Below are 116993 nucleotides of genomic sequence, written 5' to 3'. Positions count from 1 at the left end.
CATGATTCTATACTGATCCACACTTTTCCTATGTCCTAGCATTTCCCTGATGAACAATGATTAGCTCTGTGACTTTGGGCAAGAGTTGGACCAGAATAATCTCATTCTAGCTTGTTATAATATGAGGTTATTCAATTGGATTGTGAGCTACTCGAAGACAGAAGTCTTGTTTTACATCCCTACAAAACAGTAATCTTCAACCACCGTGCTACAGCACACTGGTGTGCTCCAAGAATTTTTAAAACATGCAGTGCCTATTTAGTCAGGGGGCACTGACCTCTTTTCCCTTAGATTGTCAAATTAAAAAAAAAAAAAAAAAGATAATAGCCAACACAACAGCTGTCTTGTATGAATGAATAAAAATACTTTTTTTTATCAGAGCAGCAAAAAATACATTTTTAGGTGTGCAACAGAATTTTAGTAATTAGTTTATGTGCCATGAGATGGAAAGGGTTGAAAATCACTGCTATAAAACATCACAAAGTGCTGCCAAGTCATTAAATGCCCTGTAATTATTGCTTACTGACTCCTCTTTATCCCAGGTAATCTGTCCTCTAGAGTTTATCTGAACTGCTGCTGCTGCCAGGTGCTCCATATTTGGGCACAGATTACTAGAGTAGACACATTGTTGATGTCCTCGCCTCTCTGTCTTTAGCTGCCTGATTAAGCCACCACTTTGTTCAGAAAGGGTCCACAGTAAAAATTCAAACTGTTTAACTTCAAGGTTTTCCTTGGTTGGATCTGTTTACTTAGTTTCTGTTACTCCACAATACATGTGGGCAGGTCAGTCCTTGGTCTCAACTACATCCTCTTCTCACAATTGGCTGCTGTTCAGACTATTCCATGGCACCCTTTCGCACGTCTCTCTTTCTTGGGTTTATCTCAAACCCTGTCCCCACCTATAAAAAGCCTGTCTGCGCCTGCCACCTCCTCTGTGACTCTTTCAACCCCTTGCCTTTTCAGAAGTCCTTGGTGGTCTGCATTATTCTGATTTGCACACTTTCTTGTTCTGTTGTGTGATTCTTTCAGGTGTTTTCCATAATCTTTAAAAGTTAGAATTGTCGTCCCATCACTGTGGCTCTGTGGTTGAGCATCAACCCCCACCACCACCACCACCAGGAGGTCACAGGTTTGATTCCTGGTCAGGACACATGCCCAGGCTGTGGACCCGATCCCCAGGGGGAGGCATGCAGGAGGCGGCCAGTTGATGTTCTCTCTTATCGATGTTTCTCTCTTCCTCTCTCTAAAAATCAATAAAGAAAAAAAAGCTTTAAATTTAAAATTGTCTTAAATCTCTTAGAGGTTCCATCTAATACACAGTACAATGCAGGCTATTTTAATCTAAACCAGGAGGGTTTAATTTAATAGTGACATCCCTGTAGTCTTTTGGTCCTTTCCGACCTACTTGAGTTTTGTACGTTAGCTGACTCCTAACAGCTGACTCCTTCAGAGGTTCGACCACCGGCCGCTTGGCTTCCCACGTTATGAAACGTGAGTTTATTCACACAAAGGGACGAAAACAGTGCCTGATGTGCTCAATAAATGCTAATTGTTATGCTTTACTGCCTCACACCTGCCTGTAGTCTTTCATTTCCTCCCCAGCAGGATTGTACGTCGGTGATGGGAACTGGAGAACCAGGGTCACAACCGAATCAGTGAAAAGGTATTTCTTCCACCCGCCATAGCAGGCGACAGCCATCTGTTTCATTGTAACTCTGTCGTGTGTCAAAAATGACTCAACGCTTACAGGAGCCGACCAGGCAGAAACACGTGCTGGCACCAGCGGACGAGGCTGGAGAGCAGGTCAGGACAAGTTCTGCTTAGCCTCCGGCTCCTCAGTAGATGGAAATGAGCGCCTGGCGACCAGACCCCAGGCCCTGCAGGCCCTGCAGCGGGAGGGGAAACGTCCGTGCTCCGAGGGAAGCACCGCTCTCTTAATGGTGCGTGAGGCTTTCCGGTGGGGAGGTCGCGTCACCACCGAACAACGATGGGGGAGCGGTCAGCTTTGTCTTAAGGAGAAAATCACTGTGGCTGGGCTCAAGCCGACGGATGGACGTCGCCAGGAGGACCCGCTTTCCCCGGCCCACGGCCAGGCGGAGGTGGGGGGCTCCCGGCGGTCGGGAGGCGGCGCGCGGGGCGGGAGCCGCGGGCCCTGCGCGGCTGGTAGCTGCGGCCTCGTCGCGCTTCTTCACGTGGCCGCTTCGGGAAGTTCCGAGGTGGAGCCAACAGCACTCCCGAACCCCATTCTTCATGCCGCTTTGGGGCCCGGTTGAAGCAAGATGCGCCAAAGAGCCAGGAGGGCGTGGTTCCGGGTGGAGGGTCCCCGCCAGCCGAGTGCCCACCGCGCGGCACCGCTGTTACGTTTCTTCAATTGTTAACTCAGAACTTCCACACGTATGGATTCTGGCTCCGACCGGCCTCCTGAGAAGGGCTGTGAACACGGTCTAACACGTGAACGACACAGACGGCAGGGGAAGCGCTGTGGTCCGCACTGTGGGACCCGCGGGCCAGTGCACTTTTCTTTTACAAAAGGGTTGCTTCAGATTCGCTGAGTTCTGTATTGAGAACTGTTAGTGGTACAAAAAACTTGACTACACACTCACGATTTTTAATAGTTTTAATGCTTTTTGATACAGCAATGTGGAGATCTGAGTAAATTCAGTTTAATACTTGGTATTAATGAAGAAAGTGCATTGTGGGTTGTGCTTGCTAATCAGTATACTCATGTTTCAATCCCATTTTTATGCAAAAGTTTGTGTTGAAATTTTGCTAGTGATTTTCTGTCTTTCCTGGTATGATTCAGTTGTTATTGCAAACCAATCAGAGCATTTTGTATTTAAATTTTTTTTTAACAAAGACAGAAAAAGAACTGTAGATGATTATGAATCCTAGGTGTCTGAAATGGTATAAACGTGGACTTTGGAGTTGCTGAGGAGTAGCCCTTTGCCTAATTCCTCGTTGATGGCCTTTTCTTTTCTTTCTTTTTTGCAGTTTTGGAGGTGGAGGGGCATTAACTTTTACATTCCATCAAAGCCATATTTTTTTATATTACTTTTTGCCTTTACCCTCCCAACACATGCTGTCTTTTAAATTTTGCCTGTAGCCCTGCCCAGCTTTGCTCAGTGGTTAGAACCTCAGCCAGAGGACCAAAGGGTCACAGATTCGATTCCCTGTCAAGGGCAAGTACCTGGGTTGCAGGTCCAGTCTCCTACCCCAAGCAGGGTAATGGGGAAGGCAGGGGAGGCAAGATGTGTGTTTCTCACATCAGTATCTCTCTCTCTCCTCCTTCTCTTCCACTATATCTAAAAAATCAATGGAAAGATATCCTCGGCTGAGGATTAACCAAATAGTAATAAATAAAATTTCCCTGTCAAAGGAAATGGAGATGAAAAGGAAGGGCAATCAGAGGATGATACATTTTAAGAAGAGGGGCTGGTGCGCCATCAAGACAGCCAGCCCATACCTTTTGAGGACTTACAAAAATTTGAATTTGTGGCACAACATTTGGATGTTTTGTGATTTAAACTATGAAGCTGTTTACCTGGCACGGCTTTGCTCTCTTGGACCCTGAAACTGCCTGCAGGGCAGACAGCCTCCCTGTGTTGGTCAGATCAACCTTACACCCCCTGTACTAAAACGGGTTGACCAAAACTCTTTGTTCTGCAGACCTGAACTGAGACTCGAACAATGATAAATGCTTAATTGTATGTTTCGCATTGTTCTTATCTCATAGCCCCACTTGCTGACCACTAAGTCAGATGAACATTGAAGGTCCAGTTACCCCCTCCAATCAGAAAAATAATGACTCTATTTCTTTATGGAACTTTAAAATACATAATTATGCCCTGGCCGGTGTGGCTCCACTGTTAGAGCACGGGCCCGTGGACTGAAGAGTCACAGGTTTGATTCTGGTCAAGGGCACGTACCTCGGTTGTAGTTTGATCCCTGGCCCTGGTTGGGGTCCTGCAGGAGGCAACCAATTCTCTTTCACATTGATGTTTCTCTCTCTCTCCCTCCCACTCTATCTGAAAATCAATGGAAACGTATCCTAGGGTGAGGATTTAAAAAATACATATGTATAATTGTTTTGACATTATTTTAATCTCAAAAATCATAACACCAGTCAAATCTATTTTAAACTGTTCTCTAATTAAATTGATAAAACATAATGTTCACTTATTAAAATTACAAATTCAAAACATGCCAAATTAGAGAACAGTAAATTGAACTCCCATATGCCAGTTGCCAGGATTCAACAATTATTAAAATTTTGCCACATTTGCTCTATTAGTTTTTTTCTTTTTATTCGTTTGCTGAAATATTTTACTTTTTTGTTGTTAATCCTCACTAAAGGATATTATTCCATTGATTTTTAGATAGAGTGGGAGAGACAGAAGGAGGGATGGAAAGGGAAAAACATCTATGTCAAAGAGAAACATCAATTGATTGCCTCCCGCACAACCCTAACTGGGGCCAGGGATCAAACCTGCAACCCAGGTATGTGCCTTTGACAGGGAATCGAATCCATGACCCTTTGGTCTGTGGGACACTGCTCCAACTGCTTAGCCAAACCAGCCAGGGCTGCTGAGATATTTTAAATGAAACAGATATCATGTAATTTCATCCCTAGACTTTCATTATGCATTTCTAAAAACCATAAACTATTTATTACATATGCCACTATCATACCTAACAAAATTAATTCCTTGGATATTTGTTATTTTACAGATGAAACACAATTAGTTTACACACACACACACACACACACACACTCTGATGCCTGGGTTCTACCCTTAGGTCAATTAAATTACTTTGGAGGTGGATCTTCGCAATAAAGTGTTATAGTTCCCAAAGTGATTCCACTATGAAACTAGGGTCAAATAACACTGGTTTACGCTGTATTTGTAATCAACTAGGAAGTTAAAACATACAAGAAGAGAAAATAGGAAAGTTCAGCTCTTCTGAGTGAAGCCATTATTTGCTACCGAATTACTGTGAGGATCTTTTATAATTCTTTTTATTAGGAACCAGTTACTTGAACAACTTAAATGCATTAAAACAGGAGCATAATAGATCTCTAGTCTAATTACTGAAGCGTAAATGTTTTCTATTGGCAAAACATGCATAAATATATTCTAAATGCAACACAGCAAAATCTGATGTGTAGTAATCCTATTCAAGAGTACATTATGAATGGCCTGAATATAAACCTCCAAACCTTTGAAATCATTTTTTCCAAATCCCTCATTTCACAGAGGAAAGTGAAGTTTGAAACAGTTGAATTTTCCAGTGTTACAAAGTTGCTTAATAAAATTGATTACTTCAGCCCAGTGCACTTTCTATTCCATAGGACAGTGTAAAGTTAAAATGATTTAGGCCATTTCTCAATCCATTCTGGTTGTTCAGTACTTAAAAGGACAAAGTAGAGTTAAATGCATCCCCTACATTTATGATGCTCCTGGACCAGTCATATGCCAGGGTGCAGCCTCTGATGTTTGTTGAGGGCAGAACGATATCTGAAGGCTTTCCCACAATCATTACATCCAAAAGGCTTCTCTCCGGAATGAACTCTCTGATGCTGAATGAGGTAAGTGCTCTGGCTGAAAGTCTTCCTGCATTCATTACAGTTGTACGGCTTCTCCCCAGTGTGAGTATTCTGATGCTCAGTCAGGTGAGTGCTCCGGCTGAAGGCTTTGTCACATTCATTACACTTATACGGCTTCTCTCCAGTGTGAATTCTTTGATGCTGAGTAAGATGGGAGCTCTGGCTAAAAGCCTTTTCACATTTATTACACTGGTAGGGCTTTTCTTCTGTGTGAGTTTTTTGATGTTGAGCAAGAGATGAACAATGTCGAAAGGCTTTGCCACACTCGCCACACTCATAAGGCTTTACCCCTGTGTGAATTCTCTTATGTTGTGTAAGGTGTATGTTCTGGTTGAAGGCTCTCCCACATTCATTACACTTGTAAGGCCTTTCTCCAGTATGTATTTTCCTATGCTGAATAAGTGATGAGCCATAACTGAAGGTTTTCCCACATTCATGACACTGATAGGGTTTCTCACCAGTATGAATTCTTTCGTGTTTAGCAAGAGAAGAACTCCGAATGAAGGCTTTCCCACATTCCTTACATTCGTAAGCCTTCTCTTGGGTATGAGTCTTCTGATGTTGATTAAGGTTTGAAAGGTAACTGAAAGCCTTCCCACATTCACTGCACTCAAAGGGCTTTTCTCTGGTGTGAATTCTGCGGTGCTGAGTAAGGGATGAGCAGTAACTGAAGGCCTTCCCACATTCATTGCATTTATAAGGCTTTTCTCCAGTATGAATTTTCAGATGTTGAGCTAGGGATGACCAGTAACTAAAGGATTTCCCACATTCAGCACAATCATAAGGTTTCTCCCCAGTGTGCGTTTTCTGATGTTGAGTGAGGTTTGAGTGCTGACTGAAGGCTTTCCCACATTCATTGCATTCATAGGGTTTTTCACCTGTGTGGATCATATGATGACGGATAAATGTTGAGGGCCCATTGAAGGCCTTCCCACATTCATTACATTTATAGGTTTTCTCTCCAGTATGAATTTTTTGATGTTGAGTAAGGTGAGTGCTCCTTGTGAAAGTTTTATCACATTCATCACATTTAAATGGTTTTTCTCCTGTATGAATTTTCTGATGTTCCATAAAGTGGCCTCTCTGGCTAAAGGCTTTTCCACATTCATTACAAGTATAGGGTTTCTCACCAGTATGAATTCTCTGATGCTGTACAAGATGGGTCCTCTGACTAAAGGCTTTCCCACACTCATCACATTTATAGGGCTTTTCACCAGTGTGAATTCTTTGATGTTGAGTAAGAGATGGCCCCTCAATGAAGCCCTTTCCACACTGATCACATTTATATGGTTTATCTCCAGTATGAATTCTTTGATGGTTTATAAGGTTTTCACTCCTACTGAAGGCTTTCTCACACTCATTACATTTGTAGGGTTTTTCTCCAGTGTGTGTTCTCTGATGGCGAATAAGTGCTGAACAATAACTAAAAGCTTTCCCACATTCACTACACTTACAAGTTTTCTCTTTTTTAACTGGTTTTAAATTCTGTTTGATGCTTGTTTTAGTAGCAGTCTCTTCTGGGGACATATCCTGTTGTATTACTAGGTTTGAGCTAATATTGATGCTTTTTACAAAGTCATGATTTACAAGGTTTCTCTCCAAAGTGGGTATTGTTTTCTCAATTATTTTTACTTCCCTTGTCAATGTCTGTTTGTTTGCCTGCTGCCTCTCTGGACTTTCTTTAGACATCCATGTTTCTGAGGAGTTAGAACTCCGAGAGTCATCACGTTTGTATTTTTCTACTACTGCCTCTGGAAATGGCTCTTCTTCAGAAACGTCCAGCTCTGGAACTGAAATGCTATTTCCTGGTCTTACTTCCCAGTCTGAAAGAAAAGAATAATGCCAGTATTCTCTGAATAGAGGGGTAACGACAACAACAAAACAAACAGTAAGTAAACTGCTATTGTGGGAATGACCTAATTACATTAAACATAAAGGCTACAGAAAATTCTGAGGATTTAAAAAAACAGACCAAGCCCTGGTCAGTTTGGCTCAGCGGTTGGAGCATCGGCCTGCGGTCTAGAGAGACCCGGGTTCGGTTCCCGCTAAGGGCACGTACCTCAGTTGCAGTTTGTCCCCGGCCCTGGTTGGTCGTGCGGGTGGCAACCACTCGATGTGTGCCTTTCATATTGATGTTTCTCTCTCTTCCTCTCTCTCCCTCCCACTCTATCTGAACAAAAAATGGAAAAATGTCCTCGGGTGAGGATTAAAAAAAAATTAAAAAAATAGACCATTATTTGAGGAGAAATTTGGAAGGAGCTAAGGAGAATGATAAGTAAATGAAAGATAAAAACCGTAAGAGAATGTCCAAATCAGTTTTATAGACCATCTCTGAGAACCAGTAAGGGAACTGCATTTAAAGAGATAGTTAAAAAAAAATTTTTTTTGGTTAATTCTCACTGGAGGATATGTTTTGTTTTGTTTAAAAAATTTTTTTTCTGCCCTGGCCGGTTTGGCTCAGCGGTTGGAGCGTCGACCTGTGGTACAGAGAGACCCGGGTTCGGTTCCCGCTAAGGGCATGTACCTCAGTTTCAGTTTGTCCCTGGCCCTGGTTGGTTGTGCGGGTGGCAGCCACTCGATGTGTTCCTTCACATCGATGTTTCTCTCTCTCTCTCCCTCTCTCCCTCCCACTCTATCTGAACAAAAAATCGAAAAATGTCCTCGAGTGAGGATAAAAAAAATAAATAAATAAATAAATAATTTTTTTCTTTATTGATTTTAGAGAGAGAAGAGGAAGAGGAAGAAAAAAACAGAAACATCATGAGAACATCAACTGACTGCCTCCTGCATGCCCCCCACTGGGGATCTGGCACACAACCTGAGCATGTGACCTGATTGGAATTGAACCGGTGACCTCTTGATGCACAGATTGATGCTCAACCACTGAACCATATCAGCCGGGTGAAGATATGTTTTCCACTGCTTTTAGAGAGAGTGGAAGGGAGAGAGAAGGGGAAGGGGGGAGAGAGAGAGAGAGAGAGAGAGAGAGAGAGAGAAACACATTGATGTGAGAGAGACACATTGGTTGCCTCTGCACACACTCTGACCAGGACTGGGGATCGAACCTGCATCCCAGCCATGTGCCCTTGACTGGAATCAAACTTGTGACCCTCCAGTGTGAGGGCCAATGCTCTAAACACTGAGCACACCAGCCAGGGAAGGAGATAGTTAATTCATAGAGCAACAGAGAAATGGCTACGAGGAGACACACAGGGACTGAGAGGAGGCAGTCTGCACTGAGATTTCTCACCATGAACACCAACACAAGATCCAAGAACTCTGATTTCAAGACAGAATAAACAAGAAAGACCTGGCTATGGCGGCATGGATTTTAGCCTGGAACACTGAAGTAACAGTCACATCACTGCTAAAAATTAGAAAGTTGTACATGGTAGGAGAAAAAAATTTATGGAGGTGGAGAGGACAACAGTGTGACTCTAGGTATTCTGAGAATTAGAAACAGAAATAGAGATTAGAGTGGTATTGGGAGGGGGGTGGTTGGCACCAAAAGTAGCAGAATGACCGACCAAGACATTCAAATATAGGTTAGGAAATATCAGCTTAAAAAAGAAAGGAAAAGCCCTGGCCAGTATGGTTCAGTGGCTAGAGCGTCGGCCCGCAGTCCAGACAGACCCGGGTTCAGTTCCCGCTAAGGGCACGTACTTAGGTTGCAGTTTGTCCCCAGCCCCGGTTGGGGTTGTGCAGGAAGTAGCCACTCGATATGTCCCTTTCACGTCGATGTTTCTCTCCCTCCCACTCTATCTGAACAAAAATGAAAAAATCTCCTTGGGTGAGGATAAAAGAAAAAGAAAGGAAAAAAATAACTGAAGCCATAGGAATGTATGTGAGCAAAGAACAGATGTAAGCGTGTGGGTAACAGGATCAGTAAAATATACTAATGAAAAAAGGCAGTTTATCAGCAAAGAAGACAATAGAAGAAACAAAAAGAAAAGTACATAAAATAAGGAAGCAAAATTACACCATTCTACTCTACTTTCTACTCTTAGGGGGCTTGTCCCAAGAAGAGAAAGATAAGTAAATAAAGCAGGGCAGGCAATGCTGGCAGGTTCAGTTAAGAAAAAAAGGCTGTGTTTGCCCTCGCCAGTGTGGCTCGGTGGGTTGTACCCTGCACCAGGAGGGCACCAATTCAATTCCCGGTCAGGGCACATGCCCAGGTTGCGGGCTCGATCCCTACTGGAGTTGTGCGGGAGGCAGCCAATTCATGCTGTGCTCTCACACTGATGTTTCTCTTTCTCCCTCTCTTCTCCTCTCTCTCTAAAAATCAATAAACTATTCTTTAAAAAACAGTATTAGTTTTCTAAGTTGCATTCCATGAAACCATATTCTAAGAAAAAGGTTATAAAGGTGCAATGTGGAAAAGAATTCATGATTGGGGGAGGATACATGTTATATTCAAGTAACCCTGTTGAAAATTCAAATTCCCAACTGCATATTTTCTTTTTTTTTTTTTTTTTAATCCTCACCTGAGGACATTTTTCCATTTTTTGTTCAGGTAGAGTGGGAGGGAGAGAGAGGAACAGAGAGAGAGAGAGAAACATCGATGTGAAAGGAACACATCGAGTGGCTGCCACCCTCACGACCAACCAGGGCCGGGAACAAACTGCAACCGAGGTACGTGCCCTTAGCGGGAACCGAACCCGGGTCTCTCAGGACCGCAGGCCGCTGAGCCAAACCGGCCAGGGCCCCAACTGCATATTTTAAAAATCTCTGAATGGTCCTCTAGTAAGTAACTTGATAAAATTTAAGCTAATCAGCACTTTCCAAATTTGACCATGCATGCTATTTTTTTCCTCCATAAAAAAGAACCCCACTCATTCACTCTGGACTGTTCTCCCTTACTTAGACTAACTTTGCACATTTCCCAGGATTTGGTCCTTGAGGAGGTCTCTCTGTGCAGTTTAGGAATTAATGATTTACAAGAAAGTATTTATAATGTCAAGGATAGTCTGGTAAAGTGATAGGATCAGAAGCTACACACTGAGATTAAGAAAGGTATGTAATTATGTTACAGAGCTTGGTTGGGAAAGCAGGGAGGCAGACTAGATGGCAGCCAACTAGATTAGCCATGTTGAATGAAAGTACTTGGAAATTTAGGTTACCAAAGGTACTAATGATAGAGCTTGTAGACCTCAAAAGAAAACTGTAAGGGCTAAAAACTGAGGTGATCATAATGAGTTAAGGTTTCCAAAGGAGGTGGGAAAGACAGTCCAGAGTCCAGGTTAGGGGGGGGGGGCTTCTTTAAAAAAAGGCAGTAAGGATACCTTCCCTGAAAGGAGTATAAAAACAGAGTAAGTCAAGACAGTATTTTGACAAAGCCTAAGGGAGTCCAGGTGGCATCCCATTTCTCCACAAGAAGCAAGTGCGTCCACCTTTCAGACATGAGAACCTCCTGTCAAGCTGGTGGTTTGAGTTAATGACGCTCATCTCCAGGACCCATTACTTACCTCCAGAGCCACTCATGGGTATGCTGGGCTCCACGATCCATGGCTCTGTCCCTTGCTCTAACTGGGAGATCACATCAGGTTTGGAAACTTGGAGTCCTGCTCATGAGGAAGGAAAAAAGAGACAGGTACCTGTCTGCAGTAAGGGAAAAGTGCCGTCAGAATTCAGTTCCACCACTTCGTCTTTGTGGGAACGAACATGCAGGACGGATCTGATAGGAATGAATAGCCAGTATATCGAGCTTCACTGTTATAAACCCCCGGCAGAGTATAATCTGGGAACTGATCTGGATTCAGAAAAATTATTAGTCTATCCTACTTGCTAGAGAGAGAGAAACCTTTTCAAAGCCTTTCAAAATTTAGGAACCCTTGGTTCCTTAACGTAAAGGCAGAACTCACCAAAGCACAAGAAAACACTTTTCCTCCTTTATACCCCCAGATATTAACTCAGAGACATTATCCTTACCTATAGAGACTAGGTGTGTATAATTTTCCAATGTCACATCCCTGAATAAATCTCTCTGCACAGAATCCAGCTGTTTCCATTCTTCCTGGGTGAAGTCCACTACCACATCCTTGAAGGTCACTGATTCCTGAAATACCAAACACATTTCCGCTTGGCCATAAAGCATTTACCTAGGAAAGGAGTGAAGTCAGCAATACTGACACAGGAAGGCAAACCATGGGCTATCTGAAAAATGATTCTGGTATTTCCTCCTATGTAAAATGAATATGAAAACAGAACCTGATTAATAAGATTACCATAAGACAAGAAAGGCCTAATTTAGGTCTGGCACATAACAGGTGCCCAGTCAGTGATGGCTGTTGTTGTTATTCATCATTACCATCTCTGTGGTCCAAGGTATGTCAAGCACTAATAGTAAACCTAATGACATCAATATGTTTTACTATCCACAGTGTGAAAAAGTAACCAACAATGTATTTAAGAGAATTTGGGGAGAAGACTTACCTAACACATTTCAAATATAGCAAGAGATATACCAAAGTATACCAAAAGATAAAGTTAAATTAAAACAGAGTGGCCTAGTATGGAATAGAACTCAGTGAAATAAAATAAAGAGTCCCTAAACAGACCCATATGTATAGGAATTGAATAAGATTAAACAACTTTCAAGTTAGTTTTATTTTTAAATTTTTTTTCTTTTTATTGATTTTAGAGAAAAAGGAAGGGAGAGAGAGAAAGAGATGGAAACATTGATGAGAGAGAACATCAACTGGCTGCCTCCTGCATGCCCCCTGCTGGGGATTTGGCCCACAACTTGGGCATGTGCCCTGACCAGGAATTGAACCAGAGACCTCCTGGTACATGGGTTGATGCTCAACCACTGAGCCACACAGGCCAGGCTCAAATTAGTTTTAAAAGGCTAAATTATAACTAAATAGTTTCATAACAAATGACTGTGTATTTGAAAAAAAATTAAGATGAATTCCTTCATAGCATATACAATAATAATCTCCTGGATTAGAGATTAACTTTTAAAGGAAAAGCAAAAATAAAATAGAATAAAAGACAAAATAGTTCTATAAGCTTCAAAGGTGGAAGGCAAAATTATAAGACAAAGAGAGATTGATCAATATAACCACATAAAAATGTAAAACTTCTATACGAATCCATAAACAAAAGGCAATGTTCTGAGTTCCTACGAGTAATTAGCAAGAAAGATGAACAACCCACAACAGTAACAATTTACCAAAGAGGCAGTTCACTGAAGACACTGCTAATAAACCATGAAAAGATTCTCTATTCCCCTAAAAATATAGTAAAACGCTGAGATATTGGATTGGCTAACATGACCAAACATGCTCAAAATTACTGTGGTGGGAACAGAACCCTAATGCAATCTATCTGAGGGGCAATGGGACAGGATTTATGGGAACTTTAAACATCTATCATTCAATCCAGTTTTATCTCTTGCAGGAGTTCAATCTTCAGAAACACTTCAGTGTGCAAAAGACATATATGCAAGTGTCCCCGTAATATTGTGTGGAGGGACAAAAAGCAAACTTAAATGTCCATTAATCAGATAGTGTTTACAGAACTTATGGCCCTGGCCGGTTTGGTTCAGCAGTTAGAGCAGCGGCCCCAGGACCAAAGAGTCACAGGTTCAATTCCGGTCAAAGGCACGAACCTGGGTTGCAGTGCTGGAGGCAACCAATCAATGTTTCTTTCTCTCTCTCTCTCTCTCTCCCTCTCCCACTCCATCTGAAGGTAAATGAAAAAATATACTTGGCTGAGGATTTAATAAAAAAGAATTTATGGTTATGTCCACCATAAAGCACTTTATGTAGACATTATTTTATATAAAGTATCTGTACATATATTAGGAACAGTATACATGGTATGACCGCATTTTTATTCTTGTGAATAGGAAAGTTTATATGTAAATGCACAGAGAAAAACTTCAAGAAATAGTATCAGTGGAATTGTGTAATGGGACTTGGATGCAATGCAGGGGAACTTCCTACTTAATTTACTACATGTTTGAAACTGGGTGAGTTAATTTTGTTTTAAAATATATAAATAAATTATTGGGACTTTTGCTTCTAATCACGACAGAGCAACAGGACTAGCTCTCCCAATGTAAACAACTAGAAAACAACAATATATCTGAAACAGTGTCTTTATCCTTCGAACAGCGGACAGGACAGAACAATGCTCCCTGAGAGAAGGGAAACGATCATGTGTGCCCCACAGTCCCTTGGCTTCTGCCCAGAGGCACTCCCCAGGCTGCAGTGTAGGGAGGTGGAGCTCAGCAAAGCTCAGCAGTCTGACTGAGCTGAGGAAACAAGAGTGGCAGCTCAGGATGACTGAGGCAGGGGACTTGTTGGATAGACACCGGAGAGGAAGAGCTCCAAAACTCTGCTGCAAATATAATCTCCACAGGCAACATCAAGTTACCAATTTGCCATAACTGACCCGAGTCAAGAAGAGGTGTGTGGAGTCAGCTCCCACAAACAGCTCACGTACATGTTAGTAGCAGGGCAAGTTTAGCCTGTGAGGAAAGAGTTAAAGCAGCAAGTTGGGTCTCTCAATCCTTGCTGATCTCCAGGGGAACTTGGATCCGTGTTTCTGAACCTTGAAAAAGCCCTCAAAAATTAATGCTCAGTCACCATCCAGCGATGTTATTGTGTGCTGGAGCACCAGGGCACAGTGTTACCAGACAGCAGCACTGTTTAAGTACACGTGAAGACTTACGACGCACAATGGTGCCTAGTTTGGGGTCTGCACCACAGCTGGCATGTTCCAATGTGATCAGTTCCCTTTAAGAGCTCTGGACTCCAAAACTCAAGCACGCTTCCCTGGGTAGAGACATTTCTCATGCAAGGCTATATTAAATCAGCCCCAACGAAGCTTAGACTTCAAAAGCAAACCTCTAAAGGATCAAGTTGTGGCTAAGATGGGATTAACAAGGATTGGATTTACCTTCCTGCATAAAATAACAAATAAAATTCCTGACAAAATATATGGAGCAGTAGTTTCCAAGACACTGAATCTCAGATAACAAAGAAGAGTGATTCCCAAGAATTAGGAAACCAATGCGATCAGCCCTATCCCTATGGTTGCTCTGGTTTACTGCCTTGAGTTTCCAGGCTGTGGTGCAGGGAGTGGGAACCCAGTTCAGATTCCCTGAACTGAAGAGATAATACTGAGAGTGAGGAAATCAAGACGGCTAGAATTCACAAAGCAGAGTACTGGAGAGGAGACAGCTACACGGAAAGAAACAGGAGAACGTAAGAGGTTCCCATGCCAGTACTTAGCGTAGTGCCAGTCAGCATGTGTGGATGGGACTGTCGGAGGCAGGGAGAGAATCATCCAAAAGGATTCAAGGAACAGTACTAGTGCTCCAAAAGGGCTGGAAAAAGAGTGTTCCCATTAGTCACTCTGGAAAACTTCATAATTCATTAGGTATTAGGTAGAACTGCCTCACTTTGGGGAATGGCATTAGGTTAAATGCTGTTCTGGATTCTCCTAACAAATATTAATAGCAAGATCTGAAAGAAACATACTGTTCCAGGTATCAACTGCATCCTGGAAAAAGGATTGAGAATATTTTGTAGAAATACACAAGTATGCAGAACCCAATAAAGTAAAATTCACAGTATCTGGCATTCAAAGATTATCAGGCATGCAGAAAAGCATGAAAATACAACCTATAATGAAGGGGGAAAATCTATCAATTTAACCCAACCCAGAACTCACACAGATACTAGAATAATCAGATACAAAAATTAAAAGTTGTTATAATTATGTACCATATGTTCAAAAAGTTAAGGGGAGACATTAAAAAAAAACTGATAGGGAACTTACAGAGCTGAAAATGGGAATGTTCCTGTCTGATAGCCTGGGAACTGGAGCCAGGCGAACTGTTCAGCCATCACCTCACTTACCCAACTTAGACTCCCACCTGTTTCAGGAACTGTTTGCCCTGAACTCATAGATCAACTCCTGTCCCATTCTCCTGTCCTAGTCCAGGAACTGTTTGCCCCGGGACAATAGACTCACATTCCAGGGGCTCCCATGCGTAGCCCCGCAGGACCTAACCCTAACAACAAGTTCCCGCTGCCATAGGCGCAGATATAAAAATCACAAACCCCAGCATCGGGCGCGGCTTCTAGGACTCGACTCCCGGAGTCTGTGAACCCGCCCGGAGTGTACCCAATAAAGCCTGATTTCTGCTTATTCGGCTGTTTGGCTCTTCGGTTTCTTTCCACCTCCCACCGGTGGCGCCTGGCTACCTTACAGTTCTGAGATGAAAAATACACTAGGTAATATTCACAGATTAGGCATTGAAGAAGAAAAAATTAACAAATTCTCCCGGCCAGTGTGGCTTACTGGTTGAGTGTCGACCCATGCACTAAGAGGTTGCCTGTTCTATTCCCAGTCAGACCACATGCCCAGGTTGTGGGTCCAATCCCCAGTTGGGGGGCATGCAGGAGGTGGCCAATCAATGTTCTCTCTCATCGATGTTTCTATTTCTCTCTCCCTCTCCCTTCCTCGCTCTCTAAAATCAATAAAGAAAAAAAATGTAAACACATTCGAAGACAGAAATAGAATCTATAAAAAATGAAACACATAGGAAAAAAATTTTTTTTAATCCTCACCCAAGGATATTTTTCCAATGATTAGTTTTAGATAGAGTGGGAGGGAGAAAGAGAGAGAGAGAAACATCATTGGTTGTCTTCCACATGACCCCAACCAGGGCCGGGGATTGAACCTGCAACCAAGGTAGACACCCTGGACTGGGAATCAATCCTGCGCCTCTTCAGTCCAGTTCCAACATTCTAACTGCTGAGCCAAATTGGGCAGGGTAGGAAAAATATATTTTTAAGAGATAAGTATCAAGAAGCTACGGGACTTCCAGTGGCTCAATATATGTGCAATTGGCATCCCTGGGACAACACGAAAGAGGAGCAGAAAAACATTTGAAGAAATAATAGTTCTTTGCTTTTGAAACTAGTTGAAAATTATAAACCCACAGATCCAAGAAATTCCAACTGGAAGCACAAGGAAAACTACACCAAGGTCCATCTAATCAATACTGCAGCTCAATCTAGTGACAGAGAAAATCTTAAAAGCATCCAAAGAGAAAAGACATAAATATAAAGGCCAAAGATAGAAATGACATTTTCTTGTTGGAAATCATGGCAGCAAGAACAATGGAGCAACATCACTGAAAAGAAAACTGTCAAAGTAGAATTGAAAAGCAAAAGCAAAAGACTTTTCCAGACATAAAAAAATTAAAAGAATTCATTACCAGCAGAATGCACTATAAGAAATCTTAAGGAAGTCCTTTAGGTAGAAGAAAAATGATACTAAATGAAAATAAGGATCTAAACTAGGTTTCTCAACCTTGGTACTATTGATATTCCAGACTAGATAACTGTCAAGTCGCCTGCGAGGCTCCCGCGCACTGCGGCAGCACCGCTGGCACCATGCCCCGCGCATGCTAGTGTCACTCCTCACACCAAGTCATGACGATCAAAACTGTCCCCTGGAGGCAAAAATCACCCCCATTTGTGAATCACTGATGTACATAAAGGATAAAGAACACCAGAAATAGTATCCAAATGGATAAATGTATACAATTTTTTTCCTTATTACTTAAATCCCTTTAAAAGATATCTGACTGCTAAAACAAAAAGAAAGTATTGTGGGATTTATGACAAGTGTATAGGTGAAATATATGGAAACAATAGCAGGGGAGAAATGGACACATACTATTGTAAAGTTATTGTAATATTCATGAAGTGGTATACCATTAGAAGGTAAATGGCAATAAATATGTATATCTAAAGCAATGATTAAAATAACAAAGGGTCGTGGCTAAAAACTCAGTGAATGTCATATAATTGAATCACAAAAAATATTCAATCCAAAAGAAGGTAAAAATAAAGGCAAAGGGAATAAAGCCACTATAAATAGAAAACAAATAGCAATATTATAATACTTGAACTTCCCACATCAATAACCACATTCGCCTGGCTAGTGTGGCTCAGTGGTTGAGCATCGACCCATGCATCAAGAGGTTGCTGGTTCGATTCCCAGTCAGGGCACGTGCCCAGGTTGTGGGCCAAACCCCAGTGAAGGGCATGCAGGAGGCGGCAAATCAATGTTCTCTCTCATCGATGTTTCTATCTCTCCCTCTCCCTATCTCTCTCTAAAAATAAATAAAATTAAAAAACCACATTAAATGTAAATGTTTCACATTAAATACAAAATCACATTAAAAGGCAGAGACTGCCAGATTGGAATAATAAAAAGCAAAACCCAACTACATTTTCCCTGTAAGTATTTTAAATATAAAGACACAAGTAATTTAAAAGCAAAAGGATGGAATGAGATATACCATACTGACACTAATCAAATATCAAAGTAAATTTCAAGGCAAATACTATTTACCAGGTACAAAAAGGTCATTTCTCACCCTCACTGGCATGGCTTACAGGTTAGAACATCAACCTGGACCAAACAGCTGGGGGTTCGATTCCTGGTCAAGAGCATGTACCTTGGTTGTGGGTTTGATCTCCACCCCAGTCAGGGTTGTGCGGGAGGCAGCCAATTGATGTCTCCCTCCCTCCCTCCAACTCTAGCTCAAAAAAAAAACAAAAACAAAAAATCAATGGAAAAATATCCGCAGGTGAGGATTAAAAAAAAACAAAATAGCCCTGGCCAGTTTGGCTCAGCGGTTAGAGCATCGGCCTGCTGTCCAGAGAAAAAACCAAAATGGTCATTTCTCAATGACAAGGGGTCAACTGGTTAAGAGGATATAACAGTCTAAATGTTTATGTACCCAATAACAGCTTCAAAATATATGAAGCAAAAACTGATAGAATTACAAGGAAAAACAGGCAAATCCAAATAATGGCCAAAATTTTAATATCCCTATCACAATAGTTGATAAAAATAGGAGACAGAAAATCAATAAGTATATAAAGCACTTAATCAATACTATCAACAAACTTAACCAAACTGACATTAGTGGTATACAGTATAAACACCCTCCCAAATGTGCCCACATCCTAATCCTTGAAACCTGTGAAACTGTTACCTAATATGGTAAGAGATTTTACAGATGTAATCAGTTAAGGACTCAGAAAAGGAAATGATCCTGGGTTATATGTGTAGATCCAAAATGATCAGAGTCCTTACAAGAGGAAGGCAAGAAGGTTAGAACAGAGAGCATGAATGTGGAGAAGACAAGTCAGAGTTAGAGAACTGAAGATGCCACACTGATAACCCTGAAGGCAGAGGAAGGAGACACAAACCAAGGAACACAGGAAGCCTCTAAAGTTGAAAAAGGCAAGAGCACAGATTCTGCCCTAAAGCCTTCAGAGGAATGCAGCCCATTCTGATCTCTAAACTCTGAGATCATAAATGTGTTATTTTGAGGCACTTAGATTGTGGTAATTAATTACAGCAACAATAGAGCATTCCACTCAATGGCAGCAAACATACATTCTTTTCAAGTGCTCACTGATCATTTACTAAGGTAGTTCATATTCTGGGCAAAAGAATAACTCTCAATATATTCAAAATGATTCAAAGTATATTCTCTGTGGATATGTTCATTATCTTGGTTACATACGTGTAGATATGTCAAAACGTATTAGGTCATACACTTTAAATATGTACAATTTGTTGTCAAGGCATCCCTCAATAGAAAAATAAACTGCTACCAGAAGTACTTGAGCTGATAGTGGGAAGAACTGGGACCATATGACTAGGCTGTGAGACAGGACATAAGTAGGAGGAAACAGCCAGAAAGAAGGATCCTGATTAAAGAGGGGCTTGCGCTGATTATACCATATGGAACAACGGTTAACCTTTTTTTTTGTCCTAAGTTCACATACAGTTATTGTTTTTTTCTGAAACAGTAACATGTCACTTTCCTCCTCAAAAACAATTACTACCCTGGCCACTGTGGCTCATTTGGTTGGGGTGCTGACCGGTAAAACAAAAGATTGGGGGCTCGATTCCCAGTCAGGGCACATAACCAGGTTGTGGGTTCTGTCTCTGGTTGGGGCACATATGCAAGGCAACCAATCAATGCTTCTCTCACATCAATGTGTCTCTCTTTCCTCTCTCTCTAAAATAAATAAAAAGACATAGATACTTAGGTGAAGACTGGGAAAAAAATTAATGGTTCACAAATGGCCTATAGAATAAAGCCTTTAACTTCTCATCTAGACATTCAAGACCTTTCATTTCCCAACCTTTTTCAACCATTTGTTTACCATTTGCCAAAACAAATCACTCCTCCAAATTTTTTACTTTTGCTCATAATCTTTTTCCGTACCCAGAATCTACCCCAATCCTCTCCACCTTACTTATCCAAATATCCATCCTTTGAGAGGTACTGAAAATCCCACATCCTCCATGAAACTCTCCTAACCCCTTCAGACTACATTTTTTTCATTCTGTATTTTCCACAGCACTCATTTAAACATTTTTTTTTTTAATCCTCACCCGAGGACATTTTTCCATTTTTTGTTCAGATAGAGTGGGAGGGAGACAGAGAGAGAAACATCAACGTGAAAGGGACACATCAAGTGATTGCCACCCACATGACCCAACCAGGGCCAGGGACAAACTGCAACTGAGGTACATTCCCTTAGCGGGAACCAAACCCAGGTGTCTACAGACCACAGGCCAACACTCTAACCGCTGAGCCAAACCGGCCAGGGCTCATTTAACTTTTTAAATATTTACCTGCCACACTGAACTATACCAAGCTACTAAGCAAGGGGTAAGTAGTGAATGCATTTGTTAGGCTGGAGAGGCAGAACTAGGAACAACGTCACATGGGAGCCCAGAATGAAATTACAACATTGGTTTTTGGATAAACATACCCTACAGCAAAAGATATATGGTCCCGGATTTCTGGTCAAGAAGGCATGTAGGTAAACACTGTGCTTGCCTCCTCCCACATCAAAATTATAACTAAACTGCAGAACAACCATGATTCAGAACCACCTGAAATCGAGTTGAATGATGGTGCTTCAACATGGTCTGAAGCTGTCCACTGGGTGCAATCTCGAAGAAGCCTCAACGAGACTGGCAGGAGGGGCGGAGGCATGGATGGGCTTGTCCCATACCCACATGTGGAACATAAAAATTTTGCAGGTTACCTGTCTGGGAAAGTCCTCCCTGAGGAGCAAGGGATCCCCATCCCATATCAGGCACCCCAGCTCAGGGTTCCAGTACCAGGAAGAGAATCCCCATCACTTTTAGTTGTAAAATCAGCGGGAACTGAGGCTGAGGGAGGCTGAGGCTACTGGAGTCCCACGCAGCACTTCTTAAAGGGCCCGCACACACACTTACTTGGACCCACTCCCTCCAGTCTCCTGCATAGGGAGGCAGCTTGAAAGGCACCAGAGACATACCAACAAGAACTGAGTTGTTTGGCATTGGGGCGAGAGCTGGAGGGGCAGATGTGCTGGTGGAGGCCGTTGTTCCTTTGTGAGCCCTTCCCTGGGGCGGCAGACGGGCACCATATCTTGGACTCCAACAACCTGGCTCACACTGTTTGCCCCACCCTGGTGAATTCCTGAGGCCCTGCCCCACCCAACTTTCAGGCCCACCCAAGCTGTTTATAGTGGCTTTACTATAGGATCGGCCTATCTTGGATCCTGCTTCATATTTTCCTAAAATCTCTTAAACAAACAGCATCTGGTCTCAGCAAGCTCTATACCTCTAGCTAACTGGCCCCAGGCCTGGCACTAGAAGCAGCCAGCCTTGATTCACAGCATGGCTTTGCCTGGGCACTTCCAAGCCCAGCACAAGCAGCAGCCATCTGCAGATCGCTTTGTAGCTTATGCCTGGTGGCCCCAGATAGAATACAGGCAGTGGCTGACCTTGCCCCCGAGCTAGCACACCCAGTGGACAGCTTCAGACCACCTCAAAGCACCACCATCCAACCACCTCCACAAGTGACACACTCAATGAGTGGACTCGGTGGGTACCAGAGCCCTGCTGAAGTAAGTCTTGCTCTGTGTGGTGGGCCTGCACAGCAAATCCTCCATGGGAGTCAGAGGTCAGTGGTCATTGGGCACAGGCAGTCCTTGAAGCTGATCAGCCTGAGTAAATCCCTTCCATTGACGTGCCAACAGCAATCAAGACTCAATTACTAAAGAAGGGGGTATAGTCCACACTAGGGGTGCACCTCGTGGGCCCAGCTGGGGTGATCAGGGAGGCTGTGCCACTGGACTCTACAGGACACCTAATACAATAGGCCACCCTAGGAAGCCTAGGAGACATAGCAACTCTACCAAATACATAGAAACTAATACAGGGAAGCAGCCAAAATGAGGAGACAAAGAAACATGTCCCAAATGAAAGAACAGAACAACACTCTAGGAAAAGAACTAAACGACACAGAAATAAGCAATCTAACAGATGCAGAGTTCAAAACACTGATTATAAGGATGCTCAATGAATTTGGTGAGAATTTCAAAGAACTTAGTGAGAATGTCAAGGAACTTAGTGAGAGCCTCAAGAGCATAAAAAAGAACCAGTCAGAAGTTAAGGGTGCACTAACTAAAATAAAGAATAATTTAGAGGGAATCAATAATAGAATAGGTGAAGCTAAGAAACAAACCATCAATTTGGCATATAAGAAAGCAAAAAACACCCAATCAGAACAAAGAATCCAAAAAAAAATAAGGATAGTGTAGGAGCCGCTGGGACAACTTCAAGCGTACAAACATTCACATCATGGGGGTGCAGAAGAAAGAGAGCAAGAAATTGAAAATCTATTTGAAACAACAATGACAAAAATGTCCCTAACTTGGTGAAGGAAGCAGACATACAAGTCCAGGAAGCACAGAGAGTCCCAAACAAGATGAACCCAAAGAGGTGCACACCAAGATACATCATCATCAAAATGCAAAAGGTTCAAGACAAAGAGAAAATCTTAAAAGCAGCAAGAGAAAAGCAGTTAGTTACCTACAAGGGAGCTCCCATAAGACTGTCAACCAATTTCTCAAAAGAAACTTTGCAGGCCAGAAGGGAGTGATGAAAAGCAACAACCTACAACCAAGATGACTCTATTTTGCAAAGCTGTCATTTAAAATAGACGGACATATAAAGAGTTTCCCAGACAAGCCCTGGCTGGGTTGGCTCAGCGGTTAGAGCATCGGCCTGCAGTCCAGAGAGGCCTGGGTTCAGTGCTAAGGGCACGTACCTGGGTTGCAGTTTGTCCCCGGCCCTGGTTGGGTTGTGTGGGAGGCAGCCACTCGATGTGTCCCTTTCATGTCAATATTTCTCTCTCTCTTCCTCTCTCTCCCTCCCACTCTGAACAAAAAATAGAAAAATGTTCTTGGGAGAGGATAAAGAAAAAATGTCCTCAGGTGAGGATTAAAAAAAAAGTTTCCCAGACAAGAAAAAGCTAAGGGAGTTCATCACACCAAACCAGTATTATATGAAATGTTGAAGACTCTTCTTGAAGAAGATAAAAAATATGAACAACGAGCCCTGGCCGGTTTGGTTCAGCGGTTAGAGCGTCGGCCTGCGGTCCTGAGAGACCCGGGTTCGGTTCCCGCTGAGGGCGCGTACCTCGGTTGCAGTTGGTCCCCGGCCCTGGTCGGTTGTGCGGGTGGCAGCCACTTCATCGATGTTTCTCTCTCTCTCTGTTCCTCTCTCTCCCTCCCACTCTACCTGAACAAAAAATGGAAAAATGTCCTCGGGTGAGGATAAAAAAAAAAAAGAACAATGAAATGGCAATAAATACCTATCTTTCAACAACTGAATCTACAAACAAAATGAACAAGCAGAATAGAAACAAACTCACAGATACAGAGAACTTTTTGTTGGCTGCCTGATAGGTGGGGGGTTGGGGGAATGAATGAAAAAGGTGAAGGGATTAAGAAGTATAAATTGGTTGCTGGACTGAGGAACCTCAAAGGGAAGGAGGGAAAGAAGGCAGGAAGAGATAAACCAAAAAAACTCACATGTATATATGCATAACCAATGGACATAGACAATAGTGTGGGGAAGGCAGGAGTGGGGCAGGAATGAGGAATAGGGGATCAGTGGGGAAAAAAGTGGGGAACATCTGTAATACATTCAACAATAAATATAAGTTAAAAAAAAGAATATATGGTCCCACTCTAAGGGCTGAAATGGAATTTCAGGAAATCCCACCTTACCTGAAAACTGGCTGATGATAGTAGAGAATGTCCCCCTTGGAGAAGGGCAGATAATGGAGAGGATGGATCTAGGGGAGGAAGAAGAAACCGTAGTGAATCGATGGTTAACTCAACAAAGCTGCTCCCAGCAATCTGTAAAATCCACTGATTTTTCTATTTGGAAATAACAGGAGCCATGATTGTATAGTGGTTAGGACTCTGCTTTTGAAAATAACAGAAGCTGTTCCTTTTACTTTAAGTCATAGACTGCAAAAAATAATTAAGATAATTTCTGACTAGGACCCTGATACCTTCATTGCTAGATTGAGAAGGTAAATCATTGTTTTAAATTTCCAATTTTGTCTCTTGATACTTATAGTCATATGGATCATACAGCTCAATCTATGTTCCTATTAAGTGAGGCAAAATGTTTCTGCTCTCTCTTATGTTACATAAGAAATATGAATAATCAGACTACTTTCCAAAAGTTTTCACAGGCCTTTTGAAACTTTGCTACTAATGCAAATTAAATATCACAGTGATATATACTACTTATACTACCTACAGGGATGTCTAAAACAAAATGGACATGGTCAATAAAACTGCTGGCAAGAATATAGAGAAATTAAGTAGATTACAATTGAACAGTCATATATCAGCAAACTGGATAACCTAGAAGAAATGAATAAATTCCTAGAGACATACAACCTACTGAGACTGAATCATGAATAAACAGAAAATCTGAACAGACCAATAAGGATTAAGGAGACTGAATCAGTAATCAAATCCTCCAACAAAGACAAGCCCAGGAGCAGACGGTTTCTCTGGTGAACTCTACAAAACATTGCAAAAATTAATACCAATCCTCAAACTCTTCCAGAAAACGGGAGGAGGGAACACTTCCACACCCTTTACAAAGCCAGCATTACCATGATGCCAAGCCAGATTTGAACACTAAAAGGAAAGAAAATTACAGACCAATATCCCTGATGAACACATATGTAAAAATTCTCAACAAAATATCAGCTAGCTGAATTCAACAGCACATTACATGAATCTTACATCATGATCAAGTAGGAGTTATTCCTGGGATGCAAGAATGGTTCAAAATACCCAAACCAATAAATGTGATAGACTACATTAACAAAATGAAAGATCAAGCTCACATGACCATCTCGATGGATGCAGGAAAAACATTTGATAAAATTCAACATCCTTTCTTTATAACATTTCTCAACAAATAGGTGTAAAAGGACTGTACCTCAACATAACAAACCATATATGACAAGCCCAAAGCTAATATACTCAATGATGAATGGTCAAAATCTTTTCCTCTAAGATCAGAAACAAGAGGAGGGTGTCCACTCTCATCATCTATTCATCACAGTACTGAAATTCCTAGCCAGAGGTCAGAAAAATAAATAAAAGGCATCCAAATTAGAATGGAAGAAGTATAACTGTCTCTGTTTTCAGATGACATATATAGAAAATCCTAAGGACTCTACCAAAAAATAAACTTAGAATTAATCCACAAATTTGATAAAGTTTCAGAATAAAACTTTAGTGTATAGTGTTTCTATACACTAACACAGAAATATCTGCAAAATAAATAAAACAATCCCATGTAGAATACCATAAAAAAACAATAAAATGCTTAGGAACAAATTTAACCAAGGTGGTGAAAGATCTGTACACTAAAAACTATATGACAATGAGGAAGGAAAATGAAAATACAAATAAATTTTAAGATATCCTGTACTGCTCTGGCCAGTGTGGCTCAGCTGACTGAGTGTTGTCCCCTGTACTGAAAGGTTGTCAGTTGGATTCCGGGTCAGACTGGGGCACAGGCATGGGTTTCTGGTTATATCTCCAGTTGGGGGGAGTGTAGGAGGCAGCTGGTGGAAGTCTTACTCTCACTTTGATATTTTTCTCTCTCTCTCCCTTTCTTTCTCTAAAAATCAATTTTTTAAAAATCTTTAAAAAAAAGATATCCTATGCTCGTGGATCAGAACAATGTATATTGAAATGTCTATACTACTCAAAGCCAGCTATAGATACAATGTAATCCCTATCAAAATTCCAATAGCATTTTTCACAAAAAAAGAAAAAAAATCCTAAAATTCATATAGAATCATAAAAGCCCTCGAAATATCAAAGCAATCCTGAAAAAAAAAAAAAACCTGAAGGCATCACACTTCCTAATTGCAAACTATATTACAGAACTATCCTAATCAAAACAACATGGCACTTTTATAAATATGGTCCACTAACATTTGACAAGAGAGCCAAGAATACACAGTGGGAAAAAGATAGTCTCTTTGCCCGGCCAGTGTAGTTCAGTGGTTGAGCATCGACCCTTGCATCAAGAGGTCATCAGTTCGATTCCCAGTCAGGGCACATGCCCAGGTTGTGGGCCCAATCCCCGGTGGGGGGCATGCAGGAGGCAGCCAATCAATGTTCTCTTTCATTGATGTTTCCATCTCTCTCTATCCTTTCCTTTCTTTCTAAAATCAATTAAAAAATTAAGAAAAAAGAAAAGATAGTCTCTTCAATAAATAGTATTAGGAAGACTGGATGCAGAAGACTGAAACTGAACCACTATTTTATACCAGTCATGAAAGTTGACTTGAAATGAATTAAAAACTAAGACCTGAAACTCTTAAACTCCTAGCAAAAAAGTTCCTTGACCTTGGTCTTTGCAATGATTTTTTCTATATGACAAAAAGTACAAGCAACAAAAGCAAAAATCAACAAGTGCATCTACATCAAACTGAAAGCATCTGCACAGCAAAAGAAATCATCAACAAAATGAAAAGGGAAGCTATGGGAGAAAGTATTTGCAAATCATATATCTGATAAGAAGGTTAATATCCAAAATATATAAGGAATTCATACAACTCAATAGCATATATACAAATACTGTAAACTACTTTAAAAATGTGGCTCAGTGGTTGAGCATCAATCCATGTGCCAAGAGGTCGCTAGTTCAATTCCCAGTCAGGGCATGCAGGAGGCGGCCAATCGATGTTCTTTCTCATCGATGTTTCTCTCTCTCTCTCCCTCTTCCTCCCTCTCTCTAAAAATCAATAAAGAAAAAAAAACATTAAAAATGCACAGGGTACCTGAACAGACATTTTTCCAAAGAAGAAAAACAATGGCCAATAGGTACATGAAAAGGTATTTAACATCACTAATTACCAGGGAAATGAAAATTAAAGTCACAATAAATATGAACTCAGACCTGTTAGAATATTATCAAAAGGCAAGATATAAGTGTTGGTGAGGATGTGGAGAAAAGGGAACCATTGTATACTTTTGGTGTGAATGTAAATGGAAAATATATATCACATTTTCTTAATCATTCATCCATTGATGGGTACTTGGGTTGCTTCCATGTCTTGATTATTGTAAGTAATGCTGCAGTGAACTGAAGGTGCAGACATCTTTCTGAGATAAGTAATTTCATTCCCTTTGAATAAATATTCAGAAGTGGGATTGCTGGATCAGATGGTAGTTCTATTTTTAATTTCTTGAGGAACTTCCATATTATTTTCCACGGTGGGTATACCAATTTACATTCCCACCAACATTTATATACACACACATACACATAATGTGGAATATTTCACCCATAAAATAGAAGAAAATCCTGTCATTTGCCACACTGATAGACCTTGAAGGCATTATGTGTAATTAAATAAGACAGAAAGCCAAATACTGCAAGATCTCACATGTGGACTCTAAAATAGCTGAATACAGAAACAAAGAGTAGATAGTTGTTTCCAAGGTTGGTGGGGAGGGTATAGGGGAAATGGGGAGATGTTGGTCAAAGGGTACAAATTTCCAGTTATAAATTATTTCTGGAGATCTAATGTACAACATGGTGACTATACGTTGTATCAAGTTGCTAAGAGAGTAAATCTTAAATGTTCTCACCATACACATATACACAGACAAAAGGCAAATATGTGAAGTGACAGATGTGTTAATTAATCTTATTGTAATTATTTTTCGATATATAGGTGTATCAAATCATCCTGTTAGACTACTTTAACCTACACAATATTATGGGTCAATTACATCTCCATAAAGCTGGAAAAAAATTTTTCTCAACAATGTTTTGTAGTTTTCAGTGTGCAGATCTTGAGCATTTTTGTTAGATATGTTCCTGTTTCATATTCTGGATGCTATTGTATATGGAGTTATTTTTAGTACATTGTCCAGTTGTTCATTAGTAATATAATGAGACGGTTGATTTTTTAATGAAATATTTATGTTTTGAGATAACTCTAGATACACATACTGTTCTAAGAAATAAAACAGATCCTTTGTACCCTTTAGAAATAATTGAGACAAAAAGAATTGAGGCAAATATAAGGTATAACTCAACATTCATAAATAATGTTGACTTCTAATGATATTAATGAAATGCAAGAAAAAAGACTGTATAGTAATAGTTAGGTTAAACCAAATCTGACTGCATAGCCATACCTAAACAATGTAAAGACAGTGACAATGCAGAGGAATATCTAAAGGGACATGTCACAGAGCTCTTTCCTTATCCTGACCTGTTCTATGACATGTAGGAAGAAATAGAAGGAATACTCACTACATATGCTAGTTACATCAAGTTGGAAAAGACAGTTAAAATAATGAATAACTAAATTAAGATTTTTAAACTGTTTTGACAAGCTGCAGGCCAAAGTACTGAACAATCAAATGTAAAGTACTGACATTAAAGATAAAAAACAATTCTATTACACAAAGATGGCATGAATCTAGTTCACCGTTATTTATGTACAAAAAGATCTAGGGTCCCCCTGCCCAGTTTGTCCCAGGGACCAGAGAGTCTCCTCTTGATTCTGGTCAAGGTCAAGGGTATGTACCTCAGGTTGTGGTTCCTCCAGGTCCTGGTTGGGGTTGTGTGGGAGGCAACCAGTAGATCATATGATTCCCCCCCCCCCCCCAGTCTGTCTGAAGATAAATGGGAAAATATCCTGGGGTGAGGATTAAAAAAAGATCTAGGGTTTACATCATAATACTGCTAATTTTTTTTAAAGCAAATACAATCTGATACTAAACAGCAGACATATAATCCAAACTGAAAGAAGGAGTACATCATATTTTTTGGTATTTTTCAAAGTACATCCACTGAACTATGTTTAGTTTTTAAGAAGCATGCTGTCATGCAGTAGAGTTTTCAGAGAAGAGAACAATTTTGCTTTTGGGGACCTCAAGAACTAAGAGTAATGCAGAACAGGCATTTCTGTCTAATATGAGCAACTAAAAAAAAGAAAGAGTCACAAGGGAAAAGTCTGAATACAAAATGGAGAGTTTAATGGCCATACTTGTTAAGGCATTGGCTTAAGGATGGCCATCTCCCAGTGATATTTTAAAAACTGATTCTTGCCCTGGCCGGTTTGGCTAAGCAGTTAGAGCGTCAGCCTGCGGTCCAGAGAGACCCCGGTTCGGTTCCCGCTGGGCACGTACCTGGTTGCAGTTTGTCCCGGGCCCTGGTCGGGTGGCAGCCACTCGTGTTCCTTTCACATCGATGTTTCTCTCTCTCTCTCCCTCCCACTCTACCTGAACAAAAAATGGAAAAATGTCCTCGGGTGAGGATAAAAAAAAAAATAATAATATAAAAAAATAAAAACTGATTCTTGCATTGAATGGATGATTACCAAGATATTTTTCTGACTGCAAGATTATCATTCTGATATTTAATAAATCTCAGTAATGTGAGGATCACGGACATTCTGAATCATTGCTCCTTATCATTCCCCAATCCCAACAACAGGAAGAGTTAACTCTCCCTCCAAGTCTCTCTAATTCTGTCTCTCTTCGTCCTTCCACCTCTTCCAGTTGACAAGTACTTGATCTTCAAGTTATGACTGTTCTTTGTGCCTACATCACAGTGCTCTCCCCCCTCGTCGTCCCCACTACCTTCCATCTCAGGAGCTCATCCCGTTCTCTGGAACCTGGTGACCAGGGTTTCCCAAGCAGTGTCCCTCCAGCTGGGTCCTCCGTCTGGGGCTTAGACGCCCAGCAAGGGCTCTGAACTTCAACACACGCGGAGGATGGCCGGCCTAAAAGACACAGGATGGGTCAGCAGCATGCGTCACAATCAAACCTCAGAGTTTTGCGCAGTGGCCAAGAAAGAGGTCCTTGGAAAAGAGAAGTGCCGGGAGAGCACCAAGAGCTCTCCCGGCGGACCGAGAACAGAGGAGCTCGAGTACGCAGGTTCAGCCCAGGATTAAGAAAACCCCTGGTGCCTTCCCCCTAGAATCTGGCCAGAAGTGCCCACGGGTCTGCCCGTTACCTCCGTGCACGCTGGCAGACTCGGATCCGGGAACGCACACCTGTTGCGGGGGCGGAAAGCTGGAAGGTGGCCCAACGGGGCGGGCCCCAGTTCCCGTCCTTCCTCCCAGAGCGGAACAAAAGAACAAAGCCGTCCAAGGGGTCAGGGCGGAACTGGCGGCGCGGGGCGCCCCCTTCCAGGACTCCCCACCTCCCTCCCGCAGAGGCCGTTGCCAGTAGAGTGAGGAGGGTGACGTCACGCGACCGGAGGGCTGGCGGTTGCCATGGTGATACCTGGGCTTCCCTCCACTGCGACCCACCCGTTCCGATCGCGGGTCCGGAAGCGCCGGGATATCACCAAACTAGGGAAAGGAGCCAGAGCCGCTGGACTTGCCGAGCGCCAACCTCTCCTCCTGCCTATAGTGGCTGCAACGGCCACTTCCGGTCGCGAGGAGAGAGATCCGCCCCCCGCTCGCTGGAGTGTTAAAACGCGAGTGGATACGTAGGACTACGATTCCCAGAATACTCCACGCGCTGAACTCCATTTCCCACAGGCCTCCGCGACCGCATAAGACCATGTCGCTCGGGCCTGGTAGGTCTACCTGAGAGACCTTGGCTCCTGAATCTCTCAGGTGGGGGTGTGCGTTAGAGGTGTGTGACCAGACATCGTAAGAAATACACGTTTTCACACATAATTTTAAAAAGCAAGCGAACGTTTCACCATGCATTACGTACTTTTATGTCCTGTCCTGCACTCTATTCGGTATTCCATTGCTTTCACGACTCCCAAATGGGTCGCAACCCATATCTTTAAATATGCTGAAGGAATGGGGAGGTGGTGTCACCACGTTTTGTCCGACTGTAGTGCAGTGTGTGCCTGCGTCCACGGTACATAGCTGTGAATGAGCCCAACGCCAGTCTCTTGGTGTGTCCTTGGTAGAAAAGAATCAAACAGAAGTCGGTAAGTTTTTATACTTTTAAACACGTGGCCCACGCATTGTACTGTATTTGTCTGCGTCCACAGCTTTGGACGGCGGCTAAGATCAAGTCACTCATCTCATTGACAAAACTTAATTTGAAATCCTAATATTGAGTATATGGAAACAAAGTTGCGGTCAAAGGAAAGGGAACAAAATCTAGAAGTCTCTAGGAGCAGATCTCAGAAAAGATCTTGTAGGAACTAGAAAATTTAAAGAAACAATTTGGTATTCTCAGTGGGTTGCAAGAAAATATGGCCTAAATGAAACAAAAGAAAGCTACGAGAGAACACGTTGAAATAAAGACACTAAGTGAAAAGGGATAAAAACATAGCAAACATTTAAAATGCAGCAACATAATTTAAAAAAATTTTTAAATTCGTTTTTAGTGAGAGAGGAAGGGAGAGAGAGAAACATTGATGAGAGAGAACATTGACTAGCCGCCTTATGTATGCCCCCTACTGGGGACTTGGCCCACAACCCGGGCGTGTGCCCTGACTGGGAATGGAACGGAGACCTCTTGGGGCTGACTGGGCTGCAGCAACATAATCAAAGTTACACTGGAGAACTGAACTGATGCTGTGGCAAAGTAAATCCATTGTGTACAGGATATTCTTTTAAAGCTCCTCCATGATTTAAAAGAAAAAGATGGGTGATAGATATAAAGAACAGGAAGAAAAGCCAACGTGTGGAAAATTGGCCACCAGGAAGGAGAGACCACGTGAAATCAGCTATCATGTACCACTCTGTGTGTGCCAGGTAGTGTTTTAGTGCATTACGTCTATTTATGTAATTCCTGAAACAACCCAATGAAGTTATTTCTGTATTTCTGTGTCTACTTAACAACAAAGGAAACTGAGGCACAGATAAGTTGAATAACTTGCCGAAGGTCACATAGCCAGTAAATGGGGAAGCTAAGACTTCAATTTAGAAATGTGGCCCCCAACTCTAACTTCCAATCTCTAACACTAGACTCCCTAGTAAAGAGATAAGCAATTCTCTGGATTTAAGAAAGAATACATTAATCAACCAATGAATGCATAAATAAGTGGAACAACAAGTCAATGTTTTTCTTTTTAAAAAAAAATCAATAAAAAAGAAGAAAGAATACGTCTCATATTCCTTGCTGGTGAGTATGCAAAGTGATATGGTATTAGCAAAAGTATTAACAAACAGCCAGCTGATCAATAATTTTAGTTTCAATACATCACTAATTGCTTTCTATTTTTCAGGTTTTATTAAATACAAAGCTTTTTTTCTATTATTTTGGTATCTAACGTCAATCAAAGCTAACGTTCCAAATGACTTGGGGGATCATATATGCTTGATGAAAATGTGTGCACCAAAAAAAGAGAGAGACTGATATGTGTAAGTGATGGACAACAATAATGTAACCTAAAGGTTTGTGTTCATTTCACAAAGTCTACTTGTGTATGGGGTAGTGGTTATACTTGTTTGTGTTCTTTGTCATCTAGAATCTGAAACGGGCTACGTTGGGCTGTGTAGTCGTGGCCGAGTGGTTAAGGCGATGGACTAGAAATCCATTGGGGTTTCCCCGCGCAGGTTCGAATCCTGCCGACTACGGGGTTCTTTTGGCCAGCCTCCGTACAGATGCGGGTGTCCCCACCCCCAGAAACACTGGATGCTGACATTCTCAGCATGGCGTTTTCTTCCCCTACAGAAATGGCCCCGTTTCTCGGTTTATTGTCTTGGGTCCCTAAAGGATTCCATGGAATCAGTGGTTCAAGTAAGGAGTTCCTCTCCTTAGTACAGCGGCAGTTTCCCCTCCTTACCTCCCCCAGCTCGGTCCCCGTAGGAGACCGACTCGATATTCGACAGGGAGATGGAAGGACCTGTTTTGTATTCAGCCACCATATTACACTTGCAATCTCCTCCAAAACACCATCGCAGAAACAGAATAATGGTTGACGCACCAGGGCCCAGCATGTTGACACATAAAAGATAAAATAACAAAAGACAAATAATATAAAGTGTTATTAAGGGTGTAGAACAACTGGATTGTCACACATGGGAATATACATTTGTTCAATCACTTGCAAAAATCCTTTGGCTTGAACAAGTTTTATACTAAAACTTGAACAGATATTTACTGTGACTCTGCAATTCCATCCATGAATATGTCTACACAGCAGAAATCCCTATTTATGTTCACTGAAAAAAATACACACATATGTACGGCAGCACTATTTATCATAGTCCAAACTGGAAATAATCCAAATGCCTTTGTGTAGGAGGTGAACTTTAAGAAATGCTTAACATCTGGGCATGATTTTGATGAGTGGAGATGCCGGAAACATACCTGTCAGAACAAGAGCGAAATCCCGTGACCAAGGAAACTCAGAATAAGAGGGGCCAGGAGGGCCTAGGACACTGCATTTGGCACCCTGCTAGCTTCCCTTCTGCTCCACTCCTTCTCCTTTTTTGCTTTTCAGCATGTTCTTTGCTTCCACTGGGACCTTTTTTCCCCACTTTCTTCTTCATGGGAACCAAAGTTCTGAATCTCTGAATTTATACTTTGTTTTCCAAATCACAACAATAAAGCCCAGATAAATGTTCTTGGCCCCTGAATGTGCTGGAGAAGGTATGAAGAGAGGGCTGGGACCAGAGAACTTGGCCCTGGAGTCTTTAAGCTGTAAGATGGAGGCATTGAACATGAGCACTAGCAGGAAACTGCCACCGAAATTGTGAGCTTTTCTCTAACTGATCTGGTTTTCATTTTTTAAATCCCATGTCTTTACAATCTATGTTCTTTGGCTCTCAGTTCTAGCTGTCATTGGGTCAAAACAGATGAGTATGAAAAAGGAAACCAAGACTTGCAAATGTCATACTATGAAACACGACAGACAAAATGCACCAAACCATGATATGCAAGACAAACTACCTAAGTGCAACGTCTTTTTATACCCCTTTGTATATTTCACGGCAGTGCCAGCACCTGCACCCCAGGAGCGGGTGGAGTCTGGCTGTGTCGTGTAACAGAGGAAAACGGAATTGCTTTCTTAAATCAGGCTTAATACTAAGTGATGTTTACACCATAATAGAGCCACTGTTCCATTTGAGATTGATGTCAGTGTTTCAGACCCAACAGTCTGAAATTGGTTATTTGACCTAGGTAAACAGGTCACAATAAACAATATACGGTGAATAAAAGGTGAAGAATGGAGGATAAAAAAAAAGCGGTACCCACTGGGAGCTGAACCTGCATAGAAATCACGAAGGGGTTTTAAGGCTAGCACCTTAACCACTCAACTATGACCACCTATCCAGTCAGGTTCCTTTTTGACTATGTAGGTCTGGGAAGTGGTATGCTGCTCAATCTAGTTAGTCATGGAAACACCTTTTTTCTATAATGTGATATTGAAAGAGGTCTGGGTAATTATTGGGTCTGGTAACAGAATTTCCTATGTCCATTCAGGGCTTCTTACTCTTGGATGAAATGAAATCTACAGCAAATTAAAAAGCAGTCTAGGAAGCTGGAATTCAAAGAAGCATCCTGGGATGAGAGGTTCAAACTTTCTAGGCCCCAATCACTACTGACACCCATTTCCAGGTGTTGGTTGGAGCTGAGGGGACCCTAGCTTCAGACCTGCTAATGCTTTGAAACTGGAGACAGGATGACAAAACTTGAGGGCATCAGAAATGGTACAGTAATCTCATTTACTTTCAGAGCTAAACACTAAAATGAGAATGTCTCTGATGGCCTTAGACTGCTTTGCCCGTTCCCTGCTTTAAAAGAACTGGCTTAAACCAGGCCTGAGTGCGGGAGCAGGTGAGAGGGGGGAGGGTCCAAGAGTGGAAGAAAGTGATGCTGGAAGAACTCATCCCTCAGGAAAAGCTCTCCTCTTCGCCTTCCCCAGGGAGGGCAGTCTGAAACCAGTGAACAGAGAGAAGTGGCTTAGAGAACAGGTTTTCCAGCCTGAACACATTCTCCATCCCTCCTAACACAGAGACTAAATCCATGCTAATGGGGTTGCTTCTGGGCGTAGAGGCATGATTCAGTGAGGTGCTGCAGATTTGCTGGAGCCTGTGCGGCAATGACAGTGAGGGTGAAGTGAACCGTAGGGCGGGAAGGAGGGAGAAACACAGAGCAGAGATGGGCAGAAGGAGGAGATAATGAAGAAAATGGGAAACACCTTTAACATAGAAATGTTGGGATTGGGCAAGTGGATGGGAATCAGGAATATCAAGTATTGCTAGCCCTGTAGGCATGAGCAGAGTGGCGCAGCGGAAGCGTGCTGGGCCCATAACCCAGAGGTCGATGGATCGAAACCATCCTCTGCTATTCTTTTTTCCTCCCATGCCTGCAGAGCCATCCTGCTTCTTTCACTACAAAGCAGAAATCCTAGTCAAAGGGAAGGAGACAGCCCCACAACCTTCTTGTTCTCTTTCTTTTAAGACAGGGTGACCTCATTTTGGGGGCTCCCACTATGTCCAAAGCTCACAGAATAAATGAAGTTCCTCCCAAGTCTCAATTATTTCTGACTAAACTGCCTGCTCACTCACTCCTTGCTGGGCTCCCACTTAGAGGTACTCAGAAATATGTGATGCATCGGGCATGCTTATTCCTCCACTGCTGGGTGGTCTTGTCCTTAGAGGCAGTGGAATCCAGGTACACGGTGAAAGGGAAGGTCAGAGAAGAACCTGGAATAAATGGAATTTCTGTGTGTGGGTGGAGGCATACTGTGGATTGACATGATTTCACCTTATCCTAGAGGAGGGGAAACAGAGGAGAAAATGTTCAACTGGGAGATTCTGGAAGAAGAGCAGAGAGAGGAGGGAGAGGATGGGAGAGATGAGGAAAGAGACCCAGGATGGGTCAGCAAATGTTACCCAAAGATATCTTGGGGAAGGAAATAATGAAGAAAATGGCTGATTTAATGCATTAGAATAGAAATATAAAGAAGAGATTACTTACAAAGCTGAAATTTTATCTGAAGAAAAAACAGATAAAATTGCTGAACCCTTGAGTAAACTGATAAAGTAATAATAAAGAAAGAAGACAGACATGCAGCTGCTGACAGAAATGGGGAGGAGAAGGACATGTCTAGCAGACTTCAAAAGTGAAAAAGGCTTAATGGTCAGAGAAGTGAATGGCAAGTGGCCAAGGCAGAGATAGACTGAATCCTCCTGGGAATTCCTGGGAAGATACTCAGCTGGGGTTAGCATTCCTTTAATACATTAACCCATAGTTGTTAATCATACAGTGGTATTTTGCATCTGAACTCTGTGCCCAGAATGAGTCAAAACCTCACCTCATATTTAGTCTCTCTCTCTTCATCTCCACCCTGGACCCCAGGACAAAGCAGCCTGGCATGATTTTGTTAACTCCTTTTGACTGGGTTACAAATAACATGGCTTTTACTAATTTTTTTAATTGTGTAGTTTTTTGCTTATTAATAACCAATTTGGATTCACAATTTGGTGACCATCACTGTGAGTCTTGGCTTTTACTGTAGATGATCCAAGATTTCTTGGAATTTCCTTTTCTACGTTCTTGTAGAAGGGTCCAGCTGCTTGGAGAGCAAGCACTGCTTTCTTCAGGAAAGCCTGCTTTCGAAGCAGGGCTTTGACTGCGGGAAACATGAAGGCACCACCAAAGCCTAGGCTCTCTTTTGTGTGTGTGAACACCATGAGGACTGTGGTCTAATTCCTTTTTTTTTAAAAAAAAAGTAATAAAGGATGAAAAAGTAATATTACCCCTTGACCCCTCTGTTTGGGGGAACATGTGGGGTCTTTCACTGGGACCAAGAAGAAGTAGGTTGGGTATTGTTCCTCCAGGGAGACACAGACAGCTCATTCTCATTTGAGAGATTTCCAAAGAAGGTGCTGCAGTGGGCAGGAAAGACCCCAATGGATTTTTAGCCCATCACCTTAACCATTCCACCACAAACTACACATGAGGCCACTTGCTCATAACCCTAAGAAGCTGCAGTAAACTTCAGCTCTCTTCAAGAGGTCAGACATTTCACCAGAAAGGGCATTTGCTGTCGTTTTTTACTCTCACATCATGATGCTTCTTTTCTTCCTTATAAAATAAATTCCATTAAACCAGAGAGGAATTCTGTTCCTGAATCTTCACAGATGCAGGTGTGTTAGGACTTAAGGAACTCAAAGGGGATGTGAGGGTCAACATTGAATTAGGCCATTTGGGTGGACAGTGCTTTGGGGGGAAAGAGAGGCCAGGTAGGTCCCACCAAAATTTGAACTCGGACCACTGGATTCAGAGTCCAGAACGCTAACCATTACACCTTGGAACCTCACCAGTGGTAAGTTTTCCTACAATTGTATATGATGAGTTAGAGAAATTCTACTGAAAACAGCCTAGTTTGTCAGTTAAAATTTTTAGTTTATTCCATATGACTCCCTTTTGAAGAAAATCATAAGAGATTTTATCTTATTTTATTTATCTTAATGTTATTTTTTGCCAAGTACCCGAACCCATTAAGTCTACCCCCATAATTAACTCGGAAACTTGGTGACTGAGCATTTCTTGGATATAGCATCCCTGGCCTAAACGTCTTTTAATGATTATACGATTTAATGCTTAAAATCTTGGTGCAGTTGGTATTTTTAGTACCTATATAGACAGATAAACTGAACTTAAATGTTTCATATCTCTTATCTGTAACTCCGCTCAATTTCAACCTTGAGATATTTTTCTCCATCTAGATTATGTAGTTATCAGGCCCCTCTCCTATAAGAAAACAAGCTTTAATGTATCGATGTCCAGGCAATTCACGGAGGAAAACTTGCGAAAGTGCTTTTGAGAGAAAATGGGAGAGTTGTGCTTGAAAAAGTCTAAATTTTGTCACGTGTAGCGATAGGTGAAGAGTGTATCAAAGACGCGGCATTTCAGGGTCATCCTGCTCGCCTCCACCGACAGTGAAAGCTCCTAGCTGCCCTGAAGGCGTCCTTACTGCTGTCGCGCAGAGACCTTTACCCAGACCCAGTTACAGAGCAAGCTCCAGGATGGGCAGGTGGGTTCCTTCCGGTCCACCCTCCCGGTCCCGCAGAGCCCCACCCCCTTCAGCCTGGTCCGGGCCCGCGGAACACCCGGGACGCCCTGCCAAGCAGCTCTCTGCCCTCAGCTGTCAGCTGCGCCTGGGAGTCTGTGCGGGTTGGATTTCCAGCGGCTGTGCAGGCATCTCTCAGGGCTGCATAACGACTTCTAACACAGTGAAAGAGACCCTGCCACTCAGCGAGGAGGTGCGGTGATCCCCCTCACCCCTCGGCTGAACAAAGAGCCTCCTGCGCACTGCTCGCAGACTCCCTGGCCGCCACTGCGCTCGGGGCTCTCCCCCACCGCGCGCACTGCAGAACCGAACTCTCCTGCTAACATGGGTGAGCAGACGTGCAAAGGAGACCCACCTCTCCTTCCAATTGTCTCAGTGATCAAAAACGAATAAATGAACACAAGAAATTTGCAAAAATCCCTATTCCATGCAAAACCCTTATAGTGCGCACCTTCTAAGGGCTGGGACCTTGTACCAGGCTCTGGGTTGTGTTCACCCAACATAACTGGGTATGTATGATCTCCAGCGCCTGAAGAAAGTGTTATCCTGTCACTCACAGGAGCACAGAAAGAAAACAGCCAAAGGAAATAATGTTAAGAGGAGTGTAGAAGAAGCGCTTGCAACGTACAGAGATAACCATCCTTTCATTAGTAAACAAGCTAGTACCTCAGATGGGTTATAGCAGGTGTCCCTCCGGGTAGTCACTTCTTGGTCTAGGGCTCTTCTAAAAAATGTATATAAAAATGAAAAGCAGGACGAAGGAATTGGGAAGAGGAGAAATTAGAATAAAAACAAACCAAAGGAATCAAGGAGAGAAATATATTTTTCAAAGTTCTTATTGTGGAAAAAAGTCATTAGATGAGCGCCTTCTTCAAGATCATTTGTTTAGCTAGTTTTATGGAATTGTCCTGGAGGGCAAGGTGCTGGAGACATGGTGAACAAGACAAAGGCACAGTCCCTATCCCTGAGCAGGTTAGTGTCCACTGGGAGTGGAGGTCCCTAAACGTGTCCATAAAGTAAAGCCCGCCCAGGGTATGTTGGGGAAAGTGCTCATTTCTGACAGTCTAACCGCACTGATAAAATGAAGAACTAAAACATGAATAAAAATAGACATTTTTTATTTGCACAAGAATTGGTAATACTACTCAACAGAAAGAGCTGGTCCATGACCTTCTGTACACAGAATGCAAAATATAGCGAAGCATATGGACCCTGGCTAATAAAAAGGAAGTGGTTTCTCTCTGCCAGCAACAAAATAATAAAATATAAAAGGGAAGATGAAGAATAATTTCTGTAATGGACTCAGAATTATGGCTCAGACAAGCCTCTGTGCATTGACTTCTAGGGGAAGTGCCAGCATTGGGCGCTGCTGTGGGGCTGTCCTCAATATGTGGGTGACCACTGGTTGTCATGGGGCAAGAGCTGCTGAGCCTGTGTAGAGAAGCCGCTTGTACACGTTAAAAATAATTTTCTTGGGGCCTCATGGCCACTGAAAGGCATTTAATGCATTTCTCAAAACAGTAAGATAAAGCTGGCTATTTCTTCCCTGTTCCTTTAATGGACTGTGAAGTTAATAGGAAAGATTTGTAAAACTTGTGTGTGTTTACCACCCCACAGCATATGGAATGGAAACTTATGCACCCTCTCACACAAGATGAACCCAGACAGGAACCACCTAGCAAAGCATTGCATGGAATTCACAAAACTATGGAAGACTCTGTGCTCCATCCTAAGAACCCGCCATCTCCTGCATTTGGGTTTCTCCTTTATATCATGCAGCCTAATTGTAACAGTAATAAGAAGCAAAATCACTCAAGTAATATTAAGCATAAAGCTGCTAAAGAAGCATTCTCTTTAAATTCAGGCTGCATGATTTATTAACCTCAATATTGTAAATTAGGAGGCAAAGGTGCACCCACACCTGATGCTGAGAGTCCAGTCAAACCAGTTGTCCTTGTCTCTCTCTCATCTCAAAGTGGTTATGCAATGTGGGTTCCAGATCATGCAGTGGAGAGACCAGAGTTAGACAGATCTAGGCCAGGGCCAGTGGATTCAATCAGGTTCATTTTTAAGCCATTTTACATCCCCAACAATAAAAATAATAATTATCAAAGCAACAAAATGCAGTAAGAAAATTCAAGTAAATGTGCTGCTAAGTGTTGTATTAAACATCACGATCCTAGAAAGAGTCCAGATTGGAGCACTCAGCACTATAAAGATATCAACTCCACCAAATTGATCTGTAGAGCCAGTGCATTTTTAGTAACAGTACCATCAGGTTTTGTTCTGTTTGTCTGGAGACTAATAAATTGACTAAAATATAATATTAAAGGAAAGGGGGCAAAAGTAGCTCAAGTTGTCTTTAAAAAGGAAAGCAAAATTAGCTTACTTTACCAAATACTAAAAATATAAATGTAGCATAATTAAGACATTGTCCATGGACAGACAATGACACTAAATAGAATTCAGACTCATACTCCCACACTCCATACCATGCTTTTTGAGCAAGGGAGCACTTCAGAAATAGTGAAAATGAATAGTCTCTGCATAATTTGTGAATATGGGGAGCGAGAGTGATCAAATGACTACAGCCAGGCGGAAAAATTAAATTGACCCCTTTAACACAGTATCCACAAAGCCAGTTCCAGATAAACTGTAGATCTGAATGTAAAAGTTAAATAAAAAGAAGGAAAGAAAGCTTCTAGAAACAAAATAGGGGTATATCTTTATGACTTTGAAGTTGGGAGATATTTTCTAAATTTGGCATAACAGTACCACAGAGGGTCTCCTGTCCATCTGGATCATCAACTTCTGCAGTCCTGATATTTTTTTTCTTGTACTTTTCATAAAAATAAAATTCCCCTGCAGTTTTTCTCCTGTCTCCTTCTGGAACTGCCAGTCATCAGAAGACATTGAATCTCCTGAATTGGTTTTCCAGTGTTCTTATCACTACTATTTTCTATCTTTCATGTCTTTCTAGTTTTTTGTGTGTTTTTTTTAAGTTTTTCTAAACTTTACCTTCAAATAGTCCATTAACTGCTCTTTTTTTTCTGCCGTCGTATTCTTTATTTCCAAGAGATCTGGGTCTCTCATCATCATAAAAAAAAAAAATTCTCAAGTTTCCATTCCCAATTTATACTATGATACATTTTAAAATAAAATAAAAATAGCTTCCATTTTTGTGGCATAGACTATCCTCTACAACTTATCTGAGTAACACTTTCACTACATTGTCTCTTTTTGGAAAAGTTTACTTGAACAGGGTTTAGGAAAGAGAAACTTGTAGACAGCCTTGAACCCTGCCCCTCCAACATACTTTTTGAGGAAAGAACCCTATTCTTTTGGCATTTTGTAAGCAGCACGTGGGAGAGAAGGGGATCAGGGGTTCGCGGGGCTGAGACACAACACGTTTAGGTAAGAAGTGCGAGGTCACTGTGGTTGGATAAGAGGGAAGACAAGTATGAGACAGGTACAGGTACTCTCTCTCCGTGAACAACTTAACATAAAGAAAAGCTCTCAGACGTAGTCGGCAGGATTCGAACCTGCGCGGGGAAACCCCAATGGATTTCTAGTCCATCGCCTTAACCACTCGGCCACGACTACAGATACAAGGAGTCTCTTCTCAAATTATGAAGGGGAATAGGATAGCTGTAACTATAAGACATTTGTGTAGATAAGACGTGTGTTCAGCAAGCTGGGCAAATTCCTTGGGTGAATAAATCGTAGAATAGGAGGGCACAGTCCCCGACAGCCCGACAGTGGGGCGCTGGGCTGAAAGCACAGGTACGCACTGCACAGGTATCTTTGTTTGGAGACAAGTTCAGGTCAGTTCATCAGCCTCGTGGATGAGCTGGGATCGTGGTGTGTGCTGGACTCTCCAAAATGAAGTCGAATTCACTGAGCATCAAGGTGGAGTCAGGGTGACCCCGGTTTCAGGCCTGAATGAGATTGACTCTTCTGCTAGGACTTTTCAGGAGGCCAGCCTCCTGGCTGTATGGTGCTGAGCTTTATGGGCTCCTGGGAGGGGAGTGCTCCCGCTGACTCAGGGTCTAAGGTGGAGGAAGAGAAAACCGATGCTGAAAACCAGCCCTGGACCCCCTCACCAGGCATCCCTAGACACCTCGGTTCACACAAAGTGTTCACTTCCTTGGTTTTGGGAAAATGCTCTGTAAATGCCAACACGCTTTCACTTTCCAGACGTGCTAAGAAGAAACTTTCCAGGTATTGCCGGTCTGTGAGTTTCATTTCCTATGAGACAGTAGCTGCTTTCTAGAAAAAAAAAACAAAACAACAAAAAAACCCTGCCTGGTTTAATTTGGGGCTCGTTTTCTCTAAATCTAACCACAGGGTACATTTCCCGTTTCCCCTTTTACGTTTGTAACTCGCTGGTTCCTTCATCTGAATTTCCAAATGCTGGACAGAATTAATTCAGAACAAAATGGTTAAATGTGGATGCCAGATTCCAGGATGCAAAGATAGGTTACCACTTTATGACCAATAAACTGCTAATGTGTGAGAAGCCAGAGTTAATAAAAATGATGCATCTTGAGAAAGCTGACATAATTGCTTGAACTTAATATATTTAACCAGAAGTAACAACATTTTTTGTGGGAATCCTAATTAAAAATAAAATATTTTCCTTTTATCTATGTACAGAAAAGATGAGCTGTTCCATGACTGATAAGCAGAAGAAATATGGTCATGGGAAGTAAGAACACATTACTCACCCCAAGTGCTCACAGATTCAGAGCATTTCTGATTTGTTTTTCCATTGGCAGTCTTTGAAAAATTCACAGAAATTTTCTTTAAAAGATTTCCCAACATATTTTAAATCTTTATTTTCTGCCTGTCGCTGTAAGAGATATTTGGGGGGGGGGGGGAAGACCTCAGTCATGAGAGTTTCTAAAAATTTTTTTAAAGTTGCAACTTTTTGTTATGAATATAAAATACCATAAAAAAGTTATTTATCAAAGTACGCATGCAAAATAATTTTAAGGTCTAATTAAACGTCAGTTGAGACTGGTAGAGAAGCCTCCATGAATTCTACAAACTTCTAACTAGTGGCAATTCTTTAAGAACAAATTCAAGGCTCATATGATTGTGAAGGGCATTAGAAAAGACAGTTAACCAAACCAAGGACTGCTAAGGAGAAGTTCAACAACATCAAAGTCCTTGGGTCTGCATTTAGAGAATTTATTTGTCTTGTGCCGAGTGAAATAAATGTTTCTCCTTGATTAGAAAAACTTGGGTAATGATGACTCACTCACACTGGGATGGAGGGCAAAGTGGAGAAAGCAAACTGTGTTTTTGCAGATAGTCGGTTCAGAGCTCCTGTTTTGTCCTGCAAGTTTCAGAATTATTATTTTCTTTTCTGGATGCTACATAGCCTTGAGAGGTCCAGGCCGGAGACACTCCTTTCAAGCACTATCATTACACATTGGTGTGTGAAAATTTCCTGCACGCCTTGGTACACACTGGGGCGGGAGGGATTCCTCTGCGTGCTTTATGCACTGATTAATTTTATATACATGTTCTATTTCTAACTTTTCCCATAACCATCATTATTTTATTTATATATCCTTTAAATGCTGAACAATACTTCATCTCATGATGTGCATCTACCATATTTCGCCTTTGTGTACTGCCAAGAAGGCGCCTTTGTATTTCCTGACATAGGTAACTCTGCCCAAATATCCTCATATACATCTCTTCGGGGACATGTGTGAAATTTCCCTGGTTATATCCCAAAGGACATAACAGTTAAAGATTATGTCAAGCATATATCCAGATTGGGTTGATTGGCACCTGGTTGCTATCCAGAATGAATGTAGCATTTCCAACAGAATTGAGCACCCACTGACTATCTGTGGCATTATGGAACTTAGCGTCTAAGAGTCATACAATGATATCCCAGTGAGTTTGTGTCTCTCACATAATGGATGACTGAGCACTTTATGATTGTTGAGGTTATTAACTTTTTCCTATGAACTGTTCATCTCTACTGCCTGCTCCCTGATTGTATTTACTGCTTTTAACTTAAGGTTTACAGACAATTCTTTTTTTTTAAATTTTTTAATCTTTATTGTTGAATGTATTACAGATGTTCCTCATTTTCCCCCCATTGACCCCCTTCTCCCCACTCCCACCTCCCTCCTGCCTTTTCCCACACTGTTGTCTGTGTCCATTGGTTATGCATATAAGTTCTTTGGTTTATTTCTTCCCACCCCCCAGTCCCCTTCTCTTTGAGGTTTGTCAGTCTAGCAACCAATTTGTTCCTAATCCCTTCACCTTTTTCACCCATTCTCCCAACCCCCCTCCCATCTGGCAACCAACAAAATGTTCTCTGGATCTATGAGATTGTTTCTGTTCTACCTGTTCATTTTGTTTGTTGATTCAATTGTCAATAGATATGTATTTTGTTTGTTCATATATTTTATCTTTTTCTTCAAAAAGACCCGTCAACATTTCATATAATAACGGTTTGGTGGTGATGAACTCCTTTAGCTTTTTCTTATCTGGGAAACTCTTTATATAGCCATTGATTCTAAATGACAGCTCTGCAGGATAGAGTAATCTTGGTTGTAGGTCCTTGCTTTTCATCACTCTGAATATTTCTTGCCACTCCCTTCTGGCCTGCAAAGTTTCTTTTGAGAAATCAGCTGACAGTCTTATGGGAACTACCTTGTAGGTAATTATCTGCTTTTCTCTTGCTGCTTTTAAGATACTCTCTTTGTCTTGAACCTTTTGCATTTTGATGACGATGTGTCTTGGTGTGGGCCTCTTGGGGTTCATCTTGTTTGGGACTCTCTGTGCTTCCTGGACTTGTATGTCTGTTTCCTTCACCAAGTTAGGGAAGTTTTCTGTCATTATTGTTTCAAATAGGTTTTTGATTTCTTGTTCTCTCTCTTCTCCTTCTGGCACCCCCAAGATGCTAATGTTGGCATGCATGAAGTTGTCCCAAAGGCTCCTTACACTATCCTCATTTTTTTGGATTCTTTTCTCTTTTTGCTGTTCTGATTGAGTGTTTTTTCCTTCCTTATATTCCAAATCGATGGTTTGCTTCTTGGCTTTACCTTCTCTACTATTGAATCTGTGTAAATTATTCTTTATTTCAGTTAGTGCCTCCTTCATTTCTGACTGTGCATCCTTCATTTCTGACTGGTCCTCTTGAGGCCCTCACTAAGTTCACTGAGGTTCTAAGTTCATTGAGCATCCTAATAAGCAGTATTTTGAACTCAGCATCTGTTAGGTTGCTTATCTCCATCTTGCTTAATTCTTTTCCTGGAGATTTGTTCTGTTCTTTCATTTGGGACCTGTTTGTTTCCTCATTATGGCTGCCTCCCTGTGTTTGTTTCTATGTATTACTTAACGAGAGGTATGGGGCTAGCTGAGACTAGATGCTGCTTGTTTGAAAGAATTTAGGAAAACCTGAAGCAGGATCCGAGACAGGCCAATCCTATGGTTAAGCAAGTGGCAACAGCTTGGGTGGGCCCGAAAGTTGGGTGGGGCAGGGCCTCAGGGAGTCACCAGGGCGGGGCTACCAGTGTGAGCCAGGTTGCTGGAGTCCCAGATATGGCGACTGTCTGCTGCCCCAGGGAAGGGCTCACCAAAGGAACAAAGGCCTTTGACAGCACGTTTGTCCTGGAGAAAGCCCTCTTTCCAGCCCTTGCTCCAGTGCCAAACAGCTCAGTTCTTCCCTGTGTGTCTCTGGTGCCCCTCGAGCTGCCTCCCCTCCGAGCTTAGAGGGAGAGAGTCCGATAAGTCCGTGCGCGGGCCCTTTAGGGAGCTGCCTGGGGCTCCATCTGCCTCAGCCTCCCTGAGCCTCAGTTCCCGCTGGTTTTTCCAGCCAGAGTGATGGGGATTCTCTTCCTGGCACTGGAACCCTGAGCGGGGCACCTGGTGTGGGACGGGGACCCCTCAGTCCTCAGGGAGGACCTTCCCAGCCGCGGTGTCCTCCTGATTTTTATCCGCCACACGTGGGTGTGGGCCCAGCCCATCCCCTCCGCCCTCCTACCAGTCTCGATGCAGCTGCTCCTTTAATTCCGTAGTTGTAGGACTTCCGTTCAGCTCAATTTCAGGCGGTTTTGAATGATGGTTGTTCTGTAGTTTAGTTGTAACTTTGATGTGGCTGTGGGAGGACGCGATACTGCGTTTACCTACCCGCCATCCTGACCGGAAGTCTCAGACAATTCTTGTGTATTAATACTTTACCAGTCCCAAATCATTGTCTTGTGATTTAATAATATCATCTTTTGTGTTCAGACCTGTGTCTTGCACGGTGACATCTTTTGTGTCACCGTGCAAGACACAGTGACAGAGAGAAAGCAAAGGCCACTGCCTAAATGCCCTGCATGAAACCTACGTTCTCCTTGATGTCCTTCTCTGTGTATCCTCACCACCTTTATTACCTTTTATCTGCAAGAACCGTCAGCCCTTCGTGCCGATCTGTTGGTACACAAGGTCCATACAGGCCTCCAGCTCATTGTTGCAGTTTCTGAGTCCTCATTCCTGATGGCTCAGGGTGTAGAAGCTCTTACCTGGCAATTCAGGAGAATATCTCCCAAAGTGCAAATGTGAAACAGTGGGGAGAATAATCCACTGTTTCCAGAAGATGAATAAATATTTCTCCAAGCTGCTTTTTGGTCCCACTTCCTTCATCTCACTAGAATTAAATTCAATTTTGACCAGTTTAGTTTAATGTAATCTAGATGAGTGCTTTAACCAGGCACTGCTGAGCAAATCAGGCCTGTAATGGGTTTTGCCAGGCAGATACACAGACAGAGGCTGGGGATTTCTGTAGAACACTGATAGCAGGAGAGAAAGAATCAAAAAGCCACATGTCAGAAAGAATTGGGCTTACATTGCACTTGACATCCTATGGGAGTAAAACTAGACTCTGTCACTCTCACACCTGAAGGTGTCATTCCCACCCCTACCCATGTATGGTAAGTGAAGCCTCGACTTCTGAATAAGAACATCTAAGCCACTGAAAATGGGCCAGTGCATAGACAGGTTAGGTCGATGCTCATGGGAATGCAACAACAGGGCAGAAATAGATATGAAAATGTGCTGAAATATTTCGTGGGGTCCAAAGATAAGTAGTCATGAGAGGACATCCACAAGGAACCTGATCTGAGAGTGAGGGAAAAAATTGCTTGGGGCATTTGGTCAGTTGTGGGAGCTGGTGCTAATAATCCCACGTTCCAGGCCACAATTTTATCTTACCCCACCTTCCATGCATGCCTTAGAAAACCAAAAGTATGAGTGAAGCGACAGGGTGACAGGAGAGAGGGCTGGTGAGGTGGCTGGATGTGAGTCCAGCTGTGGCAGGAGGCCCTGCTTCGGTGCTGGGACGGCGCAGCCTGCACTGTGGCAGAAGACAAGGAAAGAGCAGAAGGCTAGGAAGCTCCTGGAGAAGGCAGCACCCTGCAGCATTTAGAGGGAAACCAAGAAGGGGGTTCAGTCAGCATCTCCTCAGTCTGGATGAGGCTCAGCTGCCTGAGACTCCAGAAGCTCCGCCTGGTCTCACCACCACACTTCATCACCTGGAGAGCAGCCCGGTCATGTTGGAGGCATTGCTGCCAGGTATTGGCAGAATCCCACTTCAAACCGACCTCCTCTCATTCTCGGAACACCTTCGTCTCTAAGAATGTCTGCTTCAAACCAATGTATATTTGTTAAACATGAAACAGGCAAACTTGATGTGTTTGAGCGCCAAGAAGGAAATGTAGCTGACTGGTCACAAAGGAAGGAGACTAACATTGGCTTCTCAAACACTTTGATGTGAAAGGGTGATAAGCGTGGACTCTGATAACTGAAAGATGATAATGTGATGGCAAGTAAATACATAAAGTCTGAGTCAATTAACCAATAAAAGAAGTTATGTATATTAGTAAGGGAACTAGAGATCTGAAAATCTAAAGGAGGACTCAGTTAAAAATGTTAATTTTAGCCCTGGCCTGTTTGCTCAGCGGCTGGAGCGTGGGGCTGCGGACCAGGGGGTCGCGGGTTGGATTCCGGCCAAGGGCAGGTGCCTCGCGAGCTGTTGGTCCCGGGCCCTGGTCGGGTCGGAGAGGCAGCCAGTCCATGTTCCTCTCACGTCGATATTTCTGTCCCCCCGACCCCCACTCTATCTGAAGATAAATAGAAAAAGATCCTCGAGTGAGGATTTTTAAAACGTTAATTTTGGTGGCATCTAGGTGAGGTAACCTGGGACATTAGGGGACTGTAAGGCTTATGTATTTCGCACTAAACCTAGTAATACTGAAACTTTTCAACTATGTGCATGTCGGAGGAGTTTTCAGGGAGACAGACTCGCGGTGACATTCAGGCCGGACAGTCCTCGGTGCAGTGCTGCCCCAGCTCCGCAGGCCCTTCGGCATCCGCGCACGTCTTCCCCAGAGGCCATTCCTGGTCTATGGGTCAAACACGGGTGGTGACGGGAGGGAGGTCAGACTGATGTCCTCCGCTCCCCTCCCACCCCGAGCTGACAGTGAACTCCGTGAGGGCAAAACGTGTTGTAAGGAGTGGGACTCGAACCCACGCCTCCGCGCGGAGGCCAGAAACCCGGAGCGAGGGAACGGACAAGCTTGAGTTTGGCGCCTTAGACCACTCGGCCGTCCTGACAAATAGATTTGCAACCCAGGGCGACCGATGCCAGCGTTGTCCGCACCACATCCAGAAGGCGTGTGAGACCCAAGTCTGAGGAACATGAGAGGGAGAAAGGCCCGTTTTCATGCTGGAGGCCACCGCCCGGCGCAGACGGAAGGAGCCCGGGCATCAAGGGCCGCTCCAGCTCGGCTTGCCAGGCCATTCCTGACTTTGAAGGAGTTAGATAAAATGTGGAGGAGAAAATTAGGGAAGGCCCTGGATCCCCCAACCCGCCCCCAGCCCTACAGAACTGTAAAAGAGAAGATAAAAGGAGCTACCTTAAAAATGGACTCCGAACTGCCACCCCAGAGCAACCGCCTTTGCACGTTTCATGTTTCAAATTTTTGGATATTAAAACAGGACCAAATAACCTTAGATTGGGCCTAACGCTACATTGTGCCCCAAATAACTTTTCAAAGGTAGCAAAAAAGGCAAATATAATGACTATTGGACTGAAAATTAAAAACATTTTTTAGAATCTGTGTCACTAGGTCAGCTTATCTGGCCAATAGCAATGCCTCCCTTCTACTGATGTCCTTGTCCCTTCCTGTTCTCACACACTCCCCTGGCCATTGTCTCCTAATCAGAACACGATTTGAGCTTCCATCTGAATCAGTGTGTCCTGAATGGCTGTTCTTACTGATCTCAGACAAATGCTTGTTGTCTCTCATTTTGAAAGGCCTTTATTTTTAGGTTAGCAGAACCCAGACACTCCATTTCTGAAACTGCAGGAAAAATATGGAAGGGGTCCCCATCTTGGTGATGCTGCATTGTGTCAAAGTTACCAGCTTCTTTTCCCATCTTCTATTCTCTCAAACTCTCTTCTGCTCTGTGTGGAAGCCTGAGTGTTCAATCTTCAGACATATCTGAGGAGTAAATACGGCCTCTGACCACACTTCTACCCAGACCAAAGACTTTCCTTTGGTAGAAATGGACTCTAGGAATAATGTTCTTTCCCCCGAAACTGTGCATGTCAATCAGCTGCTTGATGAATGCAATATGGAGGTTAAACTGTCTTCTTAGTAAATAACAACCTAGGTGAGCCAGCCACACTGTTGGAAGATCCTGCCAGTTCCCAAAGCTGTGGGTGGTCCAAGCCCTTCCTAATGATCTAAATTATTGATGGAATGTACTTATCTATAGCATGAATTATTTTATATGGTGAGATTGTGTATAACTCGTTTGGTAGAGCATCAGAGTTTTAGTCTGAAGGCCCAGAGTTCAAGTTCCTATCCAGGTGGTATTTTAATGTTTACTTCAGCCCATGATAGACGAGGCCAGGTGAACTCATCATCTTTATTGAGGTTCAAGTCTAATCTAGCTCATTCAATGACTGCATTCTTTCTAAAGGCCAACTGAAATATATATATTTACAAAAATAAATGAATAAAATAAACGAGGATGGAGCAGAGATTCAAAATGATATGGACCTAATTATTTCAAATTAATAATATAGCAAGAGAGGGGAAGGGAGGGAGAGAGAGAACTAATGCAATGTATATTGCATTAGTGCAGTATTTTGACTACATATCATCAGGCTGAAAACAAAGGAAGAACACTCTCAGTGCCTGTGTGCTCACAGTGGCTGGCTTAAGGCACTGCCCAGACACCATGCACTGGAAGGCAATGGCAGGGTCTTTATCACAATCCAGACTCCTGGCTAACAACAGGAACTTTTTAATGTCAACACACAAAAAGAACTAAGACAATTTCAAAATGCATTTGGATGAGGTTTTCCATCCAGGGGCTTTTGCAAAGCGGCACACATTTTCTATGTAGAAAGAGCTTGTTTAAACCGTGGGGAATCTGAGACAATGTAAGTCACTGCTCTCTCACATCCTAGTTGGATCCATCCAGATTGCTCCCCCACTCCCAAATTAGTGAATAATTTCAAGGGAACTTTAAATTGGCTTACTTCTCAACAACTCTATCACTAGTTTATTTCTATATGGTGCCCTTTTTCAATTCCTCTTAGAAACTTGGGCAAGTGTTTCACTTCATAGTGGGAAAGGATAAGTAGTGAGGGACTAGGACTCAATCTTAGGGGTTACCTTTATCTGTATGGACAAAGCTCACAGAGCTATTCTTGAAGGGGCTCTATTACCCAGATCTTACTGATTGAAATAAAATGAGTACCACTTGCCTGGACAGGGACTTGAACCCTGGACCCTCAGATTAAAAGTCTGATGCTCTACCAACTGAGCTACCCAGGCTCCCACTAAGACCTCTCTGTTATATAGGGAATCACTAGAGTCTTCCAGGAGCACTGGTCACACACACCCCCAACACCACCCAGCTTCAGTGATGCACTGAGTTTGATTATATTCAGCCTTCCCTTTAACTCTACATTCTTTCTTCATTACACAGATGATTGGTAGGGAGTATTTATTTCAGGGGCAATGACTAGGAAAGTTGTGACCAGAATTGGGTGGGGAACATTTCTGCAGTTAATGGCTGTGGACAGAGCCTTGGAGAACGCACCTGCTGCTGGTCTGTGGGACGTGCAGGCTACCTGACCCTTGACTTCAGTGAGTGGGAAGAGCTCCAAGGAGCATCTAAAATTGGGTGGGAAAAAATGAAAGTTATGGTGCATGCAGGAGGTTGAATTCCTGTCGTTTCCTCAGCTGTTTTCTCTCAGAATTTTTATTCCAATGCTTCTGTCAGGAAAACTAACTTAACTTCCTGAAAACCCACTTCAACATATTCATACATCTCAATTTCAGGACCCCCACCTTTCTTCTTCTTTCCTTCTCGCTCTTTCGTCAGTGTCCTCTCTCCTTCCCTTGCTCTGGCCCTTCATTTGCCCACTCTCCATTTGCCAGGTCAGTCATGTCTCTATGTATTTATTGCCATTTTATTGTTCACATTTTGGTTCTTCTTCTTCAAGAAGACCCATCAACATTTTATATAATACTGGTTTGGTGGTGATGAACTCCTTTAGCTTTTTCTTGTCTGGGAAACTCTTGATATGTCCATCAATTCTAAATGATAGCTTTGCAGGACAGAGTAATCTTGGTTGTAGGTTGTTGCTTTTCATCACTTTGAATATTCTCGCCACTCCTTTTTGGCCTGCAAAGTTTCTTTTGAGAAATCAGCTGACAGACTTATGGGAGCTCCCGTGTAGGTAACTAACTGCTTTTCTCTTGCTGCTTTTAGGGTTCTCTCTTTGTCTTTAACCTTTTGCATTTTGATGATGATGTGTCTTGGTGTGGATCTCTTTGGCTTCATCTTGTTTGGGACTCTCTGTGCTTCCTGGACTTGTATGTCTGTTTCCTTCACCAAGTTAAGGATGCTTTCTGTCATTATTTTTCCAAATAGGTTTTCAATTTCTTGCTCTCTCTTCTTCTGGCACTCCCATGATGCATATGTTGGTACACTTGATGTTGTCCCAGAGGCTCCTTACACTGTCCTCATTTTTTTGGATTCTTTGTTCTGATTGAGTGTTTTTGGCTTCCTTATATTCCAATTTGATGGTTTGCTTCTTAGCTTATCTAGTCTACTATTGATTTTCTGTAAATTATTGTTTATTTCAATTTGTGCACCCTTTATTTATAACTAGTCTTTTTTTTGTGCTGTTAAGGTTCTCACCAAGTTCCTTGATGTTCTCATGACGTTCCTTGACATTCTCACTAAGTTCATTGCGTGTCCTTATAACCAGTGTTTTGAACTCTGCATCTGCTAGATTGCTTAATTCCATGTTATTTAGTTCTTTTCCTGGAGTTTTGTTCTGTTCTTTCATTTGGCACATGTTTCTTTGTCTCCTTATTTTGGCTGCCTCCCTGTGTTTGTTTCTATGTATTAGGTAGAGTTGCTATGTCTCCTAGGCTTCCTAGGGTGGCCTATTGTAGTAGGTGTCCTGTAGGGTCCAGTGGCACAGCTGGGCATCCCAGCTGGGCATCCCAGCTGGGCCTTCAAGGTGCACCCCTCGTGTGGACTGCCTACCCTTCTATTGTACTTGAGTCTTGATTGCTGTTGGCATGTCAATGGGAGGGATTTTTACTCAGGTTGATCAACTGCAAGGACTGGCTGTGCTCACTGACCACTGACCTCTGACTACCTTGGAGGATCAGCTATGCAGGGCCCACCACATAGAACAAGACTTACTTCAGGAGTGCTCTGGGACCCACTAGATCCACTCCTTGAGTGTGTTGCTTGTGGAGGTGGTTGGGTGGCAGTGCTTTGAGGTGGTCTGAAGCTGTTTACTGGGTGTGCTGGCTCTGGGGCAAGTTCAGCCTCTGCCTGTGTTCTATCTGGGGCCACCTGGAATAAGCTACAATGACATCTACAAATGGCTGCTTCTTGTGCTGGTTTTGGAGGTACCCAGGCAAAGCCAAGCTGTGAACCAAGGTTGGCTGCTTCTATTGCCAGGCCTGGGGCCAATTAGGTAGAGGTATGGGGCTCGCTGAGGCCAGGTGCTCTGTTTGAATGAATTTAGGAGAATCTGAAGCAAGGGCCAAGATAGGCCAACCCTATGGTAAAGCCACTGGAAACATCTTGGGTGGGCCTGAAAGTTGGCGGGGCCTCAGGGAATCACCAGGGTGGGGCAAACAGTGTGAGACAGGTTGCTGGAGTCCCAGATATAGTACAGGTCTGACTGCCCTGTGAGGGAAGAGCTCACCAATGGAAGAAAGGCCTCCACCAGCTCTCCTGCCTGAAAGAAAGCTGCCTCTCCAGCCCTCGTCCCGATGCCAAACAACTCAATTCTTTTGGTATGTCTCAGGTGCCTTTCAAGCTGCCTCTCCCACCCTGGATTCAGTCTCGATGTGGCTTCTTCTTTAATTTTGTAGTTGTAGGACTTCCATTCAGCTCAATATTAGGCAGTTCTGAATGATGGTTTTTCTATAGTTTAGTTGTAATTTTGGTTTGGTTGTGGGAGGAGGTAAGTATCACATTTACCTACACTACCATCTTGACCAGAAGTTTCTCTTAAGTATTTAAGATCTATAGAAAAGATCCTACCCTGAAAAATGTTCATTTGTGTTATTTTAACTTTCATTGGCACTGTTGATCCTGATTTTGGTTTCTTTTACTGGACATAGTTTTAAAATCCATTGTCATGCTATATTTACATCTGCTTCTACGTGTGGCTGCTTCATGGCACAAAATTTATATATGGCCACTGCAGTGCACCTGATGTCCCTGATGCACAGGTAGGTTGCTTCCTACAATCTGGTATTTAAGTTGGGCTGGAATTTCACTGAGGCACCTTTCTAGGAGAGAAATTGCTGACTATTAATTTAATTTTTTAAAAAAGACTTTATTTTTATTTATTGATTTTTAGAGAAAGAAGAAGGGAGAGGGAGAGAGAAATAGACACATTAATGGGATCTTGGCCACAACCTGGGCATGTGCCCTAACTGGGAATCAAACCAGTGACCTCTTGGTGTATGGGCCGATGCTCAACCACTGAGCAACACCAGCTTGCTTTGCTTTGCTTGCTTGCTTTCATTTTCTCTCTCTCTTTTTCTTTCTTTTTTTTTTTTTTAATATATACGTTTTTATTGATTTTTTTAGAGAGAGAGAGGAAGAGAGAAAGAAACAGTGCCACGAGAGAAACATCAATCGGCTGCCGCCTGCACGCCCCCTACTGGGGATTGAGCCTGATGCCCAAAGTGGGAATTGAACCTGGCTGCCTAGTAATTTAAAAGCTACACAGGAAGAAAAACTCATTTAATGTCAAAGTTGCAAAAATCTTAAGATCCTAATTTTAAAACCAAAATTTTAGTCTATGTAGAATGCTATAGACTTTATTTTGTACCTTCATAAAACAAAGGACATCTAAGTCACATCATTGAGGAGAAATCTCAGAGGGAGCTGTTTAACAGCTTGAGCATTTCTTTGCTATGGGTGACCTTAAAACGTTTTCAGCAGTCATAATCTTGAGGGACTTTCCTTCTTAGAGTGCAGAAAAGCAGTGAAGATTTCAGTAATTTTCTCCACAGCAAACAATCAAAAACAGGACTCAAGTATAGATGGTTGGTTAGTTGAACCATTAAGAAAAAAACACAAGGTGTTATGGTACTTTCTTCCTGAAGAGAGGAGATCTAAGGTGTTACCTACAGCTGTTGACTGTGGCAAGAGCAAAAGCAAGCTTGTGTCAGAAGTGGGATTCGAACCCACGCCTCCAGGGGAGACCAGATCCCTCTCAGGAAGGAAGCAGTGCTTGAGTCTGGCGCCTTAGACCACTCGGCCATCCTGACACATGTATGCTGGAGCTTCAAAGTTTTCTAATATAGACTCTGATGGTCAACACCCAGCTACATCCCATGGGAAGAGGGGAAAACAGAACAAAAGTAGTTTGGGAACTTGTCGGACTAGGAGGGAGCTCTGAGCTCTCTGAGAAACCGGAAGAGGGGAGAATATGAGTGTCAGTGAGGATTGAATAATTTCTATAGCCCGAAGACGGGATGTTGGGCACTGAGGGGCTCCCTCCTCGCCTTCCCTCCCACAGCATCCCCAGTCCAGGCCCCTTCAACCCTGACCCTACCTGTGACCTGGACCCCAGGATCACTGTGTTCTTTGTGACTCAACCTTCGTTCAGCAGATCCAGCTCGATGCTGCTCCAGGAGGGGGGAGACCCTCAGTGAATCAATGGCCAACCCACTGGTCTGGACAAGAGGGTCACACCCCTTATTTTCAACCCATCCCGACTGTGATGTCAGACAGTCAAGTGTCCTTCAGGTGACTGCCTGCTCCAGCCCAAGAGTCTTCCAATAGACTCTCCAGATATCACGGAGCTTTCCCCAGATTCCGGACCAACAAACCTGTGAGAGAATAAATGAGCGTGAGTCACCCATACCCCATCTCCTAAGTTGTGGTTGCTGCTTGTCCGAGTCTCCAAACGGACCCTTTACCTAGTGAAATATGGCTGTTTTCTGGTTTCTTTGCCGCTCCTCCGTCTGGATTCAGCGACGCGGGTGGAGGGAGAAGCAGGCCTTAGCCCAGACCCACCTTCCAGCCCAGGACAAGCTCTGTCCGGGCCCCACTTCTTCCCCGGACGCCTGGTCCTGCCCACGCCTCTCGGTCTCTCTCCCGACCCCCGACGTCGGGGATTTGGGCCGAGGTACCGAGAGCTGAAGTCTGGACACCTAGGCGACAGTCAGGGAGACAAGCGCTGCAGCGCAAGGGCGCCCCAACCCCGCACTGGGGCAGGTGGCCAGACTCTCTGTCCCGGTGGACACGCCCTCCCCGCTCCCTTCCCCCCGCCCCCCGCCACTGCCCTGATCCTAGTCAAACCCTCGCAATCAAAAGGGATGCTGAGACTCCCAGAGAGCGCGGGAATATTTTTGTCCACAGCCCAGAAAATCAGAAGGGGGCTAAGGGTAGAACGTCAAATTTTCTGGAGACCAACACAAACCTGAAGATTTGAACATATGACCAACTTTAAGAAAAGGAGGTAGAGCACAGCCACCTAAGGCTCCGTAGCTCAGGGGTTAGAGCACTGGTCTCGTAAACCAGGGGTCGTGAGTTCGAATCTCACTGGGGCCTTGGAGTGTTGGTTTTGCATCTTGCAGAGGAATGTGTTTCCTTGACTCAAAAAACCAAATGAATTTCCCAAGTCCATACATACTGCTAACAAAAGTAGGAATTCTAGCACAGATTCTTCAGAACAGATGGTAACAAAGCTGCTGTGTCATATGAACTAAATGATACCGAAGTAGAAGTAATGACAACGCTGTAGTCCGTCCCCATTAATGGGTTAGAGATTCAGAGACCGCTGAAACTGCGGATAGTACCAACCTCATGTATGTGTTTTTCCCTATACACACATACCTATGATAACGTTCAATTTACAAACTAGGCACAGTGAGAAATGAACAATAATGATAAAATAGAGCAATTACAGCAATGTACTGCAATAAAAGTTATGTAAAGGTGTTCTCTCTCAAATATCTCCGTCTTGTGTTCACCCTTTTGTGCTGAAGTAATGGTAAAACACCTGTGATGAGACGACATAGGTGAGATGAATGGTGCAGTATTGTGACGTCGTCCTTCCCTGATCATGTGGGTGATTTTAATGCTGTGATTTTATCACACTACTCAGAATGGTACCCAATGCAAAATTTATGGATCACTTATTTCTGTAATTTTTCATCTAATATTTTCAGACTGTGGTTGACCGCAGGTAACTGAAACAGTGGAAATCAAAACTTCGAATTGGGGGGAGGGGGCACTACTGTGTAAACCAGCTGATTAACTAATTTGTATTGAGTTTCAATCACTTACAACCTGAAGAGTTCTGTCTAATTTAGCCATTGGACGTTTACAGAGACTATATTATAAGTACCAATTTTGTCATACTTACCTAATAGACCCTAAGCTCCCATGGAGACAGGAGTCACATCTTATTTGATACTGTATCTCAGAACTGTGCAGAGTATGGCCCTTTGTCTGTGCTCAGTAACTGTCGAATGAAGACCAGATAAAGAAATGTAACCAGAGTGTGCTGAGATTAGATACCTTAGGAGGTATATAAACTACCTGAAGGCCAAGGAACAAGGTCAACTAAGGGAAGAAGAAGAAGAAGAAGAAGAAGAAGAAGAAGAAGAAGAAGAAGAAGAAGAAGAAGAAGAAACTCAGCCCTGATAAATGTTCTACTAAATAATGATGTGACAAATCTGATTGGTCTCAAGTGTATTATCTAATAGTTGGAATTAGCTGCCAGAAAAAAAAAAATCTCTGATAACATCTGAATGGCACACATATATCACCAGTCAATAATCTACATCAAAGATTAAAATGATTATATTTCCCTACACCACGTGTGCATTAACAATTCTATAATAATATCTATAGATCCAGATACATTGTTCAAAAAAGTACTCTGGGTTCTTGAAACAATTCAACACATTTCACAGCATATCATGTCCGGAAATTTGACTGTAAATTGATAGACTTAGGACAGGCACAGGTGATTCACTTGTATTAAAATCAACCAGAGCTGCTTTATACTGCTGGTAGCTTAGGACTCTGGTTGTTTCTTGGAGTCTTCAGGGTTCTTTACGCTTTTCAGTACTTCACGGACACTGCTCTCTATGCTCGAAATGTACCTCCATCCTACTAGCGAAGTCTTACTCAGTCCTTCAGAATTCGGTTCGTGTTTCACTTTACCCTCAATCCAGGTAAGAGGTACTTTTTCATAACACCATTTGTTCACTTATGTTATAGTGTGTATTGCATAATACTTAATGAATAATTGATGCATTTTTCTCTTTTTCTTACAAATGATACTTCATAGTAGGAACCAAACTTTACGTGATTGAGTCATCACAAGCCAGTCGGAAGTCAAATATGTGTGATGAATAAAAAATTTTGAAGTGAATGGATGTTACTGTAACTGGAGAATCAGCCCAGGCTGGCCCTATCCTGTCTCTTACAAAATACTGAGTTCTTTTCAGAGACAGCAGAACAAAACTGCAAACCGGTCAGCCGAAGCACGTGCAGAGAAGAAAATATTGCAAATTGTTCCTGAAGGTGACCGGAACCTGAACACTGGAACCCCTTCAGAAGCGAAGGGTACGCTGTCCAGGAAGTTCTGGTGCTGAAACCCCTTAAATCTTTCCAGGAGCCCTGGATCAGAAAGACAGGTCTCAGCCTGTCTCCTGTATCCTTACCAGTCGATTTCTAAATAAAGCTCTTTCTTTCAGTACCAGGTGCCATGCACTGGCTCTTATGGAAGAGGGGTGAAGGTGGGGTGGGGAAGGGGCAGGGGTTGGACGCCTCCTTGTTCTGTAACTCGCACAAAGAGCAAGCGGTCACTACTGTGGCAGTTTTCCCGCAGGAGCTGCCCAACCCGCTGGCTCTGACTTTGAAGGCGGTTTTCCGGCGGGCTCGGGAGGTTTCCGGGGCTCGGAGCGCGGCAGCGCGGGGAAGCACAGAGGGTGGCGCGCTCGGCCTCTCGCTCCTGAATCCCTGGAAAATGTTGCTTCTCGGCGGCGCAGAGGAAGCATCTTATTCTTCTTCCGGCAGAGATGGCAGTGCCGTGACCGAAGCATGTTGTATCCACTGGGCCAGCCCTGGGGTAAAAGGGTGCAGGTGCGGGTGCGGGTTCTGGTGTGTGGGCAGCGGATTGCAGACGCCAGGCTCTCACTTTATTTAGGGAACAACGAGGATCCTGCGTGTCTCTCTGACTCCGTAGAGTGTGCGCAAGCAACTCGAGGAAAGCATGCTCCAGTGGCGCAATCGGTTAGCGCGCGGTACTTATACAGCAGTATATGTGCGGGTGATGCCGAGGTTGTGAGTTCGAGCCTCACCTGGAGCATGTTTTCTTCCCTATGCGGTTTCAGGAACTCATTTCATTCTTAATGTGTTTTTCCCTTCACTCCAGAGAGAAAGCTAAAAAGAGGGTATTATATTTTCCATGGTGAGACCGCGGATATTTCCCTGGTTAAGGAGTATGTTTAGTCATTTTCAAACAGGAAGAAATCAAATCAGAGGAGGCACATTGAAATCATCCAAGCAAATCAGTTTGTCCCCCTTGAGACCTTACAGCAGGTTGTGCAGCTCAGTCTTCCTCAGTTTCTCGCTGCTTTCTCTAAACGATTCCTTTGCTCTGGAGACCAAGCGAAGAAGCGGGGAAACTGGGCCTTGAGCTCTGCGATCTTGTGCAGCCGTCACCGCCCTGCGGAAGCTGCCCCCGGGCCTCCTAGCTTTGACGCCCACAGGTTTGCAGTGAGGTTGCTGAGACCCACCTGTGAAGTCTGAAGTCGGCGAACAGGAATAAACTGCTTTTACACGTACACACATAGATGAATCTCAAAGATAATATATAGAGAAAGAAGCCAGACATAGCAGTGCAGATTCTAGCTGATTCCGTGTATGTGAAGTGAAAACAAGCCAGTGGCCGAGTTCGGAACGCTGGCTCCCTTTGGAGGGTGTAGCTAGGCAGCTGGTGGTGGGTCCACAGGGATACACGGACTTGCAAAGTTCATCAAGGTGTACACGTACGATCTGCGTGCTCCACCGGATGTAACTTATAGCTTGATAGACCGGAAGGGGGAAGAAATGGAAACACCTGGAAGAATAACATATTTGAGGGTCGAACTACACAGGATCCCGAGTGGTGGGAGCGTCCGCTCCAGCAGGGAGCTCCGCGCCCCCACAGCCCTGCGGCCAGCCCGTTGTAACCTGAGGAACCACACGCAGTTTCCTTGATTACGTTGGTTTTTCATTCTTCCTATCATGCTCAGGAAACTTTGGGTGAGTTTCCCAGTCCGATCTTCTGTTGATACATTTATTTTTCAGATGGGCACAACGTTATATTTTCAGGAGACAAAACAAAAAATAATCTTAATTTTTCTGAGACGTGATATTCAAAAAGGAAACTGGGATAGGAAAAGAGAGAGACTATTTATAAGTAATTAACAAGAAAACCAGCACTAAGGCAAGCCGAAATAGCTCAGTTGGGAGAGCGTTAGACTGAAGATCTAAAGGTCCCTGGTTCGACCCCGGGTTTCGGCAGCTTTGTGGCTCATTTTCGTGAAAACAGATATTCACTACTTACCTCTGCGAACGTGAAATACTGGCTTACAGGTCTTATTTCGACGGAAATGGAAGGGGCTTGAAAGTATTCCTTAATTTAAAAAAATGTTTTAATTGATTTTTAGAGAGAAAAGAAGGGAGAAAAAAATATCAATGAGTGGGAAACATTACTTGACTGCCTCGTGCACGCCCCCTGCTGGGGATCGAGCCCACAACCCGGGCGTGTACGCCAACCGGGGATCTCACCTGCCATCTCTGGGTGAAAGGGTCGGCGCTCAACCACTGAGCCACACCGGCCAGGCTGAAATCCCTTTATTTTTAAACATAAATTTATTTTCAATGTTACCAATCTATTCAAAGACTGTGCTGCCACTAAGTGGCCGGTTAGCTCAGTTTTTTAGAGTGTGGTGTTAATAACAACAGAGTGGGGGGTTCAACCCCATACAGGCCATGTGCACCTGGTATTTTGTGTATTAAGATGAGTAAAATCGACACTTAGAGTCTCTCACTTGAGCAGGAGTTTCACCTCCTTCAAACCTCCTTGCTGTCCAGTCCTGTCCCCTAAGGTGGCCAATGATGGTCAGAAGAGGTACAACAGAAGTCCTTACTTTTTTATTTTATTTTGTTTTCCTGTGAGAAAACTTTCTTGGAGAAAGAACCTGAATTATGTGACTACTGCTTCTGAAAATATTGTATTAATCATATATCACTCACCTATCATATCACACATTCCCCAGTTCAGTCTAAGAGAAAACAAGATGAAAAACTAAGAAAGAAATTTTCAAAATTTCTAAAGTAAGAATGACAAAGATCTTTCTTTTATGCACTCTGCACATTTATTCCAAAATAAAAGGAATACATAATTTTAAACATTTTAAGCCTTATTATTATTATTATTATTATTTTGCATAGTACCAGGAGCTAAAAAAAAAAGAAAGAATACATTGAAAAGTTTTCCTTCCTCCATCAGCCCACTTTTCACCTTCACCTACCATAAGTAAACTCTGTCCTTAACTTCTCATTTATCTTTGCATATACATGTAAATATTTGTATCAATTATTATTTCTTCTTTTTTTCACACAAAAGATAGCATAATTATTTGCTCATTATTTTCACTTAGTTTTTTCTCTTTGTATATCTTGGATATTTCAAATTGCCCTTTTAACTTTGTACACTGTTAAAATCAGAGCTTCTTTTCAACTGAGTTGGTCCTGCCAGCCAGGAGTTGAATCTGGAAACTTCTTTACCATTGTACCAAGTATAGGCATTTTCAACCCAGAGAAGGAAGTGAAGATGATAGTCTTAATGTCCTCTTGCACTGTGAACAAAGCACTTTCTTTCTTAAGCCAGATGACATTCAAAGAGGTTTAAATGTGGGTTCCCAAGCTGCCCAGTAGCAGAGGAGTGGGAATTGTATGAGATCCCAGGGCAGTACTCAGGCCTCTCTCAAGGTCAACTGTAGCATTTACAGCTGGTGTGTTTTTCTCTAGTTTTCTTCGCTTGTATGGGAGTAGGCTATGAATAAATAGTTAGCTAGACCCGAAATCATCAACATTACAAGTAGAGTCAAAGTCGAGGTTGGATTTACTGCATTCCTCCAATCCCCAGAGGATCAAATCATTTCCCTTCCCACAGTAATGTTTTTATTGCATCATGTTTTAAAATAAGTAACATGCAATGAAATGAAGATATTTGCCAAGAGTATTAGATGAAGTGGAAATAATGAGGAAACCAGTGCTTCTCCAAGTCCAGCCATCTGTGATCTTCCTCTGCCCAACGCAGACACCTGAGAATGAATACTTAAAAAAAAAAAAGTTGAATACAAGCCTATCTCCCCCTTCAGGAGTTTCTCATGTTTGCAAGGAATTTATATGTATTGATATCCATTCTTAGATATTAATATCAAACCCATAATGTAATAACAACTACCATTTATTCATTCAACACATTTTTCCCCCCTCTAACATGCTGTGACACAGTCACTGTTTCTGGGACTAGGGATATAGCAATGAGCAGAGTTTTGTTTGTTTGTTTGTTTTTTCCAGGAGTTTATGGATACAATCCATAGACTACCAAAGAGGATCTAGAGTACAAGGAAGGTTAAGATTCTTCTAAGGCAAAGTCTGTTCAGAAAACCTGCTTTATCCCACCACACACAGTCAGAATAATGACGCAAAGGACACCTGGGTAGCAAACAGAATCACCGTTAAGCACACAGGAGGCAGGCAAAGCCAAGGTTACAGTCTGAGTGATGTGGCTGGTAAAGAGACAGAGCAGTTTTAGTTTCAGTGAGCTTAGTTAGACCTCACACAGACAGGAAAAGATAGAGAAACCAAAAGTGCCAGCTCCTTGGGTCCTTGTTCTACACGCCAAAATAGAAGGGGCCAGATGACTAGGTAAAAGAAGCCGGTAGAGGATGTAGCCTGTTGTGCCATCCAGCTGCCCAAGGCTCAGGAGATCCAGAAATCTCTCCCACACTAACATCAGTACACCGTCCCTCCGCCTACCCCTTCTCCAAGCCCAGAAGTTGTCAACCATTTGCCACTTACTCTTACTAAGTAACTCTGACATCTCTTTTGGTGTCTCTGGATTTTGTTCCTGAGCATGGGGTTTTCCCCTACTTCTGGAGCAGAAAAAGGAACCACAAAGGATGTCTTTGTGTTGTGCCAGAGAAAGCTAAGAACACATTTGCTGTGATGGCAAAGGCAGACTAAATCACAATAGTGGGGCCAGAAGGGTTGTCCTACTTTTATGATGTCACTGAGTGATTCCACCAATGAGCAGGCAGAATAAATTATATTCTCAGTCTCCTTGACTGTTCCTTTTATGTTCTTGCTTTGAGATCTGCTTCTTTCCTATTGACCCCCCAGAAATTAAGGTCTTGGATGTCACCTGAAGGATTACTTTAGATGTAATCAGGGAGATTATGGGGAAGCAGGGAGAAGACCTGATGAAGTAATTTGAGGAGGTAGGTTAGAAGGCAATACTATAGAACTTCAGGCATGACACATCACAGGAATGCAGCATTTGGTAAATGAGCAACTACAGAAGGGATATTGGGGCTAAAATGGAAGATTTAAGACAATTTTAGGAATTAGGGATCATTAAGAATTGTTTTTGGAAGATGAGAAATAAATATGAAGGGCTCAAAGCAAGTTTTCCTTTTCTCTTCCCTTTCTAAATTGATGCCTCTCCATAGGTGGTTTGGGAAGAAACCGACCAGGGCCATGATGCTCACCTGTAATTTCCTGGCCACCAGCCACATGTGATTGACTTCTCTCCTCTCTTCCTGGGTAAAAGTAGAAGTACCTGGAGATGCCAATGTTTTTGTCAGTGCTCTTCACAGGCTGAAGTCAAAAGATGTGTTGGGTGCCTAAACATAAGCTGAGTAAGTCCTGGTCTGAAAGGGAGGGTGAGTCATTACTGACCTGAAAGCCTGAGAGCTCATCCCCCCCCTTTCCTCAGGCCATCCACATTTATTGTGTTACCTTAGGGCTGGGACTCTGAAAACCATAGTGATCCCCCAAAGAAGGAACTTACACACTCTCTTATTATTCTTCCTGACCCAGCCTACTTCACAGTGTGTGAAATTATCATGATCCTCTCATTCTGCCACGAGCCTTTCCTTGGTTATTTCCTGAGACCCAGAAACAGTATCTTTGCTGTGCTTTGGTCTGCATTGTCACAGGTAAGGAGAGGCAGGAATGAATTCTGAATATCTTGGCCTTGGGTGAAATTTAGCTTGATGAGCTTCTCAGAAAATATTCAAGAGTTGCAGAGAAAAAACTTTCAAGAGGGTGAAAAAATATATATAGGGGAAAAGTGGTCTCAAAGGAGGCAGAAGAATGAGGAGCAGTGACAATGAAATGATTTTTGGATAACCGATCATAATGCTAGACTAAACCCTTAAGCATTGCCATAGGCTAATGGAAAGATTTATCTCTTTCCCCTTTTTTGGGTTGACAGGTATTCTCGTGTTTCTCTCATAACTAATGCATTATATGGAAATCTTAGAGGAGGTTCTGGGTCCTGATAAACTAAAAGTCACCTATAAGCTTCCTTACTTCATCAATTTATCCAGCTCTGCCTTATTTCTATTATCTGGTGAGTGATTATTGGATTCTGTGAAGTTGAGGAGGGAGAGTTAATCTCCAGGAAGTTGACAAAGCTTATTTCCTTGATCTTTCTTTCTTTTTCTTTTTCTTTCTTTCTTTCTTTCTCTCTCTCTTTCTCTCTCCCTCCTTCCCTCCCTCCCTCCCTCCCTCCCTCCCTCCCTCCCTCCCTCCCTCCCTCCTTCCTTTCCTTCCTTCCTTTCAATATTCTCATGTATGTGGAAGTTACTTCAGAGGTTTATCCTCTTTGGTTTCTAGACATGAATAGCTTTTATCATGGTCATCTATGACTTCTTCCTATTGTCCAGTGACCTATATTTTTTAAAAGTTCTTTCTTGACTTATTCCTGCACTTTAGTTTTACAATAGAAACCCCGAAAGTGGAACTGAGAAGCAATCTGTCTGCACCGAACATACCTTGAACAAGGGGTAAAATACAGGGTATGGGAAATGATTGTTTCCTTTTTCTGGCAATAGAACATGGAAGGCAATGTGAGGACCAGTTACAGAATTTGTGAGGTTCAGTGCTAAATGAAAGTGTAGAGTTTCTTGTTAAAAAATTATTAATAATTTCAAGATAAGGACAGCAGAGCATTAAACAAATATGAGGCTCCTTTGAGTGTAGGACCCTGTGCAACTGCCCAAATCACATGCCCAGGAAGACAGCTCAGACAGCGTGTTACAGGGTGATCACCCACACGTTAGGGCCTGGGCCCCGTTAAAGTTTTTGAAAATTAGAGATTATCCTCACCGGAATTATCAGTATTGTTATTTTTTCAGGCTCCATCTGCCTTCACAATTCCAAGTGTTTTGGAGCTGTTGGAGTTTTAAAATCTCAGCCAAGCCACAGGGATATCATATCAGAAGAGAGAACTGAACCTAGAACAAAGCAGAAAGAGTGAACTCAGGGAAGAGGACTTTCCAGCCATAACTGAGGATTCCTCAGCCACCCACACTTACTCCAACAGCAGCGTCACTGATTCCAGAAATAATTGACTTCTTCCCTTCATTCTGTTCATTTTCTAGAACTCAAGACCACAGGTGTGTTTATGGCAGATAAAAGTGAAGTGGGGGAATTGTGCATGAAGGAGAAGAAGACAGGCATCCTTTTGTTTTGGCTTCTAGATTATGCAGGTCCCTAGTCTCCATTATGCCTACAAATCTACCCTTGCTGGGCTTCCTTCCCACAGTGGTATTTCATTGTAACAAAGCTCCTCCCCCATCTGTGAAGTTTAACTTTGATCAAACTCCTCTTCCCTCTGACCTGTTGTGACTGTTAGTTTCCCCCCACAGTGTCATGGTAGCACATGTTGCCGGTAGGAACAGTCTCTGTCTGGTGGAGGTCTTTCTCACTTAGGAGGTCATCTGATGTCACCAGAAGGGCAATAACTGCTTGTCCCTACTACACAAGAAACCATTGCTGTGGAAAAGGCCAGCACAGGATCCTACAGACCAGTTAGATTGCCTGGCTGCAGAAGACCTGAAATCATAAAACTCCTAGAAGAAAACATAGGCCGCAAACTCTTTGACATAGGTCTTAGCAATATGTATTTTTGGATATGTCTCCTAGGGAAAAAATAAATAAACAAACGGGACCACATCAAACTGAAGAGGCTTTGCACAACTAAGGAAGCCATCAACAAAATGACAACCTACTGAAGAGAAGAATATATTTGCAAAAGATACATTCAATAAGGGGTTAATATCCAAAATATAAGCACAACACACCAAAAAAATTAATTAAAAAATGAATAGGACCTGAAGACATCATCAGAAGAGGACACATCACTAATCATCAGGGAAATGCACGGTGACATGCCATATTGTACACGGAGTGTTTGCTAACAGTACCTACAGGTCATTACTCAGTGGTCAACTACATCTACCACCACGTAGCAAGTCGTGTCACTGAGGACAGAAGCCCATCCTTCCTCATCCAACTTTGACTACGAACTTAATCAACCTGCGGATTGTCAAGGAACAAGTTGAGACTCAAATTCTGATTAACCCCTTTCTTGCTTAAAAGACGTTCGTTTAGGAGGGCACAGCACCTTTTCTTCCCTCTCACCCCACCCCCAACACATACCCTCGACTGCCCAGCGCAGCTTCCTCAGCTTCTCCCAGGAGGGCCTCAGTGCAAAAGGCAGGCCTGTGGTGCACCCCCTGTTCCACCGGTTTCATCCCGGAGGGAGTAGGATGAGACCTGAGAGGCTTTCCCTCCACGTTCCGCTAGTTTCACATTAGGGCCAAATAATTCTAATAAAAGGCTAGCCAGTAGCCAGTTTTTTGTTTGTTTGTTGATTTGTTTTTTAAGTTCAGCTTTGGATTTTCCCCCCTTGCTTTTACCCTGCACTCAACATCAGCTCTGATGGAGGCAAAGGTGGCCAAAAGGCCTCGTTTTCTTGACTGGGTTTATCTGTGTGGACCTAACTGAGAAGTGGGCTGGAACCTAAAGTGAAAAGTCCGTTAGGAAAACTACAGTCCAGTGACTTGGGATTTCCGTGGCGAACTGTTGCCTTCTTTCGACTTTGAGATATTGCCACTACCCAGGTCAAGAGGTGAGAAAAGCAGCAGTTAGATGCTAAGTTTTGACACCAGAAATTCTTTATAAAATTCAAACTTTCCATTGTCTGGACAGATGTTAGCTAAATACCAAGTTTACCTTCAATGTTACTTTTTAAGATGTTCTCCTAAGACACCCCGCCCTCCATCATGCACACACACAACGGAAAGGCAAAGCACATCAGCTCTTTTTTTGGTAGGCCAGTGGCTCTGTAAAGAGCCTTTGGGGTTAAGGGTCAAGCTGCTTACTTGCTGGTCTACTTGGAGCTGGTGTACTTGGTGACGGCCTTGGTGCCCTCGGACACGGCGTGCTTGGCCAGCTCCCCGGGCAGCAGCAGGCGCACGGCCGTCTGGATCTCCCGGGACGTGATGGTCGAGCGCTTGTTGTAATGCGCCAGGCGCGACGCCTCGCCCGCGATGCGCTCGAAGATGTCGTTGACGAACGAGTTCATGATGCCCATGGCCTTGGACGAGATGCCGGTGTCGGGGTGCACCTGCTTCAGCACCTTGTACACGTACACCGAGTAGCTCTCCTTGCGGCTGCGCTTGCGCTTCTTGCCGTCCTTCTTCTGCGCCTTGGTCACCGCCTTCTTGGAGCCCTTCTTCGGGGCGGGCGCGGACTTGGCGGGCTCGGGCATGGTCGGGAGGAACAGCGGATGTTCAGCTAGAACAGGAGGAACGAGCGCGCGACCGTGAGTGCTCTCTCGGTTCACAGACTCTCAAAGGAGGCGGTGAGTAAAGTCGTGTCTGACTGGTGGTGACTCCTGGAAACGTCACATGAGTGTTGTCCAGTCAAAACAAGGGTATTTCAGAGCCAGAATCCCATTGGTTCAAGTGAAAGGGCTGTAACTTTTCGCCAATGGCACAGATTCACTTTCGCGCCCAGGAACGACTATAAAGAGGGTAGCTCAGGGTGACTTAACTCAGACCCAAGTCACAGCGAAGGTTTCCTATCCGTCATGTCCGGACGCGGAAAGCAGGGCGGGAAGGCGCGCGCCAAGGCCAAGACGCGCTCCTCGCGGGCCGGGCTGCAGTTCCCCGTGGGCCGCGTGCACCGCCTGCTCCGCAAGGGCAACTACGCTGAGCGGGTGGGGGCCGGCGCGCCCGTGTACCTGGCGGCGGTGCTGGAGTACCTGACGGCCGAGATCCTGGAGCTGGCGGGCAACGCGGCCCGCGACAACAAGAAGACGCGCATCATCCCGCGCCACCTGCAGCTGGCCATCCGCAACGACGAGGAGCTCAACAAGCTGCTGGGCAAAGTCACCATCGCGCAGGGCGGCGTGCTGCCCAACATCCAGGCCGTGCTGCTGCCCAAGAAGACCGAGAGCCACCACAAGGCCAAGGGCAAATGAGCTGGACCGTTAGAGTCTTTCTCAAGCTCAACCAAAGGCTCTTTTCAGAGCCACCTACGTTTTCTATAATAAGAGCTTGCATTTTCTGTGTTGTAGCAGCAACTTGAAAATGATTTTCAATTCCTTCAACCTACCAAGAGATGTCGGTGTGTAAAAATTTCTAGAAACTAGAAGGTAACTCCGATGAAAACAATTTAGCATCAGCCTAGTAAAAGGGATAGATACTCAGCACCAAGTAATCAATGGGATGAATGCTGCAGGCACTCGGGGCTGCACCATGAAGAAACCGAGACAACAAAACATCATAGGCAAGTTTTTAGCTCTGGCCGGTTTCGCTCAGCGGTTAGAGCGTCGGCCGGGTTCGGTTCCCGCTAAGGGCACGTACCTCGGTTGCAGTTTGTCCCCGGCCCTGGTTGGTCGTGAGGGTGGCAGCCACTCGCTGTGTCCCTTTCACGTCGATGTTTCTCTCCCTCCCACTCTATCTGAACAAAATATGGAAAAATGTCCTCGGGTGAGGATTTTAAAAAAAGGTGAATTTTTAAGTGCAAATAGAGTTAGTGACCCACAGAACAATAAAAGTCTGTTCAAGAGTTTTGCATCCTAATGGGATGCAACTCCAATTCTGCTTTCTAGTCAGTTTTAAAGGAAAATAATACGACGTGCCCCGGAGTCCCGTCCTTTTGGCAGAGCTCAACACAGGGTCCAGCGTGACGTGTAAAGGCACACAGCCATCTTTATGCCACTTAGACATTTGAGGGTTTTTTCCCTTAATCCCATTTTACACAAATTTCAGTAGAAATTGTAAAACGTAGTGGGCTGATTTATATGAAAATGTTAGTAAAAAGTAAATGTTAATGTAGCTATAATATCAAATGTGAAATTTATATATTTGGAAAAATCCTATAAAAACATTTTTAAATCTTGAAGTTTAAGTTGAGAAATGGAGAAATTGACATGAAGTTGGCCCTCCCAAACTTGAATGAGACACACACACACACAAAAAATCAGTTGATCATCTAGCTCGCGCCTTTTCAAAAGCTCAAAGGAAAGCCATTTTCAAGGTTCAAAATTTAAAGGTTTTATTCAGTAAACAAGATATATCATTGCAATATTTACATTAAATTCTACAGGAAAAAGCCAAAGAACGTTGTAAACAAAAGGCATAAAAACGGTAGAGGCAAGAAAGCGTAGAAAACAGCCGCAGTTGAAAGGGTGGGTGGGAGAAAAAGGTAATTTCCGGTCCAAATATCCAGGAGGCTACCGCGATCAGAAAGTTGACGCGGCTCCCAGTAACTGCACTGCGAGCCTTGACGGGCAGATGCCTGGCCCATTCAGAACAGGACTTGCCTTATAAATACTGGTTGAGGGCTCATACTCCCCCTTTCCCACCAGTTCAGTGCTTTGGTACATTTGAAATGGCCCGAACCAAGCAGACTGCTCGCAAGTCCACGGGCGGGAAGGCGCCGCGCAAGCAGCTGGCCACCAAAGCCGCCCGCAAGAGCGCGCCGGCCACCGGCGGCGTGAAGAAGCCGCACCGCTACCGGCCCGGCACGGTGGCCCTGCGCGAGATCCGCCGCTACCAGAAGTCCACCGAGCTGCTGATCCGCAAGCTGCCCTTCCAGCGCCTGGTGCGCGAGATCGCGCAGGACTTCAAGACCGACCTGCGCTTCCAGAGCTCGGCCGTCATGGCTCTGCAGGAGGCGTGCGAGGCCTACCTGGTGGGGCTGTTCGAGGACACCAACCTGTGCGCCATCCACGCCAAGCGCGTCACCATCATGCCCAAGGACATCCAGCTCGCGCGCCGCATTCGCGGGGAGAGGGCGTGAGCTTATTAGCGAGTTGTATTCTTGGACCCAAAGGCTCTTTTTAGAGCCACTTTCATCTTCACTGGCAGTGGCTGTAAACACTACTGGGTTGAGTGTTAAAAACGCAGGCTTGGTGCAGGATTGAAAAAGTGGGATACTGGGGCGGGGGGCAGGGACGAGGGTCACTCCAAAACTTATAGATCTATATCTAATTTTCAAGCAAAGTAGATGTAAAAATTGGCATGGCTCCAAAGCAGTTTCCTTTATGTTAACTGTTTGGGGAAACTAAGTCTCTTAACAGCAGTTTAGAAGGCAACAATGTCACTACTTGGACCTTTGAGTAATCCTCGTGTAGAGAGCTTAAGAGAAGGAAAGGAACGGTGCTCACCCCGTGACATGGGATTCTGAGCAGATACTGGCACCTCCCTTCTGTACTACGGGTATTCACAAATCTGGCAATTTTTACAAAGTTTTACAATTTTTAAAGTATTTTCACGTCCTGCATGTGAAACTGACAGTAGCTCCTAGGCTCTTGACATTTTTTACCCCTCTAGGTCTAGAAATATGTCTTTTACAAAGGTCCTCAAGTATTGGGGGATAAATCCCATGCAGGTTTTTTAAAACAAACCTTGGAAGGGAAGGAGATGGGATTCAGCCTCCAGTGGCAGTAGGGAAACAAAGTAGAATTAGGTTCATTCTGTTTTTCATTTGCCTAAGGGGCTAAAACAGGGTTTCTAGGAATGAGTTCTGTGTTAGAAACTATGCTTTGAGTGTGGTAGTTTATTGTTCACCTTGAAGGGAAAAGTCTGTTTTTTAATGGAGGCAGCTGAGTGGCTAGCAATTGCATGAAGAATTTTTAAACTTATAATCAGATAATGCAAATTAAAACAACAATGAAATACTACATAACACCCTGCAGATTATCAAAAACAGAAGTGGGTTTCCCAAGAGTCATATGAGAGGTGGAGAAATTTACTTTTATGTGGTGGTTTACTGATGGTTTTACACAGACATTTTGGTGAACTGTCTCATTTAGTAAAACTGGATGTGCCCAGGCCTGTGCCCTAAGGACATTCTCCTATAGAACCATAGCAGGATATATCAGTAATATTCATGAGAATGTTATTTGTAGTAGCAAAAAGGTTGAGATAATTTAAGGCAATGACTAAATAAAATATTATCTTCTAAGGTCAAGAAACAAATAAATGGCAAAAACAAGGGCTGAACCCAAGGCTCAGTCAACCTTGCTACTGGACACCTGTGCCATGACCTCCCATAGTTTTCTTGCTTTACTTCCAAATAGCCTGGAATAAACACCAAAACCAAAGACACTCCATCTGAGTGCTTTTAACACGTGGCTTGCAGAACACCAGTGCTCAGTCCATTCATGCTCCTGTACCAGTATTCCAGACTGGGTAGCTGGAACAACAGAAATTTATTTCTCACAGTTCTAGAAGGCCCTGTCTGATTCAGTGTCTGGTAAGAGCCTGCTTCCTGGTTGAGAGAAAGCCATCTCTTATCCTTAGGGAATGTTTCTAACCCGCACCCCCCAGGGGATGGCTGCTCAACTCTCCAAGGAAACTGCATAAAAGCTGACCTTCCTCAAACAACTTTAGAAAACTAAAGTGTTTCTAACCCAGATGAAAAAAAATATGAGTTATCCCCCTCTCTCTATGGCAACAAGGGATAAATGAATAGCAGGTGAGGACATTGTAGAGAAGCAAAGCTGAGAAGTGAGGAGTCCCACTGACCTCCATAATCGGGTGTTAACAGTAGTCAGCCACTTCTCAGGCTGATTCAGTTAAGATTATACAGAAAGTGCTCTGCATACAAGGCTTCACAAGTAAGCCAGATGACTGCAATCACAGCTCTTGAAATGAGCCACTTGAATCCAGCAATCAGAGTCACTATTACAGTGGACGCTAAGAGGTGACCGGAAGAAACAGACAACAAAGTCTGACCCAGACAAAAGAATGGTCTCCCAGGGGTAGACAAGCACAGATCACTGCAGAAGCAGCATTTGGACTGAGGAATTTTAAATTAGGCTTTACAATTTTATTTTTCAATTACAGTTGACAATATTATGTTGGTTTCAGGTGTACAGCATAGTGATCAGGCATTTATATACCTTAGTAAGTAATCACCCCAATTAATTTAGTATCCATATGACACCATACATAGTTATTACAATGTCATTGACCATATTCCCTAAGCTGTACTTTACATCCAGTCACTTTTATTAAAAAATAAGTTTTTATTGAATTTCTAGAGACAGAGGAAGGGAGAGAGAGATAGAAATATTGGTATGAGAGAGAAACATCAATCGGCTGCCTCCTGCACAACCCCTACTGGGGATCAAGGCTGCAACCCTAGCATGTGCCCAGACCCAGAATTGAACTGGGACCTCTCAGTCCATGGGACCACACTCAAGCCACTGAGCCACAATGACTGGGCCCAGTGACTATTTTTGTAACTGGCAATTTGTACTTCCTAATCCCTTTAGCTTTTTCTCCAATCCTCAAAACCCCTCCCCTCTTGTGACTATCAGTTTTTCTCTGTATCTAGGTGTTTGCTTCTGCTTTGTTTGTTCAATTAAAAAAATTACACAAATAAGTAAAACCATATGTATTTGTCTTTCTTTATCTGACTTATTTCACTGAGCATAATACATTCTAGGTCCATCCATGTTGTTGCAAATGGCAAACTTGCATTCTTTTTTTATGGGTAATAATTTTATGTATATCATCTTTATCCACTCATCTGTTGATGGACAAATATGTTGCTTCAATATCTTAGCTATTGTAAATAATGCAACAATGAACATAAAAGGATGCATATGTCTTTTTGAATTATTGTTTTGAATTTCTTCCTATTAATGCTGAGAAGTGGGATTGCTTGGGTCATATGGTAGTTCTATTTAACTTTTTTTTTGAGGAACCTCCATACCTTTTTCTATTGTGGCTGCACCAATTTACATCCCCACCAACAGTGCGCAAGGGATCCCTTTTCTCCACATTTGCTGTCTGGTGATTTATTGATGATAGCCATTCTAGCAGGGGCGAGGTGACATCTCATTGTGGTTTTCATTTCTTTCTGATAGTGTTATTGGTGTATAAAAACGCAATTGATTTCTGAATACTAATATTGTATTCTGCTACTTTGCTGAATTCATTTATTAGTTCTAATACTGTTTGAGTGGGATCATTAGGGGTCTTTTTACATAGCATCGCGTCATGTACAAACAGTAAGTTTTGCTTCTAACTTTCCAACTTGGATGCCTTTTATTTCTTTTTCTTGCCAGACTTTGGTGGGTAGGATTACTTATACTATGTTGAATAGAAATGTTGAAAATGGACATCTTTGTCTTGTTCCTGGTATTAATGAAAAAGCTTTTCGCTTTTCATCCTTGAATATGATGTTAGCTGTGTTTTTTTCTAAACCCAGAGGTTTAATGAAGCACCGCCCTTTTCATTTGCCTGAAGAAGGCCGGGCGGTGTAATAGCTGGAGAAAACTGGCCTGCACAGTTCCCAAACAGGTCCGCAAGAGAAGTATATAAGCTACTGCCTGCGTGCGTCTGTAGACTGTGTTTTCTTCACCTGCAGGCATGTCTGGTCGCGGCAAAGGCGGGAAGGGCCTCGGAAAGGGGGGCGCCAAGCGCCACCGCAAGGTGCTGCGCGACAACATCCAGGGCATCACCAAGCCCGCCATCCGGCGCCTGGCTCGGCGCGGCGGCGTCAAGCGCATCTCCGGACTCATCTACGAGGAGACCCGCGGGGTGCTCAAGGTGTTCCTGGAGAACGTGATCCGGGACGCCGTCACCTACACGGAGCACGCCAAGCGCAAGACGGTCACGGCCATGGACGTGGTCTACGCGCTCAAGCGCCAGGGCCGCACCCTCTACGGCTTCGGCGGCTAGGTCAGTATCTCCAGCAACCCAGTCTTAACCAAAGGCCCTTTTCAGGGCCGCCCACTTTCTCTGAGGAGAGCTGTGCATGGTTTTCCTGCTAGGTTGGGTACACAGAAGCTGGAGTGAAAACGATGGTGGTGCAATTCTTGTACTCTGAATGTTGCACTTCAAACTCCGGAGGTTGGGTGTCCGCCTTTCTGACGTCGATCTTCCTACCCCTTTACCGCTGCAAAATGATAGTCCAGGCAAGGAGGCAGTTTGCAGTGACGCGGAGCACCGTGGGTGGGCTCGTTTACATTTCTTCGGAAGGTTCCGCGACGAGAGGCTTGAGTAGAGAATCCGGATGCTGCCACTGTCCACAACCCAGTGTGACGGAAACGGAACTCTGCCAGCAAGGTTCCGGAGCAATATCAGGAAAGATCCGCTACTTTGGTCCCCCCTCCACTTCTGCTCTAGGCGTCGGGCTGAGTGTCGTCATTCCACCTCTCCCTCGAACTCTGTGAGCTTGGGCTGAAAAGGAACTAAATGGGCCTGGCTTATTCCCATCAGGCCGGGAAGTCTACCTAAACCCGAAGCTAAAGCAGTTTGTAATTTACCGTTGACTAGACTAAAGGGTCAGTATTCTAACGGGCGTCTTAACTTTTTGGGGACCTGGAGGGTCTCGTCTTTCATTTGTGAAGGGAGGAGCTTTCTCCCGCGGTCACAGACTCTCCGCCTCCCGCTGCGTCCTCCTAAATCAAGGCCAGGGACGCGGTCTCAGGCGCCCTCTATGGCTTCGGGTGCTCGTTCTCTAAACCGCCATTTCATGATGCAAAGCCCCTTCTTCGGGCCACCCCCAAAATCTGGTTAAAGGCTGCAGGCATTTTAAAAAATCCTTTATTTCTCAGAACACCTACCTCGGATTAGGTTAGCGTGGACTTCAGGGTTTTGTTTAGGAACTTAAATTGTGTGATTCTAGCCAGTCTATAAGTGTATTTTGGTACCACCCTGCCCCCTCCCCTTGCCCAGCAAGTCCACCACCTCCTCCTGTGGCAATCTCCTGGGACCTTTTACAGAAAAAGTTGGCCCACTCTTGTTCCAACAAACTCTCTGAGCGACTGGTAAAAACGCTCAGGGTTGAGAAAACCAGCGCGGCACAGTGGCCAGAAGTCGAAGCTACTTCAATGTCCCCTTTTCACTCATTTCCCTTTCATGTTCATTAAGCTATTGTCAAGAATCCTATTATGACACCTATTTAAAAGAGTGCAAAAACACTTTCAGATTCTCAAGACATCATTTTCTTGTGAATTTTTAATGCATCCAAGAGGTTATTTAAAAGCCAGTAAAATACTTTTTTTGTACATTATCACAGAGGCCGAACAGGCGGGAAAATGTTTCCTTTCCTGAGAGAATTAAGCCAAGAACTAAATCAGTCGTGGAGGAAGTGGGAGGAGCCGTTACCGACGAATCAGAGCGCGAGAGTCGATATAAATATTAGGCTGGCTGATTCCTTGGCTGATTAGCATTAAATTGTTCAGCCCGTGATTAGACATGGCCCGCACCAAGCAGACTGCTCGCAAGTCCACGGGCGGGAAGGCGCCGCGCAAGCAGCTGGCCACCAAAGCCGCCCGCAAGAGCGCGCCGGCCACCGGCGGCGTGAAGAAGCCGCACCGCTACCGGCCCGGCACGGTGGCCCTGCGCGAGATCCGCCGCTACCAGAAGTCCACCGAGCTGCTGATCCGCAAGCTGCCCTTCCAGCGCCTGGTGCGCGAGATCGCGCAGGACTTCAAGACCGACCTGCGCTTCCAGAGCTCGGCCGTCATGGCTCTGCAGGAGGCGTGCGAGGCCTACCTGGTGGGGCTGTTCGAGGACACCAACCTGTGCGCCATCCACGCCAAGCGCGTCACCATCATGCCCAAGGACATCCAGCTCGCGCGCCGCATCCGCGGGGAGAGGGCTTAAGTTTCCGAATGTTTTCCAATTAATATACCTCACCCAAAAGGCTCTTTTCAGAGCCCCTCAGTTCTCACCGATTAAGAGCTGTTGCTTCTAGAGAATATATAGCATCCTCATGAAAAAGTTACAGCATGGCCCTGGCCGGTTTGGCTCAGCGGTTAGAGCGTCGGCCTGCGGTTCCCGCTAAGGGCACGTACTTCGGTTGCAGTTTGTCCCCGGCCCTAGTTGGTCGTGTGGGTGGCAGCCACTCGATGTGTCCCTTCACGTCGATGTTTCTCTCTCTCCCTCCCACTCTATCTGTACAAAAAGTGGAAAAATATCCTCGGGTGAGGATTAAAAAAAAAAAGAAAAGAAAAAGTTACAGCATGTTTCCCCGATGTAGTTATACCCTGTAAACCCAAGTACAATCTAGACTCTGCGGCCGGTTCCTGCTCCTACTCTTCGCCATAAGGAGCTGTTTCTGGACAAATACATTTAGCAATGAGAATCATTTTACAAATTAACTATTGTGCTGCAAGAAATGGTTGAAGGAAGACTCCCAATCCTTGGAGAAGTACGTCGGCCCCTTGCTTTCCTGTCTCAGGAAGTAACACATTCCTATGAGTATTAAAATCTTGCTAGCTTTTGTTTCAATGTAATGTTCACAAAACGTTGCTGTGGGCTTTATGTGACTTAAGTGATGGGCAGACGACCTCCGGGCTTCGACATGTCGGTTGTCCGCTAACGCGAGTTCCCAATGGCTCTGAAAATCAATTTTAAAAAAATTAAGGTTTAAAATGTTTGCTTGTCAGTTCACGGTGAAGTTTCATGACTTTTTTTAAAAAACAGACTAGGGATTAAATCAGATATCATTTTAAAAGGTATTTCTTGGTTCTACTATCATAATTCTGTTTGTTTTTTTAAATACCAAACTTGGTTCTCTATTTTGTCCAATATTTCCAGCTTTTAAAAAATCTCATGTGCTCTTTATATATGACCATCAACGCCTCATTTTGCTGCTTACTTTTGTGTGTGTGCTATAGAGTAATAGGAAAGTATTAGTTATATGGAAGCAATTTTTCTCCAGTATTTTGTCAGGTCAGCCACCTAGACCTTCACTTCCTGTTTTTGGATTTGCCCTTCCAGAGGCTTATATCCCAACTATTGGCTTCTTTTAAAGCTTTCTGAAAGTACTCTAAATTGATTCAGCAAAAATTCTGATAGATGGGGCCAGAAGCCTCTTCCTACAGAGCAGTTGGAGCTCCTTAAGTAGCCATCAGGTGTAGGGACAACTTGATGTTGCCTGTTCTGAACTTCAGAGATTATTCTCCCTCCACACCTTCTGAGATTTTCCCATCCGAATAGACCCAGGTGGTCTGCATTCAAACCACATAGCCAATAATTATTAGCTGTATAGCCTTTGACAGTTACCCACCCTTTCTCTCAGCCTCACCTTGTATAGTTGTAAAATGTGGGAAATGAATTAAAATCTGTAGAGCATCCTTAGATTACCTTGTGGCACGCTGTAAATGCTCAGTGTACATTAGTTGCTATTGTTGTACCTCGATCCTGCCCCTAAAGCATGGAGGTTTCCACTCCCACCCCCACCCCCACACCCAGTTTTTCTAAAAGGTTTTTACTGAAAACATGGAAATTATTTGGCTAGAACATTTTCTTGATAAGCTCCCCTTTTCTTTAGTTCTTAGTTCTCAGTGTTCTGCAAGAGGTAGGCTTGTAGCAATACACCATCATCCATGTCTATGTGATGCATTCAAAACACATTCAAAGGGCCAGGTAGTAAAAATATTTAAGGTTTTGCTGGCCACATGTGATCTCTGTCACATTTTTTTTTTTCTAATGTAATTTTAAAAATCCAAATACCACTTTTGGCCTGAGGACCTCACAAAAACAGGCCACTGTCCAGATACGGCCATCCTTGGCTCCGGTTTCAGCTCCAGGAGCCTGTGGAGGAAGTGCACTGGTTGTCTCACTGCAGTGTTTCACAGGGAACACTAAATACTGTTGATTGTTTTAGAGGTCACAACCATCATTTCATCTCCCTCAGCCTCCAGGTCAGGCATAAAATCCTGTTCATTCCCCACCCTACATTCCTTCCAAGTAAATAGCAAACTTCTCCACTCTCCATTCCAACCCCATGGTCATTGTCCTAGTTCCTGTGGATGTTAATGTTTTTCCTGGATTCTTCTGAGTTTAGGAAATTTCCAATCCACCCTTCTTGTAGTCAGTAGCCAATTATTTTTCTAAGTTACAAGTGTATCTTGGCCCCAACACAATAATACCCACATCGAGAGCATTGGGAAAAGCACCTTGAAAACGGACAAAAGTCCCATTTGTGCTTTTGATAGCTCCTGGAAGTCCTTGAATAGTTTTTTTTTATTTTAACAGGTTCCAGAGTTCTTTTCTAAAACATTATCTGGATAAACATTTTTCATCTTTATTTTAGTAGATTTCAGTAGGAAAAAAGGAGAGAACATATCTCAATAAAAAATAAATTTAAGTTTGAATTTGATTCTAGACCTTTGTATCCTGCAGCCAAAGTAATTGCTATTCCCCCTGCTGCAACTGAATTTTTCCAAGCTGAAAAATACCTGTTTCTAAAGACATAGGTGCGTGGAAACTCCCAGGAAGCAGAACCAGATTTCAAAGTGAGGTCTACCTGGTTAGCAGCTGCCCAAGGGCCTGTATTACTTGCTACAGTTAGAAACAAAGTTTTTGCCCAAACCAAGGAACCTAGTGTCTTTCCTCTTGTAAAAATCAGAGGCGGAAATTAGGGACAAAGCTTTTTTAAAAAACGTTCACTTGATACTTAGTAGAAATTTATTGCCACATGCAACTAAGTAGCGCTACACCCTAAGTTGGGTGGACTCCTTTGGAAAACCGAAGCAATTTTAAAAAATATCTTTCAACGTGATTCATAAAAACACAAACAAGTAAGTGAACTGGGAGACTGTTTTCCTCCTTTAGAGATTCAAACGTCATATTCTGTACCATTGTTTTCAGCATTTAATCAGAATTTTGTGATTAAGAAACACCATTTGGAAGTCCAACCACTAAAGGCGGCCGCCCGAGGGCAGTGGATCGGACGCCCCACCAATCACAGCGCAGCCTTGGCTTATATAAGCCCGGGCCGGCGCTGGCCATCTTTGCAAACTTTGTTTTTGGATTTTGAGTTTACTGTGCTCTGGCAGCAATTCCCCATGTCGGAAACGGCTCCTACAGAGACGGCCGCGCCAGCGCCGGTGGAGAAATCCCCTGCCAAGAAGAAGGCAACTAAGAAGCCGGCGGCTGGGGGCGCGGCCAAACGTAAGGCATCTGGGCCTCCGGTGTCTGAGCTCATCACTAAAGCTGTGGCTGCTTCCAAGGAGCGCAACGGTCTTTCTCTAGCCGCGCTCAAGAAGTCGCTGGTGGCCGCGGGCTACGATGTGGACAAGAACAACAGCCGAATCAAGCTGGGTCTCAAAAGCCTGGTGAGCAAGGGCACCCTGGTGCAGACCAAGGGCACCGGTGCGTCGGGCTCCTTTAAGCTGAACAAGAAGGCGGTGTCCGGGGAAGCCAAGCCCAAAGCCAAGAAAGCGGGCGCGGCTAAGCCCAGGAAGCCAGCAGGGTCCACCCCCAAGAAGCCTAAGAAGAGTACCGGTGCCAAGAAAGCCGTGAAGAAGACCCCTAAGAAGGCGAAGAAGCCCGTGTCCACCAGTGTCAAGAAGGTGGCAAAGAGCCCCAAGAAGGCCAAGGCTGTCGCAAAGCCCAAGAAGACGGCCAAAGGTCCGGCCAAGCCCAAGGCTATGAAGCCTAAGGCAGCTAAGCCCAAAGCCACCAAACCCAAACCAGCCAAGCCCAAAGCTGCGAAAGCCAAGAAGTCGGCTCCAAAAAAGAAGTAGGAAGGAAGCTCGCCTTTCTAAAGGCTACAAAACCCAAAGGCTCTTTTCAGAGCCACCCAGAGGTCTCTGGAAGCAGCTGTGAAGTACACTATAAAACTTCCCCATTATAATCTTTGGAAAGTTCTTTGCGTATGCTGGGACATGCCAGGGACAACACTAGCAGTCTAGGTTTGAACGTTATTAACCTCCTCTGGTCACTAGTGCCAACAGGTTTGGCAGCACACAACCTTGCGCGGGCGATGGTGACTTTGCCCAGCAGGTTGTTGAGCTCCTCGTTGCGGATGGCCAGCTGCAGGTAGCGCGGGATGATGCGTGTCTTGTTATCGCAGGCCGCGTCGCCGGCCAGCTCCACGATCTCGGTCGTCAGGTAGTCCAGCACCGCCGCCAGGTACACGGGACCGCCTGCCCCGACCAGGAGGAGCGCGTCTTGCTTCGCCACCCAGCTTTCCGGCGTACAAACACGCTGACCGCAGGAACTTTTCTCTACCTCTAATACTGAAAGTGCAGGGAGAACTCTTTTTATGTCTATTTGGGCGCGAAATAGCCGATGTATCATTGGTTAAGATTTCAGCTTCATCTCAACCAATGACAATGTAAATTTGGAATTCTTGGTTTCTGGTTGGACAGTTAATTTTTTTACGTTGCTCTAAATAGCCACCAATCAAGACACAGGAATTCAGTTTACCACCTTATTTGCATGCGAGGTTCTATATAAAAGGGACGCGTTGTGCTCTTCTCTTTTTCTTTTCCTCCCTTTTCCAACCACTTTTTGATTATCTGTGACAATGCCCGATCCCAAGTCCGCGCCCGTCCCGAAGAAGGGCTCCAAGAAGGCGGTGACCAAGGCGCAGAAGAAGGACGGCAAGAAGCGCAAGCGCAGCCGCAAGGAGAGCTACTCGGTGTACGTGTACAAGGTGCTGAAGCAGGTGCACCCCGACACCGGCATCTCGTCCAAGGCCATGGGCATCATGAACTCGTTCGTCAACGACATCTTCGAGCGCATCGCGGGCGAGGCGTCGCGCCTGGCGCATTACAACAAGCGCTCGACCATCACGTCCCGGGAGATCCAGACGGCCGTGCGCCTGCTGCTGCCCGGGGAGCTGGCCAAGCACGCCGTGTCCGAGGGCACCAAGGCCGTCACCAAGTACACCAGCTCCAAGTAGACTTGCAAGGAATCGGCATAACTCCTCACTCCAAAGGCTCTTTTAAGAGCCATTCAAACTTCTAAAGAGAACTGTGACTCGACGTTTTCCATTATGTGTTCATTCGCTGGAAAAAAGTGCCCCGTTTCCATGTTTGATCTTTTTACCAACTACTTTCACTACACTGTGCCAACTTTCGATACATTTTTACATGGATCTATGTCAGGAAGTGTCAGGGTCATTACCAGTTGAATGCAGTCGAAGAAAATTCAAAATTATTCAATCACATTAAAAAATGTCAACCTGGCTAGAGCGCTCTATTCTTAATTTACTGTGTACTTTGATAATGTAGCAGTTGGCACACACTAAAAATATACAAATGCTCTCATCCCCTTTTCGGGGGCGGGGTGTGTGTGGATGCTGATCCTCCTCCCCTTTCCCTCAGTGTTGGTTTCTTGAATATTAAGTTAGAAAGGCAAGCGAAAAAGAAATGGAAGGGAGAACCAAATTCAAGTTACCATATTTATCATAGCCAATCTAGACACTACGGGTAGTTTGAAACGACCTACAGGCTTCCCTATGCCATCTAGTCATAATTGGAGAATTCTGGGCCTTTAGGACTTTGTGATAGGAACTGCTATTTCACCCACTTTTGCATATAGTCCTCTGTCAAATCTACTTTTGTGTTTTCTCTACTCTTGCATGTACTGTTTCTCTACTACTAGGGAGATATTTTTAAAATTACAAAGTAGAGCAGAAAAATAAAAATACAAATGAGCTAGTAGGCCAGGCTTTGGTAACCGGTACTGAAAAGCCTTGCCCTGGAACTGTGCCTGAGGCAGCTGTCAGTGGCATAGAGAGAAAAATAATAAAGAGCAGATGGGTCACTCCCTATGCCCAATCCAGGAAGTCAAAACCCATCTCTCCACTTTAGAAATGGCATAGATCTGTACAAAGTACCATGGGGCGCCCAGGAAATTATGGTAAAGTGTATGTGAATTTTGGCCGTTAAATACTGAAACATTAACTCTCCACTGACACTTGCTAACCCATCCACCCTGCCCCTTTTCAACTTTATAACAACAACAAAAATATTTTATTTAATAATAAAAATATTATTCATTTCCAATTATATGCTGTTTACTGTCTATATAATATAGGCATATAATTGGAATTGAATAATATTTTTAGAAACATTGTTTTATAGTTACTTTCTGTTCGTGGTCAGAGGTAGTATTTTCCACTAGGATAGTGATATAAAACTGTCTTTTATATTACTATGTTTTAGCCCTGGCCGGTTTGGCTCAGCGGTTGGAGCGTCGACCTGCAGTACAGAGAGACCAGGGTTCGATTCCCACTAAGGGCACGTACCTCGGTTGCAGTTTGTCCCCGGCCCTGGTTGGTCGTGTGGGTGGCAGCCACTGGATGTGTCCCTTCACATCGATGTTTCTCTCTCTCTCTCTTCCTCTCTCTCCCTCCCGCTCTATCTGAACAAAAAATGGAAAAATGTCCTCGGGTGAGGATAAAAAAAAAATAAATAAAATACTATGTTTTAAAGAAAATTTAGTAAATAATAGTTCAGATTATATTCAGATGCTGCAAAAAGAAAAGGAATCGTGAAAGTGGAGCTCAAATGAGTGAAGTTTGAATGTAACTGAATAAAATAATATATGCAATCTCATAAAACAGTAAATGACAATGATACAACTGTTGTATTTCTACATAAATTATATCTGTTATATACATATATAATTAAATATTAATTATATGAAATATAGTTTAATATAATATTAATTTAATAGTAAATGCTGTAGGAATTTGGAGGTAGTTAATATTGTTCTGGGATGTGACAATCTGGGAATGTTTCTTGAAAAAGGTATAACAAGGTTCAAGCTTGAAAGAAAAGATTGTTAAGCTTTTAGTTGGTATATTATCAACTAAATAAGTTGTGTAACACATTACTCCAACACTAAGCAGTTTAAGACAACAAACATTTATTACCTCACAGAGTTTATTTTATTTTATTTTGTTATTCCTTACCCAAGGATCTTTTCCCACAGATTTTTAGAGAGTGGAAAGGAGAGAAAAAAAACCATCAATGTGAGAGAGACACATCAACTGGTTGCCTCCCCACAGCCCGAGTCAGGGTCAGAGATGGAACCTGTAACCCTGGTACATGCCCTTGACCAGAATTGAACATGAGACCCTTCAGTCTGCAGACCAACGCTCTAACTGATGATCCAAGCCAGAGTTTCTGAGGGTCAGGAATCTGGGAGCAGCTCACTCGATGGTTCTAATTCAGTGTCTTCCATGAGGCTGCAGCCAAGGATTTCTACCATCTAAAAGGCTTGACTGGGCCTGGAGCTTCCAAGGTCCATGAGGGTTCCTTATAATGTTGGCTAAAGATCTCAGTTCCCCACCACGTGAGCATCTGAAGGGTCACTCATGCCAAGGGCTGACTTCCTTGTGACCAGAGTGTGGAAGTGATCAAGATGAAAGTCTCTCATCTAACCTTGGAAGTGGCCTACCATCACTTTTGTCACATCCTGTTAACCAACCCTACCACAGTGTGGAATGAGCTCCACAAGGGAGCAGATTTCAGAAGGTGGGTCCCTGGGTGACATCTTAGAGGCTCCTTCCCACAGTTCAACCCTCCTAGCCATCAGAACCACCCGGAAAAGTTCAAATATCTCTGATGCTGGGCCCTCCTCTGATCAATTCAATCAGAATCTCTGGGGTTGGGGTAGGTAGGGACCCCCTGGCCCAAATTCCACCCATAACTCTGATGCACAATTAAAGCTAAGAATCACTGGTTACAAGAGTAGAGAAACTAGCACCATAACTGATCAAGTGAGAGAACTGCCATTTCATTATTTGGTTGTATGGATAATGTAGAACAGCCATAAGGTGCGTTTTAGGAAATGGTTGTACCTTTGTGCTACATCATAACAGTACTAAGTTTTTGTGCAGTGTTGATTAATGCAGTAAAGAAAGGGACTAATACTGGCCCCATAAATATCCCACTTGTGTTCCCAGGCACCTTCTCCAGGCTTCAGGAAACAGTCACTGCTCTTGTCTGCAAAAGTGGCTTCTAAACTCTGTTCTTTGCTCCCTGAGCTCATAAATTTTGCCCAAATTTTGTGCTTTTTATTCCCACAAGATCTCCTGTTTTTTTAACAGAAAAATACTGAGGAATAGTTAGAAAAACAGTAAAGATGCTGGGATTTAAACTCTTAGCTGATGGTCTAGAAAGCTAGGGACTTGTATTCCACATGGATTCCTGGAAGAGCTGAGGCAATTCTAAAATTCCTGCCCATACACTGGGTGACTTTGATTCTCTCTGGAAGAAAATGCCTTCCTACCACTCCCCTTCATGCTTCAAAAAGATTCCCTTTTCACTTAGAATTTCTCCCATATTAGAAAAGGGTGGTGGGGGGGGAGGGGGGGTTCAAAGTGAGAGGAAATATGGAGCTGACCTACATTCTAACCTTCCCCCCCAAGAAAACTTCAGACAATGTTAAAATTGCAGTGAACAGGTACGTAGCCCTTTAAGGAGGGGGAAACATTAAAACGTGAGTGGAGAACATGAAGCAGGATCAAATCGCATCTCGGTGAGTTGCATCTCGGTGTAACTTCTCCGGGAAAGAGGTGGGAAAGGGGATTGCAGAGACCTTGCTCTTCGCGGGACACGTGTACAGACAGCACCTGGAGAGACTCAAACTGCAGAAGCGTCTGGTAAGCGATGCTCAATCCTGACTGGTGCAGAGATGATTTGTTTCATTTCTAACTTTCTCTTTCTCTACATTTGTCCCATCACCACTAGGTTATTTTGTGCAAATGTAGCCCTAGAGTGAGAGGTTGCCATAAGGCATTTAGAACCACTGATGTTACAAAAAAAGGGGGTGGGGGTGGGGGAGGGTGATCTGGGGAGTTTCCTTAAAATCAATTTGTGTGGTATTCATACAGCATGGGGAAGGGCGGAAGGCGAAAAGGGCTTTGCAACCTGTAAAAGAAGTTAGCTTTCAGCCAGTATTATCCTCACTAGAAGTTGTTAAATCTTTTCTCCTTAAAGAGCACCTGAAATTTTCTAGTCAAGTACGACTTTTGTTAAGTGGGATCAGCACAATTTTTAAAAAATTAACCTTCTGTTTGATGTTTGTAATATTTACTTAAAAAGTGGTTAGCAGTCTATTTTTAAACAAACAATGCCAAATAGGACTTTTTACAAATTAAGAGGCATTTTGCAAAGGCTTCAGATCGACAATTGCCTTTGCCTACCTCTGAATCAGGATACAGGGAGTGCCAGTTCTCTCCAGGAAACCTGGACGGCTCTGAAAAGAGCCTTTGGGTGTGACAGAAAGATGTTCACTCTACGGCAGACTCACTTGGCGCTGGTGTACTTGGTGACGGCCTTGGTGCCCTCGGACACGGCGTGCTTGGCCAGCTCCCCGGGCAGCAGCAGGCGCACGGCCGTCTGGATCTCCCGGGACGTGATGGTCGAGCGCTTGTTGTAATGCGCCAGGCGCGACGCCTCGCCCGCGATGCGCTCGAAGATGTCGTTGACGAACGAGTTCATGATGCCCATGGCCTTGGACGAGATGCCGGTGTCGGGGTGCACCTGCTTCAGCACCTTGTACACGTACACCGAGTAGCTCTCCTTGCGGCTGCGCTTGCGCTTCTTGCCGTCCTTCTTCTGCGCCTTGGTCACCGCCTTCTTGGAGCCCTTCTTCGGGGCGGGCGCGGACTTGGCGGGCTCGGGCATGGTCGGGAGGAACAGCCGGAGGTTCAGCTAGAACAGGAGGAACGAGCGCGCGACCGTGAGTGCTCTCTCGGTTCACAGACTCTCAAAGGAGGCGGTGAGTAAAGTCGTGTCTGACTGGTGGTGACTCCTGGAAACGTCACATGAGTATTGTCCAGTCAAAATAAGTGTATTTCAGAGCCAGAATCCCACTGGTTCAAGTGAAAGGTAACTTTTCGCCAATGGCACAGATTCACTTTCGCGCCCAGGAACGACTATAAAGAGGGTAGCTCAGGGTGACTTAACTCAGACCCAAGTCACAGCGAAGGTTTCCTATCCGTCATGTCCGGACGCGGAAAGCAGGGCGGGAAGGCGCGCGCCAAGGCCAAGACGCGCTCCTCGCGGGCCGGGCTGCAGTTCCCCGTGGGCCGCGTGCACCGCCTGCTCCGCAAGGGCAACTACGCCGAGCGGGTGGGGGCCGGCGCGCCCGTGTACCTGGCGGCGGTGCTGGAGTACCTGACGGCCGAGATCCTGGAGCTGGCGGGCAACGCGGCCCGCGACAACAAGAAGACGCGCATCATCCCGCGCCACCTGCAGCTGGCCATCCGCAACGACGAGGAGCTCAACAAGCTGCTGGGCAAAGTCACCATCGCGCAGGGCGGCGTGCTGCCCAACATCCAGGCCGTGCTGCTGCCCAAGAAGACCGAGAGCCACCACAAGGCCAAGTAAGGTCCAAGTTTGAAAATCAAGTAAACAAAGGCTCTTTTCAGAGCCACTCCTCTAGTCACTGAAAAGGTAGCACGACTTCATTTCCTCTTTAATCACCTTTACCTCTGCTTTGCTAAGTATAATTTGTGACACGACACAGTACTTAGACTTCTAAGTGAGGTTTGAGTCTTATCTGTTTCCCCTTGTCTACGTTTCAGAATTGACATGCAGGAACCTTTGGAAAAGGATAAATGGATTTACTTGCTCTAAACAGGCTATAATTTAAAAGGTCACAGTGAATCTAGAAGATCACGAAGTTTATTTAATGTCACCCTTGTTCCTACTGGAAATTAGCTGTAGCGTAAGTGGCAGCTTTCATTAAATTCAACCATCTCTTGAGGGGTCATATGGAAATGGTTTCCACGGACACACAGTATGTCGGCAGGAAGATAGCAAATACTGAACCTTTAACAAATAATTGTCTTGAATGTGTTTACTAAAAGCACTTGAGTAATTCACATTACTACTTAGCACATTTATTACCACATGCCATGCTAGATGACCATGTTTCATAACAATGACTACTAGATGCTAATAAGTGGATTCCAAGAGAAGTGATGGTGGAGACCTACAGTTTGAAAAAATATCAACAAACTTCTCTCTGAAAGTCTGAGACTATTTTGAGCATAGAGAGGTCAATGATTCTGACATGTTTCTCATTTCTATACGAGCATAGCAAGCTCCTTTATTCTAGGCCTTGGAAAGGATTGGAACAATTAGGCCACTTACAAGTTTGCCATTTCAAGAAATGCAGGAGACTACTTCTTTTATTTTTATTTTCTGCTTTGTTTCCTCTTTTATTAAATTATAATGCACTTATGCTTTCAACAAATATTTACTTACCCTTAGGTATCATGTGTTAAGAATACATTAGTGAGACACTGCCTATTCTTAAGAAAGTGTAATGGAGATTAACACAAAAGCAAATAAAGCACAATTTAGCAAGAAAAGTAGACACAGGATATTAGGCGAGCATACAGGAGGACTCAGATCTGTGAGAGGTATCCTCTGGGCTGAGGAAAAAAGGGAATTGGGAATTGGAGGAAAGTATAGGAATTCCAGCACAAAATGACCATCACCAGACCCAGGGCTTGTGATGTGTGAATGGGAATGATAAGAAGTTGGATACTGGATCTAAGACAGAGGTTAAAAAGAAGTAGGAAGGAGCCAGAAGGGATCTGTAGGCCACTCCTTTGCTTTAAATACTTTTATATACTAATGACTCACAAATCTTTTTATTTTAATCCCTTCACCTTTTTCACCCAGCCCCCCCCACAACCCCCTGCCCCTCTGATGACTGTCAGTCTGTTCTCGATCTATGAGTCTGTTTCCATTTTGTTTGTTAATTTATTTTGTACATTAAATTCCACTTATAAGTGAAATCATATAGTACTTGGCTTTCTCTGACTGGTTTATTTCTCTTAACATAATGCTCTAAAAAAATGTGGGACACTATGAGTTTGCATGTCATCCTTGCCCAGGGGCCATGCTGATCACTGTATCCTTCCAATCTTAGTGTGTGTGCTGCTGATGCAAGCACAATGACTCCCAAGTCTTTATGTCCATCCAGACTTATCTCCTGAGTTCAGACATGCATATTCATCTACTATTTTCTGAAATTCTCATGGCTCTCCAGGAAACTCAGTTTGAATATGCCAGACTAATAATTTTCACTTCTTCCATGACCTCTTATCTTAGTACTTGGAACACCATCTGCCCATTTAGCATGAGCCAAATGGCCTGGTGTAGCTGAATGTTTAATTCTGTGTGCCTTTCATAGAGCAAAAGTCCTTGTGTGGCTTGATGAAAGTGTGTTTAAAGTCCAGGAGCTTAGGTGTGAGGCTGCCAGACCATTGTTCAGCACATGGAGTGTTTTGAGAGACATGGAGTATCACTGTCCATTTAATTAGAAATGTCCACATAACTAGAACTACTTGCTGCCCCTGAATAAAATCTTCATATAATGAGAACGGAAAGATTAATTTGGAGAATTATATTGACTGCACATCTCCAGAAGACGGTGCCCTTCCAAGCAAGACTATTGGTTAGTATAAACAGACCATCTCTGTCGCGAGCCCTTCCTGACTAATGGTCTCAGGTGGGCTGGGAGGTATCACTGCCCCAAATGATCAGGGTGGTCACCAGGATGTCAGCAGATTGGCTTCCAGGACTCAGCAACCAGGTCTTCAGGGCTCATACATGTCTGCACTACCAGGCTCCTGGAAGCTAAGAAAAGCCAGAGGGTGAATTTGCTAATTTTATATCAAATCTTGGAATGGGTGTGAAGAAAACATTTTAGAGCTTTATCATATAGAGTTACCAAGTGGTACAGCTGAACAACCGAGAAACGCAATTCTCATAAAAACAGAAAAGATCTACCTGAACACTAGCCCATTTTCTCGACAGAGCTAATTTCAGCCAAATTTATGTTTTAGTTTGTTTTACGGAACTGTAAAAGAAAAATTGAGTTTCAGAAAAAAAAGCTGAGGTCTGCACACTAATGCTAGATGCTAGGCAAAATACAAATAGCCCAACTTAACCTAGATGTGCTCTTTTTAGGGACCTGGAGAATTCAAATCAGTCAGCTCTTCATGGGACAATAAGAATGTGCAAGGTGCCTTTCCCTGTGCGGTGGAGACAGAAAACAAAGTGAAGCAAAGCTCTTCTGCCAGGTTGTGAATATTGGAAGCAGGGAACGGAGGTGCCTGTATCTATGCTCCGAACCCTATGTCACCGGGTGGGCAGAGTTCCTTTCCTGGGTAAATTCCCCTTTGTTTACATGTGGATTACTCAAGGGTCTCAGTGGTGACTTGATCTCCGCAGAGACATTGTTGGCTTTTAAACTGCTGTTGAGAAACCTAAGTAAGTTTCCCAAATGGCTGCTATAAAGGAAACACTGCTTTTGAAGCCAATTTTTACATCTACTTGGCTTGAAAATTAGATATCTATAAATTTGGGAGGGACCCCCCAGTATCCCTTCCATGTTTTCGACAATTGTGCACCAAGCTTGCGTTTTTAACACCCAACCCAGTAGTGTAACAGCCACTGCCAGTGAAGATGAAAGTGGCTCTGAAAAGAGCCTTTGGATGCAAGAATACAACTCGCTAATAAGCTCACGCCCTCTCCCCGCGAATGCGGCGCGCGAGCTGGATGTCCTTGGGCATGATGGTGACGCGCTTGGCGTGGATGGCGCACAGGTTGGTGTCCTCGAACAGCCCCACCAGGTAGGCCTCGCACGCCTCCTGCAGAGCCATGACGGCCGAGCTCTGGAAGCGCAGGTCGGTCTTGAAGTCCTGCGCGATCTCGCGCACCAGGCGCTGGAAGGGCAGCTTGCGGATCAGCAGCTCGGTGGACTTCTGGTAGCGGCGGATCTCGCGCAGGGCCACCGTGCCGGGCCGGTAGCGGTGCGGCTTCTTCACGCCGCCGGTGGCCGGCGCGCTCTTGCGGGCGGCTTTGGTGGCCAGCTGCTTGCGCGGCGCCTTCCCGCCCGTGGACTTGCGAGCCGTCTGCTTGGTCCGAGCCATCCTGAACACTCCGAAGTTGTGAGCTGGTGGAAGAATACAGCTTGTGCCCTCAACCGGGAGACACACACACATATATATATATATACACATATCTAGTTATACGGGGAGTCCCATTCTGATTGAACCAGGCATCTGCCTATCAAGGCTCGCGGTGAAGTTATTGGAAGCTGGGTCCACTTTCTGATCTCAGCAGTCTTCCGGCTTTTAGACCGGAAATTACCTTTTTCTCCCACCCACCCTTTCAACAGCGGCTGTTTTCTACCCCTTTTAGCCTCCTACCGTCTTTACGCCTTTTCTTCACAATGTTCCTTGGCTTTTCTCCGCAGGATTTAATGTAAATATTACAATGGTAGTATCTTATTTGCTGAATAAAAATTTTAAATTTTGGCCCCTGAAACTGGTTTCCCTTTGATCTTTTTGAAAACTCGCGCGCTACATGGGATTGGCCAAGTGGTTTTTCAGCCTCATTCATTTAGGAAGACTAAATTCACGTCTTCCTTAATTTCTCTATGTAAACTTAAGAGATCTAAAAATGTTTTTATAGGCTTTTTCTAAATGTCTGTTTAATTCAGTTTCACATTTGATATTTTAGCTACATTAACATTTACTTTTTACAAAGCATTCTCACATAAGCATTTTACTACGTTTTACAATACTGAGATTTGTGTAAAATGGGGTTAAGGGAAAATATCCTCAAATGTGTGAGTGGTACAAAGATTGCTGTGTGCCTTTTTAAAGTCACGCTGGACCCTGTGCTCTGCCTAAAGGACAGGACTCCAGGGCACACCGTATTGTTTTCCTATTAACATTCGACTAAGGCCCAGCAGAGTTGGAGGTGGACGAGTCGCAAGTGTCCTACTAAGATGCAAACAACTGTCGAACAAGAAGAGACTGGAGGGCTTATTGCCCTGTCCGGTCACTAACTAGCTTTGCATTTAAATGTTCACCTTGTTCTTCCCATTAAGTTTTTCTCTTGGTTCAGCCTTGAGGGCCTGCGGCACTCAACCCCTTAGCTACCTGGTGGTGAGTATTTTTGTATCCGCTTTACTCCGCGGTAACTTTTGTTTTCGTCGGTTACTTTCGCGTTACTAGGCGCGTTTACACGGACATCTACTGGTAGACTGAGGGATTACGGTAAATATATATATTTTTAATTTATTGGGGTAACATTGTTAATAGGGTTGTCTCAGGTGTGCAACCCTATAAAACATAATATTGTATGTGTTCACCACCCCAAGTCAAGTCACCATCTCTTCTACCTTCCCCCATCCTTTTTGCCTCTGACAATCACCATACTGTTTTGTGTCCGAGTTTGGGGCTTTTTTGCTTAATCCTTTCAACTTTTTCACCCAGCCCTGTAACCACTCCAGACAGCTGTCAGTCTGTTCGGAGTTTGTTTCTACTTTTTCATTTTGAAGTAGCTGCTACAACACAGAAAATGCAAGCTCTTATTATAGAAAACGTAGGTGGCTCTGAAAAGAGCCTTTGGTTGAGCTTGAGAAAGACTCTAACGTTCCAGCTCATTTGCCCTTGGCCTTGTGGTGGCTCTCGGTCTTCTTGGGCAGCAGCACGGCCTGGATGTTGGGCAGCACGCCGCCCTGCGCGATGGTGACTTTGCCCAGCAGCTTGTTGAGCTCCTCGTCGTTGCGGATGGCCAGCTGCAGGTGGCGCGGGATGATGCGCGTCTTCTTGTTGTCGCGGGCCGCGTTGCCCGCCAGCTCCAGGATCTCGGCCGTCAGGTACTCCAGCACCGCCGCCAGGTACACGGGCGCGCCGGCCCCCACCCGCTCAGCGTAGTTGCCCTTGCGGAGCAGGCGGTGCACGCGGCCCACGGGGAACTGCAGCCCGGCCCGCGAGGAGCGCGTCTTGGCCTTGGCGCGCGCCTTCCCGCCCTGCTTTCCGCGTCCGGACATGACGGATAGGAAACCTTCGCTGTGACTTGGGTCTGAGTTAAGTCACCCTGAGCTACCCTCTTTATAGTCGTTCCTGGGCGCGAAAGTGAATCTGTGCCATTGGCGAAAAGTTACAGCCCTTTCACTTGAACCAGTGGGATTCTGGCTCTGAAATACACTTATTTTGACTGGACAATACTCATGTGACGTTTCCAGGAGTCACCACCAGTCAGACACGACTTTACTCACCGCCTCCTTTGAGAGTCTGTGAACCGAGAGAGCACTCACGGTCGCGCGCTCGTTCCTCCTGTTCTAGCTGAACCTCCGGCTGTTCCTCCCGACCATGCCCGAGCCCGCCAAGTCCGCGCCCGCCCCGAAGAAGGGCTCCAAGAAGGCGGTGACCAAGGCGCAGAAGAAGGACGGCAAGAAGCGCAAGCGCAGCCGCAAGGAGAGCTACTCGGTGTACGTGTACAAGGTGCTGAAGCAGGTGCACCCCGACACCGGCATCTCGTCCAAGGCCATGGGCATCATGAACTCGTTCGTCAACGACATCTTCGAGCGCATCGCGGGCGAGGCGTCGCGCCTGGCGCATTACAACAAGCGCTCGACCATCACGTCCCGGGAGATCCAGACGGCCGTGCGCCTGCTGCTGCCCGGGGAGCTGGCCAAGCACGCCGTGTCCGAGGGCACCAAGGCCGTCACCAAGTACACCAGCTCCAAGTAATGTGCTTCAGCCACTGTTAAACCCAAAGGCTCTTTTCAGAGCCACCCACATTTTCACAGAAACAGCTGGCTCACTTTTTCTGTATTTAATTTTTCTTTGGAGGGTTGGGGGTTGGTTTGGGAGAGGAAGATAACTAGAAAAAGGACTCAATGTTAAGAAAGACTTCCGCACGCAGTTTTGGATAAGCATTAGGTGCAGCGTATGCCAATTTAGTATGGGCTCTTTAAGGCCATTTGAAAGAGGCTTTCCCTTTGGCCTTCTGCCACAACAGAAAATATCGCTTTTGCTTACACAAGTAACGCCCGGGTTTCCAATCGTGCGGCGGGCGGCGGAACTATTTAAAAAGCCCGCCCTGGACTCCAATTTGATAGAATTACCTGGTGTGCTTTTCCTAGATACTCTGTGGCGGATAAAATTGGGACTGCTGCAATATGTGTGGGAATCCCTGCGCTCTGCATCTGTCCTCTATTTCTAATGAGAAATTTCATATAGAGAACAGCATGAGTGCCTTGTAGATTAGGAGGTAAACTGAGTTTACCCCTTTGAGGAGAGACTGAATCTATGGTGACAATCTCCCAGAACAAACTGAAACTTCATGTCTTAAATAGGACCCAGGAGAAAATAGCGAATAATGTTTTATCTTGGCAATATTTTTCTTTTAGATTAATCACATGTGCCTCTGTTGATCTGAGATCAGAAAGTTTGTTACTTAGAACTGAGTTTTAAAATTCCTCTTAGATAGAAATTTGCAAGGGACATATATGTAGGAAAGAGTGAAAGTGGAACAGGACCTCACCTAGCACCTTAACTGAATATTGTGGTTTTTTTACTGAGGCAAGTATGTTATGTGGGTAAAAAGATTTTAAAGTCAATAAAAGAATTTTAATGGTAGGATTTCTAAAGCCTCTATTGCCAGGTGGAAAAAAGATGTTGGCTTCATTTTGGAACCAACTAAAAATAAAATCTAGCCCTTCAGCTGCCCATTCCATAAAAGTGGCTATGCTTGTATGTTTGGACATTAACACAGAGAAATACATGTAATATCAACAGCATTATAATGGAAAGCTTTTTGTGTGGATATTCATAAAGTGGATGCTTTTAAAAACAAGCATTGTGATATTTAAATGACAACCTAATATGAGCTGTTCCCAGACTTTTTGCAAAGAAAAATTATTCATTAAAAAGAAAAAAAAGGAATAGGAATAGGAGAGATGTACATCAAATTCCCTGACAAAGGGATATTAGGATTGGTGATACAGTTGAATACTTTAATTTTATGTGTGTTTTTGTCTTTAAAGGAGATTTATAGTCAATATGTTCTGATGTTAAATAGTAAATCAATTCTGTGTTGTCATTTTTTGTTCTCTTCTGTGATTTTTTTAAAAAGTAAAAGAAAAAGGTGAAGACTAGTGTTGAATACTGGTGTTTGGTGTGTTAGAAATTGCGGCTTTTTAACATACAGTGTTTACCAAATCACCAGTGACTAAGATGTGCCAGGCCGTGTTATAGATACTACAACCACGGTGGGGAAACAGACAAAAACCTTTGTTCTTGTGAATTTGCATTCCACAGGGGAGAAAATACTAAATGAATAAATCAAATATACTACATACTACATGGTGATAAGTGCTAAGAAGGAAAACAGCAGATGTTTTTGTTGGAGGAATTATTATTTTAAATACTCCCAACTCCCTTTAACTGAATTTCTAAAACTGAAAATAGCTAAATACAGTCCTTTCAAACTCTAAACTTACTCATTGGCAATATGGTAAGTAGAGATGGACATGTTAATATTCTCTGCTCTCTAGAGGGTACATATGAAATTTCTGAATTAGAACCTTGTGGGTTTTTTTTGTTTGGTTGGTTTGGCTTGTTCTTTTTTTGTGTGTGGTCTCAAAAATCTACTAGGCTGAGAACATTTCTCTTCCACTTACTTGTCCAGGATAAGATTTTCTCAGGTACAGACACATTGTTTAGGATTACGTTCTAAAGCCTCCAGCTTTTTTTTTTTTTTTGAGCAACAAGTAACAGAGGATAGTTTTGATTCATCAATCTCTGGGGTATGGGCCCAGCAGGCTTCTGCGTTGCCACTTTGCTCCCTGCTGGTATGCTCTCTCTTCTAAATTATCCCTTGATTATATTTCTCTTTAAAAGTTGTTTATGTATGTTAAAAATGACCATTTGTTGATTTTATTCGTGCTCCGAACAGAACATGCCTACAAAATATATTGAGTCCAAATATTCTGAACGCAAAAAAACTCGAAGTTTCTGTTAGAAAACAGACGATCACCAGCCTGCGCCTCGCTGGCAGGAACGACTCCAGCCTGCTGTCAGACTGTGTCAGGAGGCCAAAGTTCAGGTTTGAAAAGCACTCGATCTTTGAACCAGAGCATTTCAACATGGTTGAAAAGATTTTTTACAAAAGATGCGAATGCATTGGCCGGGAATCGAACCCGGGCCTCCCGCGTGGCAGGCGAGAATTCTACCACTGAACCACCAATGCTTAGTTGCTGGTGAAGTGTGCTGGCTTCAGAAAAGTGCTTTCTTCCTGTTACTCTATTGGACTATTAGTTTACTTTCTTTCAAGAAGATATTGAGACACTTATTCAGTCTTATTGGGTAGAACCTCTTAATACTTCCTTTCTCTTCAGGAACACCCCCTTTAGGGCAGGTTTAGAGGTCCCACCTCTGGAGTGGAGGCCCAGGGCTATAAATAGTTTAAAGTTACACTGTTTTAGGGGATCGTAATAGATCAGTTCTCAGGACTTGGGCAATGAATATATTCATACAGTAGAAAATAAATGTTTTCTGTTAATGACATTTTATTTGAGGAAGATCACCTTAATATTCTTTCTAATAGTGACAAGTAAAGCAACTTGGAGAAAATTAAATTATCATGACATGCAAAACTTCAAGTCTTTAACAAGACCTATTTTGGATATTCCTATTTCTTGTTTGAGAAGACCCTTGCAATCATCAGAGTGTATATGAGAGTGTTCAGCTTGGGTGTGAAGATCTCACAGAGAAGGGATACCATCTTTCCCAGGTCCTTGGAGGCAAGGGGAAGTGGTTGCAGATACTTGTAGATAGCAGTGCCATGAAAAAGCGACACCGCAATCCGATGGGAGCCACATGTTTCAAATGCCTTTCGCCGACCTCCAGCTGACTGTATTCTCAACACTTGACAATAAAAGCATATGATATATGAATGAGTGCCACAGGTAGTAGAAAGAAATAGCACACTGACAAAGAATAGTTCAGTCTCGTTTGCTGTTGTGTCTACACAGGACAGCCTCAGCAGAGCAGGGACTTCACAGTAGTGATCCATTTTTCTGTGGCCACAGCGTGGCATCTGGAGGGTCAAGGTGGACTGCATTACCGAGTTGCTGAAGCCACTAATCCAGGAGGCAGCTGCCAACTGGAGGCAGAGCCTTGGCTGCATGATAACTGAGTAATGGAGAGGCCCACTAATCGCTACAAGCCTGCTGAAGCCATGGCAGCCAGGAGAAGACATTGGTGGAAACCAAGGCCAGGGAAATGAAAAGTTGGGCCACGCAACCGCTATGACTGATTATCTTCCTGGAGTTGCATACCTTTACCAGCGATTGGGGAGCTGTACTTTTGGTATAGCAGAGGTCCAGGAGTGAAAGATTGGTAAAAAAGAAATACATGGGAGTATGGAGTTTGGGATCCACACATGACACGAAAATTATTGCCAGATTGCTAAAGATGGTCAAGATACAGGAAACTAGAGACACCACAGAGTGGAAGCTGCAGCCATGGTCCACCTAAAGAAACCTAAGAGGATGAACTCCTGGGGGACACTCTCATTTCCCTGATTCATGTTAAATGGTTCAACTCTTGGTTCCCTGAAGTATAAAATGTCCATAAATTAATAAATGCATATTTGTTGACTGTCAGTTATAATAATTTGCATAAACTTACAAACTGATACTTATTAATATTGTGAGAAATGTATTGATAAAAAATAAATATTTATCTTTCCAAGTATTTAAAAAGTGATTCTATATTAGTAACAGCATATTAGCAAAATATATTTCAAAAATTTTAAAGCATATCATCAGTTTTTATATTTACAGAATTTATCCTTTGATTTATTGTTGTTCTATAAGTGCATGGTTCTCACTTCTTTCCACCTAGATGCCTACTAGTAGATAGATGTAGACATAGTTCCTGTCATTTGAGTTCATTCTAATTTGTCCTTAATGCCAATAAAATTCCCTGTTCATGTGATCATAAATTAAAACGTACCTTGAAGAATACAGAAAAAAGTGTTACCCCTGGAAAATGGTGAGAGCAAAGCAGACTTTATAACTTAACCTATTTTTTGTTCTGATTTTTAGTAAGCAGATATTTTTCTAAAAATCTCCCCACTCACCAGTTTCCTCTGTGCATTTTACTCTCAGACTAGCATTGATTTAGTGTAAGACTTTGATCCCCATGAGGGTACACATTTTTATAGAAAATTTCTTTATTTTTTAATTCTTCATATTTCCTTAAAATTAAGTCTAAATCTGCAGGGAGATTTTCTAAAGCATGAAATGTGGGAGCATTTTGTATCTTATTCACCAAAAAAAGAAATAGAGAAACCAGGCAAAATAGGCTAAAGTTTTTTTGTTTGTTTGTTTGTTTTTGCTGGCATCAGTAAAGAGATTTCACACAGATTCTGTGAACTGCACAAATGCCACACAGATCTCCCAGTTCATATAATCGGGGCGACAGAAACAGCTCGGTGTACCCAGGGCACTGATAGAGCAGCTTCCCTTCTCAGAAGTGTTCCCGTTTGGGTGAAATATAAGGTCTCTCTCACTGTAGCACTGAAGCATGAAACAATCTTAAAATTATTGTTCAGGAGGCATCTTGTCACTGAGGACACTGCCCATGTTTTCTCCTCTAACACAGGCCAGTGACCTTTCCTGACTGGCCCTAGTGCAGGTGTTTCTTTCTAGAACTCAGCCAAACTCTGATGAGCCCTCTCCACTGAAGATTACAGGAGGAGGCCATCGGTTAATTTTTTTTCAACTAGTTGTCCCCCTCACTCTGAGTCTGTACTTACAAAATAATAAACTGCTTTGTTATCACTATAATGTTAGTTTGTGTACCCTGTCCTATGTAACGTCCTCCTGTGTTCTGCAGGTAATGGAGGCACAAGCAAGGGGAAGAACATTTATCACTCCAACAGGGAGCCCTGGGGTGGAATAAAGAAGATGACGTGACCAGAAAGCACCCAGGGGAGGAAACCTGGGAAGTGTCCAAGCACTGAATTCTTATGTTCTGCTCTACTTATATTGTTTTTGCACATTCGCCCATATTCCAAGCAGCCAATAACCTCATTTATTTATCCACCCATAAAAGCATATCTTTAGATTAAATAGTTGTGGTATCATGTTGTATTTTAGAAGTTTTAAGTGATTTGAATTCTTATTCATATCCACAATGTTAGGACTAAAGTATTTGTTAACAACAAGAACAAACAGAAACCCGGGAAGTCCTAAAATTACATCAGACGAGGTCCTTATTACTTACCTTGCAAATGTGGCTATACCTTAAAGGCCACTGAGTAAATTCCTCTGTTTTGAGCAAAACTACATTGGCAGCATCTCAAGATAAGGTTATGCTAATTTTGAGTAGCAAGCAATTGGACAGAGAAACAGAACCTTTTAATTACATGAAATACCAAGAGGATTGGAAAGGGAACATAACTGGGTTAAAACAGAAGTTAGTGAAAGGAGAGAATTTTAAAAAGCTGCTGATGAGATGTTAAATTTTATCTGTGATCCTCTTAGCATATTTTAAGTCATAGTTTAGAATACTTGCCTAGATGAACACATATCAACAATTCATTTTAAACCTGTATGTTGCTTGATCTTGTATCTGTCATCTTTATATTGCATTTTCTCTGTCCATATCTGAGCTCAAACACTAAAAAAGATAAGGTTCCTCAGAATCTTGGGAGCCTTTTTATAAGCTATATAATGGAAAGAACATCAAGACAAGAGAGGTAACAAGAGTTTTAGTCCCAAATCTACCAGTAAGTCACTGGTATAATTGGACAAGTTAGTTAATAGCTTTGGATGTCAGTTTTATCTTCTGTAACATTTTGGGGTTGATATTTTTCTTTCAGCATAAAAACTGTTTACTGTTATATTTTTCTCAAATAGCTCAGGTCTCTGTGAGATAGACTTCCAGATATGACATAGAGGCTGTGCCACCTTCTTGCTGGGGTATGAGGGTGAACAATAGGAGCAATTTTCCACACAGCTAATACACTGTAAATTGGCTTAGCAGTACAAAAAGTTTGTAAAAATTTTCTCCTACCATGAAAGAGTAATTTAGCAAGCAGAAACTGAATGTAGATGCTCAGAGAAGTTAGTTTCCCAAGGTGCCAGAGCTGGTAAGCACTGGAATGAAGACTAGAACCTGCCCTGGCCAGTGTGGCTCCGTTGGCTGGGTGTTAGCCTGTGCACCAAGGGTTGCCGGTTAGAATTCTGGTCAGGGCATATGCTCAGGTTTTGGGATAGATCTCAAGTAAAGGCAGTGCAGCAGGCAGCTGATCCATGTTGTGCTCTCACATTGATGTTTCTCTTTTCCTCTCCCTTCCTCTCTCTCTAAAAATCAGTTTTGAAAATCTTTTTTAAAAGACTGGAACCTAAGACTGACCTGTTGTAAAGTTCTTATTTCCCACAGAGATTACAAATACATATATACTGTATACATATATACAGTATATATATATACAATACTCATAGAAGTTGAATCAATTTTTTTCTAGCACATAATCTAGTTTTTGCTGAGCCTTGAAATATAAGTCTATGAAATGAGTGCTTAGAACACTTAAATTTTACTTAGTAATTTTTTCCCAATCCTCCACATTTTTTTCCCCCATGTATCTTCAGAAAGAATGGGAGGGAGTCCCACACGATCCCCATAAGGGTGGGCCACGGATGATCCGGTAGTACCCTTGACCAGAATTGAATCCTGGACTCTTTGGTACGTAGGCCAATGCTCTAACTATTAAGCTAAGCCAGCCAGGGACTCCTTGTGCCTTTTTGAAATGTATTCTACTTACCTCCATCTAAAACATAGGAGATCAATCAATTTATTTTTGTGTCTAAGAAGACTGGAATTCAAATAAGAATAATCTAAATTTCACAGATACAATATCTTTATATTTTATTTAGTTGTTAATTTTATTCACAGATACAAATTTAGATTTATTCACAGAAATCTAAATTTCACAGATACAATATCTTCATATTTTATTTAGATTTAATGAAATTTATTCAACTTCTTTTAGTTATACTGTATATAGAGCAAGTCATGAGGTCTACACTGAGAGTTACCTGGAAGATGAGGACCAAGTGTTACAGACGACCAGAGAGTGGGGTTCCAGCATCATATCAATTGGAACTGGGGCTTCAACAGCTATTTTTAGAGTTGTTATCCAACCAGTTTTGAAAAATGAATAAAAGTATGATGTTCTTTCTCTGTCAATATTGGTGTTTGTTTGTCTCTGGCAGAACTCTCAAACACTGACTTGCAAAGTGCTTCCCCAAAAATTTATAGTGACTGACCACACGCCCAGTGGGAGAGGAGGGAGGACAGCTCCAAGCTCTGTCCTCAAGGCCACTGATTTTCCCAGCAAATTCTTCCTCTGGGGACTGAATCCTTAACTTTTTGTAAGACAAAAGAAATGACAATATGGGGACAAAATGCCTTATCAAAGAAAGTTTGCATTTTATGCTATGAAATCTAGACAAGGATAGATGAAAATAATGATAATAAAGCTGTTCATATTCACCAGATTGGAAGCAAAAAGAGAATTGGATTCTGTTGCCAATGAGAATGAAGGAAAGGGGTACTCAGATTTCTGGTGGAAACTCAGCCTTACAGGCTTTCTGAGGAAGGCATGGCTTCTGAAAAGCAAACATATTCCCAACTCACTGCTGTCCGTCTTGGGACTCTTTCCCACAGAAAGGAATCTAACATAATCTATAGTGACAAATGCACAATAATGTTTGATGTGGAAATGTAATAATGGCCAAAGAGGGGAAAAAATATAAGATCCTTTGGTAGGGCATTTACTAAATAATTAATATTCATAAAATAGGAAATATTTATTCCTCTAAAATAAGGAATTATAACTCTTACAGAGGGCTTGAAGATGTTTTCCTGAGGTATTGCTACCTGAAGGGGGGCAGCCTTGTGAGACTGAGCCCCTAACCTGAAGTCTGATGCTAACCCTGAATTAGTGTCACAGTTGAATTGAACTGTGGGACACCCAGTTGGTGTCAGATTTGGAGACCTGGAGGAAAACCCTCACACATTTGGTGTCAGAAGTGATGTGAGTAAAAACAGTTCAAACCCCTGAATGTTTTATCTTTGATGAAAATGGACATTAACTGGAGAGAGTGAAGCCCCAGAACTGTACGGAGCAAAAGGTTTGTCCACCAGGCTGGGCAGACAGCTAATCATACTGACACCGAGCGCAGTGGGAGGAGGAGGCGTTTCCTGTACAGTGTTACATAGTGAAGGGGCAGCTTGTGTTGGGAGAAAAAACCCCAACTCCCCACCCAGGGTTCTGGGTGGGTTATAAAGGTTTAGGGGTCAAGTTTTTTTGTTTTTTTTAAAAAATTTTTAATCCTCACCCGAGGACATTTTTCCATTTTTTGTACAGATAGAGTGGGAGGGAGAGAGAGAGAGAGAAAGAGAAACATCGATGTGAAAGGGACACATTGAGTGGCTGCCACCCGCACGACCAACCAGGGCCGGGGACAAACTGCAACCGAGGTACGTGCCCTTAGCGGGAACCGAACCCAGGTCTCTCCGGACCGCAGGTCGACGCTCTAACCGCTGAGCCAAACCGCCCAGGGCTAGGGGTCAAGTTTTAATTGGAGGACCTTGGAGCTGGCCATTTATGGTAAAGGGGCATCAGCTCCGGATCTTCCTGTACAGCAGACCCTTCCTTCTGAAAGTGTTCCACGTTCAGTCATGTCCTGGTCCTTGGGTGCCGTGGATGAGGAAAGAGACTTTGGATCCGTGTGCAGCTAGAGGTCAAAGTTCTCTCCTCAGAGAATCAGGCGGCAGGAACTGCAGTCGTGGGCTGTTGTCTCTGAAAAGCAACTCAGTACCTTGTAAAACAGGACAGGACCATCTTGAGCTAGTTCTGTGATTACAGAATTGGAATGGAAACGTTTGGGTGGTTTTAGATGACCCTGTACATCTAAATTCTCAAAATCCATGGCGACGCTCATGACAGAAGCAGATTCTCCTCTGTCTTCTGGAGCAGTCAGCTGAACAGATCTTGGCTGAAGCAATTACTTTGCAAGAGGATGACAGTTCATCTCACTTCCCACTCATGAAACCTCCCCACTACCTTCAGACCAAGGATCAGATCACAATGTGCCCTGGAGAAACAAGCAGCAGTGGAACCTTGGAGGAAAAGGCTTTCTTACTTACGTGATTGCTGAAGTTTGCCAATTTTTATTATTAGAAACTGAACAAATATGTATGGTAATGGTTCTGAGAGAGACAGACCATGGGGGAGGAGAATATTTTACACAAGGCTGGTTTTATCAATCTGGATTTATTAACAGAGATTTGGAGTTTGTGTTCTAGTTTGAGTAGCTGAGACCTTTTTAAAATTTGCTTAATTTTAAATTGGGGCTAAATGATGGGGTACAGTAAGTACATTTAAGATGCTAGAAATCTGCTAGCATGCAAATAGATTTATCTAAACAGCTGGATCACTTGCTTCATAAATGTGAGATGGCCAAGAGGACATTACATCTACCCTGGAATCAAGGGTTGTTTTTGAGAATTACATTGATGGTCCAGCTGCATCAGGCATGGCAAATGATGACTGCTTTGTGGTCATAGGTGCAGGTAAGGACCTAAGTGAGGCATTCTGGTGAATAAAAAGCTAATATATGTAATAAAAAAAAGAGAATTACTTTGATAACAATGAGGAGAGTGCCAGTGTCCTAGAAAAAGCTCCAATATCTGTTCTTTGTCATTTAAGGATGAAAGTGAGAGGCTGGCATTGAGATGAATTCTGAATTTCAGTGGGATGCATAGACTCTCACAGTGTTTGCAGTCTAGATGACAAGATGTCAGTCAGGTGGATCAGAGTGATGATAAGAACAGTTTGATCACACAGGTTGAAAACAGTAACCAGTTGATTTTAGGTCCTTAAGACTTAATTAATGGGCTGGTCACACAGGTCTTATTTGTTTTGTGAAACCTAGAAGACTCTAAGGCTGACAGAGAGCTGGTCTGAGTCATCATGATGGAGACTCATGGACACTCATCCATGTTCCCAGTGGCTTCAGTTCTTAGGCCCAGAACCCCTTGAATGATTGGAAGCTTTAACTCTTGAGGCTGAATATGCAATAATACCACGAACCCTACTGCCACTATTGCTCCCATATTTCTCCAGTGGGAGCTCCTGATGTTTACCTAAGCACCTGTACTTGGGAAAGGAATCCCTCTTTTCTAGGATTATTGGGTCCAAGCTCTAAACTAAACTTTTATCTCCCACAGAACTCGACTACTGATCAACCATTAAGTGTGGAGAGTTGTGCTGGTTTAATTATATTGTTCTTGTCCAAATTTATCTTATAGGGGCTCAGAGGGTCTGCAAGTCCAATATTCAGTATTTTCCCCTGATTCTGAGTGTGGGGACCACATGTACTCAACACCTGGAACAATCACCACATTGGTTCCATGATCCACGGAGCAACAGTCCTAATGGTAGGAAGGGCATTATCTGGGAACTGTGCATTATCAAAAGTGTAGTTATCCAAAATCAATACCAACTCCTGAGAGAATTCCAGAGGTCAGTTCTCCCATCAAAGACTTGAAAGATGTGTTGGACCTTGTTTACATTTTCTGTTTGGCCTGTGCATAAGACAAAGAAGTCAAGTGAATGAAATGGATTATTGTAAGCTTAACTAGGTGGCAATTTTAATTGCAACTGATCTTGCAGTTGTGGTCTTCTTTCTGTAAGAATTAATCCAACTTCTGGGTTCTGGCATGTACCTACTGATGTGTCTGTTTGTTCTAAAATCCATTTCATTGAGATATCAAAATCACAACTAAGCTACAGAACAAACATCCTTCAGAACCATCTGAAATTGAGCTGAATGAAAGTCCTACAACTACGAAATTATAAAATTAAAGAAGTGAGATCAAGACCGCAATTACGACTCAATTACAACTGAAGGGTGGACAGTCCATATGAGGGGTGCACCTCGAGGGCCCAGCTGGGGTGATCAGGGAGGCCACTGGACCCTACAGGACACCTACAACAATAGGCCACACTACAAAGTGTAAAAGACAGAGAAACTCTACCTAATACATAGAAACAAACACAGGGAGGCAGCCAAAATGAGGAAACAAAGAAACATGTCTCAAATGAAAGAACAGAACAAAACGCCAGGAAAAAAACAAAAAAAAAAACTAAACAAAATGGAGATAAGCAATCTACTAGATGCACAGTTCAAAACACTGGTTATAAGGATGCTCAATTAACTTAGTGAGAAGTTCAAGAAACGTAGTGAGAACTCCAAGGAACTGAGTGAGCACACCAACAACATAAAAAAGGACCAGTCAGAAATGAAGGATACACTAACTGAAATAAAGAATAATTTATAGGGAATCAATAGTAGAGCAGGTAAAGCCAAGAAGCAAACCATCTATTTGGAATATAAGAAAGCAAAAAACACCCAGCCAGAACAGGAAAAAGAAAAAGAATCTAAAAAAAATGAGAATAGTGTAAGGAGACTCTGGGACAACTTCAAGCGTACCAACATTTGCATCATAGGGGGAGGAGAGAGAGCAAGACACTAAAAACCTCAATTACATTGAAAACCCATTTGAAAACATAATGACAGAAAACTTTCCTAACTTGGTGAAGGAAACATACATACAAGTCCAGGAAGCACAGAGAGGCCCAAACAAGATGAACCCAAAGAGGCTCACACAAGATACATCATAATCAAAATGCAAAAGGTTAAAGACAAAGAGAGAACCTTAAAAATAGCAAGGGAAGATGACTTCCGGTCAAGATGGTGGCGTAGGTGAACGCGGTATTGCGTCCTCCCACAAGCACATCAAAGTTACAACTAAACTACAGAACAACCATCATTCAAAACCGCCTGAAATCAAGCTGAATGGAAGTCCTACAGCTACGGAATTAAAGCAGCAGCCGCAGCCAGACTGGTAGGAGGGGCCCGTGGCGGAGGGCTGGTCCCACACCCAAGCGTGGTGGATAAAAATCAGGAGGCTCCCGCAGCTGGGAAGGTCCTTCCTGAGGACTGAGGGGTCCCCGTCCCACACCAGGTGCCCTGCTCAGGGTTCCAGTGCCAGGAAGAGAATCCCCATAACTTCTGCTGGAAAAACCAGTGGGAACTGAGGCTCAGGGAAGTTGAAGCGGCTGGAGCCCCAGGCAGCTCCTTAAAGGGCCCGCGCACGGACTTATCGGACTCTCTCCCTCTAAGCTTGGAGGGGAGGCTGCTCCAGGGGTGCCAGAGACATACAGGGAAGAACTGAGCTGTTTGGCACTGGAGCGAGGGCTGGAGAGGGGGCTTTCTCCGGGACAAACATGCTGTAAGAGGCCTTTGTTCCTTTGGTGAGCCCTTCCCGGGGCGGCAGACAGTCGCCATATCTGGGACTCCAGCAACCTGGCTCACACTGGTAGCCCCGCCCTGCTGACTCCCTGAGGCCCCGCCCCACCCAACTTTCAAACCCACCCAAGTTGTTGCCACTTGCTTAACCATAGGATTGGCCTGTCTTGAACTTAGTGAGAACCTCAGTGAACTTAGGGAGGGCCTCAAGAGCATAAAAAAGGACCGGTTAGAAATCATGGATGCACAGTTAGAATTGAAGGAGGCATTAACTGAAATAAAAAATAATTTACACAGCTTCAATAATAGAGTATGTAAATCCAAGGAGCAAACCATCGATTTGGAATATAAGGAAGCAAAAAATGCCCAATCAGAACAGCAAAAAGAAAAAAGAATCCAAAGAAATGAGGATAGTGTAAGGAGCCTCTGGGTCAACTTCAAGCGTACCAACATTCACATCATGGGGGTGATAGAAGGAGGAGAGAGAGAACAAGAAATTGAAAACCTATTTGAAATAATGACAGAAAACTTCCCTAACTTGGTAAAGGAAACAGACATACATGTTCAGGAAGCACAGAGGGTCCCAAACAAGATGAACCCCAACAGGTCCACACCAAGACACATCATCATCAAAATGCGAAAGATTAAAGGCAAAGAGAATCTTAAAAGCAGCAAGAGAAAAGCAGATAGTTACCTACAAAAGAGCTCCCATCAAACTGTCAGCCGATTTCCCTAAAGAAACTTTGCAGGCCAGAAAGGAGTAGCAAGAGATATTCAAAGTGATGAAAAGCAACGACCTACAACCAAGATTACTCTATCCTGAAAAGCTATCATTTAGAATTGATGGATATATAGAGTTTCTCAGACAAGAAAAAGCTAAAGGAGTTCATCACCACCAAACCAGCATTATATGAAATGTTGAAGGATCTTCTTGAAGAAAAAGAAGATAAAAAATATGAACAATAAAAGGGCAATAAATACATATCTATTGATAATTGAATCTACAAACAAAATGAACAAGCAGAAACAGACTCTGATCACGCTGATCCCGGGATAGCCACCCTGTCCTGACCACAGAATCAGAGAGCCAGTTGCTAAACATTTCCAGCACACCACTGCTTGAAGGTCAGTCACTCTGGGAGACCTGAGATAGAGAGGAAGGGAGAGAGAGATAGAAACATTGATGAGAGAGAACACTGATTGGCCGCCTCTTGCATGCCCCTCACTGAGAATTGGGCCCACAGCCTGGGCATATTTCCTGACTGGGAATCGAACTGGCAATCTCTTGGTGCATGGGTTGACACTCACCACTGAGCCATACCGACTGGGCTATTTGACTTTTTGTAATTAAAAATATCATCATGATGAATAAAGAAAAAGTCTTGTATTCTTAAAAAAAAAAAAAAAAAAGACAGAAAGGAACTCATAGATACAGAGAACATTTTGTTAGTTGCCAGATGGGAGGGGGGTTGGGGAAATGAGTGAAAAAGGTGAAGGGATTAAGAAGTACAAATTGGTTGTTAGACTGACAAACCTTAAAGGGAAGGGGGGTGTGGGGGGGGTGTGGTGGGAAGAAATAAAACAAAGAACTTTTATGCATATATGCATAACCAATGGACACAGACAACAGTGTGGAAAAGGCAGGAGTGGGGCAGGAGCGGGGAGGAGGGGGTCAACGGGGGAAAAAGGAAGAATATCTGTAATACATTCATAAATAAAAATATGTTTAAAAAATAAAACAATAATTATGGTGTGTGTTTGTTTTTTTTTTTTTTAAATAAAGGATTGGGAGGGGATGGGAGTCTATTGTTGTGAAGGTTCACATTATATGGGAAGATGCACACCATTTGAAGATAGACTGTAATAATTTAGAGATGTAAATTGTAAGCCTTGAAGGGACCAAAAAAAATACAACAAAGAGCAGAGATAAAGTGGAATAATAAAAAATACTCAAACCAAAAGAAAATAGCAGGTGGGGTGAAAAAGGAACAAAGTTCAAATAGTACAAATGACAAGGTCATAAATTAAAATCCAACAGTATTAGTGATAATATAAAATATAAATTATCTAAGCCCTCCAGTTAAAGGTAGAGATTGTCAGGCTGTATATAAAATTACAAATATCTTAAAAGAAAAAGACTAGAAAAAGATATACCAGGCAAACACTAATCACCCCCAAGGTGGAGTGCCAAGTGAAGACAATTCCAGATCAAAGAATCTTACCAGAGAGAAAAAAACATTTCTTTGATAATAACAGAATCCATTAATGAAGGAAACTTAACTATCTTATCTGTTTGTTCCCAATAACAGGGCTTGAAAATACATGAGGCAACACCTGACAGTCCTGGAAGAAACAATAGACAGGTCTATAATAGTAGTTTTCAACACTCTCCTCTCAGAACTTATGAAAGTAGACAGAAGATCAGCAGGGAAGAAAAGACTTGAACAACACTTACAGCCAACTGGACCTCATTTACATTAATGAAACGCTTCCCCACCTACAGCAGAATATATATTCTTTACAAAGGTGTACATGACATTAACCAAAAGAGACCATGTACTAAGCCATAAAACAAATCTCAATAAATTTACAATCATGCCATGTTGTAAAAAAAAAGAAAAGCAGGTTTGAAAAATACAGTTAAAAAATGTGATGTACATCGAATCTTATGAATACATGTGATAAAAGTTCTACAGATAATCAGTTGTGTACTTTCACAAAAGCTACCCACATAAAAATTAGATGAAGTGGCAATAAAAGAAAATTTGTTTAAATATAATTGCATTTGATGGGAAAGATGACTGACAGCTTATCGACTTCATTTCCTTCTCTAACAACTTTCCATGATTTCAGAGTACAACCTATAAAGTCCTGTGGTAATGTCAGTTCTCACAATCACTGATAGCACTTGAATTGTATTATTTTATTTCACAGAAAAAAGCTTTCCACACCTGTAATATTTCCAACAGTTACCAATTTAATTGTATGTATAATGGATTAGGGGTAGGTTAGAGTATGAGTAAAAGTCGGGTGGCAAAAACAATTTAAAGATTGTTTCTGAAATGTCTTCTTTGGCTAAGAACTCCACATCCTTGGAGGACCTCATGAGGACCTCATCCCCTTCATTTCTCAGAGGAACTCATTATCTCAGGAAATTCTTGAAAGAAATAAAATTCTCCAGGTATTTCTCCCTAGTTTCTATTAGAAAATATTAGGCTGAGATGGTTGTGTAAGTTAATAATTTAGGTATAAGAAACAACTCTCAGGGGCCTCTAATTGTGCCAAGAAGTTTGTGGAATACAGAATTAATATTGACTAGTTTTGATTAATCTTCTACATATTTCAATATTTCTGTTGACAGAAAAGAAATCATTGTAGCCATTTGCTTACAAATTAATAAAGATTATATTATTATTTTTCTACTTATCTTCTATCTCCACCAATATAATTAGTGGTGTTAAGATGATAATATATGACTTTAATAACGTTTATATTTAAAACATAGCATTGGAGCCCTGGCCGGTTGGGCTCAGCGGTTAGAGCGTCGGCCTGCGGTCCTGAGAGACCCGGATTCGGTTCCCGCTAAGGGCATGTACCTCGGTTGCAGTTTGTCCCCGGCCCTAGTCAGTTGTGCGGGTGGCAGCCACTCGATGTGTCCCTTCACATCGATGTTTCTCTCTCTCTCTGTTCCTCTCTCTCCCTCCCACTCTACCTGAACAAAAAATGGAAAAATGTCCTCGGGTAAGGATAAAAAAAACAAAAAACAAACAAAAAAAACATAGCATTGGACATGGTAATGACCAGATACATCTTGTTTCTACTTGCAAAAGTATCTAGAAATGGCCACTGAAGTTAGTCATCCATAAAATATTAATAATAATGGTTATTCAAATTTAAATAATATTTTAAATGTACAAAACACATTTATATGTATTATATGTATTATCTCATGTGTATTGATCAAAATATGGTTATAGAAATGAAATGTGAAATTCATCTCCCTTAGAAATCTTCAGCAGGTAAATACAGAAAGTACAGTGATACCTCGGTTCTCGAACATAATTCGTTCCAGGAGGACGGTCGAGAACCGAATTGTTCGAGAACCGAAGCAATGAAACCAATAGGAAAGCGTGACTCCACAAAGCGTGACTCTCTCTCTGCACTCACACTGATGACGCAAGCAAGGCGCGCTGGGCCGAATGAACGCCATTCAGCTCAACTCGGCTCATCTCGGAAGTTCGAGTTTCAAATATTTGTTCGGATTCCGAGACAAGTTTCTCGAATCTCCTGGTCGAATACCGATTTGGTCGAAAACCGAGGCGTTCGAGAACCGAGGTTTCACTGTATGCTCCAAGATGGACTCCTCCTACCTTGCTCGCCTGGCACTGGAACAGACAGCAGTGATCTGAAGGAGCACAGTTTTTTGCCTTTCTTAAAAACCAAAACCTGTTCATTTATTCTAATTACAACTGAAGTCATTTGTCAGCAGATAGTAACTTTCTTGAGATAATCTTGATAATTTTACACCAGACTTGGCAAATTGAAATAAGATTATTTTAGTATTTTTGGACTCTTTTTTTTGTTTTTGTATTACTTTTAAACATCAAAGTATGTCTCTATTTTATCCACCTTCCTCTTGATATATGTTTTAAATAGAATATATTCAAGATAAGTTTTATTATTATGTAACTTAAACTTGCATAGAAAACTCATCTGACATAAATAAAATGGCAAAGGACTGTGACCAGCCCCTCTCTGCACTGTGTGCCCCAAGCAGGGGCAGAGAGCAGGAGTCAGGGAGGGACCCAGCACAGGCAGATCCTTGCACAGCCTTCATTGATTCTGGGCTCTGTTTGGAATGACGAGTGAGGCAGCCACTTTCTTTGCCTTAATGCTCAGTACTGACTCCTGGTCTTGAGGAGACCCAGTAAGGAGGGTTTGGTGCTCTCTCTCCAACTCTCTCTTGGGTGAATATGTAGTGTGTGTATGTTTTAGAATGAGTAATATTTTCTCTGAGACCTCACACTCTCCCAACCCTTGTTAGAGATAATGAGTTCAGGGAATTTAAAAAAGAACGTTTTACTCCACAGGGGAGGCAGAGAAGGAAGTGTCCAATCTTATATCAGCTCTGAAACTCATAGAAGTTCTTTCTTTTCAAACGTGAGTCCTTGGGACTCTGCTGTGTTCTGGTGCTGAGTGTCCATCAAAGACATCTTCCTTACTTGGGGTGGGAGGGGGCTGTGGGTGTCCAGGACCCTCAAGGGGAGTAACTGCTGTTTGCTCATCAACATCGTCTCTTCATCCACCCCAATTCAGCTGCTGGGGCCCATCGCCTCTTCATTTCTTTTTCCTTCTCACAGATTTCCTGAATGTCATCTTTCTTTTCTCCTTGTTTTCACTCTGGTCATCCCACTTGGACTCTCCAGTAAAGTCCCAAGAAAGAGGAAGAACTGTGGATATGGCATGTCTAAGGCTGCCATCAAATTTGGTAAGATAATAATCTTTTAGGAAGAAATGGGTCTCAGGCCTGTATCTAGTCATCTGGTTTTGGTTTTGGTTTTTAACCACATACTATAGGTGAGCAGTTAGACATATTATGCACTTTAACATTAGGCTTGATCAAGTTCTAAAGGTGGTGGTTAAATACCACTTATTCTATGAGAAATCTAGAGAGAGATTTTGAGCTCATTTAATGGAGTTCTTACCAAAATCATGAATTCGAAAACTAGTGGCATCTACTGAACTGAAAAACCTTAAGAATAAAATACTGACTATGGTCTTTGTTGCCAAAGAGGGTATTGACTAATGGGCTCTCAGCAACTGGGCTGCTCTGCGTTAACACTGGACATTGAACTCCGATGATAGTTCTGTGTTCCTCTGTCCTCGGTAATGTTGAGTAAAGACACTGCTGACTTCCTGGAGCTGCTCTGAGCATGAAATGGGGTAAATTATGTCAAATGGTTAATATTCATGCCTACTTCATGAGGTCCATAAACATTAGTCACATTAACATCAAAATGAGTTGTAATTCATAGTTATTTTTTATTTCATAATTTGAGATATTTTAAACATATGTAAATTTACAAAGACTAGTAGAAAAGGTGCACATATACTCCACTATTCAGAATTAATAGCTATTCCATATGGTCATACTTCCAGGTATTTTTAAAGAAATAGAACATTGTAGGTATAGAGAAAGTCCCATTCTCTGATTCAGTTTCCCCTCCAGAGACATTCACCATTATCAGTTTGGTGTCCACCCTCCCAGTTTATTTATATATACATACGTATTTTTTCTTAACCATTATATATAGGTGTCCCCCCAAAATGTATACATACTTTGAATATAAAGCCAGTGTTTATTAAAACAGATTTTAGTTTCAAAGTGTAATAGAATCTACAGACATTGTTTAATTGTTTTGTCAACACCTGTTTTCAAACTGATGTTTGTTCTGGTCCAGGCCCTGGTGATAACAGGAAGCAACGGAACCACAAACATCCAGAGTCCTCCCGTTTGGAACGTATGCATAGTCTCTTTCAATGGCTGCCTCACTTCTTTGACTATTGTCAGTTTTGTACTGTAAATTTTATCTTTTATGTTTCCCCATAAAAAAAAGTCCAGTGGATAAATTTTCTTTGTTCAAAGCTTATTTGGGCTTCACCCATTATTTCTAATCAGTTAAACCTGAAAATAAGTGAGATTTAAGAGAGTTATCAGCTGTTAAAGTGTGTATACTTTTGGGGGGCACCCTGTATATACTTTTTTTAAATGTCCACTTTGCAAGAAGTAGTGGGAAGTCCACAGTGCTGCCTTCATTACAAGTGTTGGTCCTCAGTTATCAAATCACTGGGTTGTCTATTCCCCCAGATATTATTACATTTGTCCATTACTACTGGAGATGCTTGTTGCAGCCTCTTGTGGGAGGACTTTGACAATCCTATAATTTCCCAAAAGTGTCAGTTTTAAGGTACAAGATCTTAGTTAGAATTGTTGTGGGGGAACACATACCACAACGTGATTTAGTTACGGCAAAGCATTCTTAGAGCGGTGGGACCCTATTCTGTGCCCCAGTCACCTGAGAGATATAATACATTCCCTTTTAATAACAGTCACAATTCTATTTCTTCTTTATAACTGCATAAAAATATATCAGAATGAGACTGTGTCCTTGGTTAACTTACATTATACAGTATACTCCCAAGACATAAAAACACTGCCCAATAATTGAAAGTGTAAAATGTCATAAAGATTAAAAATTCTTTCATTTCTGTGGATTTATAAAAGATACTTACATAAAATAATCCATGTTATTTTCCTGGAAGTGGAGTTTTTTTTGTGTGTGTGTGAGAATAAATGTGAATAAGAGGAAAGGCTATTAAAAGAACACTGAATATTAGTTCCATTGGGATTGAGTTCTGGCAATCATTTTATTTCTATCTTTCTCATCTTTATAGAAAAGCATTCTCAACTTCATAAAAGTCACCCAACCCCAGGGTTATAATACACCATGTGGATATAAAACACAATTTCATCAGAGGTTTAGGACAGAACTGGGCAGAGGGCATGGTAGGGTCATGGAGGGAGGGGTGCTCCAATAAAGAGAATGGATGGACTCAAGGTGCAGCTATAACAGAAATGAGGTCATCTTCTTCCTAAGATTTCACTTGGTCACTTTTATCCTTGACTTGGATATGACTCTGGGTTTCCCAGTGTTGATGAGACATTGTTTGGAATGAGATTTCAGCTAACAGCAAGCCGGGTACTCTGACTTGGAGACACAAGCCACCAGTCCTATCCATGGGTTACATATTACTAGAAGATGTGGTGCTCCTTTTTTTGTTTTTTCAAAAAGTGGACAATTTTGCATGTTTATTCCTTATAAAATAATTAGTTTTTGAAAATAAGTTTTTACATCCCGCCAATCTGACAAAAATGATGCAAAAGGTTGGTAAAACTCCCAAATACTGTGCTCCTCAGACCCAACAATGACTTATGCCAATTGAAATTCTGGGTGGGACATACAGCATTTCCAAGAACATTTCCATGGTACCATTTTACCAGCCACCCATTGTGAGGGAGTATATCTAGACTTTTCACAGATATTCATCTTTCTCCTAACAGGTAATATGTGGTCACAGATGATGGAAAAGGACAATCTAAGTTCTTCTGAAGGCTTCATCCTGGTGGGCTTCTCTGACCGTCCCCACCTGGAGCTGGTCTTGTTTGTGGTTGTCCTCATTTTTTATCTGGTGACTCTTCTTGGCAACATGACCATTATCTTGCTTTCAGTTCTGGACTCTCGGCTGCACACACCTATGTATTTCTTTTTGGCCAACCTCTCATTCCTAGACATGTGTTTCACCACAGGCTCCATCCCTCAGATGCTCTACAACCTGTGGGGCTCAGATAAGACCATCAGCTACCTGGGTTGTGCCACCCAGCTCTACTTTGTCCTGGCTCTGGGTGGGGTGGAGTGTGTCCTCCTGGCTGTCATGGCCTATGACCGCTATGCTGCCGTCTGCAAACCGCTGCACTACATGGTCATCATGCACCCACGGCTCTGTGGGAAGCTGGCTTCCGTGGCATGGTTCAGTGGCTTTGGCAATTCTCTCATAATGGCACCCCAGACGTTGATGCTGCCCCGCTGTGGACTCAGGCGGGTGGACCACTTTCTCTGTGAGATGCCTGCACTAATCGGCATGGCCTGTGTTGATACCATGTCCCTGGAGGCACTGGCATTTGTTTTGGCAATCTTTATCATTCTGGCACCACTCATCCTCATCCTTATCTCTTATGGGTACATTGCACAAGCCGTGCTTAGGATCAAGTCTGCTGCTGGGAGAAAGAAAGCCTTCAATACCTGCAGCGCCCATCTAATTGTTGTCTCTCTCTTCTATGGCACAATCATATACATGTACCTCCAGCCAGCAAACACTTATTCCAAGGACCAGGGAAAGTTCCTTACTCTTTTATACACAATTGTCACTCCCAGTGTTAACCCTCTTATATACACACTGAGAAACAAAGATGTCAAAGAGGCCATGAAGAAGGTGCTAGGGAAGGGGGGTGCAGGTATATAGTAAAAAGTGATTACATTTTGGGATTCTCTTTTGACCTATCTTCTGTATGTACTGTTAGACCTAACAAGTAAAGGAATACTCTGACGTTACAAACTGACAAACTGAAGAGACACTTAATGAGATGGGGAATTTTGTGGGTTAGCTAGGTTGAGAAAATGCAATGTTCCTGAGTTGACAATTATTTGAATTCCTCTCAAGTCCCTCTAAGTCAAGCTTTGCTCACTAGGAGGGCTCCAATCCTGTACCAAATAGTGAGCTCTGCTTGCAAATACCAGTCATAAATGTAGACACCAGGCATTTTTGTACTTATGCCAGCTCTCATCACAATGATTTGTACCTAGTAGGCCTTCAACATATATGAAAATAAAACACTTAGAAGTACTGAAGTACTTCTTCTCTGTAGAAAGTTCAAATGTACTTATTTTATAAGTGCCAAATGCCTGGATGAAAGACAAAATAAATTGTTCGATTATCTAGCGCTCAGTACCTCCAACACTGCCACACAGGTCCTTTACGTGGGTCACGCATATTTTGAATCCTTCATGTAATTGAGTTTAATGATATGTATGTTTGACTTTCTGAGACAGTAGAAAATGAAGAAGAAAGATGAACAGCAAGACCATGAGGCATTTGCTTTCCATAAAAGGAAGAATTTATTGCTTATATTCAATACCTAATAATTAATTAATGACAAAGAAAGCTAAAGGGCCTTCTTGCTTAAAACGTTTGAAGGTTGTTCATCTCTGCTTTTCCCATATGTTATCAGGATGATCTTGGACAGAGGCAGAGAAGAATAAAATGAACTCTGGGGAGCTGTTGGAGTCTTTACAATTGGGTGACATTGGCCTCTTCACATCTAGCTTAGTGACTGCAGCCCTTCCCCAGTCACAACAGAAAGTGATGTAAATGGTTTGTGTCACATAGATGAGTCTTAAAGGCAGCCACTTTTCTTCAGATCTGAAATATTGTCAGTTGGATGAACCATCTCATAACCTGGGAAAACATAGATTACATTAAAATTTCTGCAAGTGAATAAGGGTTCCAAAATTTGGGATTATTGTGAGCAGCATCAGTAGGAACTGGATAAAAAATGAACTTTAGTAATTTCTCTTTCTTTTCCTTTGAAATCCTCACCTGAGCATATTTTCCCATTTATTTTCAGACAGAGAGGGAGAGGGAGAGAGGGAGAGAGAGAGAGAGAGAGAGAGAGAGAGAGAGAGAGAGAGAGAGAGAGAAACATGGCGTTAAAGAGATACATCTACTGGTCGCCTCCCATACAACCCCCACCAGGGCTGGAGACCAAACCATAACATGCCCTTGACTGGAATCAAACCCAAAACTCTTTGGTCTACAGGCCAGCACTCTTACTGCTGAGCCAAGCCAGCTGGCACTAGCAACTTCTCATTTGAACTCCCTCAAAATCTTTAAGAAAGTTCAGTCAACCTAGAGCCCTCAGAAAAAATGAAAAGAAAAAACACCAAATACCTATTAAATTGTTCTTTAAAAATATAGAATTTTAAGATACAAAGCGCATATTTTCCTATTCTGAAAACTAATTCATACACCTTGTTCAGATAGAATAGATTTTATTGTAGATTAGTTAGGACCTGTAAGAATGAGGGTTTGGTTTAGTTTTTTTTTTTTTTTTTTGTCTGCTGTTTTCCCTCTCGGTTCCCTCAAATAACTTTCCTGCTTCATCTTCTTCCTCTTGCTGCTGTTCCCCTGAGCCACTGTGCTGGGGACAAACACATAAAGGTCGCCCGTCTTAGCAAACAAGCGAGAAGAGAACCATCTCAACACAGAGTGCGTCCTCCGTGGAGGGAGACGCCGCCGCGGTGAGCGAAGGGAAGCCCACGCTGCGCAGAAGAGACCGCCAGGGCCCAGGAGCACGGGCCGCGGACCTGCCGGTGTCCCATCCCACGTCCGCGTTGGAAGACGTTAGCACTCACAGCTGAAGGGCTGAAATCATCTAAAATATGTTAGTACCTAAATCAACATGGTTTAGTTTTGATGATAGAAAATATTGTTATTTACAAAAGAAGATAGAAAATTAGAATGCAGTTGATTCTTTCTACTTTATAAACTCAGTAAGAGGTGATTCTGAGTCATGATGGTGTTAAGGGCATGACTAACGCAGCCAATAGCCAGCATGTGTCCTACTGGCATAAAAAATACTGTACATTTCTAAATAAATAAAAATCCTTTTAGAATCAATCTCTAGTGAACAATGAATACAATAATTTTTTAAATCTCATTTCTACATTCTTTAGATATTACTTTAGAATCAATAATATCTTGGAGTGGGGGCAGGAGATCAATAGAAAGCATATAAATTTCTATCGACTTTGAAAAGCTCCTCTGGATTTTCCAACTAATTCTTTTAAAAACTTCCCCTTTATCCCTCAAGGGCTAAGTTTCATCACATTTTTCTCTAAAACAATTAGAGCTGTTATTATAGGTTTTAGGAAATAATGACTGTCAAGAGTCAAATATCAAGAGGAAAAGTTCACTATGTCCTTAATAACATTATGACGGCCCAGCATCTTCTTTAACATAATTTATAAAGTAGTTTATAAAGTTAGTTTACTTAGTTTGCTCACCTAGGCATAAAGTATGAAGAATCAACCATTCTGCCATCTCATGAGAATAACAGAATACCCTTCATAGTAAAAAATAACAGAAGCATTTTATTTTATCCTCAATAGGTTCATCTCACTGACCCATGCTTTACCCTTACAGATTGGCCTTCACATAGATGGAGGGTAGAAATG

General features: G+C 43.0%; 14 protein-coding genes, 10 non-coding genes and 1 pseudogene across 25 annotated transcripts; 13 read left to right on the top strand and 12 right to left on the bottom strand.

Moving 5' to 3' along the window:
* Positions 1-5003: 5003 nt before the first annotated feature.
* On the bottom strand, positions 5004-30449 carry ZNF184 (zinc finger protein 184). Of its 2 annotated transcripts, none has more exons than XM_036272318.1 (6): positions 30307-30449; positions 29659-29801; positions 23737-23804; positions 11534-11660; positions 11071-11166; positions 5004-7428 (listed from the first exon to the last, which is right to left on the bottom strand). In XM_036272318.1, exons 2-6 carry the CDS (start codon positions 29663-29665, stop codon positions 5468-5470), a joined length of 2259 nt encoding a protein of 752 aa, XP_036128211.1. In that variant the 5' UTR covers positions 29666-29801; positions 30307-30449; the 3' UTR covers positions 5004-5467. The 2 variants fall into 2 exon arrangements, with proteins under 2 accessions (XP_036128211.1, XP_036128212.1); XM_036272319.1 differs by having other exon boundaries at positions 30333-30449.
* Positions 30450-32491: 2042 nt separating this feature from the next.
* Positions 32492-32573, top strand: TRNAS-AGA. The gene has a single exon. It is a non-coding gene; the product is annotated as a tRNA-Ser (tRNA).
* Positions 32574-35220: 2647 nt separating this feature from the next.
* On the top strand, positions 35221-35292 carry TRNAM-CAU. Its single transcript has one exon. It is a non-coding gene; the product is annotated as a tRNA-Met (tRNA).
* A 6252-nt stretch (positions 35293-41544) lies between these two features.
* Positions 41545-41626, bottom strand: TRNAS-AGA. The gene has a single exon. It is a non-coding gene; the product is annotated as a tRNA-Ser (tRNA).
* A 9187-nt stretch (positions 41627-50813) lies between these two features.
* TRNAK-UUU lies at positions 50814-50886 on the bottom strand. Its single transcript has one exon. It is a non-coding gene; the product is annotated as a tRNA-Lys (tRNA).
* A 3882-nt stretch (positions 50887-54768) lies between these two features.
* Positions 54769-54873, bottom strand: TRNAL-CAA. The gene is made up of 2 exons: positions 54836-54873; positions 54769-54813 (listed from the first exon to the last, which is right to left on the bottom strand). It is a non-coding gene; the product is annotated as a tRNA-Leu (tRNA).
* A 1215-nt stretch (positions 54874-56088) lies between these two features.
* TRNAT-CGU lies at positions 56089-56161 on the top strand. The gene has a single exon. It is a non-coding gene; the product is annotated as a tRNA-Thr (tRNA).
* A 2679-nt stretch (positions 56162-58840) lies between these two features.
* TRNAI-UAU lies at positions 58841-58934 on the top strand. The gene is made up of 2 exons: positions 58841-58878; positions 58899-58934. It is a non-coding gene; the product is annotated as a tRNA-Ile (tRNA).
* Positions 58935-60060: 1126 nt separating this feature from the next.
* On the top strand, positions 60061-60133 carry TRNAF-GAA. Its single transcript has one exon. It is a non-coding gene; the product is annotated as a tRNA-Phe (tRNA).
* Positions 60134-67060: 6927 nt separating this feature from the next.
* Positions 67061-67488, bottom strand: LOC118637181 (histone H2B type 1-C/E/F/G/I). The gene has a single exon (XM_036272378.1). It carries the CDS (start codon positions 67464-67466, stop codon positions 67086-67088), a length of 381 nt encoding a protein of 126 aa, XP_036128271.1. The 5' UTR covers positions 67467-67488; the 3' UTR covers positions 67061-67085.
* A 284-nt stretch (positions 67489-67772) lies between these two features.
* Positions 67773-68207, top strand: LOC118637176 (histone H2A type 1). The gene has a single exon (XM_036272375.1). The coding sequence runs from the start codon at positions 67788-67790 to the stop codon at positions 68178-68180; it is 393 nt and encodes a 130-aa protein (XP_036128268.1). The 5' UTR covers positions 67773-67787; the 3' UTR covers positions 68181-68207.
* Positions 68208-69568: 1361 nt separating this feature from the next.
* Positions 69569-75881, top strand: LOC118637620. Its single transcript, XM_036273182.1, has 3 exons — positions 69569-70004; positions 73589-73897; positions 75422-75881. Exons 1-3 carry the CDS (start codon positions 69596-69598, stop codon positions 75832-75834), a joined length of 1131 nt encoding a protein of 376 aa, XP_036129075.1. The 5' UTR covers positions 69569-69595; the 3' UTR covers positions 75835-75881.
* Positions 73581-73962, top strand: LOC118637197 (histone H4). The gene has a single exon (XM_036272395.1). The coding sequence runs from the start codon at positions 73591-73593 to the stop codon at positions 73900-73902; it is 312 nt and encodes a 103-aa protein (XP_036128288.1). The 5' UTR covers positions 73581-73590; the 3' UTR covers positions 73903-73962.
* A 2635-nt stretch (positions 75882-78516) lies between the features above and the next one.
* Positions 78517-85635, bottom strand: LOC118637180 (histone H2B type 1-K). Its single transcript, XM_036272377.1, has 3 exons — positions 85230-85635; positions 81152-81155; positions 78517-78519 (listed from the first exon to the last, which is right to left on the bottom strand). The coding sequence occupies exon 1, from the start codon at positions 85608-85610 to the stop codon at positions 85230-85232; it is 381 nt and encodes a 126-aa protein (XP_036128270.1). The 5' UTR covers positions 85611-85635; the 3' UTR covers positions 78517-78519; positions 81152-81155.
* On the top strand, positions 78968-79751 carry H1-5 (H1.5 linker histone, cluster member). The gene has a single exon (XM_036272353.1). It carries the CDS (start codon positions 79026-79028, stop codon positions 79704-79706), a length of 681 nt encoding a protein of 226 aa, XP_036128246.1. The 5' UTR covers positions 78968-79025; the 3' UTR covers positions 79707-79751.
* On the bottom strand, positions 79423-80262 carry LOC118637619 (core histone macro-H2A.1-like). Its single transcript, XM_036273180.1, has one exon. It carries the CDS (start codon positions 80260-80262, stop codon positions 79795-79797), a length of 468 nt encoding a protein of 155 aa, XP_036129073.1. The 3' UTR covers positions 79423-79794.
* On the top strand, positions 80462-80906 carry LOC118637193 (histone H2B type 1-H-like). The gene has a single exon (XM_036272390.1). The coding sequence runs from the start codon at positions 80492-80494 to the stop codon at positions 80867-80869; it is 378 nt and encodes a 125-aa protein (XP_036128283.1). The 5' UTR covers positions 80462-80491; the 3' UTR covers positions 80870-80906.
* Positions 85636-85913: 278 nt separating the features above from the next.
* LOC118637177 (histone H2A type 1-H) lies at positions 85914-86358 on the top strand. Its single transcript, XM_036272376.1, has one exon. It carries the CDS (start codon positions 85929-85931, stop codon positions 86313-86315), a length of 387 nt encoding a protein of 128 aa, XP_036128269.1. The 5' UTR covers positions 85914-85928; the 3' UTR covers positions 86316-86358.
* Positions 86359-87790: 1432 nt separating this feature from the next.
* LOC118638117 lies at positions 87791-87894 on the bottom strand. Its single transcript, XR_004961072.1, has one exon. It is a non-coding gene; the product is annotated as a U6 spliceosomal RNA (small nuclear RNA).
* Positions 87895-89423: 1529 nt separating this feature from the next.
* Positions 89424-89912, bottom strand: LOC118637167 (histone H3.1). Its single transcript, XM_036272365.1, has one exon. It carries the CDS (start codon positions 89876-89878, stop codon positions 89468-89470), a length of 411 nt encoding a protein of 136 aa, XP_036128258.1. The 5' UTR covers positions 89879-89912; the 3' UTR covers positions 89424-89467.
* A 1451-nt stretch (positions 89913-91363) lies between these two features.
* Positions 91364-91806, bottom strand: LOC118637175 (histone H2A type 1). The gene has a single exon (XM_036272374.1). The coding sequence runs from the start codon at positions 91789-91791 to the stop codon at positions 91399-91401; it is 393 nt and encodes a 130-aa protein (XP_036128267.1). The 5' UTR covers positions 91792-91806; the 3' UTR covers positions 91364-91398.
* Positions 91807-92087: 281 nt separating this feature from the next.
* Positions 92088-92520, top strand: LOC118637186 (histone H2B type 1-C/E/F/G/I). Its single transcript, XM_036272384.1, has one exon. The coding sequence runs from the start codon at positions 92114-92116 to the stop codon at positions 92492-92494; it is 381 nt and encodes a 126-aa protein (XP_036128277.1). The 5' UTR covers positions 92088-92113; the 3' UTR covers positions 92495-92520.
* A 2406-nt stretch (positions 92521-94926) lies between these two features.
* Positions 94927-94997, bottom strand: TRNAG-GCC. The gene has a single exon. It is a non-coding gene; the product is annotated as a tRNA-Gly (tRNA).
* A 441-nt stretch (positions 94998-95438) lies between these two features.
* Positions 95439-96338, bottom strand: LOC118637618 (annotated as a pseudogene).
* Positions 96339-113268: 16930 nt separating this feature from the next.
* LOC118637155 (putative olfactory receptor 2W6) lies at positions 113269-114222 on the top strand. The gene has a single exon (XM_036272351.1). It carries the CDS (start codon positions 113269-113271, stop codon positions 114220-114222), a length of 954 nt encoding a protein of 317 aa, XP_036128244.1.
* The last annotated feature ends 2771 nt before the right edge of the window (positions 114223-116993 follow it).

This window comes from Molossus molossus, unplaced genomic scaffold (genome assembly GCF_014108415.1).
Source record: "Molossus molossus isolate mMolMol1 unplaced genomic scaffold, mMolMol1.p scaffold_m16_p_20, whole genome shotgun sequence".
NCBI lineage: Eukaryota > Metazoa > Chordata > Mammalia > Chiroptera > Molossidae > Molossus > Molossus molossus.
The sequence above is the reverse complement of the archived record's forward strand: the minus strand, read 5'-3'. Positions and strand labels throughout refer to the sequence as shown.

Coding starts and splice junctions, on each gene's coding strand:
- LOC118637181 (XM_036272378.1), bottom strand. CDS start 67,466: ATGCCCGAGCCCGCCAAGTCCGCGCCCGCCCCGAAGAAGGGCTCCAAG.
- LOC118637193 (XM_036272390.1), top strand. CDS start 80,492: ATGCCCGATCCCAAGTCCGCGCCCGTCCCGAAGAAGGGCTCCAAGAAG.
- LOC118637176 (XM_036272375.1), top strand. CDS start 67,788: ATGTCCGGACGCGGAAAGCAGGGCGGGAAGGCGCGCGCCAAGGCCAAG.
- ZNF184 (XM_036272318.1), bottom strand. Junction 11,167..11,533: donor TACACACCTAGTCTCTATAG/GTAAGGATAATG, acceptor CCTCATGAGCAG/GACTCCAAGTTTCCAAACCT. Junction 7,429..11,070: donor ACCCATGAGTGGCTCTGGAG/GTAAGTAATGGG, acceptor CTTTTCTTTCAG/ACTGGGAAGTAAGACCAGGA.
- LOC118637180 (XM_036272377.1), bottom strand. CDS start 85,610: ATGCCCGAGCCCGCCAAGTCCGCGCCCGCCCCGAAGAAGGGCTCCAAG.
- LOC118637186 (XM_036272384.1), top strand. CDS start 92,114: ATGCCCGAGCCCGCCAAGTCCGCGCCCGCCCCGAAGAAGGGCTCCAAG.
- LOC118637167 (XM_036272365.1), bottom strand. CDS start 89,878: ATGGCTCGGACCAAGCAGACGGCTCGCAAGTCCACGGGCGGGAAGGCG.
- LOC118637619 (XM_036273180.1), bottom strand. CDS start 80,262: ATGATACATCGGCTATTTCGCGCCCAAATAGACATAAAAAGAGTTCTC.
- LOC118637177 (XM_036272376.1), top strand. CDS start 85,929: ATGTCCGGACGCGGAAAGCAGGGCGGGAAGGCGCGCGCCAAGGCCAAG.
- LOC118637155 (XM_036272351.1), top strand. CDS start 113,269: ATGTGGTCACAGATGATGGAAAAGGACAATCTAAGTTCTTCTGAAGGC.
- LOC118637175 (XM_036272374.1), bottom strand. CDS start 91,791: ATGTCCGGACGCGGAAAGCAGGGCGGGAAGGCGCGCGCCAAGGCCAAG.
- H1-5 (XM_036272353.1), top strand. CDS start 79,026: ATGTCGGAAACGGCTCCTACAGAGACGGCCGCGCCAGCGCCGGTGGAG.
- LOC118637197 (XM_036272395.1), top strand. CDS start 73,591: ATGTCTGGTCGCGGCAAAGGCGGGAAGGGCCTCGGAAAGGGGGGCGCC.
- LOC118637620 (XM_036273182.1), top strand. CDS start 69,596: ATGGCCCGAACCAAGCAGACTGCTCGCAAGTCCACGGGCGGGAAGGCG. Junction 70,005..73,588: donor CATTCGCGGGGAGAGGGCGT/GAGCTTATTAGC, acceptor CTTCACCTGCAG/GCATGTCTGGTCGCGGCAAA. Junction 73,898..75,421: donor CACCCTCTACGGCTTCGGCG/GCTAGGTCAGTA, acceptor GCCCGTGATTAG/ACATGGCCCGCACCAAGCAG.